The sequence below is a fragment of the Schistocerca gregaria genome, chromosome 2 (assembly GCF_023897955.1).
Source record: "Schistocerca gregaria isolate iqSchGreg1 chromosome 2, iqSchGreg1.2, whole genome shotgun sequence".
Lineage (NCBI taxonomy): Eukaryota > Metazoa > Arthropoda > Insecta > Orthoptera > Acrididae > Schistocerca > Schistocerca gregaria.
The window spans coordinates 739,647,417-739,769,312 of NC_064921.1; the positions used below are offsets into that span (position 1 = coordinate 739,647,417).

General features: G+C 42.1%; 1 protein-coding gene across 1 annotated transcript; it reads left to right on the forward strand.

Moving 5' to 3' along the window:
* Nucleotides 1-18,326: 18,326 nt before the first annotated feature.
* LOC126334902 (galactoside alpha-(1,2)-fucosyltransferase 2-like) lies at nucleotides 18,327-121,364 on the forward strand. The gene is made up of 6 exons (XM_049997611.1): nucleotides 18,327-18,545; nucleotides 61,888-62,157; nucleotides 70,174-70,265; nucleotides 83,189-83,342; nucleotides 94,628-94,852; nucleotides 120,307-121,364. Exons 1-6 carry the CDS (start codon nucleotides 18,336-18,338, stop codon nucleotides 120,562-120,564), a joined length of 1,209 nt encoding a protein of 402 aa, XP_049853568.1. The 5' UTR covers nucleotides 18,327-18,335; the 3' UTR covers nucleotides 120,565-121,364.
* The last annotated feature ends 532 nt before the right edge of the window (nucleotides 121,365-121,896 follow it).

The window sequence follows — 121,896 nt, forward strand, 5'->3', positions numbered from 1 at the left end:
GGTCCATTAAGGTTGGTGGTGTGCATCTTAGTATGCAAACACCTATTGTCGTACATCATACTGTGGTGTGTATCTAGGTATGCAGGCACCAATTGACATACATCGGGCTGTGGTGTGCATCTAGGTATGCAAACACCTCGTCGAGAACATCATTGGTTGAAGTCACGTGTTTGACAATTCACTGATTCTGTGCTCAATAACCATGGGGATGCACAGGAATTAAGGTACGGGTAAAATTGTTTTGGCAATGGGTTCACGGACATTGTTGGTAGCATAATTTGACTACCAAATAATTTTCCCTATGACAAAATATGTTGTGTCGTAATTTGTAACAATATGTAGTTTTAATTTAAGAATTCTTCCAGAAAATTATTCCCATATATAAAAGACATAAAAGTTCCTACTTATTCAGTATTTGATAGTATACAGATTTGTTATAGACAAGTACATTATTACTTATTCTGTATTTACATATCTTAGTTTCTTACATCATTAATTATAAATTTTGTTGACAATGCATTTCTTGACTTACTGTCCTAAAATTTTATCTTCCATTCAGGGGTGTAGTCGTCAGTTATGAGTCGTCAAATGTCAGGTCATAATATACAATAAAATTACTATCATAAAATTATTTAAAGTATTCTTTTGCAGCTGAAAATTAAGGTAAGAAGCGGTGTGCTCGCCAGCCACTCGCTATATGTAGCGCAATGCTAGTTTTTAAGAATTTTTGTAAAGAACTATGCCCCTTGTAATTGTTTGTCAAGATCGTTCTCAGAATATAGTTATGTAATTTTGATGGAAAATTAGGTATGTAGCGCAACGCTACTTTTTAAGAATTTTTGTAAAGAACTATACCCCTTGTAATTGTTTGTCAAGATCGTTCACAGAATATAGTTAACTTCTACCAGATTAAATGCATTAAGAATTTTCTATCCCAAAATCATTCACGTAAATGCTTTACGGAATTTATTGTTATTCTCAGAATATAGTTATGTAATTTTGATGGAAAATTAGGTATGTAGCGCAACGCTACTTTTTAAGAATTTTTGTAAAGAACTATACCCCTTGTAATTGTTTGTCAAGATCGTTCACAGAATATAGTTAACTTCTACCAGATTAAATGCATTAAGAATTTTCTATCCCAAAATCATTCACGTAAATGCTTTACGGAATTTATTGTTATCTTAAAAGAAAAGTCTAAACTGAGCTTCAGCTTTTATCAAATCTAAATTAACTTCAACTTAAAGAATTCCAGTCACAAAGTATTATGAAACTCCACCAGCAGCTTATAATTATGTTAAAGAGAAGTAAGTATATTCATTCCACAGTTTGCTGTAGCAGTCAGATGGCGATCCAGTATAAATAATTAAAGGTAAGAATCAGTCTTAATAATTTCAGGTAACGACTGAGGGCCACGGCGACAACACATTTTATGTTTCGTCGTAATAATCAGCAGGTAGTCTTGACAGAGCAGCAGTTAAAAGATTTTAAGAGACGCAGCGTTCAGTCAGCAAGCAAACGTTCATCCAATATTAGACGGGAAGGTTTCACTTGGCGATATCCATTCAGTACGACATTTTAGTGAATCTACTGTGGATATGAATATACTGACTTTGATAATAGTGTGAATAAGTTACTGTTAAGTGGCGCAACGCATATACTAAAGTGTATAACTTTTATTCACAGGTCATCGGCAATTCTGTTTGCTTTATTGATTCGGCGTTGAAAAGTGTTTGTTCAGTGTTGAATCCGCTTTGAACAGTGATATATTTTGTTGCGTGTGATGATAATAGACAATGTCCCGCAGAATAATTACTCGTTCTCAAACTGATAAAACTTTTTGTTGCGTGTGATGATTATAGACAATGTCCCGCAGAATAATTACTCGTTCTCAAACTGATAAAACTGTACAAAATACTGACGAGAGATTCTTTTCTGGAATAGGCAGTAATAATACGTGTGAAAACCCTGATTCTGAAACGTTAGGTGAACAGACATTTAATAACTGTAACAATATGGAAGCGTTTAACGAACAAGTAACTTCAGAAATGCCCGCAGACAATGAAACGGTAGTGCAAAATAATTTGGCATTAAATGCAACAGACGGTACACAGTCACAAATTCCGCATAGTAGACATAACAGTTTCAGTAACGAAACCACTACAATGCAGTCAGACAGAGAGACTCCATTAAGCACTGATTTAGATTCAAACGGTACACAGCTACACAACCTGCGTAGCAGATCCAACAGTTCTCATGACCAAAATTCCGAAATTACGGAAAACGTGACGCAGTCACAATCATCTGAGGATGTTCAAATGAACACAGATCTACAGCCTTTAACAACGAATACAAATACACACAGAAGTCAATCCGAAACGGATCCAATAATGGCATTTTTGCTACAAATGAGACAAGACATGAATCAAAACTTTAACAGAGGGTCACAAGAATAAGAAAAAAGGTCACAAGATCTAAAAAACGAAATTAAGGCAGAACACGCACACACAGATCAGAAATTAGACAACATGTACCAAAATCTAAAACACGAAATCAAAGTAGAAATTCAAACAGTCGCTGAAAAATGTTCACAATCAACACAAGAATTACGCGACAAAATTCAAGAAATATCCGATAACCAAGCAACATTTGCAGTTAGTATACGGGAAACAATGACAGAAAACTTTGCTAAACAAAACGCTCAGATTGATGAACGTTTTAACAATCACACAGAAAACTGTTTGATACGTCACCGTAAACTGGTGCGATCGCAGGATAAAGAACGAAAAGAATTACTACAAACAATCACTAAACAGCGTCAGGACGACAAAAAGAAAGTGTTTGCCCAGGGCAAAACATATGTAGACAATCACATACAGTCGATCTCGGAAGAAATCGAAACGGTCAAAGAAACAAATAATCAAATACAAGACAGGCTTACAGAAATCCAAACACAGACAATCGATGTGAAAACTTCTACAGACACTGAAATCCAGAATGTTAAAGATAAATTAACAGAGGACGTTCAGACACTAACTGACAAAATAGAACACATAGAAATTAACCATGACACAGAAAATTTAAAGGCAGATTTTAAGAAAGTCACCAAAAGCAACCGTAAATTACGAAACGAACTGACAGAAAAGATCAATGAACTCACTACAAGAATAGATCTTTTAGATACTAACAATGACGAGAGATCAGACGACACTGCACCAGTCCCAGTGCAACAGAACTCTAATAGTAATAACACGCCATTGACAAATATACAACAAACTATCACAGATCTAAAATCGCGTAATGATTCATTGCATCAGCAAATAAATTCTCTACAGCAAGAGATAGCGGACGCACAAGAAACCGCCGCACATAATCATTTTCAACAGAACACACACCGTTAGGAAATGCCTCAGATCCATAATACATATAATGTTGGTAAACTTCAGAGAGTAAGAGATTTTACCCAGGAAGAAAGACACCCGAATCCATATTCAAGACAATACGACAACACTTACACACACAGACATGACAGTTTTGATCACAAACATTTTCTTTCAGTTAGAAAGTTTAAAACATTTAAAAACGACAGGGCGCAAATACATCCGTTGGATTTTATCCAACAGTTCAGGGGAGCACTTCCACCATCATGGCCAGTACAACATAAGTTAGAATTTATTGTCAGTTTTCTTGAAGGAGAACCAGCACGACGAATGCGACCAATTGCTAGACAATGTTTTTCCGTAGAAGCATTTGAGGAAGCATTTTTATCAGCATATTGGTCTGACACTACACAAACAGCATCAAAGATCGGCTACTTAGTTTGCCAAACTTTGAAAATTCTACCTTTCCAACAATCACACAATTTTTCGAGTACATGGTGGAACAGAACCAGTACCTCAACGAGCCATACAGTCAATCGGCATTAATACAGCTTTGCATTTCAAAACTGCCCAGAGCTTTGAAAGTGTCATTACTGACAGGGCAACAAAAGGACAATGTATCCGCTTTTAGAGACATCTTACAACTATTAGAAGCACACCAGGCAGACTACGCATTTGTTAACAAAAATTTTTCACGACAGAACGGAAAACAAACAAACTCAGCTACTTTTGAACAAACACGATTTGGTAATAACAATCCGAGTAAACGCTTTCGCAGCGAAAATGACAACGAAAACAGGAGTAATGAAAAACATTATACTGACACGGTAAATTTATATTCAGGACAGCAACAGAATCCGAGACTTAACACGCAACCGAATAGGTCAAATTTCCATATGAATCATCGCTCAGATAATGCGACCGGGGAAGGCCATTACGCGGGTCGACCGCAAAATGAACAAAAACAAACGTTTCTACGGGGTGCAGGTGGGCTGCCGTACAGTCACAGTTATAACGACAGGAGAAAATAAAACGAACACAGACCGCCGAGGACGTTCCACAATGACAATTTTAACGGAAACTACAACAGGCCCCAACAGCTGCGTTACCGTATGAATGTACCAGACACCAGATTTCATCCACCAGACACTGCTAATAATCAAAACGGCAGAACTGTACAGTTGATAGAACACATACCAAACTCCCAAGCTGAAAATCACATATCGGAAGAATTATGACTAGAGAAAACCTGCAATGAATCTCTTAATGTCGATACTATGAAATCACACAGAGAAAACATAACGACCGAAAATGCCATTACATTTGACGACGTGAGAGACACATTGTTACAGGAAAAACCAATCCTACAGAAAACAATATATCACCCAATAATAGAGATAAATTTACAGTCGCACAATATTTTAGCGATAATTGATTCAGGTTCACCTATGTGCGTAATTAACGAAGACACATTTAACAGATGCAATAGCAATAATGATTACCCAGTATTTCCTTTAAACAGAACGAAGGTCAAGGGAGCTTTTGCAGGAAAAGGCATTGAAGTTAAAAGACAGACACAATTAACATTTGTTTTTGCAGGGGAAACGTTCCACAGTGATTGTTGGATAGTTCCGAATTTAACAACAGACATGATATTAGGAATAAATTTTCTTGTTCAGTACGATGCGAAGATTGACTTCAAATCGGCATACCTCACACTACAAAAGGAAAACAGGGAAGTGATCGTAAGATTTCAAAACACAGTATCCTCCGAAGAACAAAATATGCACAGGATCGAGATTATTACTGATTCTCAAGATAACGATTGTTATATCGCACTATACACGAACACACTTAATAATGACTTGGTAGAGGAACAGGAGTACAATATGTTCGAGACAATTACACGCAAGGTAGACAATAGTGTAGCAAAATGCGACGCAGAACGCACAGAACTTGAAAATATTCTGGTACAACACAAAGCAGTTTTTGCCAATGTTCCAGGAACAATGACAGGATTTATGTACGAATTTCAGGTGAAACCACACGAGACTTTCAAAGCAAAGCATTATCCAATCCCACACATACACACAGAAGCAGTTAAGAAAGAATTACGAGCAATGATCGATCAAGGAATAATAGAACCAGCAGCCAGCCAATATATAAATCCACTACACATTGTTGAAAAGAAGGATGGATCACTACGTTTAGTTTTAGATTCACGTCAAGTTAATAAAATAATCATTACAGAAACCGACCGACCACAGACGTTAGAAGAGTTACTGCAAAAATTTCATGGCACCTCCATTTATACTACACTCGACCTCAAATCAGGGTTTTGGCAAATCCAACTACACCCAAATTGCCGAAAATATACGGCATTCCTTTGCTTTGGGGAATGCTATCAATTTTGTAAACTTCCGTTTGGACTAACGATTTCGTCTGCCGCCTTTATACGAGGCATGAATACTATTCTACCACAAGATCTGAAAAACAAAATTACTACATATGTCGATGACATTTTAATTGCAGCAGAAAACTGGGAACAACACAATCATACTCTTCAACAATTACTGAATACATTCGAGCAGAATGGTATAACTATAAACTTGCGTAAATCTGAATTTGGTAAAGCGTCAATAAAATTTCTAGGGCACATTATCTCACAAACAGGTATCGCACCAGACCCTGACAAATTGCAAGCACTGAAAGACATCGACGTGCCAACAAACAAAAAGGAACTTCGGAGCTTTTTAGGTCTTATCAATTATTTTAGAAAATTTATCCACTACAAAGCATTAGACACGCCCTTGCTATACCAGCTTACAAGTAAAAACACACTTTTGTCATGGAATGAAGACGTTGAAGCTGAATTCGAGAACTTGAAAGAAGCATTATTAAAAGCACCTTTGTTATCACACCCTGACCCAACACAAAACTTTTCCGTTGCAACAGATAGTTCAACCACAGCACTAGGAGTACATATTTTCCAAGAAATAAAGGAAGAAGATAAGACAGTCGTGAAACACATTGCTTTTGCAAGCAGGATACTTTCTCCAGCAGAGCGCAATTATTCTGTAACAGAATTAGAGACACTATGTGTAATTTACGCTTTTAAGCGATTCCGTCATTTTCTATATGGCCGACATACAACAATATATTCCGATCACCGAGCAATCCAGTTTTTATTGTCAGCAAAACTTACGCACGATAGATTAAGCCGCTGGAAATTATACTTACAAGAGTTTGATTTTACCATTATACACATTCCAGGCACGCAGAATACTGTTGCCGACGCATTGTCGAGGTCCATTCACAATAAACGCATGGAGAAAGAAAATACCTTTTGCTACAACAACCATAGTATTATGTATATTAAACAAGTAGCTTTCGAAAACTTTATATCAGCAGCATTACAGGATATAGAGAGAGAACAGCAGAAAGATGAAACACTGAAAGAGATTGTAACGCTTTGGAAAGACAGAAGTAATGCTAAAGTCAGACTTCATTACACTGTACATCAAAATATACTCTTTATTCGATCATACCGAGACGGTAATAATTGGCTTTTATGCATTCCGGAAGGGATCGTAAATAAACTGCTATGGTATACACATCTAAGTTATGGACACTACGAAGCGAGGAAATGCTTTCTGACTCTGCGACAAAATTGCCACTTTAATAACATGGAAAAACACATAAGAAAAGTAATAGCATCATGCAAGATATGTCAAAAAGCTAAATCATCAACAGTGTCACACATTCCACCATTGTATCCCATCATACCGGTCAAGTTAAGACACATGGCAGCAGTGGATCTTTTCGGTCCAATCCCCAGAACAAATAATGGTTATAGTTATATTTTTGTAGCTGTAGAACTAACATCCAAATTTGTAACATTTTCTCCACTAAGGAAAGCAACAGCAAGAACAGTATCAAGAGCGTTTGTAAGAGATTTTCTATCAGTAGTAGGACGTGTACAGAAGGTTATTTCGGATAACGGTCCGCAGTTTAGGTCAGACGTATGGAAGAAAATGTTAGAAAGTAAGAACATAACACCTATTTACATATCAAGATATCACAGTTCTTCCAACCCATCAGAAAGAATAATGAAAGAGATCGGGAAGTTATGCAGAATTTATTGTCATAAAAGACATACAACATGGGATAAATATATTTTACAGTTTCAAGAAGTGATAAATGCAATACCCAATGAATCTACGATGCTATCACCAACCGTAATACTGACAAATAAAGACCCACCGAACAAAATTACCGAACTAATTACTTTTCCTAAGACGCGTAGGCTTCGACATTGTGAAATAATAGACACAGCATTAGCAAACACTAAAAGAGCTGCAGATCGGAGGAAGAAACAACAGAAGCAGGTAAGTCGACTACAGAAGTACGAGATTGGCGACAAAGTACTGATTCGCACTCATTTTCTTTCCAACAAAGGTAAGCACAGATGCCGTAAATTCGAACTTCTGTATGCAGGCCCTTACAGAGTTCGTAATATTCCACACGCTAATGTAGTGCATGTGGAAACGCTACGTAAGAAGAAATCATCATGTATCCAACGTGAAACATTTCTTGACTAAAATATTTGCATTTCAGCTGACGAAAGGACGGCGTGACACGTAAGTATGCAACAATGGTAGTTTCAGCGCGCTTCAGTAACAAACAAAGCCGCGACACGCAGCGGGCCGCTAATATTTCACCGTACCTTAAAGAACACAGCAGTACTTAATGATGCTACGCCAGCCAAGACAAATAAAAACACGAGAAACATTTGCTAACTTAAAGAGAACATGCAGACAACGACACGACGTATGAATTTGTGCACTGAGAGCTCATAAATGAAAGAAATTTTTTTTATAACGTGACATAATTACTTAAGAAAATGTCGATTTTTGCAATAGCTAAACTGATAATATAGATCGTTCATTAATCAATTATTTTATTGGTAACATTAACATGTACTCTTTATTCCAGAATGCAGCATTGTTGTCACACGTCATCAAAATGAAACGTAGTTTTAGTTAGAATAAGGATGTGAATCTTTAGGTCACGCAGATAGCTGACGCTAATTGTCATTACAGAAATTTTATAGGTCATGCCGGGAGCTGACGTGATTTTGCAGCAGTTAATATTATGATAAAGTGTTTTATAGGTCATGCCAGGAGCGGACGAGAAGTACCAGAAGATGTTTATTGAAGTCATGCCGTGCACTGACGATAATTAATACTGAATGTTTTATAATAAGTCATGCCGTGCGCTGACGTTAATTAATGCTGAATGTTTATAACAGGTTATGCAGAGAGTTGACACAGATGCAGAAGAAGAATGTGTATGTTATGTTAGTATATAAGAAATGTATAATGTTAAGAAATAATTTTGCTAGCATGTGACACATTGCAACACTATGGATGGGGACCACACATTACAATGTCTAACCAGAATAATGTTTACCTTAATTTTCAGCTGCAAAAGAATACTTTAAATAATTTTATGACAGTAATTTTATTGTATATTATGACCTGACATTTGACGACTCATAACTGACGACTACACCCCTGAATGGAAGATAAAATTTTAGGACAGTAAGTCAAGAAATGCATTGTCAACAAAATTTATAATTAATGATGTAAGAAACTAAGATATGTAAATACAGAATAAGTAATAATGTACTTGTCTATAACAAATCTGTATACTATCAAATACTGAATAAGTAGGAACTTTTATGTCTTTTATATATGGGAATAATTTTCTGGAAGAATTCTTAAATTAAAACTACATATTGTTACAAATTACGACACAACATATTTTGTCATAGGGAAAATTATTTGGTAGTCAAATTATGGTACCAACAATGTCCGTGAACCCATTGCCAAAACAATTTTACCCGTACCTTAATTCCTGTGCATCCCCATGGTTATTGAGCACAGAATCAGTGAATTGTCAAACACGTGACTTCAACCAATGATGTTCTCGACGAGGTGTTTGCATACCTAGATGCACACCACAGCCCGATGTATGTCAATTGGTGCCTGCATACCTAGATACACACCACAGTATGATGTACGACAATAGGTGTTTGCATACCAAGATGCACACCACCAACCTTAATGGACCATTGGAGATGGAACTTAATCCTGATGTGGCTGTGGCAACTCAGGCTATTCGACGACGTACTTAGTGTTTGGGTACACTAAAACTATGGAGCAAGGCGATGATGGAACCACATGGCGAAACCTGGTGTTGTGCTATGTGAGGGAAAGGAACAGACTTTTGAGTGCATTCACAGACAGTTGCCAGTGCTTTGACCATGCTATCCAATTCCTTTTGTACCTTCCTTAATTGTGGTACTAAGAGATGCCAATTTGAATTAAATGTTTCATAATGTAAACTTTCAATTGCTTCATATGATCTGTATATTGATTTTCACATTTACTCTTATTCTTGTTGTTAAATTTAAGGGAACCAAATTTTACTTGATGTACAATTCCTACTAAAACCCTTTCTATTTACATATTCTCTTTATTAGAGATAGACAAATCATTTCGTATGACAGCATTTGTGTATACACTTTGTTCAAACTATTTTCTATAATCAAATTTTATACTTATGTTGAGACCATATGACTCAACAACGTAGTAAAATTTTAAGAAAGCCGAGTAGCGGCATATGTAATTATGTAATAGGCGTATTTAAACTGTTTTAGCATGTAATTATCTGAACTGTTTCTTATTTAAATTGTTTTGTTAATTAAATTGCATTGTGTATTATTGAGAAAGAGCGGGAAACCGCGCATAGATACATTTTGAGAAAGAGCGGGAAACAGCGCGCAGTAATACATCTGTAATGGTAGCAGGGATTGTCTGCACCAAAAACCATTGTTGGCGGCGAGACCGCACTTTTGTAGCATTGAGCGTTGGAAGCGAGCAGTTGCGAGTAAGATGTGAGACGAGGCAGTCGTAGCTAGCGAGACATGAGAGGAGGTCGCTGTAAGCGAGGTATGAATTAACACTTTGAAAGAAGCGGTGTGCTCGCCAGCCACTCGCTATATGTAGCGCAATGCTAGTTTTTAAGAATTTTTGTAAAGAACTATGCCCCTTGTAATTGTTTGTCAAGATCGTTCTCAGAATATAGTTATGTAATTTTGATGGAAAATTAGGTATGTAGCGCAACGCTACTTTTTAAGAATTTTTGTAAAGAACTATACCCCTTGTAATTGTTTGTCAAGATCGTTCTCAGAATATAGTTAACTTCTACCAGATTAAATGCATTAAGAATTTTCTATCCCAAAATCATTCACGTAAATGCTTTACGGAATTTATTGTTATCTTAAAAGAAAAGTCTAAACTGAGCTTCAGCTTTTATCAAATCTAAATTAACTTCAACTTAAAGAATTCCAGTCACAAAGTATTATGAAACTCCACCAGCAGCTTATAATTATGTTAAAGAGAAGTAAGTATATTCATTCCACAGTTTGCTGTAGCAGTCAGATGGCGATCCAGTATAAATAATTAAAGGTAAGAATCAGTCTTAATAATTTCAGGTAACGACTGAGGGCCACGGCGACAACACATTTTATGTTTCGTCGTAATAATCAGCAGGTAGTCTTGACAGAGCAGCAGTTAAAAGATTTTAAGAGACGCAGCGTTCAGTCAGCAAGCAAACGTTCATCCAATATTAGACGGGAAGGTTTCAATATAGATGCAAGTGCCACCCAGAGAGAGGCTAAGGATGTGCATTGTGGAGCCTCACGGCTCTCATGATCAAAAACTATAAAGAGTATCCACTCGGTGATGATACATTGTCACATGTCCCATTCTCATACTATTTGCTGGAGTGCTTTTGCGTGCATGCGTGTGTGTGTGTGTGTGTGTGTAGTAGTAGTAGTAGTAGTAGTAGTAGATAGCTGTTGTCATAGTTCTGTGTATGTGGTGTATGCATGTAAATTACTGCACACTTCGTGTGCTTGCAAATTACACTACTGGCCATTAAAATTGCTACACCAAGAAGAAATACAGATGATAAACGTGTATTCATTGGACAAATATATTATACTAGAACTGACATTTGATTAAATTTTCATGTAATTTGGGTGCATAGATCCTGAGAAATCAGTACCTAGAACAATCACCTCTTTCCGTAATAATGGCCTCGATACGCCTGGGCATTGAGTCAAACAGAGCTTGGATGGCGTGTACAGGTACAGTTGCCCATGCAGCTTCAACACGATACCACAGTTCATCAAGAGTAATGACTGGCGTATTGTGAAGCGCCAGTTGCTCGTCCACCATTGACCAGACGTTTTCAATTGGTGTGAGGTCTGGAGAATGTGCTGGCCAGGGAAGCAGTCGAACATTTTCTGTATCCAGAAAGGCCCGTACAGAACCTGCAACGTGCGGTCGTACATTATCCTGCTAAAATGTAGGGTTTCGCAGGGATCGAATCAAGGGTAGAGCCACGGGTCGTAACATATCTGAAATGTAACATACACTGTTAAAAGTGCCGTCAATGCGAACAAGAGGTCACCGAGACGTGTAACCAATGGCACCCCATATCATCACGCCGGGTGATACTCCAGTATAGCCATGACGAATACACGCTTCCAATGTGCGTTCATCGCGATGTCGCCAAACACGGATGCGACCATCATGATGCCGTAAACAGAACCTGGATTCATCCGAAAAAATGACGTTTTGCCATTCGTGCACCCAGGTTCGTCGTCGAGTACACCATCGCATGCGCTCCTGTCTGTGATCCAGCGTCAAGGGACACCGCAGCCATGGTCTCCGAGCTGATAGTCCATGCTGCTGCAAACGTCGTCGAACTGTTCGTACAGATGGTTGTTGTCTTGCAAACGTCCCCATCTGTTGACTCAGGGATCGAGACGTGGCTGTGTGATCCGTTACAACGATGCGGGTAAGATGCCTGACATCTCGACTGCTAGTGATACGAGACCGTCGGGATCCAGCACGGCGTTCCTTATTAGCCTCCTGAACCCACCGATTCTATATTCTGCAAACAGTCATTGGATCTCGCCCAACGCGAGCAGCAATGTCGCGATGTAATAAATCGCAATCGCGATAGGCTACAATCCGGCCTTTATCAAAGTCGGAAACGTGATGGTACGCATTTCTCCTGCTTACATGAGGCATCACAACAACGCTTCACCAGGCAACGTCGGTCAACTGCTGCTTGTGTATGAGAAATCGGTTGTAAACTTTCCTCATGTCAGCACGTTGTAGGCGTCGCCACCGGCGCCAACTTTGTGTGAATGCTCTGAAAAGCTAATCATTTGCATGTCGCAGCATCTTCTTCCTGTCGGTTAAATGTCGCGTCTGTAGCACGTTATCTTCGTGGTGTAGCAATTTTAATGGCCAGTAGTGTATATAGTAATATATGTACTATGTACATATTTACTGTACACTATGTGTGTTTGTATACATGTGTGTACTTTTGGTTTTCTTCATTTTCACCTATGGCTGCTTGTCGCCTTACACTATAAATAATGCATATACTCGTAAAACTCTGTAGTACTTAAGGTGTGTCACAGCAATCAGGTGCTGTTATGCAATTATTGTATGTAACACCATTCTTCTCCTCATGTCTTAGTATGAGTATGATGTATCTCTGCTACTCAGATGTAGTGTGACCAATATTCACAGACATAGATCCACCTCCAGTGAAACTGTACCTATTTGTGAACAGCAGTATTCTGCTAGCACCTACCCGATACTCAAGTTTCAGCTTTGGTTGTGCTTCGGTAAAGATGAACAACATTAGGCCCAAAATGTTGGGAAGACATCGTGTGGAGAGTTTGGTGCTGCTGCTGCGGCTGTGGTTCATGTCGGCACATCTGTGTGCCCTTGTCAAGGAGTTGAACCAATCAGTGGTTGTAACAACAACAACAAAACCTCAGTTTAAACAGAGACTGTCATGAAGTCATTTATCTGTACAAAGATATACATGCAAGGAAGCAGTATAATGTTAGATGGTGGGTTATGCTAATGATGAACATATTGTTGTAAAAGAAATCAAATACTTACCAATAGGTTTCTTCTTCCCAGCTGATTTCTGCTTCTGCTGGCAGTGTTTCATGCTGGACAGCAAATGACACCGCACACACAATCATATTATGAAGAAAGTTGCTTGCCTGTCTTTGCAAGCCACTGGCAGACAGCATGATGACATCAACGAGCGAGGGTCAGGCTACACCCCACATACTACACTGAAGCGCGAAAGAAACCGGTATATGAAATTGAATTCAAATACAGAGAGATGTAAACAGGCAGAATACGGCGCTGCGGCCGGCAACGCCTGTATAAGACAATAAGTGTCTGGCGCAGTTGTTAGATCAGTTACTGCTGCTGCAATGACAGCTTATCAAGTGAGTTTCAACGTGCTGTTATAGCCGGCGAACGAGCGATGGGACAAAGCATCTCCAAGGTAGCGAGGAAGTAGGGATTTTCCCGTACGACCATTTCACGAGTGTACTGTGAATATGAGAAATCCGGTAAAACATAAAATCTCCCACATCGCTGCGGCCGGAAATAGTGGCTGCAAGAACGTGACCAATGACGACTGCAGAGAAAATCGTTCAACGAGATAGAAGTGCATTTCTTCCCCAGCTTGCTGCAGATTTCAATGCTGGGACAGCAACAAGTGTCGGTGTGAGAACCATTCAACAAAACGTCATCGACATGGGCTTTCGGAGCCGAAAGCCCACTCGAGTACCCTTTGATGACTGTAAGACAAAGCTTTATGCCTCGTCTGGGCCCGTCCACACCGACATTGGACTGTTGGTGACTGGAAACACGTCGATTGGTCGGACGAGTCTTCTTTCAAATAGCATCGAGCGGGTGGACGTTTACGGATATGAAGGAAGCCTCATACATCCATGTAGCCTGCATGTCAGCAGGGGATTGTTGAAGCTGGTGGTGGCTCTGTAATGGTGTAGGGCGTATGCAGCTGGAATGATATGAGATCCCTGATATGTCTACATACGACTATGACACGTGACACGTACGTAAGTATCCTGCCTGATCACCTGCATCAACTTCTACATTTACATCTACATCTACATGGGTACTCTGCAAATCACATTTAAGTGCCTGGCAGAGAGTTCATCGAACCACCTTCACAATTCTCTATTATTCCAATCTCGTATAGCGCGCAGAAAGGACGAAGACCTATATTTTTCCGTACGAGCTCTGATTTCCCTTATTTTATCGTGGTGATCGTTTCTCCCTATGTAGGTCGGTATCAACAAAATATTTTCTCATTCGAAGGAGAAGGTTGGTGATTGCGATTTCGTGAGAAGATCCTGCCGCGACGAAAAACGCCTTTCTTTTAATGTTGTCCATTCCAAATCCTGTATCATTTCTGTGACATATTTCGCGATAATACAAAACGTGCTGCCACCCTTTGAACTTTTTCGATGTACTCTGTCAGTCGTACCTGGTAAGAATCCCACACCGCGAAGCAGTATTCTAAAAGAGGACGGACAAGCGTAGTGTAGGCAGTCTCCTTACTAGGTCTGTTACATTTTCTAAGTGCCCTGCCAATAAAACGCAGTTTTTGGTTAGCCTTCCCCACATCATTTTCTATGTGTTCCTTCCAATTTAAGTTGTCCGTAATTGTAATACCTAGGTATTTAGTTGAATTTCCGGCTTTTAGATTAGACTGATTTATCATGTAACCTAAGTTTAACGAATTCCTTTTAGCACTCGTGTGGATGACATCACACCTTTCCTTATTTAGGGTCAACTGCCAATTTACGGACCATTCAGATATCTTTTCTAAACTGTTTTGAAATTAGTTTTCATCTTCTGATGACTTTATTAGTCAATAAACGACAGCGTCATCTGCAAACAACCTAAGAAGGCTGCTCAGATTATCGCCCAAATCGTTTATATAGATAAGGAACAGCAAAGGGCCTATAATACTACCTTGAGAACGGCAGAAATCCTTTCTGTTTTACTCTATGACTTTCCGTCAATTACAACGAACTGTGACCTCTCTGACAGGAAACCACAAATCCAGTCACATAACTGAGGCGATATTCCATAAGCACGCAATTTCGCTACAAGGCGCTTCTGAGGAACAGTGTCAAAAGCCTTCCGAAATCAAGAAATACGGAATCGATGTGAAATCCCTTGTCAACAGCACTCAACATTTCATGTGAATAAAGAGATAGTTGTGGTTCACAGGAACGATGTTTTCTAAACCCATGTTGACTGTGTGTCAATACACAGTTTTCTTCGAGGCAATTCATAATGTCTGAACACAATATATGTTCCAAAATCCTGCTGCATATCGACGTTAACGATATAGGCCTGTAATTTAGCGGATTACTCCTGCTAACTTTCTTGAATATTGGTGTGACCTATTGAACTTTCCAGTCTTTTGGTACGGAGCTTTCGTGGAGCGAACGGTTGTATATGATTGCTAAGTATGGAGCTAATACATCAGCATACTCTGAGAGGAACCTAACTGGTATACAGTCTGGACCAGAAGACTTGCTTTTATTAAGTGATTTAAGTTGCTTCATTACTCCGAGGATATTTACTTCTACGTTACTCATGTTGGCAGCTGTTCTAGATTCGAATTCTAAAATATTTGCTTCGTCTTCTTTCGTGAAGGCATTTCGGAAGGCTGTGTTTAGTAACTCCGCTTTGGCAGCACTGTCTTCGATTGTATCTCCATTGCTAACGCGCAGAGAAGGCATCGATTGTTTGTTTCCGCTAACACACTTCACATACAACCAGAATGTTTTTGGATTTTCTGCCAGGTTTCGAGACAAAGTTTCGTTGTGAAAACTGTTATAAGCATCTCGCATTGAAGTCTGCGCTAAATTTCGAGTTTCTGTAAAAGTTCGTTAATCTTGGGTATTGTTGCATCTGTTAAATTTGGCATGTTTGTTTCGCTGTTTCCGCAACAGTGTTCAAAGCCGTTTCGTGTACGAAGGAGGATCAACTCCGTCGTTTGTTAATTTCTTTGGTATAAATCTCTCAATTGCTGCTGATACTATTTCTTTGAATTCAAGCCATATCTGGTCTACACTTATATTAATAATTTGGAAGGGGTGGAGATAGTCTTTCAGGATGGTGTCACGTGAATTTTTATCTGCATTTTTGAATAGGTATATTTTTGGAGGATTTGGGGATTACAATATTCAATCTCGCTACGACGATCCTGTTTTCACTAATCCCTGTATCGGATGCTCGTTGTTAGCTCAGGATTGTTTTCTGCTAAAAGGTGAAGTGTGTTTTCACAATCGTTTATTATTCGAGTGGTCTCATGAATTAACTGCTCGAAATAAATTTCAGGGAATGCATTTAGCACAATTTCGGATGATATTTTATGCGTACCTCCGGAATTAAACATGTATTTTCGCCAACATATTGACGGTAAATTGAAGTGACCACCAACTATAATTATGTGAGTCGGGTACGTGTTCGAAATCAAACTAAGTTTTCTTCGAACCTTTCAGCAACTGTATCATCTGAATTGGGAAGTCGGTAAACGAATCCTATTATTATTTTATTCCGGTTGCCAACAATGACCTCTGCCCATACTAACTCACAGGAAGTATCTACTTCAATTTCGTGACAAGTTAAACTACCTGTGACAGCAGCAAACATTCCACCGCGAACCGTGTTTGCCCTATTTTTTCGGAACACAGTTAGGTTCTTCGCAAAAATTTCGGCTGAGCTTGTATCAGGCTTTAGCCAGTTTTCAGTGCCTGTAACGATTTGAGCAACAGTGCTTTCTATTGGCGCATACAGCTCTTGTACTTTGCCAATACAGCTACGACAATTTATAACTGTTATACCAATGGTTCCTGTATCTACGTTCTTCCTCTGTTCGGCCTGCACCCTTTGTGACTAAAGCCCTTCTTGTGTTTTACCGAGACCGTCTAACGTAAAAATCTGCCCAGTCCACGCCACACAGCCCCTGCTACCCCGTGTAGCCGCCTGCTGCGTATAGTGAACACCTGAGCTATTCATCGGAACACGAAACCCAACCACCGTTTGGCGCAATTCGAGGAATCTGCAGACTACACGGTCGCAGAACCGTCTGAGCCTCTGATTCAGACCCTCCACTCGGCTCTGTACCAGAGGTCCGCAATCGGTCCGTCGACTATGCTGTGCATGTTCATTGTGCATTCCGACGGACACTGGCAACTCCAGCAGGACAATGCGACACCCACACGTTCAGAATTGCTACAGAGTGGATGCAGGAACACTCTTCTGAGTTTAAACACTTCCGCTGGCCACCAAACTCCCCAGAGATGAACATTATTGAGCATATCTGAGACGCCGTGGATCTCCAGCCCCTCCTACTCTTCGGATTTATAGACGGCCCTGCAGGATTCATGTCACCTGCCTCCAGCACTACTTCAGACATTAGTCGAGTCCATGCCACGCCGTGTTGCGCCCTTCCTGGAGGGGGTCCTACACGATACTAGGCAGGTGAACCAGTTTCTATGGCTCTTCAGTGTCAAATGTGTGTTTCAGCATACCTGGTATCTCAGAACCGCTTGTGCTATTGAACTGCAAATGTAATAATTTCATGTACCGCATAAGCACTGTTGCAACAATAAATTTTCAGTGAATTGGAAATCGCTAAGAGGTTGTACTAATTTCTTTTTTGCCGTGTGTTGGAAACGTACCGTTTCTGTTATCTTTCTTTTCCATTTAAGGGCCCAGAGCCAGGGCGGCGCGTGGCGGGGAACAGCTAGTAACAAATGTGACGTTTGTACCGCTCTTAACGAACGTTGGTCTCAGTTTAAAACCTAAACAGTTGTTCGTGTAAATCCGCGCGTGTGCGGCTGGGCTCAGCGCGGTGTTTGCACGGCGTCAGACAGGCGCTCAGTGCCGCAGCCGCCTCGCCGGCCTCTGCGGCGCGAGGGAGGGAGGAGTGCACTCAGACGACGGCATGCGGCGTCAGCGGCTGGTCGCGGCGCTACTGTGGCTGAGCGCCGCGGCGGCGGCCGTCGCTCTGCTGGCGGTCCTGCGGGCCCGCTCCTGCGCCACCCCCGCCGCCCTCCTGCGTGGCGGACCCACGGCGCCAGCGATGCTCTCCGGTGCCTCTGCCAACTGCTCCAATAACACCTGCCCCAAGCCGGCGCTACTCACCGGCCTTCAGGTATTGTTGACAAACAGACCGATTAAAATACTCGCTACACGGTGGCGCACGAAATGTGTTACCATATTGTTTTTGAATATAAACTTTATTGTCAATACAATCTGAAAGGAACATATTGAGTGACCGACGAGTTCTAGGCGCTACAGTCTGGAACCGCGCGACCGCTACGGTCGCAGGTTCGAGTCTTGCCTCGGGCATGGATGTGTGTGATGTCCTTAGGTTAGTTAAGGCCCCGGGAGTAGACAACATTCCATTAGAACTATTTATGGCCTTGGGAGAGCCAGTCCTGACAAAACTCTACCATCTGGTGAGCAAGATGTATGAGACAGGCGAAATACCCTCAGACTTCAAGAAGAATATAATAATTCCAATCCCAAAGAGAGCAGGTGTTGACAGGTGTGAAAATTACCAAACTATCAGTTTAATAAGTCACAGCTGCAAAATACTAACACGAATCCTTTACAGACGAATGGAAAAACTGTTAGAAGCCTACCTCGGGGAAGATCAGTTTGGATTCCGTAGAAATACTGGAACGTGTGAGGCAGTACTGGCCTTACGACTTATCTTAGAAGAAAGATTAAGGAAAGGCAATTACACATCATTTCGTAACTCATTTGTTTTTCCAAGCTCTGCTGGTACTGCTGTAGAGATCCCAGCGGGATATCTAATGTGCGTCGTAAATTGTGAAAGAAACAATTGGTAACACATTTCGTGCGCCACCGTGTAGTTGATCTCCCGTCACTTGCCGCTACAGTGCTGCCACAGCGGCAGCCGGCTACCGCTCGGTTTATAGGCAACACACAAAGGCGGCGGGTCGTTTCACAAATGCTGTTACGCCGTGCCCTACATGAGCGACAGAGGCGCGCGACAGCTTCAGGCGACAGAACACAACCGTAGGTGTAGTTATGCAAGTGTCCTGAGTGAGCGACATCTGTGTCGCTGTCTGTCTCCCACTGCAAATGACGAAGTTTGAATTCAAACGTGTTCGAATCTTGTCGCTGCAGCACGCGCGACACAGAGCGACAGACATGCAAAGCAGTGGAGCGGATGCGACGGCAGCTATGAATTACTTAACATCCGATTTTAAGAAAACTATTCGGTGAAAAAATATGATTCTTCCGCAACCTGTACCTTGATATCCTTAAATGATCAAGGTCAGAAATTATTTTCGTTATTCGTCATAGTTACTGTGCTGCACGAAATTGAGTACATGGCTGCTCGAAATTTTTAAGAATTGGCAGAGCTAAAATCACATTGTATAGACTTTCCGTATAGTTCATTTAAGACCACACAATAAAATGTGTGTGAAACCTTATGGGACTTAACTGCCAAGGTCATCAGTCCCTAAGCTTACACACTACTTAACCTAAATTATCCTAAAGACAAACACACATACCCTTGCCCGAGGGAGGACTCGATCAGCCACACAGTCCATGGCTGCAGCCCCCCAGACCACTCGGCTAATCCCACGTGGCTAAGGCCATACACATTGCGTATGAAATGTAACCAATATATCTAAATTGTATTTAAAGTTGAGACCGCAACGATATCTTTTTTCGTTCTTGAGATACTGCTTGTTATATCCGAGGGTGGGTCGCCGCGGGTCGCGTCCGAACCTTTCCTCCGCCTCGGGAATTAAGTGATCGTAAAAATCGTCGTATCTCATAAAAGGTTCAAGACATCGAAACGACGAGTTTTGCAAATGACAGCACGCAGAAAGGACTATTTTATCATGTGATTAACACTCGATACGTTTTTGAAAAACGCGTGAGCAGAGCGAAAACAAGACTCCCTATAACTTACATCATGAGATTTTGTCCACATTTTCGTAGGCAAATAAGAGAAGCAAGTAAACGGAGTATCAAAGTGACCAGCATGAGGTCTAGATTGCCATGAAAATATTTAACTGCTTGAAAGTAAGCAGGTACTGAACGAAAACTTAATAAGCTGAGGAAAAATTGAAATATTTCACCAAAAGCTGCTTTAAATGAAGTGTCAAAAATGTCATCTGTTCAAGGCCTAGCTATTTTTCACATAAAAGATACATTGGTGCGGCATTTAAGTGTCAAAAAGGCTTCCTTCGAATCAAGTATGTGAGGAAGGCAAATGAGGAGTCAGTAAGATCATGTTTTCTGAATAAAACTTGAAATTAAAAAAAAAACGGAAGAAATCACTCAAATATTTTATGAAATTATTTGCGTAAAGAAAATAAGTAGATCAGAGAAACGTTCTACGTGCCTTTGAATAATGCTCGAAATCATGAACAGAAAATGAGGTGCACCAAACGTTTCCCTATATATTTTATTTCATACTTTTAAACAAATTATTACACAAAACTTTTACTATTTAAATTGAAACGATTGGTCTTAACACTGATTGCTGATGAATTACGTTCGCAACATGAAATATCTGTAAAATTTCATGGTTCATTGTAATTTATTAGGAATTAAATGTGTGTGATATACTGGGAAAGGTGCGAAGATCAACTTCTTTGGCAAGACCTTAAAAAATATACTTAGCGATGCAGTGTAAACAGTATACATAAAACATAGTACACAGAATCGTAATTGAGTCAGTAAAAATATAAAAATTGACAGGAATCGAATTCAGGACGTTATCGTCTCACACAATTTCGAGCTGTATACACTACCGCTACACCACAGCTACTTATTCTGCAGACATCTAATTCTTTGTGCTTATGTTTGTATTTAGCGTAGTTAGTCATGTAATAGTCATTCCTCCGCAGTTATTGGTCGTTAAAAGTTCTTGATCATGTAAAAAAAAATCGTATTTAATTTATTGATGAGATAGTCGAATGCTCCTCTGCTCATTCACGTGTATTCGAAGAATTTGTCTGGTGATCTTCGTAGTTGACGATACTTATGAAATTCTCCATGGAGATTCTTCCATTTGTAAATTACATGCCGAGCATTCCTTTTCGCTTTGTTTTCTTAAGTAAACCTAATTCTGTAGCCTTACTCTCCAGCTACAGTATTCTACAGGTTAAGGACGCCGTTTTGTAGAAACAGCTGGTTAGCTCTAAGCAGCCATATTGTAGCACGATATGGTCGCAGGACACCCTAGGTTGTCACCTGATGTTGCTGCTTGTCGCTGGAGTGTCACGTATCCAGAAGTCGCTCTCTGTTGCTCGCTTCTGTCACTCACGTAGGACACGGCCTTATTGTGTAACGCAGAGCAATTTTGGAAGTGGCTGCCACGAGGCTTATCGGAAATGCAAGATGCTGATGTTAAGTGATCAGTGACTAAACTACGACAGATGGTGCGCTTTGTTGTCCTGAATTTAAACCCACGTCCTAAGCTAACCACAACCTTATGATGTGCAATGTATCCGAGGAAATGGCAGTCAGCGATCTGCGGCAAAACTAAAATCACGATCAGTTTGTCCACGGCGATCAAAGTTGGCCTCTATGAGCAAACTCAAGAAAGAAAAAATTCAAGTTCATCGCTAAAGTCAAATTGTAATTTCTTGCTGTCATTAGTAACCTCGAACTATCGTCACACTGGCTACAAGCTGCTGCGTTACCAACCTATGAGCAGTCGTCGTTGGCACTTGGTTGGAGTTCATAGGCAAGACAGTCAGATTCCAAATGAAAAACTAATGATAGGAAGAAAAATAAGAACAAATGTAAAAGTCAGTACCATGATGAAAACGACAGAAATGAAAAAATTACATATAATCATACTATTTTGATTAGATTAAGAAATTTTAAAAGAAGTTCCCTTCATTCGAAGAGATTCGAACCTATGACCTTCTACAAGTCAGGTTTTTTTGTGTGTGCATACGCTAATCATTGCATTACGCCTTAACCCTGGGTTATGTAGTTATATTTATGACTGTGGTGACAACTATCTATGTGACACTGAATAGCTGTGTAGTCGTATCCAATAGCGTTTGGTTACTACAGTGTATGAAACATGTGCAATTTCATTAGCATCATTGTGTGTTTGTGTGTGTGTGTGTGTGAGTGAGAGAGAGAGAGAGAGAGAGAGAGAGAGAGAGAGAGAGAGAGTCTCCTGTTTTTCGTGTGGTTATCATGTGTGATGAAATACGAAACAAAGGTCCCAGACTCAGAACTCGGGATCCACACACATCAATAAGGAATTGCTAGTGAACTGACGAGTTCTGGCAGTTTGACAGCCGCGGAGGGTTCCGGTGTGACGTTGACCGCTCTGATTAGAGGAACCCAGCTCCAGCGCGTGAAATGTCAACTATCAAATAACTTTAATAAGTCTACAGTGGCTGTGTTTTCTGGCGTAAGATGTCCACTCACTCACTTGTGTTAATACAGCCTACTTACGGGTCCATTCTCCTCAGTCAGCCAATCAAATAACCGATCTTACGATTTTTTTTTGGGGGGGGGCTAATAAAGAAATCAATGTAAATCTTTTTTCACGTTATTTAACGATTCATGGACAACATTTTCTTATTGTTTTACGAAATTCAGTCATCAGTTAGCGCCCTGTCGGAGGGGCAAAAGCTGCTCTGTGCATAGCTTGGTGTACCCATGACGGAAGTCTTGCAGTCTGAAAACCTTATGTGAAATAAAAAAAAAAATTATCTTAATCTATAGGGTACTGCACTCATAGTAATAGCACAGGCGTTTATTATGTGACTAAATAATAAAATGGGGCCGTTTGAAACAAATATGTAGTTTTTCCGTGTGTTGTTGATCACGTTTTTGGCAGTACGTAACGAATAAACTGAAATAAAACAAAATCAGTCCATTACTCCTTGCAAACATGTCTGAGGAATAATTCAGCCAAATAAGTGATTCAGTCCGCAGTCTGTTCCATTAGCTTGAGATAGTGTGGCTCACTGCCTCACGCTACAAAGTAACTCAAGTTGACGGAATAGATTGCGGGCTGAATTACTCATTTGGTTAAATTATCCCTCGGCCATATTCACAAGGAGTAATTGAATGATTTTGTTTTATTTCAATTTATTCGTTACCTATTGCAAAAAACGTGACCAACAACACACGGCAAAAGTACATCTTTGTTTACTATTCTGAGGAATTTAAAAAACACTGTGCTATTACTCCATGCACGATGTCATGTAGGTAAGGAAATTCGTTTTTTTTTTTTTTTTTTTTTTTTTTTTTTTTTTTTTTTGATTTCATATAAGATCTGAAGACTGCAGGACCTCTGTAATGGGCACACCTCATTTCGGACGGAGCAACTTCTGCTACTCGAATGCTAAGCTAAATGATGACCGAATTTCTTTTTAAAAAAGAGAATCAATAAATATTGTAGATTACGATTTACGTTGATTACTTCATTAGCTGTTCAAAAAAAATTGTAAAATCTACAAGATTTTAAAGAGGACTTCATAACTTTAAAAATTCATATACATTTATTGAAAGAAGATATAGAGCTGTGTTTAGTGTTATTTTGTAGGGAAACACATCAAGTTTTTTTACCTTAAACTAAAGATGTTGTATGTGGCTTCCGTTGGGTATCCTGCACATATCCCATCGGAAGTCAATTTCTACCCAAACTCGCTGTAAGGGTGCTTGCACATTACACGATTTCGCCCGTACGGGAAAAAATCGTACGGGTTTAAATCGTAGTCGGTTGATTTTCACACTGAACGATTTTTAAACGTTAAACAAGAACATCAGTTCCCTTCAAAGTGTGACCTGGTACAGTTCTTATTGTGGATGGTCAACGAGTCATTGCGTTATCGATACTGTATCGACGTCAGAGAAGATCAAGGCGCCATCGCCTTCACTGTGTTCATCCAATTAATCTGAGACGTGAGGAAGTCGTCGTTTTCTACACATTATTTGTAGACCTGAGAAACAACGACCAAAAGTTTTTTAACTGCTTTCGTTTGTCAGTTGGCTCCTTCGATGAATTGCACGAGAAACTAAAGAATGTTCTGCAACGCCAAAACACGCAATTCGGAAACTGTATACAGCCTATTGAAATGCTGGCTATGACTTTAAGGTAACTTTTTAAATACAGCTTTGTTGTTACTGGTGTCTGAACAAATATGCCATTGAAGCTAAATAGTACATGTATAAACTCTTATTGCTGTATTTTTTCAAATTCGATATATAAAATTCTTTTATTATATTTCTATTTATCAAAGTACCATACAAACAGGAAATATGGTTATGCAGTAAGGTGATATTGTAGGAGTAGGCAAAACAATAAAACACATGTAAAATTATCGATTTTATTTATTAGGCTGGATTTTAGATTATGTTATCAATAAAAATACAATTATGAACAAATATGAAATTCGGAAAATACAAGCATTCTAGGTTTCTGATCAATTTATGGATTTCATTGTGTTTACTGTTTTGGTAGATTATTTGTGACGTTCCAAAAACAAATTGATGATATCAATTGAAGAAACCAGAATATGAAATTATCTGAAGAAGAAATAGACGGATTTGCAACATTTTCACTTTGTGGAGAGTCACTGTGAACAATTTCGTGCAGGTCATGTGGTGATGTCTGTGTTTCTGGTTTGGATTGTGCTTTTTTTTTCCCCGAGATGCATTGAATGGTGTGCTTCCTTTGAATGATTTTGCAGTCCACATATAGGCCTATGCTGGTACAAGGAATGTTCTTCTACGCTAGTTGTAATCTTACTGGAAAAACTAGGCCCTGCATATTGTTGAGGTGAAAATGGAGGTTGTTGAATGTTTAAAAATGGTTGCGGTTGGATAACTGCAAATGGCTGAGGCGTACACTGGGGACAGCTCCCGCACGACTGAAATCGTGTAGTGTGAGATCGTGCTCTTGGTCACGTGGGCCACTGAGCCGAGAGTACAGTACGGTGCCGTGTGGCGGCAGTGGCACTGGACGGCTGCAGCACGACTAAAAATCGTGCTCGTGTTGTAACCGTACAATGTGAAAGGTCTCATGCTCTTCAACATTCAACTAAGAAAATTTACCCGTACGGTTTTTTCCCGGACGGGCGAAATCGTGTAACGTCCAAGCAGCCTAACTTGTTCAGTGGGACTGGACGGGGTGGCCGAGCGGTTCTAGGCGCTACATCTGGAACCGTACGACCACTAGGGTCGCAGGTTCGAATCCTGCCTCGGGCATGGATTTGTGTGATGTCCATAGGTTAGTTAGGTTTAAGTAGTTCTAAGTTCTAGGGGACTGATGACCTCAGATGTTAAGTCCCATAGTGCTCAGAGGCATTTTGTTCAGTGGCGGCTTACATTCTTGCTCTAAATTCAGGTAGAGAAGCCGGCACAGAGGTACAAACACGATATCCTTGATGAAACCCCACAAAAAAATTGAGTGATGTCAGGTCTGGGGAACGTGGGAGCCATGCAATTGGCGCATCACGGCCAATACTTCAACCTGGAAAGTGGTCACTGCGAAAATCCCGCACGTCAGTCATGTAGTGGGATGAGGTACCTTCTTGCACGAAGTAAACATTTCGTTCTTGGTCACCCTCTCAATCTGTGGTATCAAAAATAGTTTTAACATATCCATGTACACTAAACCAAAACACACAGGTAGCACACTCGGGTCCATTGAAGGCAGCCATCTTTAACGGAACTGCCGCTAGCGCTCCTTACGGTGCAATTCGGCACTAACGAACTACGTGAGATATAACTTGATGTACTTTCCTACAAATTGACATTGCAATCACGTCTATAGCTACTACGAATTAATTTATATGAATTTTCAAAGTCTTAAAGTCGTTTCTGAAGCACCCTGTATTATAGGCTGACTGGGTTCTGGTACTGAGAAGGCTATCTACACTTGCAGTGAAACTATACTTAATTAGACAAAAAACTGCAGGCAACTGGTATATTGTGTGATCTGTCAAAGGCATTTGACGGTGTAAATCACAATATCGTTTTATGTAAATTAGAATATTATGGTGTAACAGGAAATACTGCAAAATGGTTCAAATCTTATATCTCTGGCAGGAAACAAAGGGTGTTATTAGGAAAGAGACACATATTAAGCTACCAGGCATCATCCAACTGGGAATTAATTACATGTGGGGTCCCACAAGGTTCCATCTTAGGGCCCTTATTTTTCTCGTGTATATCAATGACCATTCATCAGTAACATTACCAGAAGCCAAGTTTTCTTTGTTTGCCGATGATACGAACATTGCAACAAATAGTAAATCAAGAGTAGTCTGCTAATAAAATATTTGTGAACATTAATCACTGGTTCACAGCCAACTCTTTGTCACTAAACTTTGAAAAACTACGCTACATGCAGTTCAGAACTTGTAAGGGGTGTCCAGCGAGTATATGCCTAACATAAGATGACAAGCAGATAGAAGACGCGGACAGTGTTAAATTCTTGGGATTACAGCTTGATAATAAGTTCAACTGGGAGGAGCACGCCACAGAACTGTTGAAGCGTCTAAACAAATCTCTATTTTCAATGCGAATTCTGTCAGACATAGGGGGTCTGAAAAAATCTGGCATACTATGCTTACTTTCACTCCATAATGTCATATTGGATTATTCTTTGGGGTAATTCATCAAGCCAAACTAAAGCTTTACCGGCACAAAACATGCAATAAGAGCTATGTGTGGTGTGAACTCAAGAACATCCCGCAGAGGCCTGTTTAGTGAACTAGGGATACTAACTACAGCTTCCCAATATATTTATTCCTTAATGAAATTTGTCATTAAAAATAAATCAGTTTTTCAAGCCCTTAGCTCAGTTCATGGTATCAATACTAGAAATAAGAATGATCTTCACAAGGATTTATTGTCACTTACTCTTGTACAAAAAGGTGTGCATTATTTAGGAACACTTATTTTCAGTACCTTGCCAGCAGAAATAAAAAGCTTAACAACCAATGTAATTCAGTTTAAGAGAAGCCTAAAGTATTTATTGGTGGCCAACTCCTTCTACTCTATTCACGAATTTCTCAGTAGAACCAACTGATATGTGCAGTAATGTGTTCATCGTAAATAAGTATTGTACTAGTTCTATTATATGTTTATTACATTATAAATTAAAAAGAAACATTTTTTATTTTAAATTTAGTGCAGTAATGCGATCTTAGTCAATGAGTGTTGTAAAATGAACCTTTCAGTGTTCATAAAAAAAAATATGACGATCATTCCACTTGGGACCTGTGAAAGGTACATTAGCTTATTTCTTTTAGTTGTAGATATTTGTCCTGTATTATTGTTTTTCTGATATGTTCTACATCCTGGAGGACCTTCTCACTACGGGTAAATTGGAATGAAAGTAAATATAATCTAATCTAATCTGAGGAGAATGGATCCTTAACTGCTGCGAACGTGCGTGTGTCTTTGTGGATGTATGTGTGTTTATAGGGGAGACATGGCGAATACCGACATACCAGGCAGCATCTTCTCAGCTGAGTAGCGCTGCAGATAGTGGGAGACAGTACTGAGCCATAGCGAACGGTGCCAGAACTACAGCGCAAAGCCGTCGCGTTCTTATTAACGACACCCGATCGACTGCTAAAAAACGCATTATAAAACCCCCTGTCTACCTATAAGGATCAGTCGTAGAAATGAAAACCGAACATCTTTTACAACAGGACCATGGAATGGTTCCATTCAAACTGGGTCACAATATACGTTAGCATATTTATCCAACTGGGAGAGGAGACGATCAATTCCTGTGTCGTAGAACGCAGTCAGCCGCTGACGAATCTACAACCACAACCGCTCTTGCACTTTCACGTCGAACTGAAATCGACATCAGAACATGTCTTTCTTGAGGTCGACAAAGATGTGAAAATCAAACGATGAAAGATCCGGGCTGTACGGAGGATATTGTAGTGTTTTCCATCAAAATCGCGGAAGCGTAACTTCCGTTCGACTGGCGGAGTGCGGAGGGGCATTATCGTGACCTTCTTCTGCAGGGGCCCTCTGTTCCTCGAATTCCTCGAGTGTGGAACGGCAATCAATGTGTAACGCTATGAAGACATTTAAGTCAAAACTCCCAGGAATTCTCTCGCACGGAATTACACTGTTGCACTACGTTGCACTCGTATAACGCCCGCCCCAACGTTGCCAATAGGACGGAGGCTACTCTTCAGTGATTTGATTAACACTGCGACATTTCCCGTATAGTCTGAAACTTTCAGCGTGTGATTTTCACATCTTTGACGACCGAAGAAAGATATGTGAGGACGTCGGTTTCAGTTGGATGAGGAAGTGCAAGAGTGGATGCGGTTATGGGTCCATCAGTGGCCGACAGCGTTCTAAGAAACAGGAACTGATCGTCTCGCCTCCCAGTGGAACAAATGGCTTAAAGCAAGTAGTGACCTCTTTTGAGTGGAACCAATCCATGGTCCCGTTGGGGCGGGTGTTCGGTTTTCATTTCACTGCTCTTTCTGAGAAGATAGTTTATTCTCTACGGCGTCTTTTAGCATGAGTTTTGTTACTTTTCAAACATTAGCAAATCTATTCACCCACATGATGACTGAGTGGAGTAATACCGACAGGCAAATACAATGCAGTATCGTTAGGATGTCGATATCTTACAGTGCTCTAAATGTTTAAAAAAAGTTGTTTGAGCTTAAGTACTAATTTAGTTAGTTACAGTCGGTAATATGACTATTAAAAAAAACCTTTCTCTGAGTAACGGTTGGACGTATGAAGTTGAAATTTATGTCACAGCTTCTATGTCAAAGCAATCAAAACATACTGCCATATATCACATATTCTGACAGTCGCAAACTCACTCATTAAAATCAAAACCGTTCTTTCCGTTGATACTGAATCATGAAATTTGCCCATAAGCAAGGTTTCACAGCGCAAGTAAAGTAAAAAATTGGAAAATAGTTAATTTGTAATTATAACACACGAAAAATATTTCTTTTGTCGTTTTGTCATCTGACTTCAAACTTAAAATTAAAATATTCTAAACAGTCTTGAAATTCCCAGAAACGAATTATCGATGACATGCAAAGACAAGATTCTCGGTTCCCGGGATGGATGAACCGTATCTAGCATAATTTGGTTTGTACGGAACCCTCGGAGCGCATTTCTAGTCGCACATGGCGAATATTTGTTTCTAAATAAAGTTTATTTTTAACTTGCAAACTCATATAGTTAACTGAAGATTACAAATGTGGCTAGATAGTACTAGGACTCCGTGCAGAGAGATCCCTAGTTTGTCCGGCTGTTGCTACGATCTTTATGCTGATAGGAGCCCACTTAGTTTTGGCAAACAGTTTCTGGACCGGCCAGGTTGCCGACGTTCAAAACTATTTCTTTGAAGGCTGTGTATGATGCTTTGATTTAAAACTCCATAAAAAATGTATTCATGTTTGGTATTTTCCTTGTCGCTTCGTGTCGTTTCCATAGATAAGCTATAAATTGTAATTTCTCGATGTGTCGCAAGTGACTGATAGCGTGTACTATGCGGATACCTATCCATGTGGCGACAGGTCTCTTGCGGGCAGGTAGTGGTTTTAATGTTTGTTGTAGTGATAGTTGTTGCGGCGAAATGGTTTGACGTCTTTCTGTTTATCAGGTTGAGTATTCACTAGTTCTCCAAACGGTCTGGACCGTTTGGCACAATATCCTGTTCTCCAGCGTGTCTGGTTCACGTGTCGCAGGCGTAATATGTCTTGACCAGGTGTACTCCTGCTAGTTTCTCACTAGTCAGTATCGTGCTGTTAACAACCTTGTCCCACGTGCTGCGGACTTACAGTGGTAAGAAACGCGCTGAGGCGTTTTGCTATACGGTGTTCGACTGGTATTGTGGAAACTTTGATTCAACCACATTCTTGAGTGGAGTGCGTCTGACTGCGTCATATACACTCCTGGAAATGGAAAAAAGAACACATTGACACCGGTGTGACAGACCCACCATACTTGCTCCAGACGCTGCGAGAGGGCTGTACAAGCAATGATCACACGCACGGCACGGCGGACACACCAGGAACCGCGGTGTTGGCTGTCGAATGGCGCTAGCTGCGCAGCATTTGTGCACCGCCGCCGTCAGTGTCAGCCAGTTTGCCGTGGCATACGGAGCTCCATCGCAGTCTTTAACACTGGTAGCATGCCGCGACAGCGTGCACGTGAACCGTATGTGCCGGGTGGACGTACCGCCGAATTGCTCAACACGTGGGGCGTGAGGTCTCCACAGTACATCGATGTTGTCGCCAGTGGTCGGCGGAAGGTGCACGTGCCCGTCGACCTGGGACCGGACCGCAGCGACGCACGGATGCACGCCAAGACCGTAGGATCCTACGCAGTGCCGTAGGGGACCGCACCGCCACTTCCCAGCAAATTAGGGACACTGTTGCTCCTGGGGTATCGGCGAGGACCATTCGCAACCGTCTCCATGAAGCTGGGCTACGGTCCCGCACACCGTTAGGCCGTCTTCCGCTCACGCCCCAACATCGTGCAGCCCGCCTCCAGTGGTGTCGCGACAGGCGTGAATGGAGGGACGAATGGAGACGTGTCGTCTTCAGCGATGAGAGTCGCTTCTGCCTTGGTGCCAATGATGGTCGTATGCGTGTTTGGCGCCGTGCAGGTGAGCGCCACAATCAGGACTGTATACGACTGAGGCACACAGGGCCAACACCCGGCATCATGGTGTGGGGAGCGATCTCCTACACTGGCCGTACACCTCTGGTGATCGTCGAAGGGACACTGAATAGTGCACGGTACATCCAAACCGTCATCGAACCCATCGTTCTACCATTCCTAGACCGGTGAGGGAACTTGCTGTTCCAACAGGATAATGCACGTCCGCATGTATCCCGTGCCACCCAACGTCCTCTAGAAGGTGTAAGTCAACTACCCTGGCCACCAAGATCTCCAGATCTGTCCCCCATTGAGCATGTTTGGGACTCTTATCTCTTGGATTGTGGGCTTCCTGTTATGTAACAATTCTGCATGTTGTATTGCCGCATACAGCCGAGTCTAAATAGAATCTTTGTGTGGATTACATGAACTGTTTTGGACTCTGGTCTCCATTTGTCGAACAAGACTGCTGTCGGACTGGCCGAGCTGTTTTCCATGATTTTTGATGTCCTGTGGATCAGCTGAGCGGCGCACTTCGACATGAAATCGATTAGGCCAAGGCCTCCTTGTTCTGGTTTTAGACTGTTCGTGGCGTATGCAACCTTAAAAGTTTCTTCATGCCACAGTAGTTAGGAGATCGCCTGCCGCGCGGAGTGGCCCCGCGGTTTAGGGCGCCATGTCACGGATTGCGCGGCCCCTCCCTCGGGCATGGGAGTTAGTGTTATTCTTAGCAAAAGATAGTTTAAGTTAGCTTAAGTAATGTGTAAGTCTAGGGACCGATGACCTCAGCAATGTGGTCCCTTAGGAATTCATCCACATTTGAACATTCAGACCGCCTGTATTATAGCTGGAACCAGTTCTTTAAGCAGGTTTATAATTTGTGCCATAAACCTAGATTCTGCGAATAAATACATATTTATTAAATTCACCTTCTCTGACAATGTCACATTTCCTGTTGAATTTGCTTCATCTAGTGCTCTGGGAGAAGATAGTATTGTTTGCCAGTTGTAAGCTACCATTTTTTGAATACTAGGTGGACATATATTCCGACGATTTTATGTTTCTCTCTTAGTACGAACCATGGCCGCTTGTACTGTCTTGTCCCTATGGGTATCTTTGCACCCGATACTCTTTCGTATAGATTCAAATCTTCCTTTAGTTTTTCCAAGTCTTGACATCTGTAATAAATATTACTTGGTCATCTGCATAAGCTTTACAGACTGTGTGTGAGTTTCCCACACTCAGACCCGAGCAGGTTGAGATAATTTTTCGGAATAGTGGGTCCAGCGGTATGACGAATAGCGCTGTAGATAATGGACGTCCTGGTTTTACTGAACATTTGATAGCCAATGCATCCGTTGCTTCTCCTTTGAGGATCACCCGAGAATTGGAATCTGTCAGCTGATTAAAAATTGTAACTCTAAATTTATGTTTATATCGTCGAGCCTTCATGACTGCCGTGACATATTCATGGAAGACGCTGTCTATTGATATTATTGCTGTGGGAGTGTGGTTAGCTGTTGCATATCCAATGCAATCGAAGTACGTCAGAACTGCGTCGAATATTGATCTCCCTGGTATTACACAATTTTGGCTTGCATTAACAATTTTGTTCACGTCCGTCTTGAGGTGTCTGTCAAAACATCGGGGCACATATTTATGGTCGCAGTTTCGAAGAGTGATGGGCAAAATATTTTCGATTTCCCACTTCTTTTGACTTATTGGAATTGAGAAAATTCGACCTTCGGGGAACTGTGCTGGGATATATGTGCCATTTGCAGCTTCATTAACGACTTGTAGATACGTATCTTTAAAGATGTGCCAGAATCCCACCAGCAGACCGTCAGTTCCGAGTGGCTCTCGCCCAGGACTCGCGTGCATTCCGTCGTGGAAGTCGTCGTCAGTGGAACTTTCGTTGATTGGAATCTGTCCGTGTCCGTAATGATACGTGACACGTCGATCAGGAGACAGATAGTCGCGTCCTATTCGGAGACTTTCCTCTGGAAGAGCTCCGTAAAATATTTCCGTATTTTGTATTTAATGCCGACATTGTTTCGATGCGTTCTCCGTTAGGTTTTCGTAGCTGTGTTATTTTCTTTTGTCCTTGCCTGTTTCTCTCGCGATCTAAGTGGAGCATCGATACGACTTCGTCGTCAAAACAGCCTATCGGTTCATTTCTCAGTGTTATCCCTTACGTTTTGATTTTTCGGGATATAACAGTTTCGCCTCCGTCTTCTTTATTTGTAGCAATGTTTTGTGCTTGCCCCTGGTGGGATCTTTAGTACGCCTCGCAGGCACTGTATGTTGAAATCCGAACTACATATTCGCCAAACAGCTTCTTCTCTCCTGAAATTGATAATAGTTTGTCGCGTGGCCGATACACCACGTCAGAGTACTGCCGTACTTCACTTTTTTCTGTAAACTTCGATCCAACGAACAGATAATCACACTGCAGAGACTAGCATTGTGAAGATGTTGGATGTTTAGTTTCCAGACTCTCTGATGGCGCTATTTAACTATGCTAGTAAAGTGTAAGCGGTAGAAGCCTGCCCAGTGGTCTGAAGAACTGGTTGGTAACGCTTGGCAGTCGACCGTTTGGTGAGAACAGCACAGCGATATGTAGCGACGGTCACTTCTCCTTCTCCCTTGTGGGTAGCGGAAGGTCAACTCTGTATCACGTGGGTGGAGCTGCTGCCACATGTCTACTATGTGCAGTTTATTCGCCAGAGTCTGGGCTTCACCGGACAGCACACAGTTTAAGTCGCCTACTGTTATGGTTCGCTCGGAGTAGCTTTGAAGCAGTTTGCAAATTTATCTACTGAAGAAACAACCCCGCGCTTCTCTGTTCTCTGTGTCTCTATCTCTCGAACAAGACAGCGTCGTTGCTCTTCTCAGTCGCAAGAACTTCCGTGATGATGATGATGATGATGTTTGGTTTGTGGGGCACTCAACTGCCACATCATCAGCGCCCAGACGAAGTCACAGTTTTTACACAGTCCAATTTCTTTCACAGTCCAATCTAGCAAATGTCATCCCATCCCGGCCGGGAATAGAACCCGGGAGCCCGTGATCCAGAGGCAGCAACGCTAGCCACTAGACCACGAGTTTCGGACAAGAACTTCCGCGCTGCCAAATTTTCTTACTCAGTTTCCGCTCTGCCATGGCCGATTTCTCCATCTGTCCCAGCCTCCAATGCCGTTTATTTTCCGTGATCGATTGATAGTCCAGCCATTCCAACATAGACTTTTCTACGTGTGCATGGTATTCCGTATATTTCCGACATTACTAGTGGTTCACTTTTCTCCTTTGCCTATCTGATACACTCTTCGATCTTCTTTGTCGGTATATAAATAGTTTTTATGCCATGTTTGCGCAATATACGGGCGATTCTATTCGTCACTTTGGGGATCTATGGCAGAAAGCGCGTATCCGACATTTCTTTTTCCAATGTATCATTTCTCTGATGTGACATTCTTATATGACTGGTGGATTATCCATCGCCCCTCGGACCGCTTTACAGCTATAGCATCTCGTGTCTGAGGCGCTGCGACTCACACATTCGTCTTTCACGCCTTATAGCGTATTAATCACCTCTGTTTTCTGACTCGGGCGGTGATCTGACAGTTTGTGCCGGTATCAGTCTGTGAGTGTCTGTTTTCGACACACACTGTGTCCTAGTGTGTCCCAGATTCTCAACATCCCTCGCAACCCACACATCTAAAAGGGTATCTGTTGCTCCTTTTCTACCTCCAATGTAAATTTTATGGTGGCATGGAGACTGTTGAAATATCTTAGAAGACGCCAAGCTGTTCCACACAACGAAACTGTTGTTGACGTACCTGTACCACACCCTAGGATTAGAAGGTGCCGAGTCCAGCTTTCGAAATATTCCATGAAACACTTGACCACCGCTGGACTAAGCGGGCAACCCTGTGGCCATGTCTTCCAGTTATTCGTAGAAGTTTCCATTCCACATGGAACCCTTTTATGAGCAGTTTATTTTTCTTTTTAGCTGTGCCCATTATCATTCATTCATTCATATCATTTTTGCCCTTATGGACAGTGTCTGAACTCAAATATCTCATGATGACATGAGTGTCGGTTAGACCGTCAGCGAGAGCGCACCGCTAGTTCCTGCTACGAATAAGGCGAGTACACAGTTCGCTTGTTACGTATTTTTACGAGCTTAAAACAGGAGAGACTGCAGTAATGGATAGGAACTGTGATTGTTGTGTACAGATGCGAGCTGAGTTGGCGACCCTTCGATCACAGATCCTAGACAAGCTCAAGTATTGTGGCATGAGTGGGACAGTGCACAAATGGTTTAATCCGTAGCTAACTGGAAGACTGCAGGAAGTTGAAATAAGCAGTTTTCATAATATGCAGAGATCAGCACATTCCTCAAACTGGGGAACTATCAAGAATGTGGTTCCACAAGGGTCGGTCTTGGGTCCTTTGTTGTTCTTAATATATATTAATGACTTGCCATTCTATATTCATGAAGAGGCAAAGTTAGTTCTCTTTGCTGATGATACAAGTATAGTAATCACATCTGACAAACAAGAATTAACTGATAAAATTGTCAATAATGTCTTTCAGAAAATTACTAAATGGTTCCTTGTAAACGGACTCTCACTAAATTTTGCTAAGACACAGTACATACAGTTCCGTACAGTAAATGGTATGACGCCGTTAATAAATACAGACCTCAATCAGAAGCATATAGCTAAGGTAGAATATTCAAAAATTTTAGGTGTGTCCATTGATGAGAGATTAAATTGGAAGAAACACATTGATGATCTGTTGAAACGTTTGAGTTCAGCTACTTACGCAATAAGGGACATTGCAAATTTTGGTGATAAACATCTTAGTAAATTAGCTTTCTACGCCTATTTTCACTCATTGCTTACATATGGCATCATATTTTGGGGTAAACCATCACTGAGGAATAAAGTATTTATTGCACAAAAGCGTGTAATCAGAATAATAGCTGGAGTCCACCCATGATCATGCTGCAGACATTTATTTAAGGATCAAGAGATATTCACAGTAGCTTCTCAGTATATATACTCTCTTATGAAATTTGTTATTAACAACCAAACCCAATTCAAAAGTAATAGCAGTGTGCATAACTACAATACTAGGAGAAAGGATGACCTTCACTATTCAAGATTAAATCTAACTTTGACACAGAAAGGGGTGAATTATACTGCCACTAAAGTCTTTGGTCACTTACCAAATAGTATCAAAAGTCTGACTGATAACCAACAAGTACTTAAGAAGAAATTAAAAGAATTTCTGAATGACAACTCCTTCTATTCCAGAGACGAATTTTTAGATATAAATTAAAAAAAGAAAAAACCAAACAAACAATTATTTTAAAAAATTTGAAAAATAGAAAGTTGTTATATTAACTTAATTATGTTGTCAAATTAACTTAATTGTGTAATGTATTGGAAAATTTGAATCGTTCCGCATCATTACGAAATATCGTATTCATGATCCATGAAACAAGTATTAATCAAATCTAGTCTAACCTGGATGCGTTGGCTTCCGTCACACAGCTTGACGCTGCTGCCAAGGGGCGACACTGTGAGGGATCGAACGCGGGGATGCGTACTTCAATGCTAGAAGCTTTTAATAATTTCCACAACGAAATTCTGTCTCGAAATCTGGCAGAAAACCCAAAGAGATTCTGGTCATACATAAAGAACACCAGTGGCAAGACGCAATAAATACCTTCACCGAGCGATAACAACGGTGAAGTCACTGATGACAGTGCCACTAAAGCAGAGTTATTAAACATGATTTTCAGAAACTCCTTCACCAAAAGAAGACGAAGTAAATATTCCTGAATTCCAATCAAGAACAACTGCCAAGATGAGAAACATAGAAGTAGATTCCTCGGTGTAACAAAGCAGCTTAAATCACTTAATAAAGGCAAGGCTTCCGGTCCAGATTGTATACCAGTCAGCTTCCTCTCAGAATATGTTGATAAAATAGCTCCATATTTAGCAATTATATACAACCACTCGCTCACAGAAAGATCCGTACCTAAAGGCTGGAAAATTGCTCAAGTCACACCAATACCCAAAAAGGGAAGTGGTAGTAATCCGCTGAATTACAGGCCTATATCACTAACGTCGATTTGCAGTAGGGTTTTGGAACATATACTGTATTCGAACATCATGAAGTACTCGAAGAAAACGATTTATTGACGCGTAGTCAGCACGGATTCAGAAAATATCTTTCTTGTGAAACACAACTAGCTCTTTATACTCATGAAGTAATAAGTGCCATCGACAGGGGATGTCAAATTGATTCCATACTTTTAGGTTTCCAGGAGGCTTTCCACACCGTTCCTCACAAGCGTCTTCTAACGAAACTTCGTGCCTACGAAGTATCGCCTCAGTTGTGCGACTGGATTCGTGATTTCCTGTCAGAAAGGTCTCAGTTCATACTAATAGACGGAAAGTCATCGAGTAAAACAGAAGTAATATCGAGCGTTCCCCAAGGAAGTGTTATAGGCCCTCTATTATTCCTGATATATATTAACGACATAGGAGACAATCTGAGTAGCCGTCTTAGATTGTTTGCAGATGATGCTGTCATTTGCCGTTTTGTCATCAGATGATCAAAACGACATGCAAAATGATTTAGATAAGATATCTGTATGGTGCGAAATGTGGCAATTGACCCTGAATAAAGAAAAGTGTGAAGTTATCCACATGAGTACTAAAAGAAATCAACTAAATTTCGATTACGCGATAAGTCACACAAATGTGATGGCTGTAAATTCAAGTAAATACTTAGGGTTTACAATTATAAATAACTAAAATTGGAACGATGACGTAGGTAATGTTGTGGGTAGAGCAAACCAAAAACTGCGATTCATTGGCAGAACACTTGGAAGGTGCAACAGGTCTACTAAAGAGACTGCTTACACCACGCTTGACCGCTCTATTCTGGAGTATTGCTGTGCGGTGTGGGATCCGCATCAGGTGGGACTGATGGATGACATCTAAAAAGTACAAGGAAGGGCAGATCGTTTTGTATTATCGTGAAATAGGAGAGATAGTGTCACAGACATGATATTGGAATGGCAATCATGAAAACAAACAAGACTTTCGTTGCGACGGGATCTTCTCATGAAATTTCAATCACCAGTTTTCTCCTCCGATTGCGAAAACATTCTGTTGGCACCCACCTACAGAGGGAGAAATGACCATCACGATAAAATAAGAGAAATCTGGGTGGCACAGAAAAATTTAAGTGCTCGTTTTTCCCGCGTGCCGTATGAGAGTGGAACGGTAGAGAGACATCTTGAAGGTGGTTCATTGAACCCTCTACCAGGCACTTTATTGTGAATAGCAGAGTAATCACGTAGATGTAGATGATTATAAATTATACAAAACACTTTTCAAGTTCAGTTTCTGATTGCATTAAGGTCCAGTACATGCAAATGCAATTATGAATAACACGAGACGTTTCATGTGACTATTCAGCTACCCGCAGGTTAGCCTCTGCCGTGTAAGCAAAGCTATGCCCCGCTTCGTCAAGGAATTGTGAAATAAGTCTTTTGTGATCAGGAACCAATGGTAAAAAATGGATATTTCAAGTTGTACGCAATCTTGAATGAACCATGCGTGTTGGGCACATGTTATATAACTAACAATTGCCTGACGCACTGACGCTTATGGAGCTCCTCTGAAAAGCGTGCACAATCATCTGTAATACGACCACAGTCTTTATCACTGTTTGCAAATTATAAGTGGTTTTCGAAGATGTATCATTACGTACGTCAGAGACTTTCAGAGGCGCGTTTAATGTATGATGCAGCAGGAAAACAGAACGAGTGTTAGGAAAAAGTTTCGTCAAAGTCTCCATCCTACTCGGAAGACTGACTGATGACCTCACTGTTTAGTCAGTTAACCTCCAACCGACCAGTCCCTTTCTGCTTGCAAGAAATTTGGCGCTGTTGATAGAAACTTACGACTAAATGGATTGCTGAAGCCAACAGAGATCTGGCAAAGGTTTCCGACAAATTATAGTTTGCACGGTTGTAGAATTTGAGTAGATGTTGTCGAATCATCCGCGACAAGAATCGCCAATAGCGTACACGTGAATGACAAGCGTCATTTTTAAAATTGAGAGTTTTCGCTAAATACTACAAGTTGGGAGAGCCAGTCATGACAAAACTCCACCATCTGGTGAGCAGGATGTATGAGACAGGTGAAATACCCTTAGACTTCAAGAAGAATATAATAATTCCAATCCCAAAGAAAGCAGGTGTTGACAGGTGTGAAAATTACCGAACTATCTGTTTAATTAGTCACAGCTACAAATTACTAACGCGAATTCTTTACAGACGAATGGAAAAACAGGTAGAAGCCGACCTCGGGGCAGATAAGTTTGGATTCCGTAGAAATGTTGGAACACGTGAGGCAATACTGACCTTACGACTTATCTTAGAAGAAAGATTAAGGAAAGGCAAACCTACGTTTCTAGCATTTGTAGACTTAGAGAAAGCTTTTGTCAGAGACAGCAAAGGACTTGTAAGAGCATTTGAACGGAATGGACAGTGTCTTGAAAGGAGGATACAAGATGAACATCAACGAAGGCAAAACAAGGATAATGGAATGTAGTCGAATTAAGTCGGGTGATGCTGAGGGAATTAGATTAGGAAATGAGACACTTAAAGTAGTAAAGGAGTTTTGCTATTTGGGGAGCAAAATAACTTATCATGGTCGAAGTAGTGAGGATATAAAATGTAGACTGGCAATAGCAAGGAAAGCGTTTCTGAAGAAGAGAAATTTGTTAACATCGAGTATAGATTTAAGTGTCAGGAAGCCATTTCTGAAAGTATTTGTATGGAGTGTAGCCATGTATGGAAGTGAAACATGGACAATAAATAGTTTAGACAAGAAGAGAATAGAAGCTTTCGAAATGTGGTGCTACAGAAGACTGCTGAAGATTAGATGGGTAGATCACATAACTAATGAGGAGGTATTGAATAGAATTGGGGAGAAGAGGAGTTTGTGGCACAAGTTGACTAGAAGAAGGGACCGGTTGGTAGGACAAGTTCTGAGGCATCAAGGGATCACAAATTTAGCATTGGAGGGCAGCGTGGAGGGTAAAAATCGTAGAGGGAGACCAAGAGATGACTACACTAAGCAGATTCAGAAGGATGTGGGTTGAGGTGGGTTCTGGGAGACGAAGAAGCTTGCACAGGATTGAGTAGCATGGAGAGCGGCATCAAACCAGTCTCAGGACTGACGACCACAACAACAACAATGTCAGTAGGCATTGCTCCATTCAAAAAGGTGTATATCTACACAAAACTGCACTTTCTAAGTATTATTACAATCTGTTTATTGATTAACAATATGAACCCCTGACTACAAATCCATTCTATGAAAAACGCACATCAATAGCATTTTCTATTTCCGCAATATTTGTGGTACAGCTTTTAGGTGGCTCGCTCTCTGTACATATGAAATATACTGATTCGCTTCTCCACTCAGAATATAGTTTCCTTTTTTTCTTTTGTTGAAGATTATTTATTTACAGAATGAGATTTTCACTCTGCAGCGGAGTGTGCGCTGATATGAAACTTCCTGGCAGATTAAAACTGTGTGCCCGACCGAGACTCGAACTCGGGACCTTTGCCTTTCGCGGGCAAGTGCTCTACCAACTGAGCTACCGAAGCACGACTCACGTCCGGTACTCACAGCTTTACTTCTGCCAGTATCCGTCTCCTACCTTCCAAACTTTACAGAAGCTCTTCTGCGAAACTTGCAGAACTAGCACTCCTGAAAGAAAGGATACTGCGGAGACATGGCTTAGCCACAGCCTGGGGGATGTTTCCAGAATGAGATTTTCACTCTGCAGCGGAGTGTGCGCTGATATGAAACTTCCTGGCAGATTAAAACTGTGTGCCCGACCGAGACTCGAACTCGGGACCTTTGCCTTTCGCGGGCAAGTGCTCTACCAACTGAGCTACCGAAGCACGACTCACGTCCGGTACTCACAGCTTTACTTCTGCCAGTATCCGTCTCCTACCTTCCAAACTTTACAGAAGCTCTTCTGCGAAACTTGCAGAACTAGCACTCCTGAAAGAAAGGATACTGCGGAGACATGGCTTAGCCACAGCCTGGGGGATGTTTCCAGAATGAGATTTTCACTCTGCAGCGGAGTGTGCGCTGATATGAAACTTCCTGGCAGATTAAAACTGTGTGCCCGACCGAGACTCGAACTCGGGACCTTTGCCTTTCGCGGGCAAGTGCTCTACCAACTGAGCTACCGAAGCACGACTCACGTCCGGTACTCACAGCTTTACTTCTGCCAGTATCCGTCTCCTACCTTCCAAACTTTACAGAAGCTCTTCTGCGAAACTTGCAGAACTAGCACTCCTGAAAGAAAGGATACTGCGGAGACATGGCTTAGCCACAGCCTGGGGGATGTTTCCAGAATGAGATTTTCACTCTGCAGCGGAGTGTGCGCTGATATGAAACTTCCTGGCAGATTAAAACTGTGTGCCCGACCGAGACTCGAACTCGGGACCTTTGCCTTTCGCGGGCAAGTGCTCTACCAACTGAGCTACCGAAGCACGACTCACGTCCGGTACTCACAGCTTTACTTCTGCCAGTATCCGTCTCCTACCTTCCAAACTTTACAGAAGCTCTTCTGCGAAACTTGCAGAACTAGCACTCCTGAAAGAAAGGATACTGCGGAGACATGGCTTAGCCACAGCCTGGGGGATGTTTCCAGAATGAGATTTTCACTCTGCAGCGGAGTGTGCGCTGATATGAAACTTCCTGGCAGATTAAAACTGTGTGCCCGACCGAGACTCGAACTCGGGACCTTTGCCTTTCGCGGGCAAGTGCTCTACCAACTGAGCTACCGAAGCACGACTCACGTCCGGTACTCACAGCTTTACTTCTGCCAGTATCCGTCTCCTACCTTCCAAACTTTACAGAAGCTCTTCTGCGAAACTTGCAGAACTAGCACTCCTGAAAGAAAGGATACTGCGGAGACATGGCTTAGCCACAGCCTGGGGGATGTTTCCAGAATGAGATTTTCACTCTGCAGCGGAGTGTGCGCTGATATGAAACTTCCTGGCAGATTAAAACTGTGTGCCCGACCGAGACTCGAACTCGGGACCTTTGCCTTTCGCGGGCAAGTGCTCTACCAACTGAGCTACCGAAGCACGACTCACGTCCGGTACTCACAGCTTTACTTCTGCCAGTATCCGTCTCCTACCTTCCAAACTTTACAGAAGCTCTTCTGCGAAACTTGCAGAACTAGCACTCCTGAAAGAAAGGATACTGCGGAGACATGGCTTAGCCACAGCCTGGGGGATGTTTCCAGAATGAGATTTTCACTCTGCAGCGGAGTGTGCGCTGATATGAAACTTCCTGGCAGATTAAAACTGTGTGCCCGACCGAGACTCGAACTCGGGACCTTTGCCTTTCGCGGGCAAGTGCTCTACCAACTGAGCTACCGAAGCACGACTCACGTCCGGTACTCACAGCTTTACTTCTGCCAGTATCCGTCTCCTACCTTCCAAACTTTACAGAAGCTCTTCTGCGAAACTTGCAGAACTAGCACTCCTGAAAGAAAGGATACTGCGGAGACATGGCTTAGCCACAGCCTGGGGGATGTTTCCAGAATGAGATTTTCACTCTGCAGCGGAGTGTGCGCTGATATGAAACTTCCTGGCAGATTAAAACTGTGTGCCCGACCGAGACTCGAACTCGGGACCTTTGCCTTTCGCGGGCAAGTGCTCTACCAACTGAGCTACCGAAGCACGACTCACGTCCGGTACTCACAGCTTTACTTCTGCCAGTATCCGTCTCCTACCTTCCAAACTTTACAGAAGCTCTTCTGCGAAACTTGCAGAACTAGCACTCCTGAAAGAAAGGATACTGCGGAGACATGGCTTAGCCACAGCCTGGGGGATGTTTCCAGAATGAGATTTTCACTCTGCAGCGGAGTGTGCGCTGATATGAAACTTCCTGGCAGAAGTAAAGCTGTGAGTACCGGACGTGAGTCGTGCTTCGGTAGCTCAGTTGGTAGAGCACTTGCCCGCGAAAGGCAAAGGTCCCGAGTTTGAGTCTCGGTCGGGCACACAGTTTTAATCTGCCAGGAAGTTTCATATCAGCGCACACTCCGCTGCAGAGTGAAAATCTCATTCTGGAAACATCCCCCAGGCTGTGGCTAAGCCATGTCTCCGCAGTATCCTTTCTTTCAGGAGTGCTAGTTCTGCAAGTTTCGCAGAAGAGCTTCTGTAAAGTTTGGAAGGTAGGAGACGGATACTGGCAGAAGTAAAGCTGTGAGTACCGGACGTGAGTCGTGCTTCGGTAGCTCAGTTGGTAGAGCACTTGCCCGCGAAAGGCAAAGGTCCCGAGTTCGAGTCTCGGTCGGGCACACAGTTTTAATCTGCCAGGAAGTTTCATATCAGCACACACTCCGCTGCAGAGTGAAAATCTCATTCTGGAAACATCCCCCAGGCTGTGGCTAAGCCATGTCTCCGCAGTATCCTTTCTTTCAGGAGTGCTAGTTCTGCAAGTTTCGCAGAAGAGCTTCTGTAAAGTTTGGAAGGTAGGAGACGGATACTGGCAGAAGTAAAGCTGTGAGTACCGGACGTGAGTCGTGCTTTGGTAGCTCAGTTGGTAGAGCACTTGCCCGCGAAAGGCAAAGGTCCCGAGTTCGAGTCTCGGTCGGGCACACAGTTTTAATCTGCCAGGAAGTTTCATTATTTATTTATTTATTTAACCTGATCAATCAGAGCCATGAAAAGCCTCTCCTGCGCCAGATTAGACTTTCACGCATATAAGGCATATACTTCACAATTTATGTAAAAATGTTAATGAAAGTATTGTAAAGATTAATAATAACCATAGTAGTAAAACTGATCAGACTGTTTCAAACATTATTCGGAGTAACAGCACCAACTAAGAACTAACAGGAATGATAGTCACAAGAACAGTAATACTACTGATTATAACAATAAAAATAATAATAATTATTACGGCAGCAGCTGTAAATACAAATGTATTTAAGTGTACATAAAAGTGTGATATTGTGACTAATGAGTTGTAAGAGAGAGTGCTTCAAACAAGTTGCTCTAGCCAGGGACTTCCGGTTCACAAAAGGGTCAATAGGCTCTGAGCACCATGGGATTTAACATCTGAGGTCATCAGTCCCCTAGAACTTAGAACTACTTAAACCTAATTAACCTAAGGACATCACACACATCTATGCCCGAGGCAGGATTAGAACCTGCGACCGCAGCGGTCGCGCGGTTCCAGACTAAAGCACCTACAACCACTCGGTCACAACGGCCGGCGAGGGACTTTCGGGGAAAGAGAAAGGTGTTACAGAGGATACTTACAAAGGTCAACCACAACGTTCCGATCACAGATTTACTGCGTCCTTTGTACAATTTTAGTTGTACAGTAGTATAACATTATGTGTAAGTAGTAAGGCGTACTACTTACGCGAATTCGAGAAAACCGCAAGAGAAATTTTACGCGTCAGTAACATATCAGTGCGTTGTAATACTGACTACGAGGTGACAGCGGTCATGTAGGCATCCGCAATCTGTTGGATCGAGTCACGCTTAAGTTTTTCTTAAATTTGTATTTCTTACTACACTAGTCATAATATTTCACGCATATTTCATTTGAGAGTTAATACGATGAAAAGACACGTGTATTTACATGAACTTTCATTGAATTTTCAATGTTATTTGGTTGTTGCTAATAATTATTATCACAATAAAAACTATATTTATAACTATCGACATGTAAACGACCAAATGCTTATTATAAAGTTTTCCTGAAAATATATATCTGTCCTGATTTCCGAAATCCCTTATACCTGCAATCGTGCAAGGCACCGAGAACTGCTTTGCACCTAGACGCGTCGATCTGTAGACAAGTCACTCATCAATAAATAAAGGAGTATATAACTTTTTAGTAATACTGAAAATTAGTAAGCAGCCAAATAACATTGGAAATTCGATAAAAGTTCGTGCAAATACGAGTACACCTGCCTTTTCATCATACTTCCGTTCAAATATCTACGAAATAATACAATTGGTGTCGAAAAATAAACAAATTAAAGAAAAGATGAGCCGGTCTCGATCCAATAATCCACCGATTACGGAGCTTGAAACACATTACGGCCGCCAGCTCTCGCTCAGATCTGCAACGCATCGGTACATCACTGAGAATTTCTCAAAAACGCCTCAGTGGTTCACCTTACAATTTGCGCATTTTGTTGTTCTAATAGCCTATTAAGAATGTACAAAGTCTAAGGATACAATTCAGTTCTCTGGTATAGAAATTATACTGGTTTTTATTTTCGACGCACTGATTTCAAACACTAAAGATTTTTTCATTTCATCTGATTTACATAGAGATTCGGCTTAAATAAGTTTGCATCATCAGCCTACATTACGGAACATGGTTACTCAGAAGGGATAAGAAAATTGAGGATCTGTTAAGGTAGCAACAATTTGCATTTGGAAAAATGAAAAGTTTGTGTGTGTGTGTGTGTGTGTGTGTGTGTGTGACAGAGAGAGAGAGAGAGAGAGAGAGAGAGAGAGAGAGAGACTCCTGATGTCGTGCCTGGTAATGGAAGCAACGCTTAAGAAATATCAAAACTCCTTCATAGGATTTGCCGACCCAGGAAAAGCCTTCGAAAACGTAATACGTTACAAGAAGTTCCAAATTCTCAGAAAAATAAGTGTAAATTATAGGGAAAAACAGGCAATATACAATATGTTGTCCGCAGCTCGTGGTCTCGCGGTAGCAGTCTCGCTTCCCCAGCACGGGGTCCCGGGTTCGATTCCCGCCGGGATCAGGGATTTTCACCTGCATCGAGATGACTGGGTGTTGTTGTGTCGTCTTAATCATCATCGCTCATCCCCAATACGGTCGGAGGAATGCAATGGCAAACCACCTCCGCTAGCACTTTGCCTAGTACGGCGGTGCGGGTCTCTCGGATCGACCCCTACACACCGCCAAGGAGTATGGGAATTCATCATCACCATCATACAATATGTACCAGAATGAAGAGGGGAAAAAATGAGAAGGAACACCAAGAACGAAGTGCTCGGATTAGAAAGGACTTACAACGAGGATGTAACCTTTCATCACTACTGTTCAGTCCATATGTCGAAGAAGCAATGAGGGAAATGAAAGGTTCAATGATAAGTTTTTCTGATGAAATCGGAATGAAAATGAGGAAGAATTGCTGGACCTGTTGAATAGAATGAACGGTCTAGTGAGAAAGCGGTGCGGATTGAGAGTAAACCAGAGAAAGACGAAAATAAGGGGGAGTACCAGAAACAGAAGAAGCGATAAACTTAACATTACAAATGGGAGCCACAAACTGGGTGAAATAAAGGAATTCTGCTACCTTAGACCCAGAATAACCCTTGATAGGCCAAGCAAGGAAGACATAATATGCAAAGTGGGCATTCCTGGCTAAAAGAGATCCACTAACATCAAACATTGACCTTCATTTGATGAAAAAATTTCTAAGAATGTACGAAAATTCAAATGGCTCTGAGCACCCTGGGACTTAACTGCTGAGGTCATCAGTCCCCTAGCACTTAGAACTACGTAAACCCAACTAACCTAAGGACATCACACACATCCATGCCCGAGGCAGGATTCGAACCTGCGACCGTAGCAGTCACGCGGTTCCGGATTGAAGCGCTTAGAGCCGCTTTTTTTTCTTTTTAATTCCACAAAAACAGTAACAAAAATGGCTACAATGAAGTGACATAAATAAGGTGACAGATAATTGCAATCATAAATTACAGCATTCAAAGAATGAGTCTTCAGCAGTAGCACAATTTAGCACCTTCACTGTCACCTTCAACTGGTGGCAGACCAGCAGCACATTTTCTTCTTCTGCAGCCTGGGGTTCCTCACCATCATTTCCCAGACCCAAATTAATCATTCAGTAAATCCTTACTGTGTGTTCCTTCCAGGGTAAATTACATGGACAGAAGAGAAGTCCCGAACAGCGACATCGCAAAATACTTCACTGCCTTGTTATTTTTGTCAGTTGCAGCCTTCTAAACGCATCCATAGGGAGTTCAAGATCTTCCTTTATATCAGACACCAGATGTTTGTCGCCATAGTCTTGTATCTGCTGTACTACTGATTCATTTTTCATGTGTGACTTGCAGGTGAGGTTAGGGTGGGGAACGTGAGCCAACCCGTTCCCTCTCTACCAGGAATCCAGTTCCTAACCTATACCCATTCTGTTGAAGACAATTCGGACCATGTTACCATATTTCTTATTGTGATTCTGGTATTTAAGTATTTTCTCGAATTCATTTTCCATATACATCTTGTCTTCAATATGTTCATCGCTCCCAATATCGTTAAAAACGTAACTTGTATCTGTGCCCATTAACCAAATCACTGCGTTATATTTTGCCTGAGGGCAGTAACTTGCCTCTGGCCTGAAGAAAATGTTAGTCGGTACATTGTTTGCTGAAGTTCTTGTTATTTGAGCAATTTCCTCCCTGGTCCACCTCCAGTTGATAATCCGATCTCCACATGTGTAACGATGAGACACACTATCAACGATGGCAAAGAGACGCTCATTAGTGCTGATGATGTTATTGACTACCTTGTACCACGCTGTTCTCGCGTCAGACGAAAGAACGTCACTACTGATATTTTTCCAGACCAAATTCCATGCTATTCCAGCATATTTAGTTTCTATGTTATTTTTCCTTTCATGTATCCGTCTTTCAGCTAAAATCGCCTTTGCTGTAACGGCCGGCCGGCTAAGAATGTACGCTTGCAGCACAACATTGTATGGTAGTGGATCGTGGACAGAGGGTAAACTGGAAAAGAAGATAATGGGAGTGTCTGAGATGTGGAATAACTCCCATCGGTCTTGAGGAAGCGAGGAAGCTGTAGGGGGTAAAAACTATAGCAGTAGACGCAGATTTGACTACATTCGGGAAATAATTGAGGGTGTTGGGTGAGGGTGATACTCCGAGATGAGTAGTTTGGAACAGGAGACGAGTTCGTGGCGAGCCACATCTAACCAGTCAAGAGAATGACACCTCTCCCGCTCCCAGTCGTCTCCCACCCTCGCTGCTGGAAAGCCAAAGTGTCTAGTAGCATATACTTATTTTTAATAATGTCTGAAGAAACAGACATTTGTGATAACCCTACAGCTGTACAAAATTTATGCGCTGTAGCGGAATCTTCTTGACATTAGCAGCATTTGGCATGATGATGTTACCCACTGGTGACACATGAAATTCTGTAGGAAACCGTAACTGTAAGCGGGACTTCCTGCTTGTCGCGAGCGGTGCTCCTAGACACTTTGGCTTTCCAGCAGTGATCCAGACTTCCAAATGTCGCATTGTGTACGACCTTATCGCTCGAGCTGTACTTGGATTTCCGCCGCAGGGTTTCAAGGGAATAATGTTTGGGCCAGTCCCTCAAATGTGCACAGACAGCCGAAGTTGTTAAGGCGACTGCTCATGACGTGCGGGAAATCCAGGCTCGAGTCACGATCCGGAGAAATTTTCATGTGTCACCAATAGGTAATACCATCATAAGTAACGCAGCTAACGCCAGGAAGATTCCTCAGTTGCGAATAAATTTCATTCACATAAATTACGAACTGCACTAAATACGTCGGACCCTGCTGCAGGAAGTGGGTTAACTTCATTGCCTCAAGACACATGTATTATTGTAGTGTGCAACTACTCTGGAGGTGTATTTGTGAAGAGAGTTTCTCAGTCCTATTTGAATCTTAAGCTGTGCAAGGAAGTAAAACACACATGCTGTGCTTGAGCGCACTCACGAGTATGGGTTGGGAGTCTACAGAGGAGAAGGGGTGCAAAGTCATATTAGTCTCATGGTGAACAGCGAAATAGCTTTGAGGTTTCATGACAACTGCTTTTGGGGTACATTTGCGTCTAGTTAGTATCCATTACATGTTCTGACTTTCTCCACACAGGTGCGGAACTGGTACGTTCAGAGAAGTGAGCAAAAATTTGGAATCACCGGGGGAAGTGCTAGCCAAGCCAGTGGGTTGTTGTATCTCATTACGAACGCCACCTGTGCAATGTATTCAATGCGTTGCAAGTGTCAGTCAGAACAGCTTCGTGGCAGATTAAAACTGTGTGATGGACCAAAACTCGAACTCGGGACCTTTGCCTTTCCTGAACAAGTCAGCTACCAACTGAGCTACCCAAACACAAATCCGACCCCTCCTCACAGCGTTACTTCCACCAAAGACCCGTGTTCGAGTCTCAGTCCGACCCACACTTTAAATCTGTCACGAAATATCATGTCAGTGCACACTCCGCTGGAGTGTTCTGTGTAGTTGTGAGTGCATAGTCGGAACTAAGTGAACTGAAACATGGGACAATTGTTTTAGTATGGTGGTTGCTTCAGTAACCAACGTAGACCATATCGAAGATTTATGCAGCAGACAATAAAATTGGAAAAGCGTCATCCACTAAGTACAACATGAACGAAAGTGTGTGTTGAGTGATTATGACACAGGGTCATTGAAGAGAAGTGTAACGTAAAAGTAAAATGACGTGAGCTGCAAAATAATCGAGTGTCGCTCTCGCAAACCCTGTCAGCACCAAAACAGTGGTGAGCTGCAGGATGAACTGGAATTCCAAAACCAATCATCAGTTATGCAAATGCCCGTAACAGGAAAGCGTGGTGCTGGAGCCACAAAACCTGGACTATGTAGCAATGGAAGAAAGTCATTTGGTCGAATGAGTCTTCTTTCGCTCTGTTTCCAGCTTCTCGGTGAGATTACGTCCCGAGCGTGAAACACGGTGGGCATTCGGTGATGGTAGAGGCGGCCACGTCATGGTATTCTGCGGGACCCATGGTCACTCTGCAAGGCCGCATTACTGCCAAGGATTATGCGACCATGCTACGAAACACGGTTTTCCGAAACCACAGAAGACGAAGTAAATATTTCACAATTCAAATGTAGAACAACTGCCGTCGTGAGTAACTTAGTAGATATCCTAGGTGTAGTGAAACAGCTTAAATCCCTTAATAAAGGCAAGACCTCCCGTCCAGTTTGTATACCACTCAGATTCCATTCAGAGTATGCTGATACAATAGCTTCGCTCTTCGAAATATCCGTACCTAAAGACTGGAAAGTTGCACAAGTCACACCAATACCCAAGAAAGGATACAGGAGTAAGCCACTAAATTAAAAACCCATATCACTAACGTCGATTTTCTGAAGCATTTTGGAACATATTCTACATCTACATCTACATCCATACTCCGCCAACCATCTGACGGTGTGTGGCGGAGAGTACCTTGAGTACCTCTGTCGGTTCTCCCTTGCATTCCAGTCTCGTACTGTTCGTGGAAAGAACGATTGTCGGTATGCCTCGGTGTGGGCTCTAATCTCTCTGATTTTATCCTCATGGTCTCTCCGCGAGATATACCTAGGAGGGAGCAATATACTGCTTGACTCCTCGGTGAAATTATCTTCTCGAAACTTGAACAAAAGCCCGTACCGAGCTACTGACCGTCTCTTGCAGAGTCTTCCACTGGAGTTTATCTATCATCTTCGTAACGCTTTCGCGATTACTAAATGGTCCCGTAACGAAGCGCGCTGCTCTCCGTTGGATCTTCTCTATCTCTTCTATCAACGCTACCCGGCACGGGTCCCACACCGGTGAGCAGGATTCAAGCAGTGGGCGAACAACCGTACTGTAACCTACTTCCTTTGTTTTCGGACTGCATTTCCTTAGGATTCTTCCAATCAATCTCAGTCTGACATCTGCTTTACCGACGACTAATTTTATATGGTCATTCAATTTTAAATCACTCCTAATGCTTACTCCCAGATAATTTATGGAATTAACTGCTTTCTGTTGCTGACCTGCTATATTGTAGTTAAATGAGAAAGGTTATTTCTTTCTATGTATTCGCAGCACATTACACTTGTCTACATTGAGATTCAATTGCCATTCTCTGCACCAGGCGTCAATTAGTTGCAGATCCTCCTGATTTTCATTACAATTTTCCATTGTTACAACGTCTCGATGTTCGAACATTATGAATTACCTCGAAGAAAACAGTTTATTGACAAGTAGTTAGCACGGACTTAGAAAATATCGTTCTTGTAGAACAGAACTACTTCTCTATTCTCACAAAGTAATGAGTCCTATTGAGAGGGTATGTCAAACTGCTTTTATATTTTTAGACTTCCAGAAGCCTTTCGACACCGTTCCTTGCAAGCGTCTTTTGTTGTCTGGCTCCGGAGTATCGTGCCAGTTGTGTGGCGGGATTCGTGATCCCCTGTCAGAAAGGTCGCTGTTCGTAATAGCTGACGGAAAGTCATCGAGAAAGACAGAAGTAATACCTGGCTTTTCCCAAGGAAGAGTTATAGACTCTCTGCTGTTACTGATCTGCATAAACGACATAGGAGACTATCAGAGCAGCCCACTTAGATCTTTTGCATATGTTGCTGTCATTCACAGTCTTGCAAAGTCTCAGATGATCAAAACAAATTTCAAAATGATTTAGAGAACGTATCTCTATGGTGCGAATAGTCGCAACTGACTCCAAATAGTGAAAAATGTGAAGTCATCCACACGAGACGAGTATTACACGATCAATCACACAAAATCTAAAAGCTGTGAACTCAACTAAATACTTAGGGATTGCAATTGCTAATAACATAAACTGGAACGACCGCACAAATAACGTTGTGGGTAAAGCAAATCGGACTGCGATTTGTTGGCAGAACGTTTAGAAAATGCAACAGGTCTACTAAGGAAACGGCTTACACTACATTTCTCCTCCCTCTTCTGTAGTACTGCCGTGCGGTGTGGAATCCGCATCAGATAAAGCTGACAGAGGACATAGAAAAAGTTAGCAGAAGGGCAGCCCCTTTTATATTATTGCGATATCGGGAGGGGGGGGGGGGGGGGGGGGGGGGAAGAACACCAGGATATGATACCGAAGTGTGGTAGCAACCATAAAAACATAGGCGGCGATTTTCGTTGTGATAGGATCCTCTCATGAAATTTCAATCACCAACGTCGTCTTCAGAGGGCGAAAATATTTCGTTGGCGCCCACCTACATAGGGACAAATGATCATCGTAATAAAATGAGAGAAATCAAAGCTCGCACGGAAATATTTATGTGTTCGTTTTTCCCTCGCGCTTTTCGAGAGTGGAACCGAGGAGAAGTAGCTTGCAGTTTGTCCGATGAACCCTCTACCAGGCACTTAATTCTGTACTGCAAAGCAATCATTTAGAAGTAGATACAGATGAGATTGGAAGCCGTTTTGAATGCCTACGGTTTTCCTAGACTGTATTAGGCAGGGTAATGTGTTTTTGCTGTTTCCATATTCTTTCCCACCAACTACACATCTGTGTGACAAGGCATGTCTGGAGTTGGGTTCGTTGTTGTTGTGGTCTTCAGTACAAAGACCGGTTTGACGCAGCTCTCCATGCTGTTCTATCCTACTAGTAACTACCTACTAGTAACTATCCTACAAGTAGCTACTGCAACCTACATCATCCTGAATTTGCTTGCTGTAGACATCTCTTGGTCTCCCTCTACGATTTTTACCCTTCCCCCTGTCCCCCACTAGCGCTTCACTCCAGTACTAACTTGGTCCTGGCCACAGTGGCCGAGCGGTTCTAGGCGCTTCAGTTTGGAACCGCTACAGTCGCAGGTTCGAATTCTGCCTCGGGCATGGATGTGGGTGATGTTCTTAGGTTAATTTAGGTTTAAGTAGTTCTACGTTCTAGGGGATTGATAATCTAGACTGTTAATGCCCATAGTGCTAAGAACTAATTTTTGAACTACATTCGTGATCTCTTGATGTCTCCGAAAGTGTCGTACCAACCGATCCCTTCTTCTAGTCAACTTGTGCCACAAATTTTTCTTCCTCTCAATTCTATTTGGTACCTCCTCATTAGTTATGTCATCTACCCATGTAATATTCAGCATATTTCTATGGCACCACATTTCAAAAGCTTTTATTCTACTCTTGTCTGAACTGTTTATTGTCCATGTTTAACCTCCATAGAAGGCTAAAATCCATACAATTACTTTCAAAAAAGACTTCCTGACACTTACATATACTCGATGTTAACAAATCTCTCTTCGTCAGAAATGCTTTCCCTGCCCTCGCCACTCTAGACTTTATATCCTCTCGACTTCGACCATCATCAGTTATTTTCTGCATAAATAGCAAAACTCATCTACTACTCTAAGTGTCTTATTTCCTAATCTAATTCCTTCAGCATCACCTGATTTAATTAAGCTACATTCCATTATCCCTGTTTTGCTATTGTTGATGTTCATTTTATATCCTCCTCTCAAGGCACTGTCCATTCTCTTCAACCATTCTTCCAAGTCCTTTGCTGTCTGTGATAGAATTACAATGTCATCGGCAAACCTCAAGGTTTTTACTTTTCCGCCCTGGATTTTAATTCCTACTCCAAATCTTTCTTTTGTTTCATTTACTGTTTGATCAATATACAGATGGAATAACATTGGGGAGAGGCTACAGCCCTGTCTCACACCCTTGTCAACCACTCCTTTTCCTTCATGACCCTCGATTCTTATAGCTGCCATCTGGTTTCTGTACAAATTGTAAATAGCCTTGCGCTCCCTGTATTTTATCAATGCGACCTTCAGAATTCGAAAGGGAGTGTTCCAGTTAACCTTGTCAAAAGTTTTCTTGAAGACTACAAATGCTAGAAATGTAGGTTTGCCTTTCTTCAACATATTTTCTAAGATATGTCGGAAGCTCAGTATTGCCTCAATTATTCCTACATTCCTACGGAATCCAAACTGATCTCCCCCGAAGTTGTCTTCTACCAGTTTTTCCATTCGTCAATAAACAATTCGTGTTAGTATTTTGGAACCGTGAGTTATGAAACTGATATTTCGGTAATTTTCACAGCTGTCAGTACCTTCTTTCTTTGGGATTGGAATTATTATATTCTTCTTGTAAGTCTTAGGGCAATTCACTAGTCTCATACATCTTGCTCAGGAGATGGAAGAGCTTTGTCATGGCTGTTTCTCCCAAGGCTATCAGTAGTTCTAACAGAATGCTGTCCACTCCTGGGGCCTTGTTTCGACTTCATCTTCCACTGCTCTGTCGAATTCTTCACGCAGAATCATATCTCCCTTCTCACCTTCGTCTACATCCTCTTCCATTTCCATATATTGCCCTCAAGTACATCGCCCTTGTACAGATCCTCTATGTACTCCTTCCACCTTTCTGCTTACCCTTCTCTACTCGGCACTGGTTTTACATCTGGTCATCTCTCTCTCTCTCTCTCTGTCTCTCAAACACACACACACACACACACACAGAGAGAGAGAGAGAGAAATGACCAGATGGAAAACCAGTGCTGAGTAGAGAAGGGTAAGCAGAAAGGTGGAAGGAGTACATAGAGGATCTGTACAAGGGCGATGTACTTGAGGGTAATATATGGAAATGGAAGAGGATGTAGACGAAGGTGAGAAGGGAGATATGATTCTGCATGAAGAATTCGACAGAGCAGTGGAAGACGAGACAGAGAGAGAGAGAGAGAGAGAGAGAGAGAGAGAGAGAGAGAGAGAGACCTTGTGCCCCCCTCCCTCCTGCTGGGTACGCCCATAATGTGAGGGTTCCCACAGAACAACAAGAAAAGAGAAACGCAACTCCTGTGTTAAAAGAGGGAAACAATGACTGACAGCAGCGCCTCTAGTGGTATGGAGATGAACTAAAAAAGGATAAACATTGCGGTTGTATCCCTCCTAGCTTATGTACGCTGTTAATTGTCTTTTAATTTTCTTATCTCAGTTTTCTGAGCGTGCTATGTAATTATTTTGGCTAGCATCATAATAAAATAACTGAAACACGGCTATAGCACATTGCAATACAACAGTGACAAACCTATTATTCAGGAATATTTGTAGTCTGATTTAGTTCCAACAATTTTATTTAGCTTCAGCTATTTAACCTTCAAGCTTGTTTCGACTTACTGTCAGTTTCAAGTGTTGCGTCTAGTTTTTATGACACACAAAACATCCTGGAGCTTTTGTAGGTTGATAGAAATCAGTATAAGTGCGTCAGTTTATAAGTCTATTTTTGACGTTTGCGTCTGACAGTCGCTACTCCTATGATGTTTTCCTGAGCAGAAAGTGTCAGGCGCTAACGTCAAGAGTAGACTTGCAAACTGACACAGTTATATTGATTTCTATCAACATATAAAAGCTCCAGGATGTTATGTTTTGTGCGTCACAAAACTAGACGCAACAGTTGAAACTGACAGTGAGTCGAAACAAGCTTCTAGTCTAAATAACTGTGACAAGCTAAATATAAATCGTTGCAGCTAAATCCCGAATAATTTCATACTTTGACGTCTTATAAACTATGGCGTCAATGGAGAAAAACAACTATAATTAAGAGAATAATCGACAGTTAAAAGGTTCAATTAAGAAATCTTTATCACAGTATTAATTAATGAAGAATTCTAAAACTGTTACAACTATATTTCAGGACTGTAATTTCTGAGTAATTACCCAGGAAACTTGCACTACTGACCATGAATTTCTTTAAAAAATGTTCCTACATCTTACGATTGTAAACGCTTCAACACAAAAAAGAAGACATAAATATTAAGTACCAAAAATAGGAAAGGTGGATAAAAACAGTGAAATGAAAACAAAACTTACTTTTATTTCTCAAGCAGACAATAAAAATTTCACTATGAATAACAGTCTCACTTGATTCACTACTGATATTAGAAATTTCACATGATACACCTGCCACATGTTTCGGAAACACATCCCTGATTATCCTATGCCTAGTTTTATTCATAGAATCTTCGTCGAAAAAATGATCTTCAGAAACAAAATAAGTAGCACAATTCACATTAGGTGACAGTTCATAAACACTTTTCCATTTCAGAAGCAATTCTTGAAGTTGTTTTGGAAACCTATAGAAATGCTTGTTGCTTTCTCCGTTGAACTGACGTAATATCCAGATGAACAGGCGGGGAATGTATAGGAGCATTTCAACGTCAGTTTGTTGTATTGAATAATCTAAAAAAAGACATAGAATTCCTCATTAAATAAAAGTGCCACTGATATATCAAAGTTATTTAAGTAAGGAAATGGAAATAACATAGCTTCATTCACGATAGAAGAGAATACTTTTCATTTACAGGCTACGAGATTATTTACTGAAAATTAAATGTTTTACTTTAGGATTAACTGCGGACATTTTTCAGCAGGAAATCTCTTCAATTCCACGGTGAATTTTATGAAATTTAAAGTAAAAGATCTGTTTATAATGAAGATGAGTAGTATGTAAATATGAAACATATACAAAGAAGACTGTAACCGCGGATTTCAGAACAGAACAAGACGGTATAATATCAACAACCGCCATTGGACAGCTATCATTGGTCAATTCCAGCTTCGTTTGACCCCCAGCGCCTCTAGTGGTGTGGAAGGAACTGCCATGCTTGTTGTCTCTTCTCCCATATAGCTTTCACCCCTGTGAGCACTCAGTCAGCCGTCACAGGGCTACTGGTTAGAGCTGGGTAGTTCGCGAACGAACGGGTGCATAGGAACGGTCACCAAAATGAACGAAAGGACCGAGGAACGAATTCCTAGGAACGATTGGTTCATAGTTCACTTCGGTTGCGGTGGTCTACTTACAGTTCCCGGGAACGAGGAACGATCGGTTCATAGTTCACTTCGGTCGCAGCGGTCTACTTATAGTTCCCGGGGACGAGGAACGATCGGTTCATAATTCACTAATTCACTTCTGTCGCGGCGGTCACTTCCCTCGGCCGCACTCGTCGTTTTCCCATGACCACCCGTCATGCACTCCGCCTCGCCTTCCGTATACGCCTCCCGTCCCCCACGTGGATCCTCTATGATCTCATTCCTTTCCCCCTTTTTTTGGTCATCAGTCTACTGACTGGTTTGATGCGGCCCACCACGAATTCCTTTCCTGTGCCAACCTCTTCATCTCAGAGTAGCACTTGCAACCTACGTCCTCAATTATTTGCTTGACGTATTACAATCTCTATCTTCCTCTACAGTTTTTGCCCTCTACAGCTCCCTCTAGTACCATGGAAGTCATTCCCTCATGTCTTAGCAGATGTCCTATCAACCTGTCCCTTCTCCTTATAAGTGTTTTCCACATATTCCTTTCCTCTTCGATTCTGCGTAGAACCTCCTCATTCCTTACCTTATCAGTCCACCTAATTTTCAACATTCGTCTATAGCACCACATCTCAAATGCTTCGATTCTCTTCTGTTCCAGTTTTCCCACAGTCCATGTTTCACTACCATGCAATGCTGTACTTCAGACGTACATCCTCAGAAATTTCTTCCTCAAATTAAGGCCGGTATTTGATATTAGTAGACTTCTCTTGGCCAGAAATGCCTTTTTTGCCATAGCGAGTCTGCTTTTGATGTCCTCCTTGCTCCGTCCGTCATTGGTTATTTTACTGCCTAGGTAGCAGAATTCCTTAACTTCATTAACTTCGTGACCATCAATCCTGATGTTAAGTTTCTCCCTGTTCTCATTTCTACTACTTCTCATTACCTTCGTATTTCTCCGATTTACTCTCAAACCAAACTGTGTACTCATTAGACTGTTCATTCGGTTCAGCAGATCATTTAATTCTTCTTCACTTTCACTCAGGATAGCAATGTCATCAGCGAATCATATCATTGATATCCTTTCACCTTCTATTTTAATTCCACTCCTGAACCTTTCTTTTATTTCCATCATTGCTTCCTCGATGTACAGATTGAAGAGTAGGGGCAAAAGGCTACAGCCTTGTGTTACACCCTTCTTAATACAAGCACTTCGTTCTTGATTGTCCACTCTTATTATTCCCTCTTGGTTGTTGTACATATTGTATATGACCCGTCTCTCCCTATAGCTTACCCCTACTTTTTTCAGAATCTTGAAGAGCTTGCACCATTTTATATTGTCGAACACTTTTTCCAGGTCGACAAATCCTATGAACATGTCTTGATTTTTCTTTAGCCTTGCTTCCATTATTAGCCGTAACGTCAGAATTGCCTCTCTCGTGCCTTTACTTTTCCTAAAGCCAAACTGATCGTCACCTAACGTATTCTCAATTTTCTTTTCCATTCTTCTGTATATTATTCTTGTAAGCAGCTTCGATGCATGAGCTGTTAAGCTGATTGTGCGGTAATTCTCGCACTTGTCAGCTCTTGCCGTCTTCGGAATTGTGTGGATGATGCTTTTTCGAAAGTCAGATGGTATGTCGCCAAACTCATATATTCTGCACGGTTCTAGGCGCGCAGTCCGGAACCGTGCGACTGCTACGGTCGCAGGTTCGAATCCTGCCTCGGGCATGGATGTGTGTGATGTCCTTAGGTTGGTTAGGTTTAAGTAGTTCTAAGTTCAAGGGGACTGATAACCACAGCAGTTGAGTTCCATAGTGCTCAGAGCCATTTGAACCATATATTCTACACAACAACGTGAATAGTCGTTTTGTTGCCACTTCCCCTAATGATTTTAGAAATTCTGATGGAATGTTATCTATCTCTTCCTCCAAAGCTCTTTTAAATTCCGATTCTAATACTGGATCCCCTATCTCTTCTAAATCGACTCCTGTTTCTTCTTCTATCACATCAGACAAATCTTCACCCTCATAGAGGCTTTCAATGTATTCTTTCCACCTATCTGCTCTCTCCTCTGCATTTAACAGTGGAATTCCCGTTGCACTCTTAATGTTACCACCGTTGCTTTTAATGTCACCAAAGGTTGTTCTGACTTTCCTGTATGCTGAGTCTGTCCTTCCGACAATCATATCTTTTTCGATGTCTTCACATTTTTCCTGCAGCCATTTCGTCTTAGCTTCCCTGCACTTCCTATTTATTTCATTCCTCAGCGACTTGTATTTCTGTATTCCTGATTTTTCCGTAACATGTTTGTACTTCCTCCTTTCATCAATCAACTGAAGTATTTCTTCTGTTACCCATGGTTTCTTCGCAGCTGCCTTCTTTGTACCTATGTTTTCCTTCCCAACTTCTGTGATGGCCCTTTTTAGAGACGTCCATTCCTCTTCAACTGTGTCGCCTACTGCGCTATTCCTTATTGCTGTATCTATAGCGTTAGATTTTCTCTGCCTCATGATGGCTTGGTGTTGTGTGATGTCCTTAGGTTAGTTAGGTTTAAGTAGTTCTAAGTTCTAGGGGACTAATGACCTAAGATGTTAAGATGCTAAGTCTCATAGTGCTCAGAGCCATTTGAACCATTTTTTATAGCGTTAGAGAACTTCAAACTATCTCGTCATTCCTTAGAACTTCCGTATCCCACTTCTTAGCGTATTGATTCTTCCTGACTATATTCTTGAACTTCAGCCTACTCTTCATCACTACTATATTGTGATCTGAGTCTATATCTGCTCCTGGGTAGGCCTTACAATTCAGTATCTGATTTCGGAATCTCTGTCTGACCATGATGTAATCTAATTGAAATCTTCCCATATCTCCCGGCCTTTTCCAAGCATACCTCCTCCTCTTGTGATTCTTGAACAGGGTATTCGCTATTACTAGCTGAACCTTGTTACAGAACTCAATTAGTCTTTCTCCTCTTTCATTCCTTGTCCCAGCCCATATTCTCTTGTAACCTTTTCTTCTACTCCTTCCCCTACAACTGCATTCCAGTCGCCCATGACTATTAGATTTTCGTCCCCCTTTACATACTGCATTACCCTTTCAATATCCTCATACACTTTCTCTATCTGTTCATCTTCAGCTTGCGACGTCTGCATGTATACCTGAACTATCGTTGTCAGTGTTGGTCTGCTGTCGATTCTGATTAGAATAACCCGGTCACTAAACTGTTCACATTAACACACTCTCTGCCCTACCTTCCTATTCATAACGAATCCTACACCTGTTATACTATTTTCTGCTGCTGTTGATATTACCCGATACTCATCTGACCAGAAATCCTTGTCTTCCTTCCAATTCACTTCACTGACCCGTACTATATCTAGATTGACACTTTGCATTTCACTTTTCAGATTTTCTAGTTTCCCTGCCACGTTCAAGCTTCTGACATTCCACGCCCTGACTCGTAGAACATTATCCTTTCGTTGATTATTCAATTTTTTTCTCATGGTAACCTCCCCCTTGGCAGTCCCCTCCCGGAGATCCGAATGGGGGACTATTCTGGAATCTTTTGCCAATGGAGAGATCATCATGACACTTCTTCAACTACAGGCCACATGTCCTGTGGATACACGTTACGTGTCTTTAATGCAGTGGTTTCCATTTCCTTCTGCATCCTCATGTCGTTGATCATTGCTGATTCTTCCGTCTTTAGGGGCAATTTCCCACCCCTAGGACAAGAGAGTGCCCTGAACCTCTATCCGCTCCTCCGCCCTCTTTGACAAGGCCGTTGGCAGAATGAGGCTGACTTCTTATGCCGGAAGTCTTCGGCCGCCAATGCTGATTATTTATCAAAATTTAGGCACTGGTGGGGATCGAACCCGGGACCGAAGACATTTTGATTATGAATCAAAGATGCTACCCTTAGACCATGGGTACACCTTTCCCCCATCTGCTTCTATTCCTCGAACATATACGCATCCTCTACACCTCCTGCCGCCTTGAACTCCCTCACCCCCTGGTTGCTCCTCTCCTCTCCCATCCCCGCCACCTGACATGTCTTCACTGTTGTATCCCCCCCTACCCTCCATCTCTATGCACTACATCTCCTTTCCCAAGGTGGCTTCCATCAATTCCCCCTCCCGGATGATGCCCTCTCTACCTCCATTTATCCCTCCTATCAACTCTGATCTTCACCCTCCTCCTTCCCTCCGTCCTTTCCCTGGGCTCCCTCTTCCTCCCCCCTTCCATCCTGTGTTTTCTCCCCACCTAACCTCTCCTTATCTCACTTCCCCCCAACCCCCCCGAGTCCTTTTGTATTCCTCTCCTCTGTCTTCCCCACTCCCTGGCATGTCTGCTCGGCGCCACTCATCCTCCATTGGCTCCCTTCACCCCTCCCCCCTTCACTTTTCCTTTCCTTCCCCCCTTTTTTTCCCCGTCATCTGTCCAGTTTCTCCCCACCTGCTCTCGGCTGTGGTATGTCATATTTGCCAACTTTTTAGTGCAGTGTATAAGTGAGTGTTCAGTGTTGTGCGTCTTTCCACAGTGTTGCGAACAGAAATCATGCTGTCGCTGGGTGTGGATTTTATATCTCTTGTGAACAGAAACCAGACTGTCGCCGTGTTTTTTAATTGTCTGTCTATTGTTTTTCTGCTTCCTGTGTATTTTATTAGCATCATCAACCCTGTGTTTTATGTTTTAAGTTCCAGAATTTTCTGCCATTTTACCTTTAAGTCACCGATTTTTCGCCAACTGTTATTTTTTATTATCTTCATCTTTTTAAAACAAATTCTATAGGCCGAAGAGCGGCGTAATAAGCTGCTGCCAGCCCGCCCCCTTCAGGGGGAATCGAAACTCAATAAAGGGGAAAGAAAGCTAGACAAGGCTGCGGTTGGCTAAACGAGAGGTTCTGCAGAATCACAGAAATTACTTCTAAAAGTGTGTAAGAATTGTGTAATGAATAAAAACTCTATACTCCAAGGGGGAGGCAAGTCCCCCTCTTGGTAACCTTCATCCTTCAATCACCTATACTACTAGTTTTCAGTTTTCCATACGAACCATTTACCAAGCACAAATGAACGGTGAACGAGTAAAACTGAACGGTTCCCGAAAGAGAACGACCAGCAGTGAAGTAGTTGCCAAGGATGAACGAGTTTGCCCATCTCTGCTACTGTGTGTGTGTGCAGCCGGGGGCGGGCTCGTGGCCGCCGCTGGCGGAGGCGCGGCTGCGCTGCCTGTCGGGCGTGGTGACGGCGGTGCCGGGCGGCCGGCTGGCGAACCGCGTGCTGGAGTACGCGTCCGCGTGGTCGCTGGGCCGGCGCCACGGGCTGCGCCTCGCGCTGCCCGCCGGCGTGCTGCACCCGCTGCGGGGGCTCTTCCGCAACCTCAGCGCCGCGCCGCTCAAGGCGGTGCTCGGCCGGCCTCCCTGCAGGGGCAGCGGGCTCTCCGAGCTGATGGTGCGTAACACACTGGCTCGTGTGCCACAACGCCACAGTAAGTAACCTTTACACTGAAAACCACGGGCGATCCAACCGGGGAGTGCAGCAGCTCCACCACATCTGCACGATGGCCCCGCAGAGGCCCTGAGGCTCAGTGTACCATCCATCACTAAGTGAACTGTATCAATGCCTTACAAAAAAAAGTAAAACACCCAAAGGGGAGGAGGAAATGAAATGAAACTTAACAAGTTCAGAGACTATTTAATGTTACTTTCGTGATTACAAAATAGAGTCCAACAGACAAAGTGTACAGCAGCAACATTTTGACACAACACATTTAACATACCACCCCCACGAACCATGGACCTTTCCGTTGGTGGGGAGGCTTACGTGCCTCAGCAATACAGTTGGCCGTACCGCAGGTGCAACCATAATGGAGGGGTATCTGTTAGAGGCCAGACAAACGTGTGGTTTCTGAAGATCGGCAGCAGCCTTTTCAGTAGTTGCAGGGGCAACAGTCTGGATGATTGATCTGACCTTGTAACAATAGCCAAAACGGCCTTGCTGTGCTGGTACTGCGAACGGCTGAAAGCAAGGGGAAACTAAGGCCGTAATTTTTCCCGAGGGCAAGCAGCATTACTGTATAATTAAATGATGATGGCGTCATCTTGGGTAAAGTATTTCAGAGCTATCTTAGAAGATAGATTAATGAAAGACAAATCTACGTTTCTAGCATTTGTAGACTTAGAGAATGATTTTGAAAATGTTGACTGGAATACTCTCTTTCAAATTCTGAATGTGGCAGGGGTAATAAAAAGGGGGCGAAATGCTATTTTTAATTTGTACAGAAACCAGATGGCAGTTATAGGAGTCGAGAGACATGAAAGGGAAGCAGTGGTTGGGAAGGGAGCGAGACAGGGTTGTAGGCTCTTCCCAATGTTATTCAATCTGTATATTGAGCAAGCAATAAAGAAAACAAAAGAAAAATTCGGAGTAGGTATTAAAATACATGCCACGCTGGATTAGCCGAGAGGTCTACGGTGCTGCAGTCACGGACTGTGTGGCTGGTCCCAGCAGAGGAGCGAGTCCTCCCTTGGGCATGGGTGTGTGTGTTTGTCCTTAGGATAATTTAGGTTGTGTGTAAGTTTAGGGACTGATGACATTAGCAGTTAAGTCTCTTAAGATTTCGCACACATTTGAACATTTTTTTAAATCCATGGAGAAGAAATAAAAACTTTGAGGTTCGCCGATGACATCGTAATTCTGTCAGAGACAGCAAAGGACTTGGAAGAGCAGTTGAACGGAATGGATAGTGTCTTGAAAGGAGGATATAAGATGAACATCAACAAAAGGAAAACGAGGATATTGGAATGTAGTCGAATTAAGTCGGGTGATGCTGAGGGAATTAGATTAGGAAATGAGACACTTAAAGTAGTAAAGGAGTTTTGCTATTTGGGGAGCAGAATAACTGATGATGGTCGAAGTAGAGAGGATATAAAATGTAGACTGGCAATGGCAAGGAAAGCGTTTCTGAAGAAGAGAAATTTGTTAACATCGAGTATAGATTTAAGTATCAGGAAGTCGTTTCTGAAAGTATTTGTATGGAGTGTAGCCATGTATGGAAGTGAAACATGGACGATAAGTAGTTTGGAAAAGAAGAGAACAGAAGCTTTCGAAATGTGGTGCTACAGAAGAATGCTGAAGATTGGATGGGTAGATCACACAACTACTGAGGAGATATTGAATAGAATTGTGGAGAAGACGAGTTTGTGGCACAAGTTTACTAGAAGAAGTGATCGGTTGGTAGGACATGTTTGAGCCATCAAGGGATCACCCATTTAGTACTGGAGGGCAGTGTGGAGGGTAAAAATCGTAGAGGGAGACCAAGAGGTGAATACACTAAGCAGATTCACAAGGATGTAGGTTGCGTCTCTGGACTAAAGACCACAATAGCAACAGAAAACAGTGTGCATGCAGCAGCTTTATATCCGTACAGGCGGTCCCTGTGTCAGGGCCGATGATTTGAGGCTAGACGCACTGCTGAGGAATGCGCAGGGGTCACGGGTGGTGGACGTGAATTGACCTTTGACAGATGTCACGAGAAACGGCAAGCGACGTTTCTCGCCAAATATCAGAAAGGTGAATTTTATTGGCAGTGTGCGTGGATGTAGGCGGAGTTTTAGAATGTTACAGAGGATCGTTCTGTATGGATTATGAACCCCAGGCGATTGGCTGGCAGCTTCGTGACCCGTGTGGTGCGAGGCACTGCTTTTGTAATGGGTGCCAGGATTCGTTGCAGGGAGAGCACACGTGGACGCCGTGATCATTGCCTGAAACGGGCATTCGGTGTGGAAATAGATCTCTCCTGCGGAGGTCGAAAGGGGAGACATTGTCTGGGGAGGAACAGAAACATCTTTGGAAAGAGCGTCAGTAAACAATTTCCATGTTACAACTTGCAAAGTGTCGGTTTCACCACTGGGAGCGAGTTAAGTCGTTTCTAAGTGACGGTTATTTGTTTCTCTGTGGAGTATGAGGAATATTGAAGTGCTTTTCTAGGAATGAATACTTGAGTCAGTTTCTGTTCCTGGCTTATAAGCAAAGAGAAATCTCGACTCGTGCTCAACTGGTAATGAAATAGTTTCAGCTGTAGGAGTTTGCGGATGATGTATTACGCTACTGTGTGGACAGAATTTGTAGCTACGTGACGTTCATCCTCTACACGGCGACCAATGGCACCGAGCAGATCGACACTGAAGTATCACGCCTCCTAGCACCGTAATCGTTGATATACATACGCAGCACGGGTCGGCAGTTAGGGAAAAATCACACTGAAAGTGTTCCGTTCCATTTGCTTCTGTATTGATTTTAGACATTTATTTCATTTACCTGTTGTTTGAAAATAAATACTGTAGAGAGTAAAAACTGTAGAGAAAGATAGAGATTGGAATACATCCAGCAAATAATTGAGAGGACGTAGGTTGAAACTGCTACTCTGAGATGAAGAGGTTAGCACAGGAGAGGAATTCGTGGCGGGCCACATCATACCAGTCAGAAGACTGATGAAAATAGAAAAAAAATACATGTCTGGGACCAGCTAGGAACATCATCTCCGCTCCAGTGTCCATATTCAGGATATGAAAGACCAGTTACTATTCTCAGCACACTCTTGACACTTTCGATCTCGAAGTATTGACTTCCCTAACGATTTCAGAAATCCTCAGCACCTTGCCTCAGGAGACCATACAACGGCCTTATGTCACCCTTCTCAGCCTAATCAGTGCATGCATTCAGGCTATAGAAGGTGCAACGACATACTGCTAACTTTACTATATAATCACTGAGAAAACATCACATACCCTGTCAATCCCTGAAGTTTCAATTCGTTTCCTTCTTCCCTTCTCGGTGCTTCACTTTTTTTTGTCAAGCAATGTATTTCCAGACTGCAGAAAATATCAAAAGAATATCTGGTGGAACTTCCGGAACATACTGCAGAGGCCTCGCCCAAAAACGTGGTATTGCAACATCAGAACAGCGAACAGTGAAATTTTGCTCGTTGTGCGTATTCAGTTGAGTAAGAACAATATAAGATTAAATGAAGGGCTTATTTCAATAGTGGTACAAGTCCATTTTTTTTTTTCATTCTGAGATACAGAGTCCTAAGTCCTAAAGTTAAATGAGAGCTGATAAATCTGCAGTTGAGTATATATACTTAAATATTTCTGGTATCTCAACTATATCTCAGAATGAACAAAAATGGACTTGTACCACTATTGAAATAAGCCCTTCAAATGTACACTGAGATGACAAAAGTCATGGGATAGCGATATGCACATGTACACATGGCGGCAGTATCAAGTACACTAGGTATAAAAGAGTAGCGCATTGGCGGAGCTGTCGTTTTTGCTTAGGTGAGTGATGTGAAAAGGTTTCCTATGTGATTAAGCCCGCACGACGCGAGTAAACAAATTCTGAACAAGGAATGGTAGTTGGAGTCAGGTGCATGAGATGTTCCATTTCTGAAATCGTTAGTGAAATCAATATTCCGAGATCCAAAGTGTCAAGAGGGTACCGAGAAAACCAAATTTCAGGCATTACTCTTGCAACTGACAACGCAGTGACTGACGGCCTTCACTTAACTTCTGAGAGCAACGGAGTTTCCATAGAGTTGTCAGTGCTAACAGACAGCAGAGGGTGAAATGACCACAAAACAAGACAGGCGAATGAAGCTAGTGCCTTTGCTAACAGCATGGCCATGTGACCATATCGATTCGACCCTAGACGACTGGAAAACCACGGCCCGATCAGGTGAGTCCCGATTTCAGTTGTTAAGATCTGATGGTAGGGTTCAAGTGTAGCACAGACCCCACGAAGCCATGGATACAAGTTGTCAACAAGACACTGTGCAAGCTGGTGATGGCTCTCTATTGGTGTGGGCTGTGTTTTCATGGAATGGACTGGGTCCTCTGGATGATCGGCAAGATGAAGACCATTTGCAACCATTCATGGACTTCATGTTTCCAAACAAGGTTAGAATTGTTGTGGAGGACTATGCGCCATGTCAGTGTGTCACAATTGTTCCCAATTGGTTTGAATAAAATTCTGGACAACTCGAGCGAATGATTTGGCCACCCAAGGTGCATGACGTGAATCCCATGGATCATTTATGCAACATAATCGAAAGGTCAGTTTGTGTACAGAATCCTGCACCAACACCTTCGCAATTAAGGACGGCTATAGAGACAGCATGGCTCATTATTTTTGCAGGGAACTTCCATCGACTTGTTGAGTCCATGTCCTGTCGAGTTGCTGCACTACGCTGGGCAAACGAAGGTCCGACACGATATTAGAAGGTATCCTATAACTTTTGTCACATCAATGTATATATGATTTGGGGGTATGGAGGGTGGAAAAATTTAGCACGGTGAACCCTCAACTGCGACAGAAAAAGAATGGCTGTAACGTGGATGGAAATCGAGTTGGCTTGAGTTGGATTACAAAGGGGGTAAGTCATTCGACGCTACTTCAGCTGTATACAGGAGTTCATCAGCTGTAAGTACTGATAGGTGGTGGTGAGCCTATTTACGGTCGACCGATAACCAGATGTTTGGTGGGTGAGAGATCTGGAGAACGTGCTCGCCAAGACTACACTTGAACACCGTCTGTATCGATTTATGTCAAGACATCAAGGACAACGTGCAGCCTAGCCTTAGTTTTGGAAGATTACGTAACAAAGACCTCGAAGATAGGCCACAGTCATCAGAACTTAACACTCCAGTTGTGTAAGGCCTACTGTACATGTCTCCGGCAGTGTGAGCGAGAGACAATCGTGTTGTGTACCTGATGGCGTCCAATACCATTACTCCATGTGCTGTGCCTGTTAGTCGATGACGAATGTATTTTGGCAACATCCGTTCTCGTAGACTATTCCATACATAGATATGTACACTGTGGCGCTGCAGGCGTATCCGAGGTCTGTCTGAAAATATGACGTGGTGCCACTCCAGCGTCTAGTGTTATCGTTTGGCTCACCACTGTCGGCATCCCCCTCTGCTAGTGTGCCCGAGAAGCTGCAACAGTGGTCGCCATGATGAAGTCTGCGTCGTTTCAGCCTTCATCTCATTGTCCATGAGGATATTGTTTTGCTGCATGCAATGCCAAGTACGTGTTTTGACTGCTAGATTCCGCACGACCAATCGAACAGCATGTCTGTCCTCTCGAGCGCTAGTCATGTGGGGCCGCTGAGGACCTGAGTGCCGTTGAGTATGACCATCTCGAAGCCATCGTTTCCATATCAGCGCGATGGTCTTGGTATCCCGACCAAAACGAGCAACAGTATCGCCGAACGATTAACTACAGTCTTGACAGGGCACAGGTAAACGTCCCTCGACAGTTGCTGGTAAATCTTGCTACTTACACTAGGCACAAAACGATCTCACATGCAACCATAATTAAAATGCAATTTCTGAATGAGAAGTTCGTCATGTAATCTTCCCCGATATACAAAATGTAAATGTTGTTGTTCCTATCCACTTTGAGCAGTTGCTGAAATGCTGATCGTTTCAAAATCCAAGTGTTTGCTGTCATCCATGCTAATTTGTCGTTAGTGGCATGTCATCCTCATTGTGTTGTAGTTTTAAATACCAGCAGTGTATAGTGTGCTTCACACTTCTTGGCAGATTAAAACTGTGTTCTGGACATGGAGAGTAACAGAAAGGTATTGCCAGAATATCTGCCTTGTTAGATCAGATGGTGGAAGGTCAGACGCTATTGGGTTTTTAGCGCCGGTCTGGTTCACAGTTTTAATCCAGCAGCAGGTCAGAATCTTCATTCGGTTCACGGTTTTAATCTGCTAGGAAATTTGGCTCAAATGTCCCTAGGAACTTCCTCTGCAACGGTGCAAAGACATGGCGCCCTGTGGCGTCACATTCGGGCTCGGTGACAGTTCGAACAGCAAGATGTTGACATGTGCGAAAAAGAGACGGCAGGTCAGAAGTAAATGTCAGGTGTAAGGTGGCTTAATGAGATCACACTGGCTCTAGATTTCACCACAATTATGCCCATCGCCATCGTAAACATCTCACACGTTGGCAAGGTCATCACTCCCCTGTTACTCACATCTCATTGTTTCTTTTTACGCCTCTGCGATGGAGGTCTGAATGGCGACATCAAGCGTTGAAAACACGTTGTTTTATTATGACTGGTCGAAGAAAACATTTCAGACCCACAGCCGCTCTGAATCAACACGAAAAGCCCTTAGAAGATGGCATAAAATACATCAATGAAATGGCCCCTTCCATTAGGGTGTTGACTCCCACACATTTCGCTGTCGAGAACGACAGCTCGTAATGTGATGAGCAACAAGACAAGGCTCTTGAGAACGTTCGACGCTCTTAACACCCCCTCCCCTCCAGACGATTCAACCCTTCTCTTAGGGTATCGTGGGGCTACAGCCCCACTGAACGTGGTCTCACCCATTTCGAGTGTAATGCGACAGCAGTTTTTGCTCTGGATAGAACCAATAGGGATCGTTCAACCCACTAGAGGAAATATGGACACGGTCCAAAGCTGCAAAGAGTGTTAATGCGTTTTAAGTTCTCCTGTTTTTCTGCTTCATGTGATGTGATCTTCGAGGGTGCAATCTTGACATGTTCATGAATGAAATGACAAAGGGTCTCTCTAAGACCCTTTTGTCAGACAACACCATTGGTGCCACCCACACAATTTGCTGAGCACGTTAAAACTGTACCTGTCACACTTCAACACCTGTTAAGCTGAGTGTTAGGGCAGCATAGAATCACTCCACGGAGTGGTTCTAGAAGTCTCTGACACGTACATTTATAGTATGCTCAACAAAGGTCAATAGTGTGTGGTTGGCACCAAGGGTGTTGCCTGACTCAGGGGCCTCAGAGGGACCATCTGCCATTTCATTGACACACAGGTCACGAAGCACCTCTCCATGAAAACGCCACAGGAACGCGCAAACAGGAGGCCTGAATAGATGCCCTTTACTGCTCTTCAGGCGAATGGTTTTGAACGTCCCTATAAGTTCTATCCTGTATACCTGAGAAAGGATTGTGGTCGCACTACACTTCAAAGGAGTCAGATCATGTTCAATGTGGTCATAGCCTCAAAATGTCCTTAGAGTAGGACTGAATCGTTTGGAGGGGGGGAATGGTGTCAGCAGTGTGATTCACAGAAATTTTTTTCAATATTGAAAGCGAACAACGATTGAAAAGTACGTTTCTTGGTATGAGTGAGGAACTCTGATCACCCACTTTCCAGATTTATAAGCGAGTTTCGGGTGCACGCTCTAAGTAGGGAGAGTGCTCAATCAGGACATGAAGCCAATGGCTAGTTAGAGGTGCTGTTTAATGAGACGGCGAGGTTTATTACTTGGACAATGAGCCCAGGAAGTTTTAGTTTTACTCTGTAAATTTTAGAGTAACATTTTAAAGTGTTTCAGATATTGCTCATTTTAAACAACATACTGTAAATCGAATATTGTGCTTACTCTGGGTTGCGTGCTTGTTGCAGGTGCTTCGCCACTCAGCCTCCGATGCGCAGCTGTATCCTGTGAAGCGATACGTCTCATGGGCGGCCAAACACAGCCAACCAGTCGTTCTCAGGTGAGTATATGCGTATGTACAGTTCGCGTATCACAGGTGACACAAAGAGTAACTCACTCAAAGTGGTTCAGTCAGAAAAATGGATCAGCCATCTTCATCCTCTCTACCACGCCCACCCCCGCCCCAGACCATACCCACCCTCGCCTCCAGATGATTCCATCTGTTTTTCGCAGCCTGTCGCTGGGCCTCAGCCCCTTGCCCCTCCCCAACCTGCCCTATTGGTGGGAATTTCGAATTTTGGCGAGTATTTCGAATTTTGGTGCGAAATTCTTTGTGACAGGGGTGTGCTGACATCCCACCCCACCCCCACCCAGGAATTAGAGGGAAATAAACAGTGGCGGTGCCCTTTCCGGGACTCTAACACTGATTCTACCGGATGGAAAGCCCAAGTGCAGCCCCCAACACATGAAAACTGCCCAGATGCAGGAGAGGAAGGTTATATTAATGTACTTTATTTATTTTGATCGGGAAACTGACGCAAAGATCGGTCCTAATCAGTAATTGTCACAAAGATTCGGCATAATTACACAACCATATGCAGAGCGCTACACAAAGACGGTGTATAATAGCAATACAACTCAAAAACTGATGATGCCATACAACTGGTGTTATCCTGCTGGGAAAAAAAACTTCGCAATACCACTCGAAACTAGTGATAGACACACTCAAACTTTACCTACATTTACTAGTTGGGGGAAAAAGGCAGGGATGTAAGTTACTATCTATATTCTTTTTGGTGGGAAATAAGTTCCACTGACGAGATGCTGGTGTTGGTCAGAGAGGAGTTAAACCCTACGGCCCAGCTAATCTAAGCCAATACACGCTATCACAACTGATGGAATAAATGTGTCGCAGTTCTAATTACACTCCGAAAATGTCATGAAAAAAAAACAGCACTCATAGTGAATGGGTCATAATGCAGCACATGGACTCGGGAAAATCGTCATCCTAAAAGAATGGAAAGGCGGCAGTAGTTGAACGTGCGTTCTCCTCGATGTGCAATCGCAAACCGCGTAAAACCGAGGCTTTCTCACCTCCCCTCAAGCATCCCTCCCTCCCCCCCCCCCCTCCCAACTTCCTACCTTCATCCACCTACGGGGAGCACACATGATTCTTCAAACGGCCAGACACGCCGAGAGTGTCTACCTCCACTGCTACCTGCCCTTTGTATTTTTCTGCAGCTCAACTGCTGACCCCTCTATGGCCACAGGCCTCACCAGGCCCTCTGGGGTCACCCTAAAATATGCGGCATGCCTTTAGGCGACGGTCCTAAACAACAGAAAAGGGAAATTTAGCAGCACAATCTCGTCCATCCCGAGAACGCTCCATATGGCTTTTTGAAAAGTCAGCTGCTTGTAAAACAGCCCCACACTGCAGTGCATTCAGTGCACAGCAAACTAGCCTGACCGAGGGTTGGTTTTTGGCTAAAGGGAGAGCAGCGATCTATTACAGAACTCGCCCGCAGTAGCCTGCGATCCTGCACATGACTATTTAACGTCAATGTGACTCCTATAATAAAGCAACTGTTAAAAAAAGAAAACACAATCGCAACGATAATAAATGTCCTCTTTCCACGAAAATAAGGGAAGTCCATTTTCTTTTAGTTTTAGGAGCAAAATCGGTATAGTTTTTGCATTCGACTGTAGCATACAGTTCGCATCTCATTATTTTTTTGAAGTCCAACGAAGTGCACTGCTACCAATCACAAATGATCAGCTGTTGTGACCGTAGAAAATTTTAATTTTTATTCTTGTATTTGTGACCATAACAAGAGTCCAGGCTCCATAGGCAATCAGCTAGCCAACATTACGAAATAGTCCACCAGGACGTAGGGACAAGATAAGTGCCAGAGGCTGCCAAGTATGGCTTGTTGATCAAATAACTTAGTGATTGACTTCCTGCCAGAGAAAACAGCATGAATCAAACTTGCGCAATAGAAGAGACAAACACCAGGGCGACAATAAGAAAGAGAGAGTGTCAGTCATGTGAGGAAAAGACTCGTGTGGAACCAAATTAAGTTGTGTGCAGCTAGAAACGAAAGTGTCATGTGGAACCGAAGGCATTCTTGAGCAAGCCGACCAATTAGAAACGAGAGTGTCGTGTGGAACCATAGGCATTCTTGTGCAAACCAATCACTTAGAAATGAAAAGGTCGTGTGAAACAAATTAACTCGTGTGCACCCAAGTACATGAGAAACGAAATAAAAGGTCAGGCAGCGATATAGCTAGAACCAGAGATTCAGATGCAGATTCAGAGCCAGATTCCGCAGCGAGACGCCAGCGGGGCAGAGTAGGCCCATAGCAGCCGGTACAGCTGATAAAGACTTCAACTACGTGAAGATGGTAATAGACTCTGGTGGACACTCAGGAACTGCAGGTCAAGTAGGATTTTTAGAGTTTAATTGGAATAGAGTTGAACAGAGGCTGTCAGTCTTTGTCTCAATTACTTAGAGAGATTTCAGTGCTAAACAAGTGATTGCTTTGTGCTTGTTTGTTGTATGTACCGGCAATTAGCTTTGAAGTAGCAAGTCCGAATAAATAGACTGAATCTTACTAAGGGGTTTATGGTCCAACACCTCACTTAAGTATATGGAGAATAAACTAGATAGAAACTAACCAATCTTTTCTGCCTATTGCAATTCTGTAACCTATTTTCAGGAAACTTATTTCCTTCAAACCAAGAAGATTCTCTCCTCTCATCTCCGATATAAAGGTTGACAGCAATTTATAACTAACCCATTGTCGTTAACGTCCCGATTGTGCTATGCAGTTCGCACTTACTTCATTCTGGTATAGTGAGGCTGTGCCGTAACGCGACACAGCAAGACATGTCCACCATGTGTAAAATCAGGAAAAAAACTTCGACTATTTTTCTGCGAAAATTACCGATCACCGATATTCTCGTTGTCTCGAAACCGTCATAAGACTAATAAGAAAGCCAGAACTTAATCTCCAAAGAAAAAAATAATCTATATTAAGCTATTTCTTTCAGCTTGTTGTACAAATTACACGACCTGAGAGCGTCTCTCCCGTTCAATTTCTATAAATAAACTGGCATGCACGTGTGTATTATAAGAATTTCAATGTTTCATGCTATTGGCTCACATGTCAGAAGAAAACGCATTCATTTTACGATTGACAACAACAAACTATAATTCAAGAGAACCTAGCTGTTCTGTACGCTATGACAGGTCCCTTTTTACCAATGCAGTGCTATATCACGCTAGCATTTACGAAGCAAATCGTGAGACCCTGTTTCGCCCTGTGTAGGTGGGAGATTGAAATTTCGTTAAAAGATATCACTGCAACGAAAAAAAAAAAAGAAACTTCTGTCAAGAATCATACCGTGGTGCCCTAGCCATCTCCTCCACTCGCCAGGTGGCACGTCATTGACGTAAATTTGATAGGCTAAGTAATTAAATTGGTCATGACAGTCAGTTTGCATGGTGAGTAATTTTTTTTCAGTAGCCGGGTTACACTGCCAGGTAGGTCAAATGGCAATCCATGGAGGGAGGACCGAGGTTATTTTCGAAGAATACTATTGAGAACCGACATTTGAAGCTGACTGCAGAGAGATTCTGCAGCCCACAACATACATTTTGCCTAAGAACGGCGCTATTAGAAACACGATCGTAGCAACTATGTTACCGCCACCCTGCATAACTGCTGTCTTGAGTCTACAGACACACACACGAGTCTCTGATAGTGTGACGCTTTCAGGTAGAAATGCTGTCTCCGAATTGGAATCAAGTCTATCCATTCTACTACATACTTGCATTGGATCCTGTAGATATATCTTTCAATGATTACAGCCACTGGTGAATCACATACGTGCCACTCTCATATCTCGAAACAAGTCGCCTTTTCCGAACCTATCTGCTAAGCATATCATACAGTAAAATCTCCAACTCTATTTTTTAGACAGTTCCTCTGCATCTTGGTCATGATCGAAGTCGCTTCAACAGACCAGTGTAAAGTTTCATCACCTGTACTATAGGATGACCATATCCAATAGACTATCAATCACACGTGAGGGTTCCTATATTGTTGCTTCATAAACAGTTTAATACATTGTTTTTTTTTCGATTGTCATACACCCAATCAATGTACACAGCCATACACTATTTTTTTTTCTACCGTTATTTAGAGATCCCTGTCAGCTGCTGCCAAATCACCATTACAATGTATCGATCCTGTGGCTCTCACAGAAAGCTGAACATCGCATGGCATGAACTGTACAGTTACCACAACACAGCCTGGTAGAAATGAAACACAGAGATGATGTTTCTTGTTGACAAAAGATGTGGAAGACATCGCAACATACGGAAATTGGAGAGGTTGCGGTATTGTAGAGCGCTTTCAACAGCTATTCGAAGATGATGACCTATACCGTTAATCTCATCTTTCCCATGGACAAGGTAGCGGATGTCTCGGTGGTCCATTTAGAAAAGCATTGTTCCTTCATTTTGCAGTCATGTACATGATTAATGTTCCAGTGTTGACCATCACCAGAAGGTGCTGCTCACAATATCTGTGGGATAGTACAAATAAAAAGAGGTGCTGTCACGTTATTGGCGTAAAAGAAAATAAAAATATGTGGTGGATATCGCAGCAGATTGAAATAGGACCAGTCTGTAGCATTGAGGAACGCTACCAAACAACTGTATGGAGGTGATGACCTCTACATTTAATCCCATGCTCCACAGTGGCAAGTAGCAGATATTTGGTGTTCCAACAAAGCTCCCTCCATCTCAGTCGAGTGGTGTCAGTCAATCATTGTGCGGTAATCATCAGCATACCCAGTGGACGGTCGTGATGGGAAAGACACCATTTATATGAAACAATAAACTGTAATACACTCCGCAGTTGACAGAGAGATCAGTTTTACCCAGAAGTTGGAGAGAGCTATATCTACCACAGTCTGCAACCGGTGTAGAAACAGAGTGAGCAGAGTTAATGCTAAAGGACCGTGTTTTTACCACTCTGTGGAAACGGGAACATGTTGTCGTAGCTCCATCATCTATGTACGATGTATAAGATCAGTGCCAAATGAAGCCTGCTCCTGCAACACAACGTAGTATAAAAGGCGATACAAACAGATACGGTGGTGTTTCTTATTGGGACAATTAGGAAGCCTCAACATTATACAGGTACTGCAGTCTGAAGCAGAACCGCATCCCTCAGGATGCATTCACATCTATCATCCACACATTCTATCATCGTTATTCTGTACCATCCAGAGAGAACATTTACGAACTATAAAAGCTCCAATAACTTCATCTGATTGATTTTTACCACATCTCTCTCTTCTGATATATGGAAAACGAATACCGTCTACATGCTGGCATCGAGCATATGTGGCGATCCTACTAAATATCCAGGTATTGATCCATTAGAGCAGGCGGCCAGTAATCAACATCTCTTGCACAGACCTTTGCGTGTACTGTACGAGAAACATCTCCCACAGATTGTCAGTCGCGGGGAAGGGTCCCTGTTTCATTGTTTGATACACCACTTTTTCTGATGTAACACACTTCGTACATTTTTTTTCCGCCACGACTTCGATGTCTGTGTCAGATTCTAAACTGACATTAACACGTTTTGGTCCATTGGCACCCCAGAAAACTAGACATCGCACGGTGTAAATCATGTTGATGCTCCTGATCCCACAACACACCCACACACTGCGTGATTGAAATAAAAGACAGTCACAACATAAGGGAACTGGAAGAGTTTTGAGGCATTGTGGATCGTTTCCAAACTGGTGCCTGAAGGTGATTGACGACCTCTACATTTAAACTCATCATTCACAGTGATGGGATAGCTGCAGGCGCTCTGTTTAGTTAGATTCATTCCACAGATTGCTGTCATGCACACTTCCTCTACCAAGACTCTTTCTCCATATCAAACAAGCGATGTCACTCAATCATTATGTGGTAATCAACAACGTACCAGTGGACTGTTACGATGGAAAAGACACCTTAGATGTCCTGTATTAATAAGAATCATAGTTGGTAGTGGGATCAGTTTTAGCAGTTTATCGTAATTTCAATACCGACCAATGACACGGCAGCATGCTCTACAGTTTCTGTATCTTCGCTAAACAGCGCCTCCACTGGTTTGCGAGTACCATCGCGAATGTAAATAGATGACTGTGCAGTACGTTCATTCATTGTTAATTCTCGAACACATACACCAAAGAACACCAGACAGCGACCTACTTATCTCTAGCACTTCGATCATAGTGAATAATTTACGATCTTTCTCTACATGGATGAGAGTCACAGGACGTTCTCGCATTCTTAGGATAAAGTTAGAGACTGAAGATCTCGCACATGTCGAGGGTAAATTAAAGTACCACCAATCATAGTCGTTTGAGTCTTGTACGTGTTTGAAATCAAACTCAGTTGTATCATCTGAATTGGGATATCGGTAAAAGGATCCAATTATTATTTTATTCCGGTTGCCAGAATGACCTCTGCCCATTGTAACTCATAGGAAGTATCTACTTCAATTTCGCGACAAATTAAACTACATCTGACAGCAACAAACACGCCACTGCCGACCATGTTTAGCCTATCCTTCGGGAACACCGTTAGGTTCTTCGCAAAAATTTCGGCTGAGCTTAACTCGGGCTTTAACGATTTGAGCATCAGTGCTTGGAGTTCTGGTACTTTCCCGACACAGCTACAACAATTTACAACTGTTATACCGATGGTTCATGTATCTACGTTCCTCCTCTGTTTGGCCTGCACCCTTTGTGATTGAAGCCCTTTTTGTGATTTCTCGAGACCCTCTAACCTATAAAGCCGCACAATCCATGCCACTGTTACCCGCGTAGCCGCCTCCTGCGTATAATTGGACTCGTGACCTATTCAACGGAACCCGAAACCCAACCATCTTTTGAAATCTGCAGCCTACACGGTCGCAGAACCGTCTAAGCCTCTGATTCAGATCTTCCACTCGGCTCTGCACCAGAGGTCCGCAATCGGTTCTGTCGACTATGCTCCAATTGTCAGCTCTGCTTTCATCTTGCAAGCCAGACTGACAGCCTTTACCACTTCTGTTAGCCGCTCGAAACCAGAGAATCTCTTCTGACCCAGAGTGACACACATCATTGGTACCGACGTGAGCCACCTTCTGCCGTTATTCTATCTTCTATTGTTGCTTCATTATTATTCAGCTTCTTAATTGCTATCCTGCTGAGTTACTTCAATTTTGAACTTGCTTTACACCTTCTGCTATTGTTGCTCAAGGGAACGTATTTTCAGGATCTTCAGTATTCAGCAAGTGCTCGAAATACTCCCTCCATCTGTCCAGAATGCTTTGATTGTCCGTCAACATATTTTCATCCTTGTCATTAACGACTAACGCCTCATTTCTTTGACGATTTCTCACATGGTTCAACACTCGGAACATTTTTGTGGTGTCAAATATATTTGTCCTCTCTATTTCATTCATTCATCATGTTGGTCATGAATTTTCTTTCTATGTCTCTGTCCAGCACGAGTGTTTCCTTAGCCTAGCTCTCTTCCTGACCTTCATAGCTGGTTCACATTTTTCACATAGTTGTATCGTCAGGGTGAATCACCTACAATTTGCACCGGAAATATTGCAGAAGGTGTTAAGTGCCATTGATCAGTTTTCACGTAATGGACTGGTAGTCAGGAGCTCGTATAGTTAGCCAATACACACACTGTAATAATATTTAAAAAGTGTATTTTTAGTACAAACATTCACTTTTTAAGTGGAACAATGCCTATTGACATTAATAAACTAAAAGTAGGGTAAATTAGAATGTTAGTGGTGTTTGTGGCAAGATTCCAGTGCGAACCACCTACAAGATATCGTACTGCGTAAAGTTTCCACACCGACACTCGTTTGTGCGCAGTTTCTTGGTAGAATGTTGTTATGTTTGCTTACAGTGTACTTTTGTGTTCCTTCTGTGCATTGAGAATTGTTAGTCAGTTAGTGTGTGATAGCCCTAGCAGTAGGTCGTGAGTGGACGATGGGATTTACCAATGCAGAAAAAGTCGACATACGCATGGTGAACGGATACTGTAGAGAGAATGCAGTTCGTTCTTCTAGGGTGTATACGGCAAGATATCCCAATAGACGTCAACCATCTAAGCAATTGTTTATCACCCTCTTTAACCAGTTACGTGAAAGTGGTAGTATAACACATAGACAATGTAACAGAAGGAAAACAGTGACGACATAAGCGGGGAAAATTAAAATTCTTCTTACTGTTGCAGTTGATCTAGCTCCCGAACAATCGCACAAGGTAGTGGCACGAGCCAGGCAAGTGTCCTTCGCGTTCTTCATCGACATAGGTTTCATCCCTATCACATCTCTCTCCGTCAAGAGCAGTCTAGAAACGTTTACGAATTTCGTGTTAACTTCTGTACATGGGCATTACGACACGATATTCCAATTTTATCAGGTATCTTGATGAGTGGTGAAGCCATATTTACTGATCATGTCCAGGTAAACCGCCGTTAAGATACACTATTTGTCTGTTGATAATCTCCGTTGGTTTCGTCAAGTACAACGTCAGCGTCGACAGGGTGTAAAATGGTAGCTTGGGATAGTGACCCATCAGCTCATAGGCCCGTTTTTCATAGACTGAACACTGAACGTGCACAAGTATCGCACCTTCCTAACAGGCCATCTTCCAAGGATGCTGGAAGACGTTCCTCTGCAGACTAGGAGGAAAGTGTGGTACCAACATGATGGTTGTCCGCCCTATAGTGCACGAAATAAACAGCATTTCTTTACGAAACGTTTCCAAATTGTTTGACTGGACACACAGGACCTTGGACAGTCCGTTCCCCGGGTATGAAGCCTGTAGACTTTTTTCTGTGGGGAAAGCTGAAAGACGCTGTCCACAAGACTTACCAACTACACCCGATGATATGCAACGACGTACTGCTGCAGCCTGCTCGGACATCTCCGCTGAAATGCTAGCACGTGTGCAGCAGTCGTTCCATGCCAGACTGGAAGCGTTTATTGTCGCTGTCGGTGGTCACATTGAACATAACATGTCATGGTTATTCGTCTCGTTACCAGTCAGAATCCACACTAATTATGTAAGAACTTGAATTCTTCTTTAGTGTGTGCTACGACAGGTATTGTACAAGTGGCAATATGGGAACTTTTCAAAATGTTGTTGTTGTGGTCTTCAGTCCAGAGACTGGTTTGATGCAGCTCTCCATGCTACTCTATCCTGTGCAAGCTTCTTCACCTCCCAGAACCCACTGCAACCCACATCCTTCTGAATCTGCTTAGTGTAGTCATCTCTTAGTCTCCCTGTACGATTTTTACCCTCCACGCTGCTCTCCAATACTAAATTGGTGATCCCTTGATGCCTCAGAACATGTCCTACCAACCGATCCCTTCTTCTGGTCAAGTTGTGCCACAAACTTCTCATCTCCCCAATCCTATTCAATACTTCCTCTTTAGTTATGTGATCTACCCATCTAATCTTCAGCATTCTTCTGTAGCACCACATTTCGAAGGTTCTATTCTCTTCTTGTACAAACTATTTATCGCCCATGTTTCACTTCCATACATGGCTACACTCCATACAAATATTTTCAGAAACGACTTCCTGACAGTTAAATCTATACTCGATGTTAACAAATTTCTCTTCTTCAGAAACGCTTTCCTTGCCATTGCCAGTCTACATTTTATATCCTCTCTACTTCGACCATCATCAGTTATTCTGCTCCCCAAATAGCAAAACTCCTTTACTACTTTAAGTGTCTCATTTCCTAATCTAATTCCCTCAGCATCGCCCGACTTAATTTGACTACATTCCATTATCCTCGTTTTGCTTTTGTTGATGTTCATCTTATATCCTCCTTTCAAGACACTATCCATTCCGTTCAACTACTCTTCCAAGTCCTTTGCTGTCACTGACAGAATTACGATGTCATCGGCGAACCTCAAAGTTTTTATTTCTTCTGCATGGATTTTAATACCTACTCCGATTTTTTCTTTTGTTTCCTTCACTGCTTGCTCAATATACAGATTGAATAACATCTGGGATAGGCTACAACCCTGTCTCACTCCCTTCCCATCCACTGCTTCCCTTTCATGTCCCTCGACTCTTATAACTGCCATCTGCTTTCTGTACAAATTGTAAATAGCCTTTCGCTCACTGTATTTTACCCCTGCCACCTTCAGGATTTGAAAGAGAGTATTCCAGTCAACATTGTCAAAAGCTTTCTCTAAGTTTACAAATGCTAGAAACGTAGGTTTGTCCTTCCTTAATCTAGCTTCTAAGATAATCTTGCTTCTTTTCAAAATATATCTCGTAAACGACTCGCACTATACCCTTGCAACAAATACCACTGACTTTCTAATTTACTCTACCTTTAGTTTGTTAATGCCAAAAAATTGCATGCATGCTCAAAAAGTACGCTTTATAGGTATTATTACAATCTGTTAATTGCCTAACAAAAAATGGTTCAAATGGCTCTGAGCACTATGGGACTTAAAATCTGAGGTCACCAGTTCCCTAGAACTTAGAACTACTTAAACCTAACTAACCTAAGTACATCACATACATCCATGCCCGAGGCAGGATTCGAACCTGCGACCGTAGCGGTCTCGCGGTTCCAGACCGAAGCGCCTAGAACCGCTCGGCCACGCCGGCCGGCGATTGGCTAACAGCACGAGCCCCTGACTGTCAATCCATTCTGTGCAAACAGCAAATCAATAGCGCTTTCCACTTTCGCAATATTTACGGTGCAAGTTTTAGTGGTTCAGCCTAAAATATTTATCTTAAATCCGTCTGCATGTATCGTTGCGTGTCACGTAAAACTTTCGAGTAAATCGGGCAAGAACTTCTCGAGATTTTTGCTAAGGACTTTTCCCCCTTTATACATCGCATATTTACTAATACTATGTATTGGATACAGCGCTCTGAATATTTCTTGGAATATCGTGAAAAATTGAAGTAATCGGTCAAAAATTTTTCGTGACACTTCGTGGTGGTGGTTAGTGTTTAACGTCCCGTCGACAACGAGGTCATTAGAGACGGAGCGCAAGCTCGGGTTAGGGAAGGATTGGGAAGGGAATCGGCCGTGCCCTGTCAAAGGAACCATCCCGGCATTTGCCTGAAACGATTTAGGGAAATCACGGAAAACCTAAATCAGGATGGCCGGAGACGGGATTGAACCGTCGTCCTCCCGAATGCGAGTCCAGTGTGCTAACCACTGCGCCACCTCGCTCGGTGTAACAAAGTTGAGCATCGTCTTGTCTTTACACTGTAGTATTGATAAGATGAAGCCAAGAAACGTTCAGACGGACATAAGCTACAGATATTTTTTTTAACATAATGTGGAAACAATGTTAGCAAAAAATCTCGAAAAGTTCTTGAGATCTATTTTAAATTTTTGCACGATACTTTAATAAACATTTGGGAAGACACAGGTAATATATTTTTAACATATACAATTTATAAATATATATACAGGTAGAATCGCCTAAAACATGTACCGTAGATATTGCGGAAATGGAAAGTCCCAACCTAGCGAAGTGACACAGTGGTTAGCACACTGGACGCGCATTCGGGAGGACGACGGTTCAAACCCTCGTCCGGTCATCCTCATTCAGGTTTCCCGTGACTTCCCTAAATCACTTGTGGCTACTGCCGATATGGTTCGCTTGAAGGGGCACGGCCGACTTCCTTTCTCATCCTTCTCTAACCCGATGGGACCGATGACCTCGCTGTTTGGTCCCCATCCCCAAATCAACCAACCGACCAATGGAAAGTCCTATTGATGTGGTTGCTTTCTATTTTACCCACAGTGGCCACTCACACAACGGCACCACGATCTTGAGCAAGGGATTGCTGATTACCAAGCTGTTTAGCGCCCAACGATTTTAAATCCATCCATTCTTGCAGCGGCGTCAGCTGTTTCGTAAAGCTTCAGTTGCCGATCGTCTAATACCTTATTGACGAGTATGCAGTTTCTCTTGTGTTTTCACGGCTGATTACAACTTTGGTGCAATCTTCACTTGCATCACCTAAAAGGGAAGTGAGGCCAAGTTTGGATACAGTTCCGTTTTCTAACTGTTGATAGCTAAGAAGCAGACTCGTTACACAAATTCACCAACTTCGGATGTCCGCCCCCGGTAGCTAAGTGGTCAGCGCTACGGAATGTCCATCCTAAGGGCTCGGGTTCGATTCCCGACTGGGTCGGAGATTTTCTCCGCTCAGGCACTGGGTGTTGTGTTGTCCTAATCATCATCATTTCATCCCCATCGACGCGCAAGTCGCCGAAGTGGCGTCAAATCGAAAGACTTGCACCAGGCGAACGGTCTACCCGACGGCAGGCCCTAGTTACAAGACATTATTATTGTTACCAACTTCGGATGAATTTCTACTAGCGAAAAACTGTCGGAAACAAAAATATTATGGAGACACGCTATTCCACATAATCGACATGAACAAATCATCTAGAGGTAAAAATAGTTTACCTTACTTTAGAAATACTATATTGATAATAGTATTTTACAGATCATTTTGACACCACAATAACGTTACTGTGCAAAGTATACAAAAACCTTTAAAATAAAATTACATTGATATCAACGCCACCTTTATGCCGGTCAAGAAACTTTTCCTTGCAGTTTCTGTTCCTGCAACAATGTAGTTGGATGAGGTAAGCTGTATTGTCATGATCAGGGGTCACTGCCAAATTACTACGTGTGCTGCATGAGGAGCCAGTGATAGACACGTCAACTTGTAGCTACAGAGGTAATTGTCATCAGCACTTTCAATATTCTTCTAGTTTCTAGCACAGGCCGTTACAGTTGACCCATCCTTTGGAATCAGAGCACATTATGGCACTTACAAATGGTGAATGCCCTTTTTTCAATTTTTTGTGCCTCCGATTTTTTGTCGCTGTGCAGGAAATGGATCGTTTTGACGGAGACCATAGTGGAAATGTCCGGGAGGTTGCGGGAGGAATTCCAGTACAAGGAAGAGCTTGCTAGAGCCGCAGCAGAGACGCTGTCCAAAGCGAAGCGCGAAATGGCTCTCAAGGCGGGTCCCAAGTATTCCAAGGTAAGTCCTAATGTTTGCCAAGCCAAGAGTACGTGTGATGAAAATTAACTTTGAAGCGCAACCTAGATACATTGCGCAGAAATGAACAGAAATACGGCCTAACGCTTTGGCAATTTAACACGGTATGATGGTCCCATGTGCTGCAATCTGAGCCTATTGGTCACAGAAAGACTGAACACAATATACACTGATGGAACTTTTCTTCAACGTGGTTTGCATACAGGTCACAAAGGATCAACGGTGGTCGCTGGATGGGTATAGCATGACAGTTGGGGAATGTCCGTTAATTACGTGAGCTCCAAATAGCTGGTGGAGGGAGCAAGAGTCCGGTAAAATCTCGCCAAATCTCATTTAAGAGGGAGGGCATGCGGGCGATTAAATCTCACTTCAACTTTTTTAATTCACAGAATATACGTTATTATAACGGATAACACTTCCTTGTATAAAATTAATCGCCGGCCGCTGTGGCCGAGCGGTTCTAGGCGCTTCAGTCTGGAACCGCGCTGCTGCTACGGCCGCAGGTTCGAATCCTGCCTCGGGCATGGATGTGTGTGATGACCATAGGTTAGTTAGGTTTAAGTAGTTCTAAGTTCTAGGGGACTGATGACCTCAGATGTTAAGTCCCATAATGCTTAGAGCCATTTGAACCATCTGATCCATAAAATCAATCCCTAAAATATATAATGCCAAAGTGACCAACAATCTTTAGGGCCTTCCAGAACTCAATTGAAGCCTTGACACATGAACGTGGTCGGGATTTCCCAGTATGAACCAGGTGCTCCCAAGTGTCAGATTTCATTCGGCGCAGTCCTTCCGCGCAGGTCGAAATCACTGCGTGTCAGTCAGTGAGTCAGTAGTGATATTCCACAACACATATAAAGCCGATGTTACCAGATTCAACATGAAATTGCGTGAAAATTTGTACATTGCTTATGTTTTTACATTGCTTGCATCCTGACAAGCCGAAACAAACATGCAGGCAAGAAGTTAATCGTGTTACTAAGAAACTAAGCTGAGGTCCACCAACAAGAATTCTCTTAGTTGTCATATAAATCAAGAGGCTGAAAAGCTACGTAATCACACGGTTCAAAGGAAGATTGTCTTTCATCTGCAAAGCACTTAAAGATTTACTGACAGTTAATGTATATAATAGATCAATAAGAGGTCAGTTTTTCAGGGATCCGTCAAAATGGTTAATACTATTTTGACTGAGTCTTTTTGTCCATCTATCTCTGCGGGATATTTCCAAATGCCATCTCTTTGCTTCGTTTGTGGAACTGCAAAAATACAAGTCAACACTGCGTGCAGTCCTGCGAGCATCTGTTGGTCAGGGTTCGATCATCGTGTGATGATCACCTGTCAGGCTGAGGAGCTGCTGAGCATTACGGACGATAGGCTGGAAAGTCAGCACGAGAAGGGTGTAGATTCGCCAAATGATTGTCTTTCTCTATTACCAAAACACATGGATGTCTTGTGCCCAATCACAATAGAAGAAGCACACGAAAGCCCATTGAATGAGTGAAGAATATGAAAGGTGGTGTCGCAGATTATTTTGTATTTGCTTATATGTGAAAAGTATTTATAAAAGCCAAGATATGTAATGAGCCATTTGGCATTTTTCGAGAGACTTTATTTAATTAAACTCGTTGTAGCGCACCTTTAAAGTAGTAAAGGAGTTTTGCTATTTGGTATAGATTTAAGTGTCAGGAAGTCGTTTCCGAAAGTATTTGTATGGAGTGTGGCCATGAATGGAAGTGAAACGTGTACGATAAATAGTTTGGACAATAAGAGAATAGAAGCTTTCGAAATGTGGTGCTACAGAAGAATGCTGAAGATTAGATGGGTAGATCACATAACTAATGAAGAGATGATTACACTATGCAGATTCAGACGGATGTAGGTTGCAGTAAGTACTGGGAGATAATGAAGCTTGCACAGGATAGAGTAGCATGGAGAGCTGCATCAAAGCAGTCTCAGGACTGAAGACCACAACAACAACAACGTAAAGAAATATGAATGTTTTAATTGGACCACATTTTTCACTTTGTGATAGATGGTGCTGTAATAGTCAAAACATTTGGCCCAATAGTCACAAACATATGGCTCACAATTCTAGACGAACAGTTGGTAACAGGTTGGGTTTTTCAATTAAAATACAGAGCGTAGGTACGTTTGAACATTTTATTTCGGTTGTTTCAATGTGAAACATGTGCCTTTGTTAACTTATCATTTCTGAGAAGCGTTCTGTTACAGCGTGATTACGTGTAAATACCACATTAATGCAATAAATGCACAAAATGATGTTCTTAACCTCAGTGCATTTGGCAATAAGTGTAACGACATTCCTCTCAACAGCGAGTAGTTCGCCTTCCGTAATGTTCGCACATGCATTGACAATGCGCTGACGCATGTTGTCAGGCGTTGTCGGAGTATCACGATAGCAAATATCCTTCAACTTTCCCCACAGAAAGATATCCGAAGACGTCAGATCCGGTGAACGTGTGAGTATGGTGCTTCGACGACCAATCCACCTGTCATGAAATGTGCCGAACATCCATCATGTTGGAAGTACATCACCATTCTGTCATACAGTGACACATCTTGTAGCAACATCGGTAGAACGTTACGTAAGAAATCAGCATACATTGCACCTTTTAGTATACCATCGATAAAATGGGGGCCAATTATCTTTCCTCCCATAATGCTGCACCGTACATTAACCCGCCAAGGTCGCTGATGTTCCACTTGTCGCAGCCATCGTGGGTTTTCCGTTGCCCAGTAGTGCACATTATGCAGGTTTACGTTACCGTTGTTGGTGGATGACGCTTCGCCGCTAAACAGAACGCGTGCAAAAAAACTGTCATCGTCCCGTAATTTATCTTGTGCCCAGTGGCAGAACTGTACACGACGTTCAAAGTCGTCGCCATGCAATACCTGGTGCATAGAAATATGGTACGGGTGCAATCGATATTGATGTAGCATTCTCAACACCGACGTTTTTGATTCTCGCGCAATTTGTCTGCTACTGATGCGCGGATTAGCTGCGACAGGAGCTTAAACACCTACTTGGGCATCATCATTTGTTGCAGGTCGTGGTTGACGTTTGACCTGTGGCAGAACACTTCCTGTTTCCTTAAATAACGTAACTATCCGGTGAACGGTCCGGACACTTGGCTGATGTCGTCCAGGATACCGAGCAGCATACATAGCACACGCCCGTTGGGCATTTTGATCACAATAGCCATACATCAACACGATATCGACCTTTTCCACAATTGGTAAACGGTCCATTTTAACACGGGTAATGTATCACGAAGCAAATACCGTCCGCACTGGCGGAATGTTACGTGATACCACGTACTTATAAGTTTGTGAGTATTACAGCGCCATCTATCACAAAGCGAAAAAACTGGTCCAAGTAAAACATTCATATTTCTTTACGTAATACACGAATATGTAATAAAAAACGGGGGTTCCTATTTTGAAAAACACAGTTGATATCCGTTTGACCTATGGCAGCGCCATCTAGCGGGGCAACCATAGCGCCATCTGGTTTCCCCCTTCAAACTAGACGAGTTTCGTTCTTGGTAGTTTTTTCGTTTGAGGCTTATTTCGTGAGATATTTGGTCCGATCTTCACGCACTACTTAGGGCTGGCAACATAGAGCCTGGGGATGCCGTGCCGAGAACGCAAGTGGCAGGACTCTTGTGGGGGTTCATCGAGGGGCGCGCCACCCTCACCATCATCGGCCCAGATGAGACCACGCATATTCCTGGCAATGTGGACATAAATTCTGGTACAGAAGACATTTTTGTCGCGAAAAAGTTGGATCTCGATGCGGCGGCCACAGTGCAGTACGAGCTGGACTCCGACCACAGTCCTGTCGTACCTGGATCTGGCCAGTGTCGAAGACGATGCCGAGAGGATGGCAAACACACAAGCAATCACTAACTGGGACAGACAAACCTGCCTGGTGGGAGAGCACATGGAGGAAATCCTCGCGCTTCAGATGGAAGGCGACTTGGACGTAGCAACTGAGAAATTCACTGGAATCCTCCGCGCCTGTGTTCGTGCAGCTAGCGCCAGGATGACCAATGATCCTGTCCCAGGGACCTGCCCCCTGACATCTGGGACCTCATATTCACCAAACGCAGGAGGCGTATACTGTGGCAACGCTACCACGACCCAGCCGATTGCCGCCTGCTGCGGAGTCTAGAGGACCAGCTTGAGACAACGATTACAAGAGTACAGGAGCCGCTGCTGGGAGGAGAAACTAAGATCCGCCGAAGCAGACACGTCCAGACGCAAAGTCTGGAAAATAACACGGCAGCGGAAAGATCCCACCAGATAAAACAAGCCACTCCACGGCGAGAACGGTCTTGCATACGACGAACGAGAAAACCCGGAAATAATCGCAAAGCCATTGGAGTCACAATTCCGAACTCACGTCATCCACGATGATGCGAGCGACAGGCAGGAGACAATAGTTTTCGGTCGAGTGACTCAGATAAGAAATACACGCCCAATGACAGAATTAGTGCCCGTTAACAAGCTGACAATATGTGCACTCATCAAGCGGCACGGTAACCACAAAACTCTTGGCCCCGACCGCGTCCGCGCCCCCACTTCTAAAACACCTTCCCCCTCCCGTAATATCCTACTTAGCAAGCGTCTGTAATGCCTGCTTGAAACTCACATACTTCCCCTCAGCGCGGAAAACTGCAGAGGTCATTACTCTACCCAAACCCAACAAAAACTTGCTCCTTCCCGAAAGCTACGGGCCCGTTTCTCTCCTAACTGGCGTGAGTAAAATCCTCGAATTAATAATCCTTTCATCCCTCTGTCAGTTCCTGACAGAAAACTGTATCCTTATGCCCGAACAGTTTGGATTCCATGCTGAGCATTCCACTATCCATCAATCCCTTCGTTTGTCGTAACACATTTGTCTGTCCAGGGCAAGGAGAGAAGCAACAGGAGCAGTGTTCCTAGACATAGAAAAAGCATTTGTCCGCGTCTGGCACAGTGGCCTAATCTACAAACTAGATAAGGTAGGGTGCTCAGTTCTATAACCTGGATCATTGACTCCTTCCTTACAGGACGTCAGTTCTTCGTAAGGAACGGAGACAAGTCCAGCCAGACACGACGAATTGCGACAGGAGTCCCGCAAGGTTCGGTTTTAGGTCCTGTCCTCTACACCATACATACGAATGACACCCCTGGGCAGATTGGCGGAGAGATTGCTCTCTATGCGGATGGCACCGCCATGTACAAAAGCAGACGCAGCTTCCTCTTTATACACCGCCACCTCCAACAACATCTCGATAAAATAACGCAGTGGTGCAACCGCTGGAAAATAAAGATTAGCCCTAAAAAGTGCCAGGCGATCTATTTCAATCCTAAAATCAAGCTCCCCGATCGTCAACTCACCACTGACGGCTGAGAGTTAACTTGGAGAAAATCAGTCATTTTTATTCCTGGGGTCGAAATAGATCGACGCCTAACATGCAACAGGCATCTTACTGCCGCAGCAAACAAGGCTTGCGCCCTCTTCTGTAGGCTGTATCCACTGTTGAAAGGCGATGGTATAACCATCCAGTGTAAACTCTTCCTCTGGCGCCAGCTCATACTTCCAGGCATCCTGTATGGCTCGGATATATGGGCTATGCCGTCAGACACAGCACTATCCCGACTGCAACGTCTCCAGAACAAAGTTTTCCGTGCCATCTCAGGCGCTGGCAGATACGTTCCCAACACACACATAAGAGACTTCCTAGACCAACCCACACCATTTACACACTCATTCAAGAAAAATCCATAAAATTTTACGAAACATGAACTTCGCCCCACTTTAGGAAACGAACCGCCAGAAGCTTCCCACAAACGCCCAAAATTAACTCTTACTCGCCTCTTTAGATACCAATAAAATATATATAAAACACCAAACACAAGCTTACACACAGAGAACACGCACACGACCCCAATCCCTCAGCTTCACGTAAACCCCTAGCGCATTCCGAAGTCAGACGGGCACAGCCCAGTGGTACTTAGTACACGTATTTCGTACCCATAACCTCGTCGTTCCTGGGGTATAATGGAGCCGTATCTGAGGTTATTTCACTTCCGGTGTGATTGTGCGCCTGCAATCTCACCTGAAGGGTCTTTTGTTTCAAAGTCGTTTTGTGATCCATTCATGTAGCTTAGGGCCTGTATACTACAATGCACAATTTTTTTAGGCCGAGCAAGATAGCGCAGTGGTTAGCACAATGGACTCGCATTCGGGAGGACGATGATTCAGACCCGCTTCCGGCCATCCTGATTTGGGTTTCCGTAATTTCTCTAAACAGATTCACATCTACATCAACATGTACATGGATGCTCTCCAAATCACATTTAAGTGCCTGGCAGAGAGTTCATCGAACCACCTTCACAACAATTCACTATCATTCCAAACTCGTACAGCTTGTGGGAAAAAACAAACGCTTATATCTTTCTGTGCGAACTGTGATTTCCCGTTTCAATATGCTGATCATTTCTCCCTATGTAGGTCGGCATCAACAAAATACAATTTTCGCATTCGGAGGAGAAAGTTGATGATTGGAATTTCGTGAGAAGATTACCCTGCAACGAAATATGCCTTTGTTATAATGGAGTCCAACCCAAATCCTGTATCATTTTAGTGACACTTTCGCCCCTATTTCGCTATAATACGAAACGTGCTGTCCTTCTTTGAACTTTCTCTATGTACCCCGTCAATTCTATCTGGTAAGGATCCCACACTGCACAGCAGTATTCTAAAAGAGGACGGACAAGTGTAGTGTAGGCACTCTCTGTAGTAGATCGGTTACATTTTCTAAATGTCCTGCCAATAAAACGCAGTCTTTGGTTAGCCTTCCCCACAACATTTTCTAAGTGTTCTGCCAATTTAAATTGTTCGTAATTGTAATTCCTAGGTATATAGTTGAATTTACAGCTTTTAGATTTGACTGATTTATCATGTAATCGAAGTTTAACGGATTCCTTTTAGCACTCATGTGGATCACCTCACACTTTTCTTTATTTGGGGTCAACTGCCAATTTTCGCTTCATACAGATATCTTTTCTAAATCGTTTTGCAGTTTGTTTTGATCTTTTGATGTCTTTATTAGTCGATAAACGACAGCGTCGTCTGCAAACAACCTAAGACGGCTACTCAGATTGTCTCTCAAATCCTTTATACAGATAAGGAACAGCAAAGGGTTCGTATCACTACCTTGGGGAACGCGAGAAGTCACTTCTATTTTGCTCGATGACTTTCCATCAGTTATTGCAAACTGTGACATCTCTGACAGGAAATCATGAATCCAGTCACATAACTGAGATGATACTCCATAAGCACGCAATTTCACTACAAGCCACTTGTATGGTACAGAAGTCTAAAAATACGGAATCAATTTGAAATCCCTTGTCATTAGCACTGAACACTTCGTGTGAGTAAAGAGCTAGTCGTGTTTCACAAGAACGATACTTTCTAAGTTCGTGTTGACTGTGCGTCAATAGACCGCTTTCTTCGAGGGAATTCACAATCTTCGAACACAATACATGCTCCATAATCCTGCTGCATATCGACGTTAATGATATGGGCCTGTAATTTACTGGATTACTCCTACTACCTTTCTTGAATATTAATGTGACATGTGCGACTTTCCAGTCTTTGTTTACGGATATTTCGTCGAGCAAACGGCTGTATTTGATTGTTAAGTATGGAGCTATTGTATCAGCATACTTTCATAGGAACCTAAGTGGTATACAGCCTGGTTCAAAATGGCTCTGAGCCCTATGGGACTTAACATCTGAGGTCATCATGAAAAGTCCCCTTTGGAAATTTATAAATTACTGTGCTGATAAACCTCTTACGTTATTTGTTTTTCAAGCAGCTGAGCAAAACTGAACGTACTCAGACATTTCTCTCTTTACTTATTCTGTTCAACAGTAAACTGACACACGACTTTCAATAATCCCTAAAAAAAATGGCATTGACTAACAATAACCTATACCTTTCATAAATCACTTACCTCACAAAAATCTTCGTTACTCAAACTACTGCAATACAGCGATCGCCAATACTGCCAGCTAAATAAAAGATTCTAACTACTGAAGGCACTAACTACTGATAGGCACAGTTAGCAAATGAAAGATTTTGATAGAGAACAAACAATGTATTTACCTCACTCCACACAACGTTTTTCCTCTGTTCAATCGTCCAATGTTCACGCTCCTTACACCAGCAAGGCGTCGTTTGGCATTTACCGGCGTGATGTGTGACTTATGAGCAGCAGCTCCACCGTGAAATCCAAATTTTCTCACCTCCCGCCTAACTGTCATGGTACTTTCAGTGGATACTAATTCCTGTGTGATGGTCTGGATAGATGTCTGCCTATTACACATTACTACCCTCTTCAACTGTCGGTGGTCTCTGTCAGTCAACAGACAAGGTCGGCCTGTACAGTTTTGTGCTGTAAGTGTCCCTTCACTTATCAGCTTAACTATCACATCGGAAACAGTGGACCTAGGGATATTTAGGAGTGTGGAAATCTCGCGTTCAGACGTATGACAAAAGTGACACCCAACCACCTGACCACGTTCCAAGTCCATGAGTTCCGCAGAGCGCGCCATTCTCCTCTCTCACGATGTCTACTGAGGTCGCTGATATGGAGTACCTGGCAGTAGGTGGCAGCACAATGCAGCTAATATGAGAAACGTATGTCTTTGGGGGTGTCCGGATATTTTTGATCACATAATGTATAACTTTGCAGACACATTCAGTGGTATATGTGAATATTGTATACAAAATGTGTTGCGAATAAAATTAGTAATAAAGAAGTAATAAATTTAAACGTCATGCCTGATGCCGTACTGCATCAATAGCGGAAATGTAGTACGCGAAAAACTTCTTTCCTTTCATTACTTTGTGGAGTTTGTTAGCGAGAAAAAAATCCATAAAGGTTTGAAATGATGTACAAAATCTGTTGCAAATAATTAAATACTCCCAACCTTAAATAATGGATGTGCAAATTGCAGGTATTCGCTCACCGTGGGCTAAACTCCTTTTTCATCCCCACCCCCGGTCCTTTGATAGACAGATGGCTCCTACCCCCACAGCGATCCTTTCCCACAGTGAGCGATAGGCGTACCAAGTGTGGCTGAAAAAGGTCTAGTGATTTAGGAGGAGATGTGGAACATACGGACAAACATATACGAGTATATGCGATGTACAGAGAGGGTTTGGAGTAATAATTGACTAAAGAAGTATGTATGACACACATACTCAACTATTCGATTCATATTCAGATATATATGCTACAAATTTGTCTCTGACCTCTTCAGCAGTAGTGACTTTTGTTTTCACCTAGCGAAACAGATTTGATGAGAGGTTCACTGTTTTCAGTTTTCTTGCAATAGTGTAGCGTATTTTTCACCTTTATCTGTAGCGGTACTCGTTTTACTCTACTTTTTAGTTCTTAGTTTGCAAGGCTATTAGACTGTAAGACAAAAAAAAAGTATCACGAAGAAATTTTCCGAACGGAACGGAATTCCGTGGATGTGATGTATATGTTAAGATATACAAACGATTACAATTTCAGAGAAACTGGATGATTTATTCAAGAGAAAGAACTACACAGATTGAGCAAGTCAATAACGCGTTGGTCCACCTCTGGCCCTTATGCAAGTAGTTGCCCGGCTTGGCGTCGACTGACAGAGTTTTTGGATTCCCTCCTGAGAGATACCGTGCCAAACGCTGTCCGACTGGCACGTTAAATCGTCAAAATATGGCGCTCATAGTACGCTCGAGTCCGCACCTCGTGGTCTAGTGGCTAGCGTTGCTGCCTCTGGATCTCGGGGTCCCGGGTTCGATTCTACATCTACATCTACATGATTACTCTGCAATTCACAGTTAAGTGCTTGGTAGAGGGTTCATCGAACCACAATCATACTATCTTTCTACCATTCCACTCCCGAACAGCGCGCGGGAAAACGAACACCTAAACCTTTCTGTTCGAGCTCTGATTTCTCTTATTTTATTTTGATGATCATTCCTACCTATGTAGGTTCGGCCCAACAAAATATTTTCGCATTCGGAAGAGAAAGTTGGTGACTGAAATTTCGTACATAGACCTCGCCGCGACGAAAAACGTCTTTGCTTTAATGACTTCCATCCCAACTCGCGTCTCTCCCCTATTACGTGATAATACAAAACGAGCTGCCCTTTTTGCACCCTTTCGATGTCCTCCGTCAATCCCACCTGGTAAGGATCCCACACCGTGCAGCAATATTCTAACAGCGGATGAACGAGTGTAGTGTAAGCTATCTCTTTAGTGGACTTGTTGCATCTTCTAAGTGTCCTGCCAATGAAACGCAACCTTTGGCTCGCCTTCCCCACAATATTTTCTATGTGGTCTTTCCAACTGAAGTTGTTCGTAATTTTTACACCCAGGTACTTAGTTGAATTGACAGCCTTGAGAATTGTACTATTTATCGAGTAATCGAATTCCAACGGATTTCTTTTGGAACTCTTGTGGATCACCTCACACTTTTCGTTATTTAGCGTCAACTGCCAACTGCCACACCATACAGCAATCTTTTCTAAATTGCTTTGCAACTGATACTGGTCTTCGGATGAACTTACTAGACGGTAAATTACAACATCATCTGCGAACAACCTAAGAGAACTGCTCAGATTGTCAACCAGGTCATTTATATAGACCAGGAACAGCAGAGGTCCCAGGACGCTTCCCTGTGGAACACCTAATATCACTTCAGTTTTACTCGATGATTTGCCGTCTATTACTACGAACTGCGATCTTCCTGACAGGAAATTACGAATCCAGTCGCACAACTGAGACGATACCCCATAGGCCCGCAGCTTAATTAGAAGTCGCTTGTGAGGAACGGTGGTCATAGCTTTCCGGAAATCTAGAAATACGGAATCAACTTGAGATCCCATGTCGATAGCGGCCACTACTTCGTGCGAACGCGGCCGGGTTGGGGACACTCACTGCCCGGGGACTGGGTGTCTGTGTTGTCCTCTTCCTCCCCATCATCATCATTCGTGACTGTGACTAGATTAGATCGTATAAAAAAAAATTGGACTGTGTAAAAATTGGGACTTCGTAAGGGAGCTTGATGGATGCGCAGTTGAGCGGCCCACAAATCAATCATCATCATCATCATAGTACGCGCGATCTCTGTGCAGTAGTGTTTATTCATGTGTGGAAAGCAGATAATGGTGGCCTGTTCCTACTGTGCAGGTGCTGGCTGTGGGAATGCACGTACGGCGGACGGACTACGTTGCGTTTCTGCGCTACAAATACAACGCGACGCGCGGCGCAGGCCTCGACTACTACCGGCGAGCTGCAGCGCGCATGCGCGAGTTGCTGCAGCCTGAAGGGGCCGCACTTGCCTTCGTCGTGACCAGCGACGACACGCGCTGGTGCGACAGGGTTCTGCTGCCGGCGCTGCGCGAAGACTTCAAGGTGAGTTTCTAGCCCTGCAGAACGCCTCCTTCCACCATAAATTGCCTTTGATTAGGAAAACCAGACGTAGTTTTTTTTTAATTTTTGAAGTAAAGTAGACTCCGCTTGCAGCTGATACTCTTTGCCTATTGTGAATCAAGATACAATACATTCCACGATAATGAATCGCATTTCAGGTTTAATCTACAAATTGGGTTGGTGAATAAGTTCGTAGTGTTTTCCCGTAGCACGTAGCAGAGACTTTAGTCATCAGTAATATTGTATTTTTTGTACTGTATTGAACTGGGGACTTAGCAACGACGGAGGCGTTTCGTCCCCACCGTAGCCTCAGTGGTACACAACCCCACAACAGGCTACAGCAGTCCACTCACCCCACCGCCGCCCCACACCCAACCCATGGGTACTGTGCGGTTCGGCCCCAGTGGACCCCCGGGAACGTCTCACACCAGATGAGCGTAACACCAATGTTTCCGTGGTAGAGAAATGATGGTGTACGCATACGTGGAGAATGTCTGCGCATCAATCGCCGACATAGTGTAACTGAGGAGGAATAAGGGGAACCAGCCTGCATTAGCCGGGGCAGATGGAAAACCGCCTTAAAGACCATCCACAGGCTGGCCGGCACACCGGGCCTCGACACTAATCCGCAGCGGACCGCCACACCTTCCCGCCCGGAAAGCAGTGCCTTAGACCGGATGGCTAACCGTGCGGACTATCAATAATATATTCAACTTCATTATTCACAACAGTCGGTCACCGCCGGGTAACTTTTCGATTCCGAGATTTCAGAAATCACGTGGTTTTGAGGCGAAAAACTCGCCATGCCACTTTCGCAGCGCATTTCCATCCAGAAAGAAAGTTCCTTGAAGGTTGTTCGATAGAGAGATAAAAAGGTGAAATTCAGAGGGTGCTAGATCAGGTGAATAAGGTGGGCGCGAATAGCTTCTCAAAGCAACTCTGTATAGTGTATCTTGCGAAATTAGCAGAAATGCGGGCGGGCGTTGTCGTGTAGTGGCATCACACCTGATTTGTTGACAGTTAATATCAGATGTGGTAGTTACACTCGAGGAAGCGATTCTTAGTACACCAAACCGTCTCTGTTCCACCAGATGTGTAACATTAGCGTTTGTGTACTTCGTACTGGAAGTTGCTACTTTGTTTGGGGTCAATTATTCCTTTCTTTTCCTTATGTTAGCATAAAGACACCATTTATCGTCACCAGTAATAATAAATGTGTGTATGAATTCCTAAGGGATCAAGCTGCTGAGGTCATCTGTCCCTAGACTTACACACTACTTAAATTAACCTATGCTAACAACAACACACACACTCATGCCCGAGGGAGGACTCGAACCTCCGGCGGGAGGGGCCGCGTAATCCGTGACATGGCGCCTCTAACCACGCGACCACTCCGCGCTGCATCGCTAATAATACGGGATAGGAATGGTTCGGTGTTGTTCACGAGAGATTTGATGGCGTACAAGCAAAGAAGCACATATGGTCTGTGATTTATCTTAGAGCATGTTGTACCCATACGCCAGTTTTTTAAACCTTCCTCATTGCGTGCAAATGCCGCACGATCGTGGAACGATTACATTTCATCACATTACAAGTTTGCGCGTACACTGACGTAGATCATTGTGGATTAATGCGTTTGAACGATCTTGATCAAACCCCGAAGGTCTTCCTGAACGTGGAGAGTCACTAATGTCAGAACGATCCTGCTTAAAACAAGGATACCATTTCCTTGCCGTGGCCTGTTCAATGACGTTATCCCCATACACGAAGCAAATGTTTCTGGCTGCCTCAGCGCCTGTCACCACTCGAGTGAACCCAAACAGAAGAATATGTCGGAAACATTCCGATTTCTCCACTTGACACTCCAGTTTCTAGCGTCCACAGCTGCATTCAGTACCTCAAACGACAAAATGACAATATGTAAACGCAAAAAGCAACAGTTAACTACAAATGAAAAATTACAATCGATAAATAAACTCATGGTATTCGTAATACCAAAAACAAACCATATACGCTGTGAACTTATGCATCAACCTAATACATGTGAAAGGCTCTTAAGTGAAAAGTAATAGTACCTACTACGAAAATGGCTCTGAGCACTACGGGACTTAACATCTCAGCTCATCAGTCCCCTAGAACTTAGCACTACTTAAACCTAACTAACCTAAGGACATCACACACATCCATGCCCGAGGCAGGATTCGAACCTGCGACCGTAGGAGTCGTGCGATTCCCGACAGAAGCGCCTAGAACCGCTCGGCCACCTTGGCCGGCTACATATAATGAAGGAAACAGAAACGTACTCACTTGGCTGGATTACATTAATCCATTACACCAATACGATTCTATAAAACTCATATCATGCCATCATCACATGCACTGGATGTTGCAAGAGCCATCAATAATCTTAGATAATTACGGGTCATCACCGAGAAACATCCTAATCTAGGCAGGAAAAATTGGGCGAATAAACGGAAGAACACGAAACTGTGGCATCAGAATCGCATTAAATAAAGTACGGTAGCAACTTACCAGTGCTGATCTCCTGATAGTAGTTAGGAAAACAGCTATCCCGGCTGAGATGATGAAATGATAACATAGTGTGTAGACGCAGCAGCTACCAAGTCATAGCAAAAACTGAGGCGGGCCATGGGCCGTGCCTACCGCACCAATTCTAGTAGACGCCAGTAGAAGGCATGGGGGTTGTATAAGGCGAGGAACTTCATTTTTCGAAGACTGGGAGTCGTTTTATAAGGAAAATTAACAACTGAAGAAATGATACCAGGATATGTGCCTTACAGAAAGTTTGGAGATCGTATTGGTTTAATGGCGCGATGCTTCACTCTCTTACATAGCAGGCACAGTTTTTTTTTTTTTTTTTTCTTAACGGTGCCACATTCGTATGTACGAGGGTCGTTCAATAAGTAATGCTCCACATTTTTTAAAGCCTTTAATAAACATAGACAAACGTCCTTGTTGGTGCTTCACATGAGATGTTTTTTTTTTTTTTTTTGTGCGCCGGTGAAGTTTCGAACCGTTATGGCAAAATGTGAACAGTGGTAATAATGGGATGGTTGTATTTGACGGTCAATAACGCAGGTAAGGCACGCGTAGTGCTGGACTGTGCGTGTTCAGTACGAACTAGGCATCAGTGCAGGTTGTTTACGAGTAGTGCACACTACGTATTTGCATTCAGAGGTCGAGGTCGACGTGCAATGGAAGATCTAACAAAGTTCCAGAAAGGGCAGATGGTGAGGTCCCGATTAGCTGGAGGATAAGTAACCAAGACAGCCAGCTCATCGAATGTATCAAGAGCAACTGTTTCAACAGTCATGACACCCAACACAAAACATGGACAGACATCGTGCTGTAAACCTAATAGTGGGTGCAAATCAAAACTAAACAACAGAGATCGTCGTACGCTAACACGAATTGTGTCAAAACAAGAAAAAACTACGGCGGCTAAAATGATTGCAGAGCTCAATAACCATCTTCGAGACACAGTATCTAGCAACACTGTTCACCGAGAACTCCATAAAGCGAATATTCGTGGACGAACTGCTATACCGAAACCATTAATGACGACAACCAACACAAAGAAGCGTTAAACATTGTGTCAGGAGCACAAATCCTGAGCGGCTGATCAGTGGAAACACGTCATACAGTCCGAGGAATCACCTTTTTCGTTATTTACAACATCGAGCCGGTTTTGCGTCTGGAGAACGCCAAAAGAAGCCTACAACACTGAGTTTTTGATTCCAGCGGTTAAGCATGGAGGTGGAAGCGTGATGGTGCGGGCAGCTATATCATGGTATTGTGCTTGTTCCATCATTACTCCCAAAAGCCGTGTTACAGCCAACGATTATGTGAACATTTTAGGTGATCAGGTGCACCCCATGATTCAAATGTTGCTCCCCAACAATGATGCCATATTTCAGGATGATATTGCACCATTCACACAGCCAGGACAGTAAAGCTGTGAGGAGCATGCAACTGAACTGCAGCGTCTTTCCTGGCCATTACAATCCCCGGACTTGAACATTATCGAACCCATAGAGCGCAGACTTTGGAGCAGATTTCCGCCTCCATCGTCTCTACAGGAATTAGAAGACGTTCCCATCGAAGAGTAGCATAACATTCCACTGGAGACTATACAGTCATTAAATGCCAGTATTCCATAAGAATTGCAGCTCTATTTCGGGAAAATAGGGGTCCAACCCTTTATTAATAAACTATTCCCAAGTAAGTACAGATGTTCACATTATTTTGCCTGTCCCCTGTAACTCCACTATATAAACACGAACTAAGTAATGCTATTTTGTCTATGAGAGACCTGGACAGGAAATGCCTGCAGACGGTGGGGAGTGCGGATATGAAGTCTGTCTGTAAACTGAAAAACAAGCAGTGGAGCAAGTTGCCTTTCCCGGAAGGAAGCTACAACTCCCATAGATAAGGATTAACAATGAATTTCCTCCATAACGGTGAAGCACAGTGTGCAGAGATTTGCGTGTAACCTGTTCATAGGCTTTTCTTGCTCTTGCATAATTAGAAACTCATAGCTGTATTCAATCTAGTTTCGACGCACTTCGTGGAAAGTAAACATCCCCCCCCCCCCCCCCCCCATCCCCACTCTCCCACAGAGTGTCTGCGCATCGCGTCGCCAGTTATTCATGAGGCGATCTTTGGATGGGTCTATATGACTTCGTGAAATGTCCAGTAGTTTTTATGGCGCTGTTTTTGCGGTACAAAGAATGGTGAACTGCCTGCTCCATCATCATTTTGCAGACTTAATTCAGCAACCTGCGATAACTCACGCTACTTCTTTCCATTCCCAGAATACAATTTATTCCTCAATTCGGTTCTACTGCACTTAGATGTGGTACATACATTTAATATTTGTTTCAAGTCCACTTCATTTAATAACAAACATTAATTTTGCACCATTCAAACACTTTTTTTTATGAACTGAGATTTTTCAATTTCTACCAACTTGGAAACTATTACTCCTAGAGAAAAAAGAATACGACCTTTTTTGTAGGAAAATTAATGTATTGGGATCGTTTTCGCTAGAAGCCGCGACTTCCGAGATGTTCAAGGAAAACCTAGAAAAAAGTTACCTTTACCACACCCTCAGCCCCTTCCATTCCACGTCTACGCTCACACACCACTGGTCAGGGCATTCGCATGTTGGTCACAACACTTCCCCCACAACTGTACAAAAATTTGCTCCTGCTCGAGTTTTTCTCCTTAGCGACACTTTTTGGTCTTCGTTGACTGGGCTAGTATCAACACCCATACCAGCTAAAAAGACTGTGCAGCCAGTCCTTCTGAAAGAAGAAGTGTTCCAAATACTTTAGTTTATAGTACAGATAACATACTGCTACAAGAAATGTGAGTTTGTTAGTTAAAAGAAAAGAGGGCAGCTTAAAGAAGGTTTCACGTTTCTACGCTGAAAAAGGAAAGAGGGAATTACTGGCACCTTAAAATTTATAATGCGACTGTTTAATGAGACACTGTTGGTTGAAACATCCAGTTCCAAAGAGGCAACAAACCTCCAGGTAGCTAAATGCCTCGGGGAATCGAGACAAAGCTACACAACACATTGAACTGTGGCAAAGGTGTTGCTTCATGAAGGGATATTATAGATATCAAAAAAAGAACTGACCAAAGTGCAGCTGATGTGCAAACTGTGTTGGGAAAGGTAGATGGCAAATTAGTGAAACAGGATTGCATCATTGTTACCTTGAGTCGCACTACGCATAGCAGCCAACCTTGAGAAGTGGCTGTTAATTACATGGGAAATGTGTAATCAGGTTCGCGAGCTCTTCCTCGGAAAATTTTAATGTCGCATCGACATCTAGGTCGTTTAGAGACGGCGCCGAAGCTCGGATTATGTCAAGACTGGGGAAGGAAATTGGCCGTGTTCTTTCAAAGGAACGAGCCCGGCATTTGCCTGGAGCGATTTAGTCGGAAAATTTTAAAAATTAGAATTGTGTTTTAGGCCTTTAAACACTGTGTTTCACACACTTCCTGGCCCTAAGTAAAGAAGACTTTCCAGTAATTAAAACAATTGTAAATGAAAACAATCAGGTTAAGGGGAAAAAGTTAAAAATTAGCTTAGTAAAGATAAAGGTGCTTTAGAAACCTTTCTGTAATTTACAAATACTGCAAAATCAATACACGTATGTCCCTCAACTTATTAATTAAAAGTAAAGTAAAACACGTGAACAAAATCCACTTACATCATGAAAAAATAGGCGTCTTCAGTGTTTTACACAAAAATATTTACAACTCATTCTCATACACTGCCCCTTCTTCCTGGATCTGCCACTACATGTATACGAATCTTCCCTGGTGACTGACGATAATTTTCTCTGGAGCGATAATCTTGTTACACTCTTCGCAGCCTGAAACTGATCCTTTGAAAAATTATTTTGGTAAAACCTTCTTCCTGAAGATAAATGGTTCATTTCACTGTTGATTAAATCACTCAAGGTTCCTGTATTCATACTACATCGAATTCAGTACTGTTTTTCCTAACAGTACTAAAAACTCTCTCACAGGTAGCATTACTATCAGGAGTGAGCAGTAATGCAAATACAAACTTGCTCAATGATGGCTACTTTTAAATGCCTGATGCACCCCACATAGCAAATTTTTTGTATCGAGGAGTATCAGCTTTCTCTTCTTCCACTATTCCAAAGTCATCAAACTGATATCTTGAAAATTCCAATTCTAGTGTTTCTTTTCGCAACCACTCAGAAAATCAGGAAATAGCTCATTCAGCTTTATAACTGACGATAAAGATTTGCCATTCCTAGGTCCTGTATCTATAACTTCTAAGTTTTTTATAAAGTCATAATGTAGTGGAAATTTTTCTTTGACGTAACCACATGAGTTGATGAAAAATCTTCTGACGTCTCCATAAAAATTTGTAACTACAGATTTTAAGAGCTTGCTATGAGAAATGTTGCTTCTACACCGATTACAATATCATCCCCTTTGTGATTTTTGTTTTGTTTAAATTTCAGTTCCAGCGAACTACCAGAAGTAGGTACCGCAGAAGGAGTGATAAATCTCACAATCAAATTTTTAAATAAGTTACTTAGGGTGCTATGAACTCTTTGAATTACTGGTTCTTCTTTCTGAAGGAACACATTTGCTTTGGTAAATAACGAAAGGGTATTAGGCATGAAAAGAAGATATAGCTTAGTTACTGGATCATTTAGAACAGGGCGCTCTCTAGGTAAGTGAGAGTTGTTTACATTTTTTGAAGCTGCATCGTTGAACATTTTACAAGAGGTTCCCACAGTTCAATTATTCTTTCTATTGATTGGAGTAGAGAGGGCCATCACATACAAAAATACTTCAGTATTTTGTGGGTTTTAGTGCCATACATATTTTGAATAAGTTAAAAAGTATTCTGTCTTTTTGAACTCTTTTGCAGAAAGTAGAAAATTGCCATTACAAATTCTTCAGCATCAAAATATTGTAGGCTTTTCGCATCTTTTTATGCAGCTCAATGAAGCAGTTGGCATCAACAAGATTCAATTCTTACGTGTGGCTCAACTTTCTTTTAAAAAAGCAGCAACTTCTTTTATATGTTTCACCATTGTATTTGCATTATCACATGCAAATGAAATGCAATTTTCCAGGGAATTCCTTTCCTTACCATTTCGCCACTCAACAGATTAAAAATTCCTTTGCCAGTATTTAAACCTGATTCCAGCAAGGATAGTATTGTGGTTCAAATCTTTCCTGGTTTAACATCAAAGTAAGTAACGACAATTCACATCTTTAACGTCTCTGCTACCATCAGGTGCAAGAGGAAAGGTGTTTTCTTTTAAGTATTCCACTACATCATTGTGTTCCAGATGACAAAGAATTTATGACTGTAGTTGTTTTAGTTGTTCCAAAACTGTATTTTTTTAACAGTCTCAGATTCAAGAAACGTTTTTGAACAGCTGTGAAGTATGATATGCACAAGAAATTGGCAGGCCCTGTTTAACAATGAATGAACTAAAAATCGTTTCAGCACTGGTGACAGAGTCTTCCTCATCAGGTTTTATTCCAAATGTAACAATGATACATATGAAGACTGAAGGTTAGTTAGGTCTACATGTACTTTAGACAGAACATGACGACATAAATCATCACGACCATCTCATTTATTTGGTTTTACCAAATATGTTCATTGTTTACTACACTGTTTCCGAAATTTCTGTCCAGTTTTACATGTTTTCGTTCACTGCCATCCACTGTACTGGCACTTTGGTGTTCCACAATAATACTACCTGATTTTGGTACAGTGTTTCTCACTTTCACTCGGGATATCTACTATTTAATTTCGCATTGTTATTTTTATCAGACTTTTCTCTACGGACACTATTAACAGGTGGTGACGAAACAAAAATACTGATAATTCCTTGCATTTTAACAAATAACTAAAACTTCCCTTAGCAGCTAACACAGAGTTTTCGAATTCTAAGTGGACGAATATTACCACCGAACACAATGTAACGATTATCGAAAATATCAGCGGTCTACATATAATGCACGCGGTATAATCCTGCATGTTTCCACGCATGCGCACTAGACGAAAATACCCTGATCATTGGAAATACCAAGTGAAGGGAATTGTTTGATTTTTTTTTGTACTCTTAGAGTCAGTCATTCGAATTAAAAATTTGAGAGCTCGGGGTCCCTATTTAATAAGCTATTGTTTTTGTTATTATTTATTATGTAATTTTTGTTCTCTTATGTAAATATCACAGGACTATATTCTAGACGCATGCGCGCGTTATGGCCGCCTAGTACGCATTTCCCAGATTCACAGGTGTTAATTTCCGCGCGCGGACGGCGTGTCTACCACTTTAACTAGTTCCACCGCTAGACGTCGTCGCGCTAGACCTGTACGCCGAAATCGTTCGTAGACAGGTTTACTACGTACTCTGAAAAGAAATCATTACAATCTGTAAAACATTTTCGTAGCATACGCCTAGAGGAAAGCGAACAGTAAATTTTCCGATTTTTTTAAAACATGAAATCGATAATGTCTATTTCCGTAATTTTCAGTATCTCTCCGTAACTCCGTAATGAAGGTGATAAGTCCTTAATAATTATGGATAATCTGGAATAGTTGGTAGCTATGACAACGCTTCCAGAACCTATCGACGCACGTTACTTTCGCTTAACCACGAGTCCTCATATACACAAGACAATGCGTTGCTTTAGATGCCAGAACTTCGGCAATGCCACTCTAGCATGTGAGGGAGAAGCCACTAGCGGCAAATGTGAAAAGCCGCACATGAAGTCGAGACTGCAGTGTCTACCTTGAAGAAAGGAAGGTATAGGAAGTGCAAAATTGCAGTTACAACAGTGCTGGTATTGCAAAGCCTATACAGCTCCCCCACCCTCAGAACCTTCGAAAAGGCCACGGTTGCAGACACAGAAGAACTTCCAGTATTTCAGTTGTCAGACTCCACTAAACAGGCCAGCACTGCCACTACCATTGCCAAGAGAGTTCCTCTGAAGTCTCCTCTGCCAAGCGAACCAAACGGCAAGTGTCAACCATAGTAGAGAGACAGGTCGGGTAAGCCAGTCCATGTAGACCTCATGCTATCCCACAGTTCTAATGATTCGGCTTTAGAGATACCTGAACACGAAGTCTGTCTGAGCCAAACATCCGTCCCCTATACTAAGCTTCCATCGTCGAAGGATCTCCACCCAGGCAGAAAGACGGGGTGGAAGAAGAACCTCACAGATCAAATGACTCCCATATTACAGTAGAATACCAGTGGGTACAGGACGCACGTGGAGGAACTGAAACTCCTAGCGCAGAAACACATTTTAAACTCACTGAAGCCCTTGTGCTACGAAGCTATACGCTCCACCACAATGATGAGCTGTGTTTATAAATAAAACACTCCATTCCTTTGCCCTTTCCCTTGTTACTGACCTAAAAGCAATTGTAGTTGAAATTCGTGTGGGTCAAAGAATATATATCCTCTGCACTTGCCACCACAAGAAGCCACTGAGATTCTCACAGATCTGACATAGCAACTCTCCAAACCATGTCCCCAAATGGATGACTTCATTGTCTGTAATGTAGCAAGGGGTTCAAACTTGACTTGCCCCAGGGATCGAGTTTTAGAGCCTCATGATGTCTCAGGATCTGTGTGATCTTAACACGTGCAATCCCACACATTCTAACACTGCTACTGATCGTCCTTAGCCATAAACCCCTCTTTCTGCTCTCTGGCCCTCGCAGATTCTGCTCACTGAGAATCTACTGGTGACCTTCATGCATGTAACCACATTCTGCTCTGGATCCACCTACCACTTGGATCAAACTTTGATAGAAAGCAGCAAAGATGGACGATCAATAGAAAAAGCCAGATGCTGTTCGGCCAACATGCTGTGCTTAAATATCGAAGCAGCGTGCAGGAATGAGTGGACCACATCACATGCGTGATCCACTATGCCGCTGACTTTACCATACCGATGTCCTTAGGTCTTCTTTGAAGGTGGCCTGTACTTCAGTGGACTGAAAGTGCCACTCAGCAATTCGGTCAGGCATGCGGCTCTGCAAGAGTTTAAGTGCCTAATAAAGGTAAGCCTCGCAGCCTTACGAGTAGCGAGAGCCAAATCTCGATGCATAATCAAGGAGAGTACGAAGAGGTCATGACAAGCGTTTGTCGACACTGTCAAGCGCGCCACTTGTTCTACGAAAGTATGGGAAACAATCAGACGGATTGCTGGTGAATGTTGTCGGTTACCTATAACACTGCTACCGTGCTTTCATGGAGAGAGGTTAGTTGTACTTCAAATCCAACAATTCTCAGTCATACAACTGCCCTTCCTCCAGGTGGGAGCAGGATTCAGCACTGTCTGAGGCTCGTGAAGCTGCCCCTGGTCACGCCCAAACAGCTTGCTGCGACACTAGCAAAAGTCATTAAAAGAAATCCTCCTAGAATATTTTAATTCAATATGACAGACAGGACAGTTTCCCAACGCGTGTAAGGAGACAAATTTTATACCTCTCCTCAAACCAGCAAAAGACTGAAAGTTACAGGTGTACCTTCCCAAAAGTTACAGTAGTAGCACGTTAACGAGCAGTGCAGGAATGATCTTGAAACAAATGGTCAAGTGTCACCTGGTCTAGGTATTAGCAACAGACTGCCCTTAGCCGTTCTCAGGTTGGATTCAGGTATATCGATGCACCGTCGATAGTCTGACCCTGCTAGAGGCAGCTGTCCAGAGGGCTTTCCTACGTAGACAACTTTGGCTAGGGGTATTTTTTGACATAAGTAAAGCGTACGACGCTACTTGGAGCCACAGTATTCTACAACAGTTCTACCAGTGATGCTTTCGTAGTCACCTACACGTATTCAATCGATCGTTCTTATCAAAGCTCGTATTTACGTACTGAACTGGTGACATGCTGTCAAATAGTTTTGACCAGCAGAATGGTGTTCTCCATGTAAGTGTTTTAAGTCTTACCTAGTAGGTGTTTTAAGTGTTGACTTAGTACATAGTGTCGGAAGTTCCTTTTCGCGGATGATGCTGTAGTATACAGAGAAGTTGCAACATTAGAAAATTGTAGCGAAATGCAGGAAGATCTGCAGCGGATAGGCACTGGGTGCAGGGAGTAGCAACTGACCCTTAACATAGATAAATGTAATGTATTGCGAATACATAGAAAGAAGGATCCTTTACTGTATGATTATATGATTGCGGAACAAACACTGGTAGCAGTTACTTCTGTAAAATATCTGGGAGTATGCGTGCGGAACGATTTGAAGTGGAATGATCATATAAAACTAATTGTTGGTAAGGCGGGTACCAGGTTGAGATTCATTGGGAGAGTCCATAGAAAATGCAGTCCATCAACAAAGGAGGTGGCTTACAAAACACTCGTTCGACAAATACTTGAGTATTGCTCATCAGTGTGGGATCCGTACCAGATCGGGTTGACGGAGGAGATAGAGAAGATCCAAAGAAGAGCGGCGCGTTTTGTCACAGGGTTATTTGATAACGTGATAGCGTTACGGAGATGTTTAGCAAACTCAAGTGGCAGACTCTGCAAGAGAGGCGCTCTGCATCGCTGTGTAGCTTGCTGTCCATGTTTAGAGAGGGTGGGTTTCTGGATGAGGTATCGAATATATTGCTTCCCCCTACTTATACCTCCCGAGGAGATCACGAATGTAAAATCAGAGAGATTCGAGCGCGCACGGAGGCTTTCAGACAGTCTTTCTTCCCGCGAACCATACGCGACTGGAACAGAAGTAGATGTAGATCTTTTCCACAGTCATGAAAGATACAACGTCTACAGCAAGAAGTCCTGTGCAGTGCTCCTTATTTGTAGACTATTTCAGTGTTTTGTCCCTCCTCCTACACTATGACAGCGATCGTCAGTTACAACTTACAGCAAAGAGGTTGGAGGACTAGCCTGCAAAGAAAGACTTTATATTTTCTTCGGATAAGTGTGTATGTGTCCTTGTACTTTTAATTTACTTTACTTGCATATGAGGGACATCAGTTTACATTCTAAAGTCTACATTAAGTTTCGGGACCTTATTTTTGGTTAAAAGCTATCATGGTTTCCACACCTAAGGAATCTGAAAGTAAGAACCCAGAAGGCACTGAGTATCTTAAGATGCCTTAGCTACATATCTCGGGGAGTCGACAGAGTACATATGCTCCAGTTTTATAGGGCTTTCGTGAGATAGCTGGTAGACTATGGGTGCCTGGTTTACGGATCAGCTAGGTCTTGTAACCTGAAGATCACACACGCTACCCTCCATTAGCGGATCACGCTGGCCACAAGTGCTTACAACACAGGCTCCTACAATGTGTGGTCCTTGTGACCTAGAATGTGTGGTGCTAGTGGCGCATGCTTTACAGTGTGTCACATTTTAGTAAACTGTGTTTTATAGACAACGTAATGGCAGCAGCTAATTTACCAACAGATTTGTCCTCTTTTTTTAACTGACAGCGACAAGAATGTTGTACGACTATTAAGGTTCTGTGAAATGTACGATTTGTTCCCTGAAATTTACGTGGTAATTTTTTAATCTGTTATCAAGATGGCTGCCTGATCCATGTTTTTTGCAAGTGATCACCCAGACACATATCCCTGTGTAATTATTTAGCTTGGATGTGAGATAATGTGATTGTGTGGGGGGCAGTGATTGAGATTATTAAAGAGCGAGTATAATTTACGTAAGATTTACTTTTTTTTTATAACATTTCCACTCATTTTCGTAAGGGGGCTGATAACCTCGCCGTTGAGCGCCCATAAATCACACACACACACACAAACACACACACACACACACAAGCATGTAGTACACTCCATGACAGTTGGACGTTTTGTTATATGCCGTTTTCATGGTTTTTAATGGTCAATAGTGTATGTATGTACTAGGTTCAAAGAATTTGTGACACGTAGAACCCAGTATGTCCTCCTGAGTGGTGAGAGTTAATCATAACATAGGTAACGTCTAGTATGTACTGACAACACAGCTATAACGGTATCGCTCTTACACACTGCTCATAAAAATGATTTCTGAAACAGAAGTAATGAGTGCTATCGACAGGGGATGTCAAATTGATTCCTTAATTTTAGATTGCCAGAAGGCTTTTGATATCGTTCCTAACAAGCGACTTCTGATCAAACTGCGTGCCTATGAACTATCGCCTCAGTTGTGCGACTGGATACCTGAGTTCCTCTCAGAAAGTCATAGTTCGTAGTAACTGACGGAAAGTCATCGACTAGGATATATGTGCCATCCGGCGTTCCTCATGCATGTTTTATAGACCATCTGCTGTTACTAATATATGTAAACTAGTTAGGAGACAATCTGAGCACTCCTCTTAGATTGCTTACAGATGATGGTGCCACTTACCGTCTTGTAAAGTCATCAGATGACCAAAACCAATTGCAAAATGGTTTAGACAAGTTATCTGTATGGTGCGGTAAGGGGTAACTCACAGTGAATGAAGAAAAGTGTTAAGTCATCCACACGAATACTGAAACAAAGCCGCTAAATTTCGGTTACATGATAAGTCACACAAATCTAAAGGCTGTAAATTCAATTAAATACTTAGCGATTACAATTACGAGTAACTTAAACTGTAACGATCACATAGAGAATGTTATGGGGAAAGCAAACCAAAGACTCGGATTTATTGGCAGAACATTTACAATGTGCAAAAGGTCTACTAAAGAGACTGCTTACACCACGCTTGTCAGCCCTCTTCTGGCGTTTAGCTGTGCTGTGTGGGATCCGCATCAGATAAAACTGACAGACGACATCGAAAAAATTCGTAGAAGGGCGTTTTGTATTGTCGCGAAATAAGGGAGAGAGTGCCATGAATATGATACACGAATTGGGGTGGTTGTCATTAAAACAAATGCGTTTTTCGCTGCGGCAGCGTCTTGTCATAAGCTTTAAATCATCAACTTTCTCCTCAGAGTGTGAAAATATTTTGTAAGCACCCACCCACATAGGGAGAAATGACTATCATAACAATATAAGAGAAATCAGAGTTCGCCTAGAAAGATTTAAGTGTTCGTTTTCCCGGCGCTGTCTGACAATGGAACGATAGAGAAATAGCTTGCAGGTGGTCCGATGAATCCTCTGCCGGGCACGTAATTGTGAACTGGAGAGTAATCATGTAGATGTAGGGTGGGCAGCACACGCAAGTCGTTTGCTGATGATTCTGTTAGGCACACGCGTCACTGTTGAGTGTTTGTTGAGATATTTAGATAACGTCCACTTCGTGTACTGAAAAACAGCTTATCTTCAGTGTGGGTAAATACGAGATAAACGACTAGAGTAGGCGAAAGAGTTTTATAGCTTCTGAGTGCAGCATTAGCTTCATACAACAGGGCTCACTCACACCTATTAAATATCAAGGGATAACACTCGGAATCGGTATGAACTATGATGAACGTATAAAACCATTTGTAGGGAGTGCAGTTAGGTGTCTTCATTGTTTGGGGCAATTGTGGGAACGTGAAGACCATGTGATGCGGCGAATGCGTGCAAGGAACATACGCGTATTAGTGACTATCACAATGTGACTGAAGAATTCGTTGTGGGGCCATTGTTATGTAACCAGGCAGCTTCTTCACCGCTCTCACTGTATATTCAGGAGATGTCGATCAACTGCCGACGACCTGATCCTGCTAGAAGCAGAAATCCAGTAAACTTTTCTACGTAAACAGTATTGTACAGGGGTATTTTTTGACATCAGTAATGTGTGTGACACTACTTGGAGGCACAATATTCTTAGGAAGCTACATCAGTGGGGCTTTCGTGGGCTCATGGCCATCTCCTCGCCTTCAGTCGGCCCTTCCTCTCAAGACACCTTTTTAGGTACAGAGTTGGTAACGTGCTGGCAGATGGTTTTGTGCAAGGAGAATAGTGTTCCCCAGGGCAGTGTTTCAATGTCACCCTCCTTGCCATAGCCATTAACAGTATAACGTACACTGTAAGAGGTCCGTCCAATGCTCCTTATTTGTGGTCGATTTTGCGGTCTTCTGTTCTTCCTAGAGCACTGTAACAGCAGGTCCTCAATTGTAACTTCCGATGAGGTCGGAGGAATGGTCTGGGACATGTTTTATTCGATTCACCAGATCAATTACAACAAAATAAATGAAAATCATGCTCTACTTTAACCTCGTACAGTTTTGCAATAGCATCATGTTAGCGAAGTTGCTAAATTTCAGGCAAAGTCTTTTATTAGCCGTGTCTCCACAACTAAACAGTTGCGGACCTATGTTTGTATGAACTTTTTTCTTTGGTTTTACGTGTAGAATAACATATTAAAATATTTGCTTATCTTCGTGATCACACTGTACATGGTTGCTTCGACGGGCCAAACAGAACATCTGCTGTCAAACCACTCTGTGCCCAGGTAGAGGCATCTAAATGGTTTCTTTCTTGAACACATTATTTGATAATTCTGCTGTTTATTAACTTACAAACTTCATAATTTTTACATAATTAAACTTAATTTGGCTCTTAGTTACCGAAATAGTTTCAGCTCGATTGCATTTAAACTTTGCCAGCTACTATTTTTAGAATGGAATCGACAGTAGAATATGACCTTAGAACTACTTCTTTAAGAGTCCTTCTATTGATTGTTATTTGCATGAAAGTATTGAAACTTGGCATAACTGTATTAGTTAATGGATGTGATCAAATTCTGCAATTAGAACTTTCTACCATTAATACAAATGATACTTAACCAATTATGACTAAAGACGTTTTAGTTCCAAATTTAGTTTTTAGTAAAGTACTTGAATACTATTAGAGGTAGCTTAATGGAGTCACATAGTCAATGTTTTTCTATCAAACTGAGGCTATATACGAATTTTCATCTTTCTGAGTTTAATATTTAGTGCCTTAAGTATTTCGTAAAAACGCTAATTTTGATCAAAATATTGCTCCGATTACGTTGAGAATTGAAACAGTTTATTGTGATATATGTTTGCACACTCTTAACAATATTTGCCTTTCTAGCTTTATTATTTATCGCCACTTACTTTTTCTTAAAACAACGTATCTAATGAAACATATTCATCTGATCATTCTGAGATTGAACACTTTTAATATTAATATACTGTAGCATATATTTACAAAGTTTGGAAAAGTTACTTGAATTTATAATTTTATCCTTAGATTATGACGCAATACTTTGTATGCTACACACAGGCGCGTTATGATGACGTTGCGCTAGTAACAATGAACTGGCGAAGTCCCGCTATAATCGCTCGTCTCTTTATCTCTCAAATGATACAGCGCTTGTTTCGCCACACAATGTTTAAAATTTATAGAGTTTGGCCACTTTTTTCTTTTTTAATTTCTTATTTTGTAAGTTTTCTTTCTTGAACAAAAAATCCCTGTATTTTACAGAAGGACCGGAAATCTTTCCCTGTGTCCCTACATTTTGGAAAAAAGAGCAGGAAGTCTCTGCGCATAGTGTCATGTCCCCATAGTTGACAACTAAGAACTAGTGTCGTGATGTTTGTGAGACTCCTCAGTAGATGGCAGTACTAATCTCCCATTATCGGTAGCGCCCTAGTACATCTACATCTACATCTACATTCATACTCCGCAAGCCACCCAACGGTGTGTGGCGGAGGGCACTTAACGTGCCACTGTCATTACCTCCCTTTTCTGTTCCAGTCGCGTATGGTTCGCGGGAAGAACGACTGTCTGAAAGGCTCCGTGCGCGCTCGAATCTCTTTAATTTTACATTCGTGATCTCCACGGGAGGTATAAGTAGGGGGAAGCAGTATATTCGATACCTCATCCAGAAACGCACCCTCTCCAAACCTGGCGAGCAAGCTACACCGCGATGCAGAGCGCCCCTCTTGCAGAGTCTGCCACTTGAGTTTGCTAAACATCTCCGTAACGCTATCACGTTACCAAATAACCCTGTGACAAAACGCGCCGCTCTTCTTTGTATCTTCTCTATCTCCTCCGTCAACCCGACCTGGTACGGATCCCACACTGATGAGCAATACTCAAGTATAGGTCGAACGAGTGTTGTGTAAGCCACCTCCTTTGTTGATGGACTACATTTTCTAAGGACTCTCCCAATGAATCTCAACCTGGTACCCGCCTTACCAACAATTAATTTCATATGATCATTCCACTTCAAATCGTTCCGCACGCATACTCCCAGATATTTTACAGAAGTAATTGCTACCAGTGTTTGTTCTGCAATCATATAATCATACAGTAAAGGATCCTTCTTTCTATGTATTCGCAATACATTACATTTATCTATGTTAAGGGTCAGTTGCCACTCCCTGCACCAAGTGCCTATCCGCTGCAGATCTTCCTGCATTTCGCTACAATTTTCTAATGCTGCAACTTCTCTTTATACTACAGCATCATCCGCGAAAACCCGCATGGAACTTCCGACACTATCTAGTAGGTCATTTATATACATTGTGAAAAGCAATGGTCCCATAACACTCCCCTGTGGCACGCCAGAGGTTACTTTAACATCTGTAGACGTCTCTCCTTTGATAACAACATTCTGTGTTCTGTTTGCTAAAAACTCTTCAATCCAGCCACACAGCTGGTCTGATATTCCGTAGGCTCTTACTTTGTTTATCAGGCGACAGTGCGGAACTGTATCGAACGCCTTCCGGAAGTCTAGGAAAATAGCATCTACCTGGGAGCCTATATTTAATAATTTCTGGGTCTCATGAACAAATAAAGCGAGTTGGGTCTCACACGATCGCTGTTTCCGGAATCCATGTTGATTCCTACAGAGTAGATTCTGAGTTTCCAAAAACGACATGATACTCGAGCAAAAAACATGTTCTAAAATTCTACAACAGATCGACGTCAGAGATAGAGGTCTATAGTTTAGTGCATCTGCTCGACGACCCTTTTTGAAGACTGGGACTACCTGTGCACTTTTCCAATCATTTGGAACCTTCCGTTCCTCTAGAGACTTGCGGTACACGGCTTTTAGAAGGGGGGCAAGTTCTTTCGCGTACTCTGTGTAGAATCGAATTGGTATTCCGTCAGGTCCAGTGGACTTTCCTCTGTTGAGTGATTTCAGTTGCTTTTCTATTCCTTGGACACTTATTTCGATGTCAGCCATTGTATGTAACGAATGGTTCCGAGAAAAGTGTTCTTCGAAAGCGTGCCACGTGCATAAACATTGCCGTCTCCCCACTTACTGCCAAAACTGGGTTGACAGAACACGAAATTTCTTTCTGGATTCTAGTATATAGGAAAAATCGATTTTGACAACAGAAAGATATGTAGATTACATTAGAAAACATTCATCTACATGATTACTCTAAAATTCACATCTAGGTATTTGGCAGAGTGTTCACAGAACCACTTTCAGACTATTTCTACACTGTTTCATTCTTGAATTGCACATGAAAAAAAAAAAAAAAACGAACACCTAAATCTTTCCGAGGAATCTCTGATTTTTCTTATTTTACAATGATGGTCATTTCTCCCTATGTAGGTGAGGGTGAACAAAACATTTTGTATTTGGAGAAGAATTTTGGTGACTGCAATATTGCGAAAGGATCTTACCGCAACGAAAAAAATCTTTGATTTAATGATTAACGTCCCATACCGGTGATACTCTCTTCTCTATTGAATGATAATTTAAAAAAATAAATAACTTGCTTATTCGATGTCCTCCAGCGATGCTTCTGGTAAAGATCTGACACTACACAGAAATACTCCAGAAAAGGACGGACCATAATTTAGGCAGTTTCTGTAGAGTATAGAAGATATGTTGCATCTTCTAAATGTTCTGGCTATAAAACGCAGTCTTTGATTCACCTTCCTAACAACATTTTCTATGTGGCCTTTCCAGTTTAAGTTGTCCGTAACTGTAATTCGTAGGTATTTTGTTAAATTGACAACCTTTAAATTTGGGTCATTTGTCGTGTAACAAAAATTTAACGGATTCCTCTTACAAGTGGAATCATGAACGATTGCGGTCTAGTTTAGTCTTGTTCTGCACATCTACGTCACTCATTCTCCGACAACCAGTGAGTTCAGTACTGTTCTCAGCGCTCTGCTTTGAATGTCATACCCAATTGTGAGCATTATACGAAATCATGGCGAGTTTTTTAGTGAAATTTTATTGCATTTGCTGCGAGTTGCCACGGCTGATGGTTGTGGTAAGCGACAAATTCTGCACAAGCAAGCGAGAGACATAGTTTCCGGTATTCACGTTTTGTTCAAGCGCGGAGTACATGCATGCGCTTACAGCAACCCCCGCGTGGAACCGGCAACAACACAACCCCCGTCCATGTCTCGGACTGCCCAAACCGTCATTTTTAATGGATCGGCTTAAAGTGCACAAAGAGATGATCTCACAACTTTTATTGTTCAGGTTCAACTGTTCCTTTTTCATATCGTGCAGATATCTTGTCTAAATCACTTATCTAGTTTTTTTGGTCTTATGATGACTTTAGTAAACTATAAATGACAGCGGCATCTGCACACAATATAAAATTGCTGCTCAGATTGTCCCCTAAATCGTTTATGCTTATTAAGAACAACAGAGGGCCTATGACGCAGATCACAGGCTGTGTTCCAAAAATGAACAGTTTAGGGAAAGAAGCGATGACATTTTCTGTCGGAGAATGCTCAGGCGCATATGGCGCAAGTTGTGACTGATTTGTTCGATCACTGGTAATGGTTAGTGCTGTACCACCAACCAGAAGACTTGGACTTAAGCCTTTGTGATTTCAGCTTGATTCCTAAACTGAAGGAAGTACTTCACGGCATTCGCTTCAGAACTGTTACAGAAATCCGTCGACCAATAGACTGCTCCACTCTGTTCACACAAGTGAAGCTGCTAAGCGTATCCGATTGCCTATTTCCACATCGTTGCCAATTGGTTGTAGAAAATGCTAGTGACTACTTTGAAGGAAAGTAAGACTCTGAAACATGAATCTATTCTGTGTATGTTTTAAATTAATACTCGCCACTTTTAAAGTTCCAACACTCGTAGAAATATGGAATTAACTTGAGATCCTCTGGCGACAGCACTCATCATTTTGTGAAAATAAAGAACTAGTTGTGTTTCTCAAGAACGATATTTTCTAAAGTCAAGCTGGTTATGTGCCAATAGCTCATTTTCTTCGAGGTACTTCATAATTTTTGAACACAGTTTATGCTCCAAAATCATGTAATAAATTGATATCCCTGATATGGGTCTCATGTTCACAACTGTTGATTTCATTTATAGAATATTTACTGCATCTTCTATGCTAAAAGAACTTTGGAAAATCTGGTTTATTAATTCTACTTTAGTATCGCTGTCGGTGGTAACATTACCATTGCCCACTCCTATTACACTGTGAGTGCTGACTGTCTTGCACCAGCATACTTCACATACGAACTGAATCTTTTGAAAGACAAAGTTTGTAGTGGAAACTATTAAAAGCATGAATTGAGATTCGCACTAAGTTTAGAGCACCTGTAAATTGTCACTAATCTTGGAGATTTTGTAATTTTAAATTTAGAATGCTTTGTTAGTCATTTCTGCAACAGTGTCCTGGTCTGTTTTGTGTACAATGGGTGATCTGTACAACTGAAGAGCACCGTATATGCTTCTACAATGGCTGACGATGCGACAAACATAAGTATTAGTCAAATAAAATAGTAATAAAACAATTTTTCAGTGATTTAGAGTTAATAATAATAATAATAATAATAATCCCCGTGGAGGCTTGGGAAAAGAATAGGCCTCCGGTATGTTCTGTCAGTCGTAAAAGGCGACGAAAAGAACAAACCACTAATAGGGCTAACCCCCCTTTTAGTGTGATTAGTTGGTTCAGGACAGAACTAAAGAAGCCTCGGACAAGCGCCGTCATGGTCGGGGACGACGCTCGAACCCTATGCCCGCCCACAATGGTAACGACACTGCTAGCCAACTGGAAAATGATTTAAATCCAAATAGAGGTGTTTTGCAGGATATGCTTCCTGCATCCACCCTAGAACGAAAACAAACACAGAGGATGAGATGGTCAGATGAAGTTAATCGACACCTCATGTTCTGTTAATACCAAGCAACAAACCTAGGAACCAACACAACTGGATACAGATCACAAGTATACACAACATTTATTACCAGATACCCAGAATTAAAATTTTTAACAGAACAATGACTAGCTGATCAGATCCGTGTAATAATAAAAAATAACAGGATACCCCAGTCAGAGTTAGAAAACATCAAACAACAAGTACAACAAATACTGGAACAAAATAATGTGCAATCAGAAGAAGAAGAAAATACAGTAATGGACTCAAACATCCCAAAGCAAAAACAAACAAAGAACAACACACATCAATTAAACAATCAGACTGCCAGCAGAACAAGTACAAATAGAACACGAAGTGACACACATGTTAGATATAGAAGAAAAATTTCAGCTGACATATATAGAATACAAAGACACAAATACAGACATTAGACCATTCTTGCATAGACTGCCAAATAACCCACAAGTCGAAACAACAATAAAAACTATCAACACAATCATACACAACAAAATGAATGAAAACACAACCATGGAAGAGTTACAACTACTGGTTTATATAGGAGCACTCACTACACTAAATATACACACTAGACAGAGCTCAGAACCAACCAACACACAGAAGAAACCCACAAAACCAGCATGGCAACACAGGCTACAGATCAGAATAGAAAAACTGAGAAAGAAATTGGACAGCTAACACAATTTATAAGACATCAAATGTCGGAAAAAACGAAAAAGGTTAGGTAAAATCTCACAACAAGAAGCGATAGAGCAATTAGATGAAAAGAAGCAGAAATTACAAGAATGTTTTGTTTTGTTTCCTTCTATTTTCACTTTTTTTGTATCTTCTAAGTCGTTTGGCCAAGCCATACGACTTAGAAGACACAAAAAAATTGAAAATAGAAGGAAACAAAACCAAACATTCAACACAAATGAAAAGAAATTTTACAATAGATAACTCATACATTAAAATAGACAATCCACCAAACATAACAGACATGGAACACTTCTGGAGCAACATATGGTCAAACCCGGTACAACACAACAGGCATGCACGGTGGATAGAAGCAGAAACAGACACATACAAGATGATACCACAAATGCCTGAAGTGATAATTTTGCAACCTGAAGTCACCAAAGCAATTAATTCTTCTCACAATTGGAAAGCCCCTGGAAAAGATAAAATAGCAAATTTCTGGCTAAAGAAGTTCACCTCAACACATTCACATCTAACTAAATTATTTAACAGTTACATTGCAGACTCATACACATTCCCTGATACCCTTACATTTGGGATAACTTATATGAAACCTAAAGATCAAGCAGACACCGCCAAGCCAGCTAAATACCGCCCCATAACATGCCTACCAACAATATACAAAATATTAACTTCAGTCATTACACAGAAATTAATGACACATACAACACAGAACAAAATTATAAATGAAGAACAAAAAGGCTGTTGCAAAGGAGCACGAGGATGTAAAGAGCAACTGATAATAGATGCAGAGGTGACATATCAAGCTAAAACTAAACAAAGGTCGCTACACTACACATACATTGATTACCGAAAAGCTTTTGATAGTGTACCCCACTCATGGTTAGTACAAATATTGGAAATATACAAAGTAGATCCTAAATTGATACAGTTCCTAAACATAATAATGAAAAATTGGAAAACCACACTTAATATCCAAACAAATTCAAATAATATCACATCACAGCCAATACAGATTAAGTGTGGAATATACCAAGGAGACTCATTAAGTCCTTTCTGGTTCTGCCTTGCTCTGAACCCACTATCCAACATGCTAAATAATACAAATTATGAATACAATATTACTGGAACATACACAAAATCACACATTTGCTATACATGGATGATCTAAAACTACTGGCAGCAACAAATCAATAAATCAACAACTCAACCAATTACTAAAGATAACAGAAGTATTCAGCAATGATATAAATATGGCTTTTGGAACAGACAAATGTAAGAAAAATAGCATAGTCAAGGGAAAACACACTAAACAAGAAGATTACATATTGGATAACCACAGCGACTGGATAAAAGCGATAGAAAAAACAGATGCCTATAAATATCTAGGATAAAGACAAAAATAGGAATAGATAATACAAATATTAAAGAAGAACTAAAAGAAAAATATAGACAAAGACTAACAAAAATACTGAAAACAGAATTGACAGCAAGAAACAAAACAAAAGCTATAAATACTTATGCTATACCAATATTGACCTACTCATTTGGAGTAGTGAAATGGAGTAACACAGAACTAGAAGCACTCAATACACTTACACAATCACAATGCCACAAATATAGAATACATCACACACATTCAGCAACAGAAAGATTCACATTAAGCAGAAAGGAAGGAGGAAGGGGATTTATCGACATAAAAAACCTACATTATGGACAGGTAGACAATTTAAGAAAATTCTTTCTAGAACGAGCAGAAACTAGCAAAATACACAAAGCAATCACTCATATAAATACATCGGCTATACCACTGCAATTTCATAACCACTTCTACAACCCTTTAGATCACATAACATCAACAGATACGAAGAAAGTAAATTGGAAAAAGAAAACACTACATGGCAAGCACCCATATCATCTAACACAGCCACACATCGATCAAGACGCATCCAACACATGGCTAAGAAAAGGCAATATAACAGTGAGACGGAAGGATTCATGATTGCAATACAGGATCAAACAATAAACACCAGATATTACAGCAAGCATATTATTGAAGATCCCAATACCACAAAAGATAAATGCAGACTTTGCAAACAACAAATAGAAACAGTAGATCACATCACTAGCGGATGTACAATACTAGCAAATACAGAATACCCCAGAAGACATGACAATGTAGCAAAAATAATACATCAAAAGCTTGCCTTACAACATAAACTTATAAAACAACACGTTCCCACATACAAGTATGCACCACAAAATGTACTGGAGAATGATGAATACAAATTATACTGGAACAGAACCATTATAACAGATAAAACAACAATTGGCTCTGAGCACTAAGGGACTTAACATCTGAGGTCATCAGTCCCCTAGAACTTAGAACTACTTAAACCTAACCAACCTAAGGACATCACACATCCATGCCCGAGGCAGGATTCGAACCTGCGACCATAGCAATCTCGCGGCTCCATACTGTGCGCCTAGAACCGCGAGACCACCGCGGCCGGCGATAAAACGACACCACATAACAAACCTGTCATCATACTCACCAATAAAAAGAAGAAATTAACACAACTAATCGAAATATCCATACCCAATACAACAAATATACAAAAGAAAACAGGAGAAAAATTGAAAAATACATCCAACTGGCTGAGGAAGTCAAGGATATGTGGCATCAGGATAAAGTTGACATTATATCAAATATACTATCAACTACGGGAGTCATACCACACAATATCCACCAGTACATCAGTGCAGTACAGCTACATCCAAACTTATATATACAACTACAGAAATCCGTAATTATTGATACATGTTCAATTACCCGGAAGTTCCTAAATGCAATATAACATATACCGTACAGTTAAAAGGAAGTCACGATTGATCAAGGTCTGCGTCACTCTCTACTTTGACCAGACACAACGTCTGAGATAAGAAAGAAAGAAATAATAATAATACGTCATTACCACCTTTAACTTCCAAAAAATTACGTTCAAAGGGTTGGAAACCACTGCATGTTAAGAGCAATGCAGGATTTTTGCATTGTACCAAATCTCATTGACAGCTGCAAAAGTGAAACAGGCACGTTAGCTATCTTTAATTAACTTGCTCTTAAGGGTAGCCTACTTGTATTGGTAATTTCACTTACAGGTTGGTGTCCCTGTGACTGGTGCCTTCCTGGTGTCACGTGGCGGAGTACATGCACCAGACCATGACCTCGCACTGCTGTCTTCAGTTGACCACTCAGTGATTGCGTACGGCACCTATGGCACCTGGGGAGCACTCATGGCCGGTGGTCGCACTATTGTGTTTGATATGGCTGCCGCCAATCCGGACATGCCGCCTGGCATGAGCACTGGAGCCATGCACTTCGCACGCCGCCTACCTTCCTGGGAAATGCTCACCTAGTCTGACAGTTCAGTGTCCATTCCACCACACAGCTACAATGGTGAAAAACCACCGCACTTCTGGTTGATGATCGATCGTTCAGCAAACTCACCGCAAAAAAAAATCATCATTGGATCACAACTGGAATGTTCTGCATCATACCAAGTACCTGAGGCAAAGCTAATCAAACAATTATTTTTTATCTTGTGACATTTACAAACCGTTCCTTTTACACAGTGCTGTCACCTACCCTTGAGTAATATAATTTACTTCGAAAGTTCTCTTTTTTTGTCACCTTTTGCATAGAGAGATGGTCTCAGGTTAGCTTCACAGTGTTCATACATAAGTCCTGCACCAGCTTCACACCAAAAACTTATCTACACTGTGAGGCACTGTTACAAATTATCCCAGTAAAGAAGTGAGTTAAAAGATAGTCTTTTATTGCACAGTGTTGGCATATTGCTGGCAAACAGCAAGTATCCAGTGTCTAATGTGCTGCAATGAAACATGTAAGTACTACCATCAACACACACAGCATATTGATAGAACCTCCATTAACTTGTAAGTTGATTAATTCCTTGTCCCATAGATTAATGGCATGACTTCTATTGAAATGATTTGGAACAACTATGTATCTAAGCTACCACACATGCTTTGTCTTTATAAGTTGCTACATACAGACTATTTACAGATCACTTAAATTTAATAAATAATAAGAAAATATCAATATTCAACATTTCTCATGTTACTAGTGAATTAAAATTAAGTTTATCAATATAAGTAATCATGCTATTAACTGTTAATTAAATTTTTTATAAAGTAGGAGTTTTATTTTAGATTTAAAATTTTCGTGATATTTTCGAATTATTAACATATCAAATATCTTTCTGACCCATTAACAGCTTTAATGATCAATGATGGTCATTTTTTCATCTAGATCATTACATTACTGTCCTTTTCAAAATGTGATGGACTACTTATGAAAAATTTCATTGATGCAATGTAAGGAAAGATAGATTGCTACTTACCGTAAAGGTGACACATTAAGTTGCACACAGCCACACTTAAAATACAGTTACATCTTAGTTTTCGGCCACAGCCTTCATAAGAAAAAGAAACAGAAACAGGCACTATTTATTCACACAAGCAAGCACACCTCACAGACACATGTCTGCCAGCTCCAGCATCTCGCTGATCTGGATTCGCATCTGAGGTCAAAATATCACGAAGGTATGTGGCACAGTTGGGAAAACTTTGCAGTAATTGGCTCATAAAATGCTCAAGACATTCCAAAAGGTAATCGATTAAAATGGTAAATCCTGTATGGCATACTCAGCACTAGGTAAGCTTCTG

Coding starts and splice junctions, on each gene's coding strand:
- LOC126334902 (XM_049997611.1), top strand. CDS start 18,336: ATGCGGCGTCAGCGGCTGGTCGCGGCGCTACTGTGGCTGAGCGCCGCG. Junction 18,546..61,887: donor CGCTACTCACCGGCCTTCAG/GTATTGTTGACA, acceptor GTGTGTGTGCAG/CCGGGGGCGGGCTCGTGGCC. Junction 62,158..70,173: donor GCGGGCTCTCCGAGCTGATG/GTGCGTAACACA, acceptor TGCTTGTTGCAG/GTGCTTCGCCACTCAGCCTC.